The sequence below is a fragment of the Sminthopsis crassicaudata genome, chromosome 2 (assembly GCF_048593235.1).
Source record: "Sminthopsis crassicaudata isolate SCR6 chromosome 2, ASM4859323v1, whole genome shotgun sequence".
NCBI classification, from domain to species: Eukaryota; Metazoa; Chordata; class Mammalia; order Dasyuromorphia; family Dasyuridae; genus Sminthopsis; species Sminthopsis crassicaudata.
In genome coordinates this window covers 170,481,966-170,626,144 of record NC_133618.1, presented here as the reverse complement: position 1 = coordinate 170,626,144, position 144,179 = coordinate 170,481,966, and the positions used below count along the sequence as shown (strand labels likewise).

Below are 144,179 nucleotides of genomic sequence, written 5' to 3'. Positions count from 1 at the left end.
CTGGGGAGTCAGAAAGACCTGAGTTCAAAAGTGGCCTCATGCTTACTAGCCATATGACTCTGAGCAAATCATTTAACCCCAATTGCTTCACAAAAGTGTGGAAGAAAGGGGATATTACTGAGACATGATGAGATCAACATGAAAGATTGAATTAGATGGGTAGATTCATGCTATTCAATGCAGATGAAATTCCTATTGGTCACAAAAGGCAAGGATATCCAATGCAATGATTTCCATTTTGAATTTTGAAATAGCTTCAATGGTTTCTAATAAATTCAGAGGGGTGTTAGGAAATTATTTGCCTCAAAACAAAGTAACATTGTAATTTGTGATATTTTTAAAGTATCAAAATCATATTAAAATTATAGAATTTAGTAAAATTAATATAACTGAATTAAAGGATATGTTCATGGAAGACCTGACTTACAGTGTCAATGAAAAACTGTGGCACTGATAAAATAATTTGATTTCTCAATTTGTCACTGTGACTCTGTGAATTCTTCCTAAATTGAAACTTGCCTTGGCCATATACCTCCTCTTTAATTCCATATTATAAAAATGATTTACTCAAAAGACAAAGTAGGCATTTCTAATATTATAACCCCTTATCTTATAGATGAGGAGAGAGAGGAGTAAATGATCTGTCCAACATCTGAATAACAGAATGTAAATTTCAGAATTGAAAGAAATCTCAGTGCCATCTGATTCAAACCATATACAAAAGGAATTCCCAGTATGTGAAACATGCAACATGTTGTCCAGGCTTTTCTTGAAGACCTCCCAAGAGAAGGCGCACAAGGCAACCCATTCCTCTTTGGGACAGTTCTAATTGTTAGAAATTTTTTCCTGATATTTATTCTCAATTACCCTTTCTGATATTTCCTTCCATTTCTCATATCTCTGCCTTAAGGGCCCAGATAAAACAAGTCTCTTTAAAAACTTATTCATTGGGGCAGCTAGGTGGCGCAGTGGATAGAGCACCAGCCCTGAATTGAGGAGGACCAGAGTTCAAATTTAGTCTTAGATACTTAACACTTCCTAGCTGTGTGACCCTGGGCAAGTCACTTAACCCCAGCCTCAGGGAAGAAAAAAAAAAAAAAAACTTATTCATTTTTTAATTTTTAATGCACACTATTTTATGAATCATTTTGGGAGAGAAAAATCAAAACAAAAGCAAAAAAAAATGGAAAAGGGAAAAAAAAAACACAAAAAAAGAAGGGAACATAGCATGTGTTAACTTACATTTATTTTCCTTAGTTCTTTTTCCAAATGCAGATGCCATTTTCTGTCCAAAATCTATTGAGATTGACTTGAAGCACTGTACCACTGAAAAGAACCAAGTCTTACATAGTTGATCATGACACATTCTTGCTGTTACCGTGTCCAATGTATTCCTGGTTCTGCTTGTTTCATTCAGCATCAGTTTCCTGACTGCTGCTCCTTGATATTTGAATTTCTTTTGTTTGGCAGCTTGCAGTATTTTCTTCCTTGAGATTGTAGTTCTGAAATTTTGCAGCAATGTTCTTTAGAGTTTTTCTTATGGGATCTCTTTCCATAGGTGATCAGTGGATTCTTTCAATGACTCTTTTGCCCTCTGGTTCTAGAATATCAGTGCAGTTTTCTTTGATATTTCTTAAAGAATGCTATCCAGGATCTTATTTTGATCATGGCCTGCAGGCTGATCAATAGTTTTCATATTGTCTCTTCTGGATCTATTTTATAGGTTGGCCATTTTTCCATTGAGGTATTTTACATTTTCTTCTATTTTTTTCATTATTTTTAGTTTGTTTGACTGATTCTTGATGTCTCATAGAGCCATTAGCTTCCATTTGTCCCATTCTAGTTTTTAATGTGTGAGTTTCTTCAATTAGTTTTTCTATCTCTTTTTCCATTTGGTTAATTCTACTTTTGAAGGTGTTGTTTTCTTCGGTGGATTTTTTTTTTTTTTTTTTTTTTTTTGCATTTGACTAATTATATTTTTTAAAGGAATTGCCTTCCTTTTTCGAGCTTTTGACTTTCTCTTGCATATCTCTTATTTCTTTTCTCATTTTTCTTCTACCTCTCTTATTTGCCTTTTAAAGTATTTTATGAATACTTCCAAGAAGCCTCTTTGGGCTTGAGACCAATTCATATCACTCTTTGAGATTTCCTCTATGGACATTTTGTCCTTGTCTGAGTTGCTATTTTGGTTTTCCCTGTCACCATACTAGTGTTCTATGGTCAAGGTTCTTTTCTGTTTCTTGCTCATTTTCTTTCCTTTTCTTTTGATATTTCTTCTTTTGTAACTTGTGTGGTTGAGCTCTGCTCCTGGAATAAAGAGAATAATGTCCTATGCTTCCTGTGTAGCTTTGAACCTTGGCTTTAAGTTCAGAGACCCCTTATGTTTACAGGGGGTATCTTTGCTTGTTCTTTCCATGAAACAGCTTGGTTTCCCATAATTTGCCTTCGAGCTAGGACTGGTAGCTACCCTGCTGATTTGCTCCTCTGCTGAACCAGATCAGTTGCTGATCTGCTTATGATTAAGACACTGGGTTTTCCCAGATTCCATCTAAGCTGGGGTAAACACTGTTTGCTCTCCAGTGAGACTGACTTTTCTTGAAGTTTTTCAGTCTGTCTTGAGCTGGAGATTTTGTTCAAAGACTTGGTTTCATGTGGTTTTTTGAGGAAAACTGGGAGAGCTTGAGAAGCTTCCTGGCTTCACTCCACCATCTTGGCTCCACTCAAGAAGTCTCTTTTCTACACAACAATCCTTCAAATACTTGAAAATAGCTGTCCTCTCCTTCTGTTTTCTCTTCTCCAGGATCAATAGCTCCAGTTCCTTCAATGTAACTTTATGAGACAAGGACTCAAGGTCCTTCTTCATCTTGATTAATCAGTGGTATCCAAAAATGAATACATCTTCACAAATCACCTTCCAGATGAAGTTTGATGGGGGCAGAGCAGAATGAGACCATATTACCTCTCTATTCTTTAAAGCCTTGCCTCTCTTCATGCAGCCAAAAATATGTGAGTTTTGGAGGTAACTGAATCACAATACTGACTCATATTGAGTTTGTAGAGCAGTAATACCCTCTATACTTTTGCATTATGCCTCCCCTCCTTGTATTGATTTTTAATACCCAAGTGTAAGAATTCACATTTACTTATCCCTCTTAAACCTCATCTTATTCAATTCAGTTGAATTCTCAAGCCTTTCAGAATCTCTTTTGGACAATTGTGATGTCCAGAACCTTAGCTAACTCTCCCTAGCTTTGTATCATTTGCAAATCTGATAAGCACACCATCTACTCCTTTATCCAAGTCATTGATAAAAAAAATGTTAAATACAGGAATAAGTACAAATCTCTGGGATACCCCACTAAAGACTTTTGGTCATATTGATATTATACCAAAATTTTTTTTAGGTTATAGCCTTTCAGCCAGTTTTGAATCCATCTGATTATATTATCAGTCTAGTTGAAAACTCAACTTAATGAAAAGATTATTATTAGTACTTTATTGAGAGCTTTTCTAAACCCTAGGTAAACTACATCCACAACATTCTTCTAGTTTAGGAAAACTGTCAAAAAAGGAAATGAGGTTAATCTAGCATAGTTTATACTTGAATCAATAAAAAATTAAGAAGCATTTAATAATCAGTTACTACATTCCAGGCACTGTGCCAAACTTCAGGGATATAGAAAAAGGCACAACCAGTCAAAGGAGACAACATATAAATAAATAAAATATGTTCATACAAAATACAGACAAAATAGATGGAATTGAAACCTATTTTATTGGGTTATGAGCTACGGATTGTTTTCTTCTTTTGGGAGAAAATTTGGATACTTGCTTTTCTTTATTCTAGATACTTTTCTCTCTTTCTCCAAGATCACTGATAGTGATTTAGTCATCATATTTCCCAGCTCTAGGATGTAGTTCATTCGAGCCTGGTATTTTGAATTTATCGAGGATAACTAACTTCTCTGCTTTTTCTTACTTATATTTTGTATCAGCTCTCCTCTAGTCATTTTCATTCTGTCATTTCCAGTGAAAAAGTCATTCTCTTTGGCAGAAAAAAGAGAAGGAAAGTCAGAAATGGGCAGATTTATTTTGTCTCTGACAGCAATTATCATTTTCCTACCCATTTCAGGGCTCATCCCTGATTTAATCCTTTTTCTTTTACTTTAGGTTTAAATTTTTTTTAATTGTCCTTAACTTGCCCTGCCAGATTTTGCTGAATCTGAAATTTAATATTACTGACACTTTTGTATTAGGACTGTGTTGAGTTCTTATGTTCATCTTCTTTTACCTGTCTTGATTCCATCTTCTTTAGATAATTTCTATTTACCTCCACATTGGAACAGTCCTTTGTGTCTATAGAATTTCATTTTCAAGCACCTCCTACCCCTCCTGGGTTTACTTTCATCATAGCATTTTATTCCAACAGATTTCCAATTCCTCTAAATCCTTTGAAAATCTGCTTTCTCAGGTCACTTCTCCTAAAGGTTCCACATTTTACCCAAGAAAGTAGTTCTTCGCTGTTGTGAGAATTAGATCCTGAAGAAAAATCCCTCTTAGTTGCTCTTCCATCTGAAGGATGAAATTATCATTAAAATAAGTCCAAAAGTTATATGTTTCTTTTCTTTTGGATAAAAAAGAAAGGAAAAAAATCCAGGAGTTATCTAACTCTTCTCCCAAAATTAAAGTCCTCTCCTGTAAAAAAAAATAAGTACAGTCACACAAAACAAATCCACACAATTAATAGTGATTGAAAATGTATGTTTCATTCCAGCAAATATATTCCTAACAGTTTTTATTAGGAGTACTCTTGCTCTGATTGGGAATATATTGTCTCAATGGTTTAAGTCATGAAGTCTGAATCCCATTCTCCCATCTTCTTACCCAACTATCACTTCTCAAATTATTTTTTCTTTTTTGCATCCATTGCCATTAATGATCTATGGAGAGGAAAACAACCTGTTCCCAGTGATCTTGAGTTTCTTGTCCAAGATTTCATAAACATTAGCAGTGCTTTTGAGCTTGCTTCTTGCAGTATTTTTCTCTATAGGAACCACCAGAAGTGGATGATATTTATCTGTTTTGAAAAGGTTTAGAATGCTCTCTCTTGTGACTTGAACACAATCCCTGAAAAGATGCAGACCTTGTTTGTCATCAGGGTTGACAAATAGCTATCTTGGTACCCTTGAGCTGGAAATTTCACTCTCTCTTTCACAAATATTACAGCTTAGTCTTTTTACTTTACAATAGTATTTCTCTCTATAAATATGTAATAGCAGAATACTCCCAAAAATTAATGTACCATCAGAGAGAGAAAAAAAAAACCTGCTCATTTGGTATCCCTTTTGTTGTCAACCTTTTTACTGCAGTTTAAACATTAATGTGGAATTTTTAACCTATCTGAAAGCAAATTACCTCATTTTTGTATTTGAGCATAGCACTTAGGACATAATAAGTGCTTAATATTTGTTCTTTGATCAATTATCAATTATGTAAAAATAGAGGTCTATTGAATCAATAGATCCATCTATCTCATATTAGTAATTGATAAGACATTATACCCTGGTACCTTTATCAGATAAATCAATCAACCAGGGATGTGACCTAGGTATAAACATGACTTGAACATCTATGTTGAATCAACCAAAAGCATAGATGCAGCAGGAAATTTGATTCAATTGAAAGACTTTGTCTTGCCCTCTTGAGTTTGTATAAAATTAGTAAATGAGTTTGAAATAAAGAATTTCAAATATCTACCAATATAGATAGCAGCTTCCCAGCCTAGTGCCGAGAAGGGATTGCTTAAGGATAGAAAAAAAAGAAGAACTTTTACTTTGGCCTTGGTATTATCCTATCACCTCCTTGATCCTAAGGCAACCTTGTGAACTTTGAAGATTTAGAGGATTTGGGGATTTTCTATTGACATCTTAGTCCTAGCAATTTCCCCAGAATAGCTGAGTCAATGTCTGCATTATGAGGCAAGGATAAACTAGACCATTCAGGAATGGCAGCTTCAAGATTCTGCAAGGAGCATGACAGAAAACTACACCCTATTTAACAGGAATATTTTTGGGATTACTGCAAAAATATTTTCTGGAGTTGTGAGTTAAATCCTCTGGCACATATATACCTGATCCTACTTTCCCCTAACTCTTTATGTACTTGTAGAGAGCATATTATAATATTTTGATGGGATAGTTTTATACTAACTGTTCTTACAAACTACTTTAGTAAAATATCCCTTCCTAAAAGCTAATTAAACCTGGATGACTGATATCAAATAACAATCTTGGGAGAGAAGGACAATGATGATGTGGGTGTATGTGTGTGGGGGGAACAGGATCTATAGCTTTAGAAAATATGCCCCAAGCCCCCTAAGCTTCCTAGACTCAGGGTGATAAATAGCAGTGGCCCTCTGGGGATCTGACTTGCCTATGTAGGCAAGTAAGGTTGGAACAGTAGCTCTGGGATCACAATTGCTACAATTGACTGAATAATGCAGTAAACAGCCCTAAATTTATAGTTAAGAGGATCTTAACTCTGCAGTTCATTCCCTTCTCCCTAGGCTTTCATTTTTCCCTTCTCAGTATCAGGGATTCAGAATATTATATTTGTCTGAGCTTTGTTAACATACTAAATAGTTCTTTCACTCAGAAATAGTTGTAGACCCAATGCTTTTAGTCACTTCAATAGTTCAACAGGCAGAGCTCACCTAGTTCCAGAAAGGCCTTGCTATATAATTACTGTCACATGCCTGCCTTGAGAATCAGATTATATGTCCAATTTTTTTTTTGGGGGGGGGGAGAAAGGATTCCCACATTTCTGGAGTCTGCACTAGATACTGGCTAGAAAGTTTGTCCCTGAGTCCATTCATATGCATAGCTATATCTATCACTGGGGACTCAAAAGATAAATGATCTCTTATACTTACGCAGAGATCCATACTTGGGTGCATTCACAAAGTTAGGTACACTAATCCACAATTTATCTTTACAAGCACATTTAATCAGTTGCACTAAATTACAAATGTACTATGCAAATTGCATAGTTCATACCAAAAAATCTATTCAAATAAGTAAGCTTCTAATAACACTTGAGATATATAAATTATTTTAAGGCTTGCAAAGTTAACTACATACAATGTCATATTTAATTTTTACAAGTCTCTGAGGCTAGTACTATATTAACAGTTAATCAATAAGTATTTATAAAGTATATACTAGTTGGTGGTTGCAGAGTTAGGTGATACAGTGGACAGAGTGCCAGGCCCAAAGTCCAGAATATTCATCTTTGGGGCAGCTACTTGGTGCAGTGGATAGAACAACAGCCCTGAAGTCAAGAGGACCTGAGTTCAAATGTGACCTCAGATACTTAACACTTCCTAGCTGTGTGACCCTGGGCAAGTCACTTAACCCTCAGGGAAAAAAAAAGAAAGAAAGAAAAAAGAATATTCATCTTTCTGGGCAAGTCATTTAGCCCTCTTTGCCTCAGTTTCTTCCTCTGTAAAATCTGGAGAAGAAAATGACTAACTAACACCTTTGCCCAGAAAATTCCAATTGGGATCATGAAGTGTTAGAAATGACTGAAAGACAACTTTGTGTTGGGCACAGTATTATTAGCCACTGGTGATCCAAAAGCAAAAAAAAAAAAAAAAAAAAAAAAAAAAAAAAAAAAAAAAAAGGCTCTCATGAAGCTTATGTTCTATTGTTGGGAAAATAAAATCATTGTCCTTCTATAGAGCCTCATGTTTCTCTTTTGTAAAGTAAAGGAGCTGGACTAAGTGATCGATAATACTCTGGTTTTTTTGGGGGGAAAGGGTTGACTTCAATCACCCTTTCAAACTTCCTCCTGAAAAATATGTTTGTATAAGGATTACTGTTCTATTCCACCCATAGTAACAAAAGTCCTTGATTCTCTCCCACTGTCTGCAGAGACTAATTTAAGTTTTCTTTTCTTTTCTCACACCTTCTATACAATCCCTCCTTTCCCCTTTCTGCTGAATATTTCCACTAATACCTTAGTGAGAAAAGACAGACCTTAATCTTCTTTTCTTTATATATCAGAATCCTTGAGGTCAATTCCCATTCTATCTTCCTTTTTCTAGTTATCTCAGAGAGGTGACCCTCACATATGTCCTTGATTCCTTTATCTTCCATCTTCTTCAATAGATTGCTCCCACTCTCAAGTATTTTACAAGATACTGGAGATAAAAGACTTCCCCCAAAATAGTCTTTGTTTGCAGAAGCTTTCACTGTACAAGAGAAATGTTTGTACTTGTCTTCCCCATTAGATTATAAATTTCTAGGGAGAAAAATAGATTCATTCATCATATTTCTATTTCCACCATTGATCAGTTCTTAACACATAGTAGACAGTTAATAAATGATTGTTGAGTAGTTGGATATTAGAGGCAAATGATGGGGAATAGTCAAATAAAATGCTATAGTTTCAAATGAAGACTATCAAATAATTACAAGTTGATTAAATTTGGACTTTATTAAAGTAATATGTATATAACATTTTCCTCAATTTAATCTAATCCATAATCCCTCAAATTTCTTAGTAGTTCCCCCATATGAACCAGTAAATGGAATGTTTTTTTTTTCTCTTACAAATCTAAATTTGATCATTATTTGCATAGGGAGAGTATTACTTTACTAACAGAATGTTTGACTTCTGTGATCTAGAATCATTCAAGATATTCAAAATATCTCTTGGACTGTTTTAAACTATATGTTCCATAGAGGTTTTCAAATGCAACATGCCTGTCTTAATGCAGATTCAACAAGTTTCAGAAAGTATCCAACATGGAACTCACGACTAGAAAATGAAGCAAGTCATTTTTATTGATAGAAGATATTGACAAAATGCAAGGCATAGTGAATGATAAAGACAGGGCCAGTGAGATACCAGAAGGATTAGGACACCCTCTCCTTTTAAACCATTAAAGTTTGGTGACTTTTTATAAGATTCTTGTTTATGTTGTTCATCACAACACTACTCATCCATGATCCAGCTTAACTGTTTCCCCAAATTCCAACATTAGGATAAGATTTTGATGTTTCTCTAATGATGGGGGTAGGGTATGGGTATTGGTGTCAGAAGGGAATAAATAACTGAAGCCACAAGCAGTTGTAGGCCCACGTTAACTTGAGTCTCTCTCTCTGTCTCTCTGTCTCTCTCTCTCTGTCTCTGTCTCTGTCTCTGTCTCTCTCTGTCTCTCTCTGTCTCTGTCTCTGTCTCTCTCTCTCTCTCTCTCTCTCTCTCTCTCTCTCTCTCTCTCTGTCTCTGTCTCTCTCTCTGTCTCTCTCTGTCTGTCTGTCTCTCTCTCTCTGTCTCTCTCTCTTTCTCTCTGTTTCTCTCTCTGTCTCTCTCTGTTTCTGTGCCTGTCTTTTTTTCCTCTCTCTCTGTCTCTTTTTGTGTCTCTTCTTTTCCTTTCTTTTTTTCTACTTCTCTCTTTCTTTCTCTCATCTTCAGTTTCCTCATCTGTAAAAATGATGAGGTTGGGCCTTTTAAATTTCTTTCCAGTTCTAGGTGACATTCGGCTTCCTCATTTGAACAAGCTGTGATTTTTCTCCCCTTACCTTGCTTGGACCGTCCCTTCTATCTCCTTTGCTGCCCCTTTTAAATATGAGTATCTCTCAAATTTCAGATACTCTTCTCTTCTCCTTTTATAGTGTCTCCCATGGTAATCTCAACTGCTTCCATGATTTCAGCTAGCATTGTTATGCCAGTGAGCCCCAAAGCAACATCTCTACCAGTAACCCCAGGTTCATAATTTTGGAGTCATCTTTGCCTTTCGTTCTTTTTTGCTCTACATAACCCATCAGTTGCTGAGTTTTATTCAATGTCCTTTTACAGTATCTTTCACTCTCCTCTTCACTTCCATTGGGGCAGCTAGCTGGGTCTACAGCTAGCTAGTAGAGAGAGCACTGGTCTGGAGCCAGGAAGAGCTGACTTCAAATTTGGATTTAGAAACTTAACTAGCTGTGTGATCCAAGGCCAGTCACTTAACTCTGTTTACCTCAGTTTCCTCACCTAGAAAATGAGCTGGAAAAGGAAGTGGCAAACAGCTCTCATATCTTTGCCAAGAAAGCCCCAAATAGAGTCATTTGGATACAACTGAACAACAACAATTCTACTTTCATTCTATTAACTATTATTTGAGTCCAGAACTCTTCTGGACTAGGCTATTTTAATACCTTTTCAACTGGTCTTCTTTATATCAATTTATTCCAACTCTAATCTACTTTTGAATGTTGTCCTTTCATTTATTTCTTTGCCTTGCACATAAGAGATGTTTAACAAATGCCTTTTTAATTGAACTGAGTTGAGCCTTTGTCCCCAACTACATTGTAAAGGGATGGGGAGAATGAGGTTGTTTGACTTTATATTTAACTTGATGTCTAGCAAAATGGATGCTATACAGCATGATTTTATTTTTGCTTTGGTCCTTACCTGTGATAGTGATACATGAGATTACCTTTTAGTGATACATGAGATTCCTATTATAGAATCAATGCAGATAGGCAACCAGCATAGACGAGGAGGAAAGGAATTTCAGACATGGGTTTTAGCCAGTGAAAATTCATGAGTCATGAGATGGAGTCTCGTGTGCAAAGAAAAGCTAATGGAATAGTGTTGCTGTATCACAGAATGTATGATAATCAGAGACATATAAGAAGACTGGACAGTAGAAAGAGACAAGCTTATAAAAGGTTTGGATCTTGAATGTAATGGAGAGGATTAGGATTTGTTAATGTGGTTGGGTTGGGGATGGAGGGATATAAGAGAAGCAGTCAGACTTGCATTTTAAAGGAGATCAATTTGGCAGCTGAATAGAGGATCAACTGAAAGAAATTTAAGGCAGAGAGATGAACCAGAAAGCTATTATAATATTACAGGCATGAGGTGATGAGGGGCTTTACTGGAATGGCAGCAGTATCAGAACAGGTGGTGCATGTAAGGGATATTACAAAAGTAAAATCAACAGGATACAGCAACAGATTGGATATGGGATGGAAGGAAGGAGGGAGAAGGAGGGTAAGTGATCGGGGCTGACACTTACAATTAGCTTTCTCTATCTGTTCTCAGGCAATTCAGCCATTAAAGTTCAATAAATATATGTAGTGAATGTAAATTTGAGAGAGGCAGACTTTCGCATCACTGCTACAACCTCCTAGGCTTCCTTTTGCAGTGAGAAACTAAGGGAAAGTAGCTCATGTAAGATATCGGAGTTTGTCAAATAGAGTTTATTGATCCTAAATCCCAATCTAGGCCTGAATCTCTCAGGCCTTACTGCTTTATAAGCCAATAACAATAACTATGCAATTTAAGGATTTGTAGAAAAGCTAAAGTCATCAACCAAGTCAGAAGAATATTGAATTTTTCACACTCAGGCTATGGATTCTAACACTTGGCCCTTTCCAGGAAAGATGAAAGGAACTTCCCTATTGTTAGAATGGCACAAGGATTTAAAACAGATCCTTAAATTCAGAAATTACCTTGAAGTGTCTGAGGCTCTGTTGGAGGGAAAACCAAGGAAGCTTTTGCCTTAAGTGAGATCTATTTAAATGCTGGGACAAGTCAAGTTCCCAATTTAGTAAAGAAATGATATGCTTTCTTGGGAATCAACTTGACAGACATTTAATTACTCCATTCTGTCAGTCACAAATACAGAATCCTTTGCTGGCTAATAAAAAGGTCAAGGAAACCTCAGTAAATATTCTTTAATCATTCAAATGTCCTATAGCATTCTTGAAAATCTCCCATTCTCCACTCTAAATTTCTCCTAGATGTCATCAATGTAATAGGAGAGAAACTAAGAATGCCAAGGTTACTGTTATTGAATCACTCAGCTGGGTCACATTCTGCTTTTCAGATACATTGACAAAGCATATCCTCAGTGACAAAGTCTGGGGCTATAGCACAAACCACAGTCTACTAAATCCTAGCTGTCCAATAAAGCTTCAATCTGAACATGTCCTGATTTTAAAATAAAGAGATTAAATTAGATAATCTCAAAAGTCTCTTTTAGTTCTAAAATTCTAGGCATTCCTGTTTTAATATCAGAATATTATCTAGACTACTTTCTAAACAATATAAATAGACCAAAAAAAAAAAAAAAAAAGAAATTTTGGCTAAGTTCCTATTTCCCCTTCTTTTGAAAGATGATTTGCATTTTCCATAAAATTCAATTTCTATCTGTTTCTGATTCTCTGACAGTCATTTCAGTGCTGATGAAAGCTATTGGCTAAAGAGTCACTTGGACTCCTTTCACAGTGTTCTTTATCTAAACTCTGAAGTTACTTTTTGCTGGGAGGAAATTTAATTTTCTATTCAGAAGGCCCTTGTTGGGTTCAAATTACAGAATTTATGCAAATGGATGTTATTGTGGGTGTGTCTATACCTCATTTAGATGCAAAGAATTGCTGTGTGCCATATGGCTCTCCTTTCCTATTTTGAAGTCCTGGGCATTACTACAGCAAATATGTAATTCATTGTTTTGTGAGAAAATATTTTAAATGATTAGTAATAAACAACAATATCAAAATATGCAAAGCACTTTACATATATTGCCTAACTCATATACATACTGGATGGCAGTAATGGATGGAGCATTTTCTGGAATGTTCAGGTATTTCCCTACAGTAGAGACAATTGGGAAAAAAAAAAAAAAAAAAAAAAAAAAAGATGATTGCCCCAGGGATCCAAGTCTGGTCAATCTCTTTTCCTGGGAACCTGAGAAAATATTTAGATAGGAAATTTCTAGAGCATAAGAAAGCCTCTCCTGATTTGTCCTTACAAAGATCTGAGATCCATATGTAAACCACCAATCTAAAAGTGTCTTAGCATGATGTGCATCATCAAATATAGCTGTAGCTGCCTAATTTTTTTCTTCAAAATGGCTCTTAACATTCATTTTTATTAGATTTCCACCAGGTTGTTGGCAGTGGGGAGGAAAGTCACAGAATTATAAGCTCTCAGAGCTGAAAAAAAGCTTCAGAGGTCATTTTCTCCAAATCTATGTTTGAAGTATGAATTTTTTCTACAATATACCTAACAAATACTCATCCTCCATTTGAAAATCTGCAGTGTCAAAGAATGATGAATGAAGCCAATTTTACCTTTGGTCAGCTCTAATTATGTCCTTTAGATGAGGCTGAAATTGGCCTCTCTCTAATTTTCAACCATTCATCCCAGTTTTAATGCCTGGATCCAGACAGAACAAACCTAATAACTCTTGAACATGACAGCCCTTCAGATTCTTGAAGACAGTCATCATATTACTCAAAGTCTTTTGTTTCCTGACTATTCCCTAGTTCTTTCAATGTTTCTTCTTAAGGCATGATCTTAGATCAGTGGTGTCAGTCAAATAGAAATGGGAGCTACTAATCCATACATAAGAATGCCTACAGGCTATATATTGATTTAGTTTTAAAATCTAATATTATCTATGTTTTATCATATTTTTATTTATTTTCTTTACTATTTCCCTATTACATTTTAATCTGTCTCTGGGCAAACTGGGGAAGAATATGGCTGTGTGTTTGATGCTGCTGATCTTAGACTTGTTTTTACACCCCAGTCACTTTCCTTTACTTTGCCAATGTCTCTCTAAAAATGTGGCACCCAAAGCTAAATACCTAGCTCCAGATGTGATCTGACAATGACATCATCACTTTCCCTTAAAACTGTATTTCTTTTAAGCATTTGGGGTCTTTTGTGGATGGGGGAATAAAGGAGAATAAAGTATCAAACTGTTTATTATATTTATATATATAATTATTATTATAGCATTTATCTTGCTATCCACTACAAAGCCCTAGAATCTTTTGTACAAAAAACCCATTGTCTAACCATATTTCTCAAGCACACTTTATATAATAGATTTTTTTAACCTAAATGCTTGGTTTTACATTTAACCCTATTAAATCTCTTCTTACTAGATAATGCCATTGTTTCAGCCTACTGAGGTTTTGTTTGACCTTGATTTGTCATCCAGTGCATTTTCTTAACTTATGGCTTCAGAAAATTTGATACAATTTCCTTCTATGGTTTTATACTAATCATTGATAAAAGATTTAATAATTTCTACTTCATTAATAAAATGAAATTTAGATTGTTTTTGGCACATATTAAGTGTCATGTACTGTGCTAAGTGCTGGGAATACAAGTATTTTCAACCAGGACAGTCCTTACCCTCAAGAAGCTTATTTTTTAATGGAGAAAGATAATAGGATCTGGTTTGAGGAAGAAGAGAGGACCCACATTTGATGGTATGGTACAGTGATAGCTGGACACTTGTTCCAAGTAGGATAAGATAAAAACGATATCAGAGCCTGGTATGCTAAAGACAGACTTCAAGATTCCAATCAATGGGAGGAAGATGAAAATGAGGGCTTAGAGTACAGGCAGTATACTGTACAAATAGTTGGGAATATTTACCCTGAGTTCCTAAAATGAGTACAATGGAGAATAGCAGAGTAACTATTGCATTTTATTTCTTATTTAACTCCTTTTCATCCATTGATTTTACATCTGGTAGTGAAATGCCTGGGAGTCTCAGGGCCTAGAACTTCTATCTATAATGAGAATACGCTTAGGCTGCTGTCTTATGAGAATCTCTTATCCAGCTAATGTATGGGAGGTACTCTATGATCATAATAGGAAGAAGGAAATTAAAAAATGTTTTGTTGATTTGACATACATGCACTCAGATGGAATGAATTTCACATTTTTGGTAGATCAGACCCAATTTAAAACTAAAATTCACGTATTTAATATTTAAACAGGTCATATAGCAGGAGCTCAAATACTTCATAGATTATAAATAAAATTAGTTAATGCTTCTTCATGTCCCTATGAGAAAGGATGAAGATAAGTACAAGATTAACTCCATTTCCTATTGAAAAAGAAAGTGTGAAATAATTCAGAAAGAACTGTATCTACTGTTAAGGATGACAACCCTCCAATCTATCTGATTAACTGCCTGTCTGCTTATCTATCTATCTGTCTGTCTGTCTATCTATATGCCTTCCTACCTATCTGCCTGGCTTCTATCTCTACCTATTGCTATCAACACTTTGTATTTGTCTGGCTTTTATCTCTACCTAGTTCTATCAATTCTCTCTTTCTCTGTCTGTGTGTGTGTGTGTGTGTGTGTCTCTGTTTCTGTCTCTGTCTCTGTCTATCTCTGTCTGTCTGTTTCTCTCTTTCTCTCCCTATCTATATATGTCTTTATCCATTTATTGTCACAATAGAAAAGTTTCTGAGAAAATCAATTTATTAGCAAAGCTAGCAGTTGCCAATAAATGGATCTAAGTCCTTCTAAGTCCTTCTTCTGCCATCACTGGCAGTTCACATAGTATTCTTACAGTCAATAAAGAGGAACAAATCAAATGACACAGTCTTGATTTCCTTTATTCTGATTGGCTAGTGCTTGATAACACTTCTTGAAGGCAGAATAGAGAATTTAAACAGATAAGTGAAGGTTAGAACATTTGGGGATGGGAAACTTGAATTTGGAACAAGGAATCTTATGGTTGGAATATTTTTGTTTGTATAGAATGTTCTGCCTACAAGTCTCCTATTTCAGTCTTTTGGTGGGCATATTTGGGGAATAGGGAACTCTGTGATTTATGTCTCCTAGTTTATCAGAATGAACATGATTTACAAGAAATTTAGCACAAAATGAAGGATGATAATTGATCTGGTTCACAAAATGGAGTCCAATTATAATTACACCTTCACACAAGCAAATACATACTCATATGTATCTATCTATCTGTATCTACCTATGTATTTATGTATGCATCTGTCTATATCTCTCTGAGACCTACCTTCTATGTATCTATCTTGACAGTAATATTCTAATTTCCTTTCAAAAGGAATTAAGAACCTCATCTTTACTCCAGTGAACCAATTAGTGGACTAATTAGTATCACTATCTTACAAGGGAAGAAATTATAGCGTTTAAAGAATAACTGACTTGTCCAAGGCCATATATTCCTTCAGTGACTTAGCATAAATTGCTATCTTTTCATTCATATTTGGCAATGTCTGACTGACAAAGAAATCTTCCAAATTCTTGGAAATGATGGGTTTTTTGAGTAATTTGGTTTTTAGATAACTAGTAGAAAATCTATAGATCAAGAATTACATAGATATAAATAGAGGCAAACTTGTCAGTGTCATCAAATTATAAGAAGTCCATAAGAGCTTTCGTGGACTTGATCTCCAGCAAATGCTTGCCATGTCTTAGGGATGTTGACAGTAACGAAAAAAAAAAAAAACAGAGAGCTATTTCTGCTGTACTGAGAAAAAAAGATCTATTTAGACTATGCTGTAAATTATTACCTTCTTTTTCTGACAGGTTGGATATAAAATACAGTAAAGAGCTATATCTATAAAAGCTTCCTTTTCTATAACAGCCTTTCTATTCTCCTTCAACATTTTGTTGCTAAAAGAAATTAATTTTTCTGAGAAAAACATGTACCAAAATCAGCATTCAGTTTGCTGAGTCACTTGCCTTCCATCTGCATTTTAACTGCAGGGATCAGAAACCAACACTTCCTAGTGGAGCTCAGAGATTTTGAAGAGAGGAGATATGTTTTCAAGCCTCCAAACACCATGGCAAGAGATAGCTTCTTTTTATTTCTGTATTGCACTGCCACAGAAGAAATCAGTCCTTTAGATGGAAATTGTGATATAATCTGTTTCTCCAATTTATTATCACCGACCCCTTAAATCTCCCCTTCACAGTCTCTCTTTATTCTTAAGAGATTTGGAGTGCCTGGTTCTGACTTAAAGAGATATATTAGAAAGAAAGTCAAATACCATTACATCAAGAGAGAAGAGTTTAGAAAAAGGACCAGATATCATATCCTAAAATCAAGGCCTTGGAGATCATCTGGTCCAGTTCCTTGATTCTGTCAGGTAAGGAAACAGAACCTCTTACCCTAAGTCATATAATTATCAGAGATAGGACTTCATTTCTAGGCCTTTTTAATCCCACTAGAGTATTTTTCCAGCATAAACATACATCTTTTGTTCTCCCAGGACTAACAATAAATGATTCTTATTACCTCGAACCCCAAGAAAAGAAAGAGGGAATAGAGTAACTACAGAATCTTTTTTATGTAAACATTCACATAAGCCAATATATTGAGCTTCCCCTGAAAAAACAGGCTAGGATATCATCCAAACCAATGTCCAGCATCTTGGAAGAGCTGACAAAGTGGTAGAGGAAGCCCATGAAGCCAATTAAGTCTGATCTCTACCAGAAGCAGCTGAAACTGTTATTTTCCTAGAAGCAGGGGGAGGGGACATTTCCCAACTGGAAAACAAATAAACAATCTCCCCCTCCCCCAAATTCCACCAAATGAAATTAAATAAGAAGAGGAGTTTTCTGCTTTAGTTAAATGCAATCAAGTTAGGGAATTCACTGCCACTGAAAATTATTGAGGTTGATACTTTAGCAAGATTCAAAAAGGAATCACACCACCAGAATAGCATCTGCATCTGCATTAGTCAGAAAGCTAACCCTTTAAGTCCCAGTGTCTGGCTTGGTTTCAAACATCCCTGAGAAAATATGATCTCCTGAACAAACAACTTCTCTCTGCAACAGACATCTGTAACCCCTTCTGCTTGCTCAAATGGTTTCATGTCCCCTGTGATGTCCTCAATCTACTATCTCCATTTTACAGATGAGGAAAATGGAACCCATAGCATTCAGGAAAGTAACTTTTCTTTGGCCATATAGCTTGGGAGAGATTGAACCAGGATCTTTGTATATCAACTTAATAAGGACTGAGCCTTTGCAGAATGGGCAAATATTTGAATTGCCCTGGATGTATTTATAGAAACAGGTTCATTAGTTGATGAATAGATAGGACTTGAGAACAGAGAAAGCAATTCTTGGCTTAAAAAAAGTTAATTTTGAACACATACGTTACAATCCTCTCATTTTATAGGTAAAGATATTGAAGTTTAGAGGTTAAGGGACTTTATCAAGGCCTTGTTATTAGTGAAAGTGCTGGAATTGGAACCAATATTTCTTGACTCTCAGTTCAATTTAATGCAATAAACATTAACTAAAGAACAACTGTATTAAAAGTCCTGTGCTTTTCATTGCCCCCTGCTGCTTATCCTATTGGAAACTATAAAAACAACAAAATAAATGATGGCACAACTACATACATTATATTTTTTTCTCTGTAATACAGCAATTAGCATATCAGATCTTGTTTTATTTTATTTTATTATATTATTAACTTATTTTTAACATTCATTTTTGTGAAGGCAAAAAATGTGATATCAATTACATATGTGAAATCATGCAAAATATAATTCAATGTTAGCCATATTATAAAACAAAACAAGAAAAATAAGGAAAATTTAAAAAGTAAGCTTCATTCAATCTGCATTCAGATTTTTCCAGTTCTTTTTATGCAGGTAAACAGAATTTTTCATTATAAGTCAGAAATGTCTTGGATCATTCTATTCATCAGATCATTGTTAAATCATTCAGAGTTCATCATTGTACAATGTTGCTGTTACTATGTACACTGTTCTCCTGGTTTTGCCCATTTCACTTTGCATCAGCTTGTGTAAATCTTCCCAGGTTTTTTTTTTTGAAAACATCCTACTTATCATTTCTTTTTTTTTTATGACTTTTTAAATTTTTATTTATTCAAAACAAAATTTTTTACATTTGTTTTTAAAGTTCTTGAGTTTTAGTTTCTTTCCCTTAATGCCACCCACAATTAGGAAACCACATGTGAAGTTATGCAAAACATTTTCATAAAAGTCAAGTTGTGGAAGGAAACAAATCTCCTATCCTAATGAAAATAAAATCCCTCAAGAAAAATTAAATTAAAAAGAAAGAGATAGAAAGAAGAAAATGCTTCAATTTGTATTCAGACACAATTGGTTCCCTCTCTGGGTATAGAGAGGTTTTTTCTTCATAAGTCCTTTAATGTAGTCATGGATGATTGTACTATTGAGAATCTGCTCATCATTTCCTATAGCACAGTAGTATATTCTATCACAATCACATGCTACAACTTGTTCTGCCATTGTGAACTGAATTTTTAGACTATGATAACCATTAACCATATTGAAACTACAGGGAAATTCCTAAAATGAAGTAATAGTTTTATTACAGTTATCACAAATGCATATTTAGATATCAAGCAGAGGCCAAGGGAAATTTGTGACCTCTTTTCTAATCAGTGAAAAAGTTTTCATAGAAGATTTTTTGATTTCAGGAACTGATGAATAAAGAAAGATACAATACTACACAAGTTGGATTTGGCACAGAGCCTATATTAGGAAGTAGTATAGTAGGTGGCTACAGAATTGACATAAGTTGAAAGGGAAACAGGAAGCCTCTTTCTCTCCAGGGTCATAGCCAACAGACTAGAGTTAACAAGTCATTCCGCTAAAGTTAAAAACTGTTCTTGTCACTCTATGTTACTTGAGAAGGGTAAAAAATTAAATCAACATTAAGAATTAATTTGTCTTTTTCCCCTTTGATCCTAAGAATTTTGGGGGAAAGATAAGCTTAAAAAGGGAGCTGATGGCATTAAAGAATACATTTTACTACAAACATTTTATTCAGAGACTATTCTGTCTGGGGACATGTATAAATTATGTATGTTTTGGGGATAAAGAGAAATGAACAGTCTATGGAAATGCATTCCTACTTCTATTTACCATTTTTCTTCATTCAATTTAATGTAAGTTTTAAAAGGAATACAAGAATAATAAGATCATATATTTAGAGCTTGAAGAGATGCTCTACTCTATGCCCCTCACTTTGAAAGAAATTAAAATATAAAATCCTCCCCAATCCTATACAACCTCTTCTGCTTTTTTGTGACATTTGTAGAAAGTACCAGGGAAGGAAATGGAGCAAAGAGTACTAAGAAACATTTATAACCACTCATTAAAATATTAGTACTCCAAATGAAGGATTCTTGTCCAATGACCAAGGAACTGATGTGATTGAAAGATCTCATTTTGCATCATTACTGACATTCTTGTAATTAATGAAATGGGAGCTATAAGCAAAATTGTAGCTAAATTAGAAGGATAGCTCAAAAATTCTCCCTGAAAAAGGAATATTTTGCTCAAAGACAAACAAAACTTTGCTGTTCTCATAATGTAATGAGGACAAGCAAAAAGACAATCATGTAGATAAATACTACTTGTATATACACTACTATCAAAGATGAAGAGATAGGAACAGTTTACCAAGAATTTGAAAGAATTTCCAAATAAAATCAATATGCCCTTGGTGCCTTTGACGAAAAGAGTGATCATAATGGAGAAAAGATTATGCAAAAAGTTGGAATGTATGTTTTCAGATTAAAAATTTTTAAAGGCCAAAAGCTTGTAGAGTATTGAAAAGCCTAAGGACTATGTATCATGGTTAAGAATAGAATTACAACCTACTCAACATGACAAGTACTGAACAAATTACTTCTTTAGCTTCCTTAGGGAGCAACAGTGGTTTCTTGGATAAATTGGATAAAAAAGGAAAACCAAAGGTGGACAGGGACAATGCTTTAGAGAGAAAGCAAATCTGTTCACTTCATGTTGCTTGTGGTTGTTTTTTTGTTTGTTTGTTTGTTTTTGTTTTTTGCCAAAGAGAATGACTTGATGAGAAAAGCAAGAACAAAAAAATGATGTATAGAGAACTAAAACCCAAGGTATGTGCAGAGAAGCAAGAGAGCATCTAGCCATCCTTTAGAAATTCAAGTCACCAGCCTCAATTGAACTGAAAGAAGGATTTCTAAAACCTCTGAGTCATTATTGACTCTTCCTTCTCCCTCATCTCTCATATCTAATAATTTGCCAAATCATCTTGACATCTTCCCGGTAACTTTCCTCTTTTCAACTTAATATAGATAATATTGTAATTCAGGTGATAATTTATTATTTGAATTATTCCAAAAGTCTTCTAATTGGATCTTCTGGTTTTCTATCTCTCCTGTCACCAATCTAATGAAGAGTGGGAAAAAAACTAAAAAAAAAAAAAAAATTAGATGACTTTGGAACTGGTAATTCAATAACTATACCTAAAGAGTACTCTAATTGTTCAGTGTTAACTTATAAGGAGTTCTCTAATGGGTTCTTTTTTAAATTTTAAATTTTTAAAAAAAACTATTTTTAACAATAACGTGTATAAAATAGTTTATGACATGATTATAAATTTTATAAGCAATACCAGTCTGGGGGGAGGGGAAAGGAAAAAATGAACACAATGCATTAAAAATCAGGGTCTAGAAGTTCTTAGCAAGTTAGAATATCAAGCTAAAAGCAATGTGATGAGTTTTTGTGTGGATAGATAAAAAGTCTTCCACTTGGATTCAAATCATCAACTCTCCATTATAAGAAAGAAGTAATTCTAAGTGTCAATTTATTTGGGAAAAAGATCTTAGAGATTAAATGAACTGGAAGTTCAATATAAGTCAATAGTATGATTTGGGAGTCAAAATGGTTAATTTAAACTTAGAATGTGATAAGAAACAGTGCCCAAGGCTAATAAGGTGATAGATCTATTATAGTCCAGATCAGATGGAGTGCTGTATACATCACACTGAAATATCAAAAAAATAAGGAGAGGGAAAGCGAAGAATTTGTTTGTAGACTACATGTGGGAAAAGGAAAACTAATGAAGAGTCAAAGATAATCTCTAAATTTTATGTTAAGAAAACAAGAAGATTAGGTGAGTATGATAAAAACATGTAATATTGTATAATAAGTTATTTTACAATTAAAACCATATTTCTCAGTCCCTACTTCCCAGATGTCAAATCTCATATCTCACTTTTCACTTTGAATTTCATTCTTTCTTAGCTCTATCAAAAAAAAACCAACCTAAAAATAAATTCCAGAAAACCTTTATTTTTTTTCCCTATGAAAATTTGATGCAGTCTACCATTCCAGCAGACTAAATCAGCAGAATTTCAAAAGTGGCAAAATAGCTAGGTTTGAAAAATGGCAAACTACCCAAGCAAACAATTCCCATTGGTAACTACATGAAAATATGCTAATTCTTCTCTCTCTTTAAAAAGTTTGGGTATTACTGTAAATACTACATCAATTGTACTATATGAGAAAATCTCATCATGGTATCAAGATAATCTTAGATATTAATCAGATTATTTTAAATACAACTGGAGACTCTTCACACTAAATTAACAATACCCATGAGATACAATGTATAGGATTTATTTGTTTCCAACAAGATGATACAAATGGCCTTTTTGGGAAAGGAGAGGGAGAGAAGAAAAGGAAGGAAAAGGGGAAAGAGAAGGAAAAAAAGGAAGGGAAGGACTGAATTTAGAGTTAAGATTTAAGAGGAAGGATGATCATTATTTTTACCATAGTAAGACTATATTACCTACTACTTTGTTCAATTATTGATTTTATATTTTAGGAAGGGCTTTGAGAAGCCTCAGAGCTTCCATAAGAGGACAAATAAGATGGTAACATTCTCAGCTTTATGGTATATGAGAAGTTAAAAGAACCAATCGTATTTAGCCTATAAAAGATATTGGAGATGGAGGAGGGAGAATGATAGCTGCCTTCAAGTATGTGAAAGATGATTTTATGGAAAAAGGAATAAATTAATTCTATTTTACCTCAGAGGTCAGAATTTGGAAGAATGGTAGAGAGTTGCAAAGAGATAAATCTATATTTGGTATATAAGAAAATTCATAAATATTAAAATTATCTAATCCTGGAATGGATAGTCTGAATATCCAGAAGTTTCCATGATATTGGCCATCTTAACAACAAAAAATGAAATACCACTTATTAAGAGAAGGGGCTCTTGTTTGAGCATAGACCGTATTAAAACAGTAGCATGACAGAACCACCAATACCCCTCCAATTTTGTGCTTGTCATCTAGAAGGTGACTTTACTTTCAAGATTAGTCATATTTTCTGTTAAGTCTGTCCAACAACTCATCTCCTTCCTTGTAAAGTTGGCAAAGTCATCTATAACTAGTGCCTCCACTTCCTCTCCTCTGACCCACTTCTAAACCCTCTGCAATATGGCTTCTAGCCTCCTCATGAAACTGAAATGGCCCTCACCAAAGTTACCCTTAATACCTTAATTGCCAAATCTAATGGATTTACTAAGGCCTCATCCTCCTTGATCTCTGTGTATTCTTGAATAATATTGATCATCATTATCTTCTTGGATAATCTCTCCCATCTAAGTTTTCTTCATGCTGCTTTCTCTTGACTTTCCTCTTACCTGTCTGAACACTTCTTTGATAAATCTTCCTCTAGATCATACCCAGAAACCATTGGTTTATACTTAGCCAAAGATCTGTCCTTGGCCTTCTTCTTTTATATTGTTTCACATGGTGAAATTAGCTCTTATGAGTTCTATTAACTTTTTAGTTTCCAGATTTAGTATTTCTCCAGAGCTCCAATCTCATATCACCAAGTGCCTTTTGAACCTCTTAAACTATCTCAAACTCAATTTGTCCAAAAGAGAACTCATCTTTCCCCCCCAAACCCTCTCCTCATCTTAACTTTCCTATTACTTTAAAAGGCAACACCAAGCTCCCAGTCACCAAAGCTAAAACCTCTGTGTAAACCTTAACTCCTCACATTCACTCACTCACTCTTCATATCAGTTCAGTTGCAAATATTCTCCTTTTTATCTCTGTTAAATCCTCTCATAATGATCCACTTTTTCACCCACTCATAAAGATACCACTCTAGTACAGGCATTCATTACCTTAAATTTGGACTTTTGCAATAGTCCTTAATCTTTCTTCCCTCTTACTGTATAATTGTACATAGGATAGGGATAATCCCACAAATATATATATTTCATATATTTATATCTAACTATATCAATATAGACATTGATATGGATATGAACATTTGGATGAATCTGTGGTCTCCTGATGAGGTACTTCCTCTAGTGAGGATGTGTAGATATCAATATATATATGCCTTCTAATTCTTTGTGATTCCTTTCAATATCCTCCTTTACATTATCCACCAAAGGCAAAACATATTAAGGATGTGTAAGTAACAACAGAGCACAGTGATTATCCCTCAATCTTAGAAAAAATAATTTTATTATTAATTTAACAATCATCAGCAAACACCAGTATTTTGATACACAAATAAAATAAATCTCTTGGACTCACTATTCAAGTAGCCCACTTTCTTTTTCAGATATCTGTTTCTTTGATAATGTCTTCTATTTTGTTTACTTAATAGAATTCTTTGTGAAAATATGGCTACCTCCCACAATTTATTTATTTATTTATTTTGCTCTTTGGTGACCTGAAACTTTAGTTCTTTGGACTATAACATTCTGTGTTTGAAAACTATATAACATCTCTGCAAGAAAATTGATTCAAAAAAACATATTATGCATCCCTAAATCTTTGTGCTATTTTTTCTAGATATGCACTTAGCTAATAACAAAATAAATACCAATCATGTATATTATAAAAGTTAAAAATAAAAACTATTCCCCATGATCATCATCCACTGATGGGACTTCCTTTCTAGAAACTAAAATACTTGTGTCCGCCGTATAAAGTGTCCTCCCTACTGTGTGTTGAGTGCATAGTGACAATTTTCTTTTCAACTTCTTCCCACCCACCCCCAAAAGAAAATCTAGATGGGTTATTTGCTAAGTTCCAATTTTGTTGTTGTTTATATTATTTTTAATCAAAGTCAGATCTTTCCTTTACTACTTTTATCTAATTCCTATAGTTTGGGATTCCTTTCTTGGAATGGGTCCTCAAAAGCTATTGTCCACTTCCTAAACCCTAAAATTGCAGATTTTCCTATTAACTTCAACTGTATAAATTAAAATCTGGGCAAAAAATGAGTTCTGCACCAATTGACATGGCTAATGGTTGAGTCATTAACCAATTTTAGAAGAGTATAGATGATCTTATTTTTATATAGAAAGAACTTTGTCAAAAATAGATATTTAATTTTGAATTAATAAAAGCAAGACTCACAGACTCTTGTTGACGCTCTTAATGAGTATTGGACTTGAAGTCCATCTTGGTTTTGATATCTTCTAAAATATTTGTTAATTTTACTACAACCAAAAAGTCATAACATTTCTTTTTTAAATTTTTATTTTAAAAAATAGTTTTTCAACACTGACCCTTACAAAACATTGTGGTCCAAATTTTCCCTTCCTTCCCCCACTCCTTCCCCTCGATGGCAAATAATTCAATATATGTTAAACATGTTGAGGTATAGATAGAATTAGTCTGAAAAGATGCCATTAATCTGCTATCATTCTCACTAATTTATTGTTTGGCTATATTTAATGTACTGTGGACTGTCTGTAGATAGACTAAATTAATGCTTTTTATAATTGAATAAGAACATCAGGATATAAGTACATTTGCAGACTAATTGAAAGTATTTTGGGGAGCAACAATTCCAGCAATGGACATGTCAACAGAGATAGTATACCTTTTAATCTTGTTCCCATATAATTTTAATTTCTTTCTCTGTCTCTATATTTTGAAAGCTTTTTTCTTCCATATAGTTTGGAGAGTATTTGTTATGGTGGCATGTCTCATACTCATTCTTTGTAAATGTTTATGATCCAATGCTATGTCCTAGAGATTGTGCAAAACAGTTTGGTCTATAATGATGCATATTAGAAGGATTTTTGGTGACCTCAATTTGTAACATGGAGATTTGGCATCTCTAATTTTATAAAAGAGAGTAAGTTTCTGATGTGTAATCCTAGCCTCATAATCATGTCTTTCTAAATACCTAACAGATGATAAATTATGGCAACCTGAAATGATATATTGTTTTGCCACCAGTTAATTAAGGATAATCTTTCTGTAATTTCTAATGACAGTTAACATATAGTCAATCATCTGACCTATACTTAAAGTCCTCTTGGTTTGGTAGGATTGTTCAGTTATTTTAGCCATGTCTGATTCTTCATAATCCCATTTGGGATTTTCTTGACAAAGTGTTTTTCCATGATCCAGCTCATTTTACAGATGGAAGAAACTGAGGTAAACAGGCAAAGGTGACTTGCCAAGCTATAGTGCCACAGCTAGTAAGTATCTGAAACCGGATTTGAACTCAGGAAGATAAATCTATCTGACTCCAGGCCCAATGCGCCACCTAGCTGCCAATTTGGTAGAATTATTTAATTATAATAAAATGGTGAAGGAATTATAGCACTGGACTTGGAATCAGGAAGGCTTGAGTTGCAATCCAGCCTCAAATACTTAAATGCTGTATGATCTTAAGTAAATCATTTCACCTCTGTATGTCTCTGTTACCCCATCTGCAAAATGGGATAATCAAAAGTTGACTATCTTCCAGGATTGTTGTGAAAATAAAGTATGATAATATTTATAAAATGTAAAATAAATAAAATATTTGTAACCCTTTAGATGCTATATAATCCTAGTTATTATTTTCATCACTGTGATTAAAAAACACAGACTTTTAAAGAGTCTAGAAAGATCTGAAAAGACAGCCTGCCATAGAATCTTAGAGCTGAAAACATTTATACATTGTCAAGTCCAAATCCTTCATTCACAAAAGAAGAAATTGAGGCCAAAGTTTAGTCACAAAGCTGGGACTAGAACCTAGATTTCTCAAATCCAAGTTCAACTCAGTTTTACACTGGATCATGCTGCTCCTAGTGAGTATCATAGTCCACATAGGTATATGTATACACAAACACACATGCATCACATATAAAAACATATACACACTTAATATCTCCATAAGTAATATTTATTGGTATTAAAAATATTCATTCTATCATTTTTAGCACTTGGAAACCATTAAGAATGTAGGAATGTATAATTTATTCAATTGTTTTCTAATATTCCTCCATGCTTAATTTACTTCTTCTCATCAAGAGATGTTAAGATCATGTCTCTAGCTCCATGTTTAAAATAATGGTACCAGAAAAAAATTAATGATGTTGTACCCATTACATAGATGCAGAAACTGAGAAACAAGATGTGTTTAAGAGCATGGCATCTAATTTTTTTAGAATATTTCTACTATACCATTTAATTAAATAAGCCAGTTAGAATATTGTCTGAAGTAAGGCTGTTATAGCCCTACATGAATTGTTCATGCCACCATAAAGATGAGCTACGACTGATTGATTTGACAGTCACAGTAAGATTGGAATAACTAAGACACTGAATACTTAAATATAATCTGACAATTTATGTGATTTGCTCAAAACCATAGATCCATTAACCTAGTTCTCTACTTGGTCATTATATCTCCTTCTAGTATATTATGCCTCTCTGATATTTTATGGTCTCGTATCCACAATGCCCTTTCCTCAAAAATTTTCTATACATCAGATAAAAAAGAACAGGTTTGTGACAACATGACCTTTTTTCTAATCAGATGACTTTGATAGATGTCTTCCCATTGTCAAACAATCACTTCAGAAAAACTTTTGGTTCAGTTGCTAACCAATTCCATAAATTATTAGTCAGCCAGCCTACCAAGTGGAAACATTCTCCTTAAGCAGACATAACTAAAGACCGCATTTAAACAAATACAAAGACCTGTCTATTCCTCCATGCATATTCTCTACTTGCATATACCCACAAGTGTTGACATAGAATCCCATCGCTGCCCCCAAGGGAATGACTATTAAGGGGCAAAGTGAGATATGATATTTTAGTGTAAGATAAAAAATATTCTAATTTAATTATTTGAAATGCTTAACAATTTTCTACAAAATATTATTACCTACTGTATTATAATAGTTGAGAATAATATAGGAATTGTATCCCTTCAGGGAATAGGATATGAGCTAAATTCATAGGTACTTCTGATCTGATGCTAGTTGATAATCAGAAAAGCTGCAGACACTGAGTTAGTATCATGTAAATAACCATCCAGCAAAGCAAGTAATTTTCTCGCTATTTATAATTACTTAATCCTGTTTGAATCAGTTTCCTCATCTGTAAAATGAGCCAGAGAAGGAAATGGAAAACAACTCCAGTATATTTGCTGAGCAAACCCCAAATGGGAACAGAGAGGTGGACATGACTGAAAAAACAGCAACATAGAAATTACACAACTTGTTGGATCGTTGTAGAACTTGCTAGGTAATTGTTTTGAAGTGTATTTTCTTTCATTCTCATTCACTTTCTTGTTAGATTAAACCTATATCATTTCATTATATATCTACCTTGGACACAATGAATATGCCTTTTTCTCCAGCTAGCAAAGACTGTGGTTATGTTTTAAACTCAGATCATGAGAAGACACTAGAGACACAGTCAGTATGGTAGAACCAAAGAAAAAGGTTATAATTCAGTTCTCCACACAATTATTCCAACAATAATCCAAGAAGTATGGTGGATGCTGGGTGAAGAAGTAAATTGGACATTGAAGGAGGAACTACAATAATCTTTTCAGCCCAAGACCACAAATTCAACCTATAAGCAAGTGATAGAACAGATTCAAGATTTCAGTCTTCAGGTTACTGAAGTTCTGCCCTACTCAGAACTGATCACATATTTAGACATCCTCCTTCTTCAGTAATACAATGGGAGGCCCAAAATTTCTCCTTAGGCCAGTCCAGAGCAATTTTAGCCTTAGCTACTAGCCCAAGTAGGCATCTATGGTCAAGAACATAGATTGGGGTCCCAAACCTTCAGCTAAGCAAATAGTCTGGGGATGACCATGCTAATCATGGCATCAAGTGAGACTAAATTAACAGCAAGTGGTAACTTACAGGATTTAAGAGCCCAGACATATGAAATAGATATAAAATAGTCTTGAAGAACAGGGACACAGAGATGATTTTGGTTTCAGCCCAGGTCAGGAGACTGAACTTGTATACCCAGAGTAGATCACTTGATGAACAACTAAACAGACAAAAAAGATATAGTCAATTAAACACTATGTGCTTATTAGGTAACTATTATGTGTGAGGCATGGTGCTAAGTTCTTGGGAGAAAAAAATTTAAAAACATATTCTCTGCTTTCAAGGAGGAGACTTCATAGATTTCTTAGAAAAAAAGGAGAAATGAGGGGACAGCTAGGCGGCACAGTGGATAGAGCACTAGCCCTGAATTCAGGAGGACCCGAATTCAAATATGTTCTCAGACACTTAACACGTCCTAGCTGTGTGACCCTGGGCAAGTTACTTAACCCCAGCCTGGGGGGTGGGGGGAGGGAAGAAGGAAGGGAAAATAAAAAGAATTTTAGTCAGTTGCTGGGAAAAAAAATAAAATTTCTAGGAATGTCACTGCCAAAATCCAGAGCTTTCTGGTTAAAAAAAATACTGCAAACTTCCAGAAAGACTTTAAGGACCAAGAAACCACATGTGATAGTCAAGATCAGTATTTAGTACTGAAAGGGGGCAGCTAGGTAGTATAATGATTAGAATACTTGGCCTGAAGCCATGAAGACCTAATTTCAAATTAGGCTTCAGATACTTACTAGTTGTACCTAGGCAAATCATTTAATCTCTATTTGTCTCAGTTCCTCTTCTAGAAAATGGGGGCACATTAGAGCAGGAAATGGCAAATCAATGCAATATCTTTGCAAAGAAAAACTCATGGACAAGTTCATGGGATCATGAAGAATCAGACATAAAGGAACCACAACAACAACTTAAAAGGAACACAGAACATGGAATATCATATTCAAAAGGGCAAAAAATATAACATTATATCTAAAAATAACTTATACAGAAAAACTAAGTGCAATCCTATATTGAATGAAAAGAAGTCTTTTAAACATTCCTAAAGAAAATCCTAATGTTTAATGAAAATTTTCTAATTCAGATACAAGATTAAAATAAAACATGAAAAAGTAAATATGAGGGAGAAAATGGGGGGTGATTTTATAGGGATTAAGGTTGTTTCTAATAAAGGAGGGTAATATCTGCATATGCCCAAGAACTAATGTAATAGAAGGAGTTACATAAGACAGAGGGCCCTGAAGTAATTTTTGTTGTTTTGATTACCATTAGAAGGTGAAAAGAAAGGGAAGAGAAAAGGAAAAACTACAGAAGAAAAGAAAGAAAATGAGGTTATTACACATATTCTGGTTTACAGGTAAAAGCCTATTCCAATAAGTAAGAAATCAGGGGAATGGATTTCTTAAGCATTTGGCTTTAAATAGATGCAGTATTAAATAAGCAGAATCATGAGAATTTATACTATGGCAATAACATTTAAAACTGAACAATTAGAAAAGAATTAAGAAGCCTGATTTATGTAATGATTATGATTCCAGAAAATTGCTGATCCTGCTCAACCCTGACAGAGATGTGATTGACTAGATATACAAAGTGAGATATATTTTTGTACATGATCAATGTGAGACTATGTTTTGCTTGACTGGTTATTTGTTGCCAAAGAATTGTTTTTATTGGGGAGTAGCTGGGAGGGAGAAAGGGCATCTTCTTGTTAATTGAAAATATTTTTAAAAAGTAGATACTATAAAACAAGCTATCAATTGCACATTAAAACTTAAAAGAAGCAGTTTTGTCTAAAGATTAGACTTCTCATCTAAATGATAATTCAGATTGTGCTACCTTTCCTGAGACAGGTTACAAAATCTCTCCTGTTGGCGTTATGTTGGTCAAAAGCATTAGTAAAATAATTAACAAAAAAATGCTGTCACCACTATGAGGGCTGATGGTAGTACTTGTGACTTAGTCAATCAATTTGACATTCTATTCTGGATTTTTTTTCCCAAAAAATGTCATTGGAATGTATCAGCATCTCAATCTTAACAACAGTTAGTTTTCTTGAGGCAAATCTTGCACAATTTTTGCTTGCAGAATGAGTCTCTATCATTGACGCATTAGTTAATCTGCTTTCTCACCCTGGAAAATCCCCCACCTCCTCTATTCCTTAACAAATCTTTCTGACTGAATGTTTTCCATTCAGATGGTCTCACTTAGAAAATTCTTTTTTCGTCACTGCAGAGCTTCCTTCAAAACCCTATATGCTATTTTTTTTTCTTCTAGTGGCACTTTGGCAAAAGGAAGCCTGTATCTCTGAATAAAGCATCTTGCAGTGTTTGTGTCTGTCATCCCTTAAAGATTCCAAATTGTTTTGCAATAAATGATGACAAACCTGTAGTATTTTGTTGCTAATTAAACACATATAGCTATTATAGCTTTTTTATATAATCATTCAGGGATTTAAAATGTTTTATTTGGACATGAGTATGCAAAATTGGTGTTCTAAAGTCAACAACCTGTCCAGTGTTTTATATCCAACATTAATTAAACATAACAATCATTACTGAATATTGTGATATCAGATTTTTCAGACCTACCATTTGACCCAATGATACTATTAACAAGGTTTAAAGAGTAAAAAATTCAGCTATTTTCATTAGAAACAGCTTAGATTAAATTATTATGGACTAGACCTCTTCTGAATTCATTTTTTGCTGTATTTTCCTTCTTTCCAAGGTCTCTTTCTTGCCCTCTCTTTGGAGACTGTAATCAGGAATAAAATATTGTTTTGATTTTATCATCAGAGAGGAAAATCAGTGGAGAATTCTCCTAGGATCATAAGCTCTGAAGGGATTCTCCTGAGCTAGATGGGGATCTTTTCTTTTTCTCCTCAAGGGAAGCAGTCATGAAGTTTCGATACTGCAAGGTAGAATTCTGGATGTCGTCTCTCCCCTAGGAGTACTCTGCAGTGCTGGATAGAGACGTAGCTCCACCACCCCGCCTTGCGCCTCCCCACCTCCCCCACCTACCACCTACTCACCAGCCTCCTCGGAAAACCCGGGCTAACCTTCCAAAACATCTTCGAAACAGTCATAAGATGTTCCCACCCCAAGCCGATTTACATAACCTACAGCCAGCTGTAGGCTGCTTTGGAACAACTAGATAATCGTTTAGTGTTTGATTTCTCATAAGAAAGTAGGTAGATTAACACTTTTTTAGTCTAAAACAATATTTGAGTAAGGGAAATGCCCTTTTCTAGTCACAAATGATAACCAAAGTATTTTGTTTGAAAAATGAATGAACCACCAGGATTTTGTCACGTTCAATCCTCCTAAGCACCTCCCTACCCCACCTCCTTCCTCCGGAAGTCTAGATTGTTCTATAAGCCATATACATATAGAAATATAGAGTAAGTCAGAAACTGCTTTTTGAAAGCAACTAGCCAAAACATTCTTGCTTTTTCTTTGGAAGTGGGGGGCACAGTACGGGGGGATGGAGCACACAGGGAGGTGTATGGGTATGAAGGAGTAGCAAGAAAGGAGAAAGCACATTTAAATCCCAGACATCGTCGTATTTCTTTCTAACTCCCACACCAAACTTTAATTGCAACCGTGCAACAAGGTCCTATCATCGCAGTCAATAAAAATTATCTTAAATTCTACAAGCAATCTTATCCTGGCCTCCAACTTCCAAAATAAACTCATTTATTTCCTTATTATTGTCGTTCCTCTGACGTATTGTAAAATGATTGTGTTTTCTGAACAGAATAATCTGATTAATGCAATTCCCAAACCAAGGGGCTGCTCTAATAAAGAGAAAGAAGAAATCACACATAAAAATAGCAGCCCACGTAGACTAGCCATATATGGAGCAAGAGAGACTTCAGAGGGATGCCCCTTCAGACCCTCCCCTTTGGCGAAAACAAATCGCTGCTGCATTATCCTTCTTCTTCGAACCCTTCCCCCTCCGTGACTCAACCAAAGCTTCAACTTAGGGGAAAAACACACACACACACACACACACACACACACACACACACACACACACACACAACGAGACAGACAAAAAATTGCCCGTTATTTCCACGCCATCAGGATGGTATAATTGAATTAGGAGAACCATCTTCGTTCAGTTATTCACTTATTTCCAAGAGATTAAAATTACAAAGGATTGCAGCAAGGTGCAGTAGGCAGCTGAGTCAAGCTATCAGCATCTCCCAGCTCCTCCCCCTCCTTTTTTCTCCCTCCCCCAGCTCACTTCCTCCTTCTCCCCTCCCCTTGATGAGAGGTCTATTAAAAGCTGCTGACGTCAAAAAGGACGGCCATCTTTGATGAGGGCAGAGCTCCCATTGCATTCAAGAAGAAACCTCGGGGAGGTCAGGAGCAAACCGTTCCGTCCTTCCCTCCCTGCAGCGGCAGCAGCAGCCTCTTCAGAGATCGCCTATAAACTCGAAACTTGCTTAGGCTCCGACAACACTGTCCCTTGAAGCCCTCTCTGCAGAAGCCAAGGTAAGCTACCTTCTTCCTCAACCTTGTGTCTGTCTGTCTGCCTACACCAACAGAAAGGATACGGATGAAGGTTGCTATGTATATAAAATAGGTTTGTGCAAATACAAGTATTTATGTATATAGGCTGAGGCTTTATATAAATATATCTATCTTCTCTCTGTACATGTATTGACTTCTAAAGTAGCTTCTTGGTGAGAAGGACGATGAAAAAGTGTTTTGTGTGTGTGTGTGTGGGGGGTGAACTGCAGATAAATCCAGGTGAGAAAAAAATATCCAGAAGAGACTTATTCTTTTAAAAATGTTATTAGGACAGGCACTCTTTATTCTTTTTCTGTTCTTTTGCTGTGCAGACTCGCTAATTTTTCCTTATAGAAAGTAATCATAATTATAAGGTTATTATGATCACTATATTTGAAGATGATGCGTTCTTCTTTCTATACATTATTAAGGAGGAGATAAGGTGCGTGGTGGGGACTGGGGAAAGAAGGGAGAGAGGAGGGCGAGGAGAGTTCCCACCCAGATGAAGGAGAAGCGGCTGCTGCAGCAACAGCTCCATGCCCGGGGAGTTTGATTTATGCTGCCTGCTTTGCGTAAACTGCAGGAGAGTCCGGATTTGGGGTCGTTCCGGGTAGATTTTTTTTTCCGGTCCCGGGAAGTCAAGAATGGTCTTTCTATGGATTCTGTGGAGGACCTATGGCACAGGACCATGGAGAGTGACGCTGAGAGACTGCGTCTGATGCAGTCGACCTTTCAGCACCAGGGACAGTAACCCAGACTGCTGGGTTGCTGCTGTATTTATCTACCTGGTGCAGAATGATTGTGTCTTGTTTGAGACATGGACTCACTTAAGCCCTTGCCTTAAATATCAGTCTTAGAAAGAACTACAGGTTTCTTGAATAACCTTTAAAATATTCTTAAAAAGAGGTATAATAGATAAAATCCTTTTGACAATTCTCCCTACCGATCATAATATCTATCCTTTTTTTTTTTTTTTTAAAAGATTAATTTACTTGTGGTAATAATTTTTAATGACCTTCCCCTTATAGAATTAAAAAAATGCATTGACTCTTTATATCAGGTAACAAGGTCTTTTAAACAACTAGAAAGTGTATACATTGCTGTGTGTAGGTTGTTATTTTATTTTTTTTTTTTTTAGCAACGCTGGAAAATACATGTTCATTTGGTGTCATTTGGATCCTATTTTAAGAGATTATAAATCTGAACACATGTGTGTATTTATAGGTAGGGATATGGATGTATGTATATGGAGGTGGGGGAAGGGAGGCAGGAGAAGGAGGAGAAATAGTAGAGGAGAGAGAGAGAAGAAGAGAGAGAGAGAGAAGAAAAGAGAGAGAGAGAGAGAGAGAGAGAGAGAGAGAGAGAGAGAGAGAGAGAGAGAGAGAGAGAGAGATTATAAAGTAGAATCAACTTTAAAATTGAATATTCCCCTTTCCTTTGATACTCTCTTCCTCTCAGAGGTGAGCCACTATCTTCCAGTCTCCCTCCCACTTCTCCCTCAGTCCCTCTGTCCTTCTGTCCCTCTCTCTGTGTCTCTCTTAATGTCTGTCTCCTTTCCCTCTCCCTCCCCCCCCTCTCTCTCCTTTCCTTCCTTCCCCCCTCTGTCTCTATCTGTCTTTCTCTGTCTCATAGGCACACACACATGCATGTGCATACACACACACCCCCACACACACACCACACAACTTTAAAATATATCCCTGAAGTTTTTCAGATTTCAGGAAGAGTGTATATGGAATTCATTCCTTTAACTTTGTATATAGATCACAAAGCAAACATAAGCATTTCTACAAGAATGTGCTAATTCCTATTTTAGGCTGATAGCTTATTAAACAATGAGCTTCTAGTTTTGACAGAAGAGACAATGTGAGATATTTCTCACAAGATCCTAATGAGGTCTTCATTATAACTTTAATGGGAAAACCTTAGTGATTCTACTGAAACTGGACACCATCCTAAAAATCTGCTGCAGTTTGTTATGGCATTGCAGAATTCTGCCGAGATTGTAATGATGACCAAACATCCTCATTGGATGAGATGTCTTAACCATTTGGAGTCATTCAGAAAAGTCATCACAGATTTCTGATGTGAAATGATCAAAAGCACAAATTCAGTAGTTTTTGACAAATAATGGTGAAAACATAGAACATTATACCTAAACATACATCTGATGTGAGAACAGAAATCCCATTAGTATCCCCTAAGTTCTCAAAATAAGATATAAAAATATGTTTATCAGACAACCATAACAGTCTGACAGTTTATATGTCATGCTTGTTAAAATGGGAGGAAACACTTATCCTTTTCCATGGGTCTTTTTCTTTTAGTCGTGTGTGTGTGTGTGTGTGTGTGTGTGTGTATGTGTGTGTATGTATGGTGTATGTGTGCATGCATGCCATATGTGCATTATGGTGTAAAATTACTTGATTATTATTTTATCCAAAAACATGTAACTATTTTAAAAGTAACTTTACAGCCTTTATGCAAAATAAATAACCATGCTTGTGGTAAGGGAAGAACAGGAGGAAGATGAGCAGGAATCTTTAAAAACATGCCTTGACTTCATAGGAATGCTACTCTGCTGCACGTCCAGACAGTCCTCTGCGTAGTTGCGTCAAATGAAAACCACCAGAGCTGCCAGATTTACGTGCTTGGGCATTAGCAATTACTGCTGTTTTTGTTCCCTACTAGTGGAGGCGTGAGGGGGAGGGGGATCTGCAGTGAAGCTAGTGGATGAGAGGGTGCAAAAGGCTAGCGAGAAGGAGAAAAGTGTTTGACTTTAGAGAGAATTGCATAATATCTTCCTAATTCAAAAAAATAACTAGATCATGAATTTAGCATTTACTTGTTCAGAGACTTCAGCAAAAGCATTCCTAAAAATTATAATTTTTGAAGCCTGGATAGTCAGGTCAAATGAAACACATGCAAATATGTTCAAGGACAAGCATAGGAAAGATTATATAGTTCTTATGGTACATGCTTATAGGCTCATTAAGAATGCCTATATTAATGTCTTAAAGTTTGGCTCATAAAGCAATGTGCAAATTTAATTAAGCCCCCAAGTCCAAATTGCTCTAAGAAATGAAAGTTACTATTTTTATTTTGCTTAAACAACAACAAAAAAAAATACATCCTGTTTTATAACAGGAAATTCATGAAATTTTGTAGTGCCATTACAATGGTCTTGAATGTTGATTACCTTCAACCTAAAATTGGAGGGCCCTGTTGGTTCAGTTTATTCACATCAAATATAGGGTTTTATAATCTTAAAAACTGAGTGTCAGTCTTCAAATAAATGTGATGATTAAAAACAGCAAAATGATGAGTGGGAGGAAAGAGTTAAATTTTTTGTTCAGGTTATACAAATTGAAGAAATCTTATTTTTTAAGTTATGGGAAGTTATTTTCAATTTCATAAAGATAAGAAAATGTTTTTCAGCTTGAATCATGGGCAAGCTTGTTTTATTGTCCTTCCATACACTATGATCTGATTTCATTTAATATTTATAGAAAAACAACTATTTACAGAGCACTCTTCTAAGCATTGTAGGAAATATAAAGTGTTACAAAATATGATTCTTACCCTCCAGAAATGTGTCATCTAAAATTAAATGATAAAGAAAAAAGTTAAATGACAAAAGACACTAATATAAAAAATGACAAAGACAGTATATAATTAAATTTCAAATAAATGAGGCTGACAATTCTACAAGTTCAGAAAATAAAAGGCTTTATACATGGGGAAAGAATTAAATTGGGATTTGAACAATGATTGTGATTTGAATAAATAAATAGGGAAAATGTCATGTCAGGGCAGGAATAAATTGAGGATAAATTGAGGAGAGATATGGAGATAGGAAAGCCTGTGGCATATTGGGGGACAGTAAGTAGACTAATTTATCTGGATTTTAGGGCTTATGATAAATTGCCATAACTTACATAGTACTTCATGGTTTACAAAGCACTTTGCATATATTAACTATTTTGGTTACAAAACTATGTAAGGTAAATATTAAAGTTATAAATGTCATCCATTTTATAAATGGAATACAGAAAGACTATGTTACCCATAATTATACAGCCAGTTGGATTTTGAGATTGTGTTTAAACCCTTGTTTGTTTGTTGTTGTTTTTTTCCTGACTCCTATGTCTAGTGCTCTTTCTACTGTGCCACACTGTCTTTCAGTGGAGGGAAACAGAAGATAAGACTGGAAAGGTCAAGTATAAGGAATTGAGAATTGGAAGAATTATTATATATAGGTTATGATGAAATTATGGGAAGTATTGAATGGTAAATTAAATAGTGTGAATGTTATCCTATAGAGCAATAGGGAGCCAAAGAAGATTTTTGAGCAGGAGACATCTAGAAAAGTGACTGTCTAGAAACCATTGATTTAAGAATAGATTAAAGTTGCCCCCTTATATAGCAGTAGAGAAAGCAAACAAATTGATTTTAAATTTAAATTGATTGCAAGTTGAAGCCATAAATAATGAAAAAAGGGATATATCTCCAAGGAGAGGAAGCAGACTAATCATTTTTCTACTTAAGACAGTATTCAAGGGTCACATCAGAAACACACACACACACAACACACACACACACACGGGGGGGGGGTGGGTGGTGCGGATATTGATTGTAAGTTTCAATTTTCCATTAACAAGGAGTGAGTGAATTATTCAAGTGCCTAATACTTTTCAAAAAGGGCATAACTCTGATGGGAAATCATCGGTTTTCCCCTGAATTCTTGCATAATTAGTACTCCCTAGAATATCTCCCCATTATCTTTGTGCATTTCTTGAGTACATGGTCAGATAGCTAAGTATTTTGGATAGCTGAATTAAAGGGGAAAAAAAACATTTCACTGCTCATTTCAGGGCAACACGCACAAAAAAACCCATTATAGCCCACGTGGCAGAGGATAAAGATTCTATAGTATTTGAGATGGGGGGAAAGAAAGACTGACCAATATACCATTCTTCTTTCCCCATTTCCATTTCTTTATCTTGCCCCTTTCTTTGGCAGCCTTCCCAAATATACAGCTGTTTTACTTGGGATATAGTCATGTGACTAAGACTTATAACAACCTCACTAAAAACAAACTACACACCAGCAGCACTGCAGATATAAAATAGATGTCAGGATGGCATATAGGAAAAGATGACAGTCACCACCAAGATAAATGTCAATGCTGCTTGGAGAAGGAGAAGGTAGAGGAATAGAGTCTTTAGGGAGATTTCTTGTCCATTCTAAAAAGAAACATCTGTCAGGAGAGATCAACACAAAGGATCATGCGGTGAATTCCAAACTAGGGAATTGATGAGGAGCAATTTCTGACTATTCATACAGAGATGAACAAGATTATCAGTGTACTCTTGATTGTGGTACATGAAATCTAGTGGAGATCCTGAGTAATAGAAAAGAAGAAGGGGAAGATTTGTCATCACCTTCTCCAAGAAATCATGCCTTAATGACTAAAGGAAGTAAACTAAAAGAGATACAAGAAAAATGATCTTATTCTAGGAGTGAAAGATTATGATTTGCAGAACATTTCTAGAGAGATAATATTATTGCATAATAATCTTCCCTCTAAAAGGTTCTTCAAATAGCTACAACTGACCCCCCAAAAAAACCCAATAATATGATGGCAGTGTGATATCATAGAAATATAATTTGGAGCTAAACGACTTGAGTTCACATCAAGCAAATCAATTTTCCTCTATGGCCCTCTGATTTCCACAGTCCTTAATTGATGTAAATATATGACCTTTATATTTCTTATATTTCTAGATTATCATTTATATATGACACTTTTTACCTAATAAAGATATTATACAAGATACTAAATGATTAACTACATGATAATAAGTATTATAGATAATGTTTTATGAGTTCAAAGGAATAACATCACAGTACTCCTCTATTAGAAAAGTTCAGATGAAAATCATATTATTCCCTATTTTTAGAACACATAACTAGTACAAAGAGTACATTTGTGATTTGTGCAGTGTTATTCAACAAGTTAGGGAGATCGAAAGCAATGTAGTAGAATGGAAAGAAGACAAGATTGAGATTCAGGAGACATCAGTTATAATCCTGTTTCTGCCACAAATAATCTGTCTGACTTTGGCTCGTTGCACTTTAATTCTCTAGGCTTCAGTTTTCTCATTTGTAACATAAGAAAATTGGACTGAATATCAAAGCTATTTTCCATTTTATGAAATAGAATGTCTTCCACTATGATTGTCTCCAAGTCCAGTGGTACCAAGACTTCAAGTCACTTTTTCAGTTACACTTTAGTAATTGATGTGGCAATAATTCTCGAATAGAAGCCTAAGGTTAGAAAATAAGAGTGGTTTTTAAATGCATGTTAAGTGAATGAATGAATCTATATCTTTTCACTTAAATATTAATATTTCCAAGTGGCCTGATTGGTATAATATTGTAACCTTTCTCAAAAACTTATGAAATCAGGATCAGAGATGAACTAATATTTCAAAGCAGCCTTAGGGAACTTGGCCAAGGAGAAAAGGACAGAGCTCTCTAGTTTTTCAGATTTCTGTGTCTACAACCAGTTACATTTAAAATATCCTGACAGTCTTTTTAGAAACAGATACAGAAGAAGGAGGAGCAGCCATTATACAAAGTTACAGAGTATATTATTTATTAAGTCCATAGTCCAAAGAAAGAATGTGTTTTGTCCTGTTATAAAAATAAACCATAGATTTCAACAGCAGCTGAGGTAAAGCCTAGTGTTTAATGGGGAAATATCTCATTATATTTTTTTGTGATGACTTTGTCATTGTGATTGCAGGAGCAAAACTATTCTCTACAATGGAGGCCCTGAAATTTCCTTTGTGAATTAATATTTGCATTTAAATTCCTGAAAACATTTCCTATGGGACTCTGGATATGAAATGTGTCATCTACTGTGGGGTATAATAAGAGATAGCTACCTTTGAGTGATACTTTATCCTTTGATCAGGAAACTATCTTTGGTTTCTCCTGTTAGCCCATAGAAAAAACTAACTCCAGGCCAAATGAAAGAGAGGATCAAGTAATCTGTCAAATATTTCACATTAAGCAATTTGTTAATATTCTGCCTCTTTTATTATAGAACCCAATCACATGATACTAACCAAATAACTACTTATGGTGTCATAGACAGCGATTCATAAGCCTTTTCTGCTGACTCACCTACTGACTGCAGGCCTCTGTGTTTCAACTCTTTGATGCAGGTGTGCCATTATTTTTCATTTAAGCTGACAGTTTCCACAAAATGACTATTTCCCATCCTCCCCATTATCCCCTCTCCCAACACCACCTATTGGTGTTGCAATTATATTCACAGATTTAAGAGATCAAATCCCACGGGAAATTGTGGCTTGCCTCCCTTACTGCTCACAGCAAACAGCAAACAGAAAAAAGAAAGTCATTTGCCATTCTTGGGTCGGCATATTCATCTCTGCCATCCTGCGGCAATCTTGTTTTGCAGATCAGTGAAGCTTCTGTGACAGTCTCAGGGCTGCCTTCCAAAGGAACACTGCACATCAGACAGCATTTGTTCCATTAATAATCTCTAGCCAAATTGCACCCCTCTCTTCTTCATGTTGATCTATTACCCTTGTGTGAAGTAGTATCTTCAAAGTTTAATGACTGATAAATTGCACATCCAAAAATTCCTCTACTGGCAGGAAAATGAATCGTGAATTTAAGATTGGTCCGTTTATATGAGCCATCATATGACTTCTCCTTAGATAAACAGAGGGCAAAGGAGGAAAAAAAGTAAAAATTATTACAATCCTGTAATGAAAAAACAGACCGACAATTTTAGTGTCTAGTAGTCTGTCTAAATGGCTGCAGAACTCCATCATATTCCATCATAATTCTGAGAGCCAGAAATGACATTTTAAAATATTATGCAAAGCAAAATAATTGTTTAATTCTAATAAGATTAATAAGATGACGTTTAACAAGGATGTTAATGTAAAAGTAAAGTCTTACATTTAAGTTTAAAAAAGTATTGGCCTCATAAGTACCAGATAGGAGAGGAGTAGAAGAGATATAAAACTAGAGCATGAAGATAGGGCAAGCCCCTGGTAGTATGACCCCCTTGGGAATTACAATCTTAGTGCTGGGGACTTTCTTAACTCTAGCAATTCTGCCTGGGAGACCTTTTTTTCTGAATATCTTTTGACATCAGATATGATCTCAAAGCTGGCCTTGGCTTTTGGGAATAGAAGCTTCTAATATAATATATATTAACAAAATAAATGTATGGCAAGGTAGCTAGAAAAATGCTTAATGGACTTTTTTTTAAATCCAAGATAACATTTTCTTTTATTAGCCCTTACAAAAATATATATACTGACTGCCTACTAAGGGAGAAGTAAAATATTACTTTATCAAATTCTAATTTTGAGAAAAACTTCTTAAAAGAGAAGATATTGTCTAAAATCTCTGGAAGTGGCTTGCCTATTTAGTTAAGATATTTAGATTGGAGTACTAGATGTTATTGAGTCATCAACACCAGCAGCATCCATCAATAAAGCCTTCAGGGAACTATTTATACATATAATATTACCCTTATACATGTTTATTCAATTTCCATAGAAATCAAATGAAAACTGGGGAGTGGTTCAGTTAAATGAATTCCAGAATGCAACTCATCTAGTAGACCCTCTGCTGGAAGACTTTTTTCATTAAGTCACAAGAATTAGGAATCTATTAAGTTGGTATGACCTTCAGCAAGTCCTCTCCCCTCATGAAGACTCACTTTGCTAATTTTGAAGATGAAGAGGTTGAACTGGATATAATCTAAGATTTATTTTATCTCTAAATTCCACAATTCTCTAACAATTCTCTAAGTAGAATTGGAGAACCCAGAATCAGAAAGGAGCACGTGAACTCTCTAGTCTAATTTGTACAAAGACAAGAAACCTTCCTACAAACTTCCCAATAAATGTTTGTCTAAGAATTGTCTGAAGTAAAGGGGAGTACTACTTTCCAAGGCAATCCATTCTACTTCCAGATAGCTCTAAGATAGCTTAAGACTTTTTTTCCTCATTTGAAGCCAGTGTGCTTCTCTGAAGTTTCAACTTTCCAAGCAAAACAAGTTTGATCCATATTCTGAATTTTGATATTATTGGCCATCCTTTCCTCTTGAATGCTCTTCTCTCTAATTTTTTTTACAACACTATCTCTCTTTGCTCTTTTCTGTCTCTTTAGAGGTAACTAGGTGGCATGGGGTGGAAGGCAACTAACTGGACCATTGGATAGAGTTCTGGACCTGGAATCAGGAAGACCTGAATACAATTAAGTCTCAGACACTTATTAACTTACTTTTTTAGTTCTTCATTTGTAAAATGAGATTGGGGAAGAAATGACAAATCACTTTTTCTTTGCTAAGAAAACTCCAAATAGGGTCACAAAGAGTCAGACACAATTGAAACAGTGATTGAACAACAAGGTGGTACAGTGGATTGGGTTCTGGGCCTGGAATCAAAGTTCACATCTCGTCTATCTGTGTGTCCCTATGAAAGTCATTTAAGTCTGTTTGCTTTAGCTTTCTCAACTGTAAGATGGGGATAAAAATAATACTTACTTAGAAGGGTTGTTGTAAGAATCAGATGAGATAATAATTGTAAAAAGTGTACAAAGTGCTTGGCTCATTTCTTGGCACATAGTAGGTGCTATATAAATGCTTATTCCTTTCTTTCTCTTTTGCTTGATCATCATCATATCATATGCCCTGGCTGGAGATGTCTTGAAGCCTTGAAGCACTTAGACCTTTTTTCTGCTCTTTCTAAATTCTCACTTGGTGGTTTCATCAGTTATCATGAGCATAATTATCTTCTCTGTGAATATGACTCCGAGATCTGGATATCCAGCATTAATCTTCTTCCTGATCTCTAACCCCACAAAACCAACTGCCTGGTGTATGGTTCAAACTACATGCCTCATAAACAGTTCAAACTCAATATGTCTAAAATAGAACTAATTTTCTTTCCCCCCCAAACTTGCTTACAAGTACAGCCTATTTCTGTCAAGGGCATTATCCTCTTAGTCATTAAGATTCAACCCCAGAGTTACCTTCATTTCCTTATTCTTATTTAGCTCACATATCCAACCAGTAATCAAACCCTATTGTTTCTATCTCCACAATTAGCTTGCATTAGTCTCTTCACCACTCAAATACACAATAATCTAGTCTAGTTTATCTGGTTCAAGTGACCTAAATATGTCTCGAGTGAAGGTTCTTTCTTATTATCCCCTACTTATCTTGCATTTCAATTCCCTTTCAGTCATTTTGGTTATGTGCTTTCCAATAAAAAGAACATTTATCTTGACAGGAATGAAAGAAGCAAGAATTGAGTAGTTCTGCCATATCTCTTTCCTATGTTGTCATCGACTCCAGAGTAGCTGTCCTGTTTTTTCTTGAATGACCCATTTTCCTGGAGTATGGCCTCTCAGAATCCATTATCAATCCTAGACAACATTTGACAGTTATGTAAGATGACTGAGGGAAATAACAAAATACATATTGTGTTGTCTTAGCTGTCTAAATCTTCCCATTCTCTAACTCATCCACTAAGCCTCCAGTATTTTTTTTTATCCTCAAATAGGATTAATGACCAAATAAATCTTTGTGTCTATCCTCTCCTATAAGAGACTAAGCATTTATCTTATACAAAGTCTACATATTCACTATTTCTATTTCAAGAGGAAAAAGATAATTCATTCATGATGAGAAATTCTATTTTTCTTGAAACAATTTTTGAAAGCTTTCAAATCAGGGACACGGAAGGCAGCTTCCACAGTTCAATGACCCTCCATGGTCACCTATTCTTTATTCATTTTGGAAGAATTCATTGATTCTAGAATGAGAAGAAATTTCCATTCCATAAACTAATTAAGAGTTTGATGGAAAAAATACAAGAAGCTATAGGAGCCAAGAATTCCTAGAAGATGTTGCAACTTCTTGGTCAATGTTTCCTTAAGATATGTTGCCAGAAAAAGAAAGACTTCAGACAGAGCAATCTTTGGAAGAGATGAAGTGCTTAAGTCTAGATAAACACTAATGGGGGAAAATGTTTTGCAGCAATGCCTGGATAATAATTATTTATTAATTTTTTCCATATATTTTGGCCTGCCTAGGCCAATTAAGATGATAAATGAAACTTCTTGGCCTTTGCCAATTAGGCTAATAAGTAGTGAGATCATAAGTTATTTGTCTGGGTCAATGTTGTGTCCAGAAAAGTTCTGAAACCATTTTTGAGAAATCATGATGTGGTTACGCCTCATTCGTGGGGTATCATAGAAAGGCTTTGGCTCAGTGTAGAATGCAAGCTATTTGAAGACAGGGACTATTTTGTTTTTTATTCCCAGTATTTAGTACAGATTCTTATATATATAGTGGATGCTTATTATATGTTTATTACACTGAATTTTTAAACATAGAAACCTTTGTCTTCATTCTAGTCTTAGAAATGAAAATCAACATAATTTTTATTAGTAGTTTTGTCTTCTTAAAGATCATAACATTTTTCTATTTCATTGCATTTGCCAATTTTCATTACAATTATATGCTTTGAAAAATTGCTCAAGCTTTATAAACAGCATCCTTTTCAAATCCAATATGGTGGCAAATCTGATAGGGTTAAAGGTAAGTGGCTTTAGTAGAACCAATACCTTTCCCTTTTTGTGGCCTTCATACCATCACCAAGTTTTTGTTTTTTCCTGTGGGGGTCAAAGGTGGGCTAAGTAAGCAAGGAATTTAAGTTTAAAAAGCTGAAATATCATCCTCGAGAAACTAGCCAAAAAGGTAGGTTAGGCAGGATGTGGAGGTTTTGTTTTAGGGAGTAGGAGGCAAAGGGGGATTGTGTTTGCTGCTAAAAAGTCACTACTAGGGACCTACTTGTAAAAATGAGCTGAAAAATAGGAATTGCTCTTTAAAATAGGCTCAGAATCAAATGAGGTCTGAAAAAATTAATCTTTGAGAAAAATTTGGGTGTTCCAGGATCCACCTGAATGTTTTATCTTTTGGCATTGGAATTTTGTTAGAAGACAGATTATCTCTGGAAATCCTCTTTGCAACTGAGCTCAACAGGCTACATAGATATAAAGGCAAGTCATGTGCATATATGAATTTTGGTTCATAGATGTGAAGAAACATACTTTCAAGAATTAAGTAAGCAAGAGTTGGACTGAACTTTTATATAACTGAATGTCAGTGAATAGAAGTTGTAATGAAAATAAGTGTGGTGGGGTATGCTAGAAAACACATTAGATTTGGAGACAAAAATCCTGGACTTAAATGATGGCCCTGCCAATCAAAGAAGTCACTTTTAAGACCTTATAATAAGGTTGTTTGTTAGATAATTGCTATATGCCCTTCTAGCTCTATCTATTAATGGAAGTAGCTCATTCTACATCATGGTTATAGTCAAACAGCAATTTGTCTGCTCTGTGTCAAACCATTTATTTTTTATATTGTTCAGCCACCTAAGTTAAATTAAAAAATGCTAGAGATGTTGAATAGAACATTTTTAAAAAAATTCTTGGAGGCCTTTAGGAAAAAAAAATGTTCAAGAATGTTAATAATGTGAACAAAAGTATTTTTGTATGACAACCCATTTATTTCAATATACAGCTGGTTTTTTGATCACTCTCTCTATACTTAATTCCAAGAAAGTTTTCAGGTCATTCAGTGTATACAACCAGAATTCTTTATTATTTACTTACAGAGTAAGTAACTATATTTGAAACTTCATAAGGGATGCAATGATATTCTCAACCTATCTTCTGCAGCACATTTGCCAGATAAAGGAGCCTCTAGTGGTTGAATAAAGCCAACTTTTGCCTTCCAGCTAAAAATCTATGATTAGAATTGGCAAGAGCACACAGAACCAGATAAAAGATCCTTTGAAAATGGATCTCAATCAGATCTTTTTTTTTCTTTTAAAAGAATAAGATGATTCAATTACAAAATCATGAATAGTCAAGCTAATCAAAAAGTGATTAATTATTGCTCAAATATAGACTAAAACCTCTCTTTTCTTTTCATTCCAAAATGTCTTACAGGACAAACTTCAATATTGCAAGTTTTTCTAAGAAAGAAGAAATATCCAAAAAAAAAAAAGCCAAAAATTGATTTGATATCCTCAAATAGAAAATATTATCTATCTATCTATCTATCTATCTATCTATATCTATCTATCTATCTAACTAACTAATCTATGACCCTATCTCTATAGCCATCTCTTTATTTACATATGTATGTTATTTATAAAACAGAGATATAAGATTATCCTTGGATGTTGAAAAGTTCATTTTGCATGAATAATTAGAGGAAAAGAAGAATCTAAAGATCCAGAAAAATCCATGACAATATTCTAATATAGTTAAGACATTTACAATAGTGGATATTCATACTTTTTTTTTCTTAGAATTCTTCTTATAGATTATGCAGAGACCATATGTTCATTTGTAATTTTAGGAATTATGGATCTTATAGTCTCATTTTCAAGAAAGAACAATATATGATTATCTGAAAATTTGTCAACCTCCTTTGTTTTTTCATTTGGAGAGGAACTAAAATATATTTAAATGGGATTGATGTCTTTATTTTGGTTATATTCATTTGATAATATATACAAAATCAAACATATTTAATAGAAGTAGTTTGTGATTTAAATAATCAAATAAAAAATAAATACATAATCAGCAAAATTTATTGAATATTTACCAGTGATAAATGATTAATATATACTGTTATATAGATATAAAGATATATTATATATATATACATATATTACACACATACATATAAAAACAAAAATAGCTCCTGCCCTCAAGGGGATTATATTCTAATGTGGGGAAGCAGTATATATATATATATATATATATATATATATATATATATATATATATATATATATATATATATACATACATACACACATATGTATGCATATGTATATAAATATAAAAAATTTAGGGATTTGGGGGCAGTAAATTGAGCATAGTAAATTGAGCTCCAAGCATGAGATCATCAGTTTTGTGTGTGCATGTATGTGTGTGTTTTGTGTGTATATACATATTCTATTTTACAACAGAATTTTTATATATTTTGTTTTTGCTTCATTTGAACATTTTATGAAAAAGAAACAGTCATAGAGCTATATGACATGACTTGTTTTAGTCAGAATGTTTGTGTCATGAACAAATCTGTGTGAATCAAAATGTTCTTAACTCTAAATCCAATATATTCGGAAAAATAAATTATAATATTCTCTTGTTTGATTCATATCTTATGTTTTAAGGTTCTGGAAAAGATAAATTTATATAGAAAAGAAAGTTTGTTCAAAAATTCAGTAGTAACTGCTTTTGCTGATCTCCCATCTTTTTTTTTTTTTTTGAAACACTGAATTTCAAAATACAAAACCTCAGTGAGTTAGAGTGATGGAGGAAATGTAGCTGTAAAGCAATGAGTAGTCCATTGTGAGAACAGTTCTTAGTGAATTGAACAAAGACTATTATAAAGGTGCTGTCCTTTGTGACCTAGTGAGATTGATGCATTAGAGACAGCTAACTTATACCATAGATTGAATTCTGGCCCTGGAATCATCAGCTCTATTCATATTTCTTCTTCTAGGAGTTAACATTTTTATAGGTCTTTAAGGTTTGAAAGTGCTGTCCGTATGTTATCTCATTTGATCCTCACCCTGTAAGATATGTGTAGTTACTATTATGGATGAGGAAACTGGGTTCCTCTTCTAAACTTAAGAATTTTGGTAAAATTTCTAATTCAGACATTCTGAATGTTTTCTATCATTGTTTGTTTGTTTGTTTATATTTCTAGGGCTTAGAACCCAATCTTGATTCCTAGCCTCTCCTATTGGACCACTAAGCTTCTTTAGACTGCTATCTTGTATTCATTAGATTGCTTGTCATACTCATGAAATATATTCAACAGTCTTTTTTCTACTTTAAAGAAATTGGGGCTCAGAGATTAATGTTGCACCATAGTTATGAATTAGGTACTTAAGATTCAAGTATGGTGGAAACAACATGAGACTTTGAATCAGAAAAACTCACTTAATTCTTCTGTCAATTGTTTGACCTTGAATAAATCTCTTTATATTTCAGAGCCTTGTAACGTGCTCTCCTGGCAGTTACAATTACTAGTCTGTCCTAGACCCACCAGAGTACCTTTGACCACTGTCCTTTGCAGTGTGAGCTCTACCCGGCTCGCCTCCTCTGAGGCCTTCTAAGGTCTCTGGCCACAATCTCTTGAATCTATAGCTTAATAACCGGTAGCACACTCAAGAACCACCACGTGTAATCTTAAAAGCCTTTATTATACCTACTCACATAATGCCCTAACTGATGCCCTGACTTGTTGGTTCCCGAGTGAACACCTGGTCAGAAGACCCATGTGTTCACTACCAAAACCCTTACCTCTTTTGGCTACCCATCTTGGCTTGGCCACCCAGGCTAGGGAGCCAGAGTGAAGAGCACCAGGTTAAAGAGGGCGGTTGCTGCCTGCAGTGGGCTTACATAGGGCCTGTGAGGTCACACACACAGCCAATCAGTGAGAGAGTCACCCATTACGAAACTATCTCAATATGGCCAGGATCCCGCCCAAGGGCAGTCCTAATATCCACAGAAATTACTTCTGGGCCTCAATCTCCCGATGCGCTGTGGCATCCATTTAAAGGCCCCTTACAGAGCCTCATTCTCTAATTTGTAAAATGAAAGAGTTGGATTAAACTCCACTTGATTCAACTCAACAAAAAAGTGTGTACTTCTTGTATTCTAGGCTCTGGAAATACAAACTAAAGAAAGAAGAAAATAGAATGTAAACTTCTGCATTTTATGTTCTGTGGTGAGAATATATGCAATTGCAAGTATATCTAGCATATATTCAGAGTAAGTCTAAAATAACTTTGTATTAGTTAGGGAGGAGAATACTAACAGGTGGAGAATCAGAAAAAAGCCTCATTTGAGAGGGAGCACCTGAACTATACTTTTGACAAATAATTGAGGAGGAAGAACAAGCCAGAAATAAAAGACAGCCTGTGCAAAAGCAAAGTGCTGGGAGACAGAATACTTTGTCTGGCAAGAAAATCAGTTTGATGGAAACGTAAGATACACAAGGAACCATCAGTAACGTGCCCTAAGTATTGAAATGTTTGTTATAACTAGATTGTGAAAGACTTTAAATGCCCCAAAGAAGAATTTGTATTATATTTTAGAGGCAATAGAGAGCCATTGAAACTTCTTGAGTCAAAAAAAGACACACCTAGATCCAAACTGGTAGAAGATGGTTTAAATAAGGAAGATATTAGAAGCAGGAAGATCAATTAAATCGCTAATAAGTTATAATGACTCTTATAGTTCCAAATTTATGACAGTATCAGTCTAAAATACAGTTTGAGGCCTTGGGTTCACATTCTTTCTACTTTTCATAACTGTAGATTTTAGAAGCACCATGGCAGGTAAGATTAAAAAGGAAAGCAGTCTCAGCTATAGTAAGTTTTATCAGTTTTACCTTCAGCAAGATTCAAAGGTTATCTACTAGAGTGATGAGAAAAGTGAGACTTTTACTATTATGCCTTAATCCCCTCCATTAATCAGCTCAGAGTCTCTACCAATAAGCAAAGAAGCTTATCATAAAACTGATTCATCTCTACCACATGCCTTATTTCTTTATTTTAGTGAGAAACATTAGAGATTTTAGTCTGAGATTATATTATATATAAATCCAATATTAAATCCAAAATTAAATATATGTAATTCTTCTAAGCATATTTCTATATTCATCATGTTGCACAAGAAAAATCAAATCAAAAGGATAAAAAAATGAGAAAAAGAAAACAAGCAAGGTAACAGCAACAAAAAAGGTGAAAATACTATGTTGTGATCCAAATTCAGTCCTCAGAGCTCTTTCTCTGGATACAGATGGCTCTCTCCATCACAAGTCTATTGGAATTGCCCTGAATCACCTCATTGTTGAAAACAGCCAGGTCTATCACTCTTGATCATCACATAATCTTGCTGTTGCCATGTACGATGTTCTCTTAGTTCTACTCACTTCACTTAGTATCAGTTCATGTAAAACTCTCTAGACCTTTAAAAAATCAGCTTGCTTGTCATTCCTCAGTCTTTTCTAACTGTGACTTGACACTTTGTCTTAGTCAGATTTAGGTTGAAGTTTGGATTTCTTTCCAGAAAATAATCCATTTTACTTCAAAATATATCTCAAAATAATTGTGCCAAAAAGCAATTGCTGTTCCTGCTAAAACTGTGTCTTCAGTCTGATAGCCAGATGTTGACTAACAAGCCAACTCCCTTCTCCTGGGAGCAGCTTCTTAGTCACCACCTCCCCATAGAATCAGAACTCCGGTGATTCCATCTGGGATGCCACTGTTAACATTAAATATAATGTGGCAACAGCTGGCCCTAGTATAGAAAATTTTAATGTGACTTCACTTATTCCGCTTTTGAGACTAAGGCAGTTAGGCTCACTGGTCCCAGATGGTTCCCTGAGAGAGAACTAGGAAAGAATCAGAAAATGGGGGCATTGATTGAAAGTCAAAAGCTGGGTTCAAATCTCACCTTAGTTATTAAAGAGACTTGTGACACAAGTAACGTAGTATGATGGAAACAAGAGTATCTGGGGAATTAGGAGACCTGGATTCAAGCTTCAATCTGTTTCTAATGTGTTTTGTGACTTATTATTCAAATTCATAGTTCTCAATTTTTTCTCTTTTCAAATGAGAAGGCTGGACCAAATGATTTCAAAAATGCTTCTTGGCTCATGTTCCATGCTTCTAATAGTAATGATCTCTTCTTTGTTTTCTTCATCATTCATTTGTATCCATAAGATTTCATTTTTTCCTACCTGGTTTCCTGGATATGATTTGCTATTCATTATTAAAGCAGAAATTCAGTTTTCTCTATAAAGATAAGGAGGATACCAGTAGATTTGCTATTCATTATTAAAGCAGAAATTCAGTTTTCTCTATAAAGATAAGGAGGATACCAGTAGATTTTCCTTTTCCTTGTAAAAGAAATCCAGACAAAACCCTCTTTTTCTTCAACAATCGTGCTCCAGAGTAAAGGCCCCAGTCACAGCTATGTGGCATGACTTGTTCTACATGACAATAGACCTGGTCCTTTTTTTGGAGGATGACCCTTTGGGAATTGATAAGAAGACACTTTTGGGGGTAGGAAAACTAGGCACTTTTTAGTTTAGAAGCTTATTGAACTCAATCACTTCTTATGGAAGTTATAGAGCAACTTTCTGTTCAGATGTGACTTTTAAATTATTTTAAGAGATCCCTTCCAATCTTAAGATTCTGGAGTTCTATTAAGTCACATATTAAATGAGACTTTGTTTTTATAAGGTAATCTGTGTAAATTTTTTCTATTGATAAATTTCTGTACATTGGAATATGGTGCTTTGATTCAAAAGATTTTTCTAATATGTTATATAATTTGCGTTTTCACAAAGAAATTAGGTTCAGAAATGACTGCCATTTTAGAAATGAGAAAACTGAAATATGAAGAAGTTAAATGACCTGCTTAAAGTCACTCAGGAGAAATGTCTTCCAGTTAACCAATTAGTCTGTCAATCAATAAGTATTTATTAAGCACTTATTAGATACTAGGAACTGTGCTAAGTTCTGAGAATACAAAATTGAGGTTTATGGTGTATGATAGAGAAGTCATTCTGGTACATTCTAGTACATTCTGGTAAGAAATGAATATATATGATGACTGATAATTATAAGGGCATCAGTAAACCAAATAAGTTCAATTTTTAAAAAATAAATTCAATTAGCAATAGGCCTGATTTACATATTATAATTGTAACATCAAGATCCCAAAGTATATATCTCAAACCTGCCAATCAAAAAAAAAGCCACATATACAAAATTGGTATCATCACTTTCAAATTGATGAGATCCAAATTTTATGAAGTTATACTTCATTACAGTGGGACAAATTGATTTCTCAAGAGTTTCAATAATGTCTCTTTAAGATTCTATGCCTTTGATTTTCTCATTTGTAAAATGGAGATAATAATACCTTCATGATTTATCGTGAAGAGTTTCTGTAAAGAAAGGACTTTGAAAACTATAAGAAGTAATATAAATGTCAGCTTCAACTATATTGTTATTAATCCACTTATTAGCTTATAATTATTTTGCTAATTATATTTTCGTAATTGTTTGTAACTAGGAAAGCTAATTGAAAAGGATTATGCTATGATCAATGATAGACAGAATCAGCTATCCCCAGAAAAGGAACACTGGGAAATGAGTGTAAACTGTTAGCATTTTTTTGTTTTTCTCCCCAGGTTATTTTTATTTTCCAAATCCAATTCTTCCTTTGCAACAACAACAACAACAACAACAAAATTCGGTTCTGCACATATATATTGTACCTAGGATATACTATAAGATATTTAATATGTATGGGAATGCCTGCCATCTAGGGGAGGGGGTGGAGGGAAGGAGGGGAAAATTCGGAACAGAAGTGAGTATAAGGGATAAAGTTGTAAAAAATGTTATAATTATAAAATTAATTAAAATAAATAAATAAAGAAGAGGAATATGCTAAATACCTAGTTGATATCTAGGCTATTTATCCTTGTTCCTTTGGGGTCATATACTAATAATATTAAAGATCTTATTAATATTTTAGTGAAAATGTATATATAAGTATTCATTTGATTTTTTAACTTTTAACTTTATAATTTATATTGCCAACATTAAGTGGTTTTATTTTATGCTCTTGATGATACCAGTGATTTTATTCCTCTAAATCACACTGTTTTATCCTTATATTGGTTTTCTCCTTTATTATGTTTAATACTTACAGAATGGTTGTTTGGAAAACACTTTCTAAAAATGTTCCTATGACTAGAGTATGAGGCTTTGATTAACTTAAATGCTCCAATAATGAGGTATTATTTTTATTTGTTTAACTAATGCTTAACCTCAAAGCCTCTTTCATTTCAACCTCTAAAAGTGCTTCTAAAATGTGTTAATACAATTTATCTGATTTGGTAAATATAAATTCTAAAATAAGAAAAGCAGTTTCTAAAACTGAAAGCTTTATATGAATGTGAACTATTATCAATCAAACATTTATTATGTGCTTGGCACTGTGCTAAACATCAGGGATATGGAGAAAAGCAAAAACAGCTCCTCCCCTCCAGGTGTGTATCTTTTAGTGAGAGAAACAAGATGTAAATAATTAGGTGTGTCCAAGAAATATACAGAATAGATATACTCTCAGAGGAAAAGATACTGGGGGGAAAAGATGTAGGAAAGAAAAGGAAACCAAAAGGCTAAATGAGAGCAGGGGGAAGCAGAAGTTCTAGATGGGGAACAGCCAATACAGAGGCAGAAAGATAGAAAATAGAGTGTCATTTTAGAATAACTGAAAGTAGGCCTGTGAAACTGACTTACAAAGTATATAGTGGTGGTGGGGGAAGTAAATTATAGAAAGAATAGAAAGGTAAGAGGGAGCCCAGATATTTAAATGTTAAACATAGAAGTTTATATCTGACCCTTATGAGAAAGCTACTGGAGTTTACCAAACATGGTGGTGACATCCTACCCTTCAGAAAAATCAATATATATGATTTGTAATAGTGAAGAGTAGAGGAGGACATTAAGGTTGCAAAAATAGTGAGTGGGAAGTTAGTGGTTCACTTATATTATGAGTGTTGGGAAGAAGGGAAATATGTGGGAAAAGATGAATTCTGTTTTAGATAGATTCAGTTTGTGAACTACTTGGAGATGTACAAAAGACAGATCCATAACTGAAGCTCAGGAGAAATACTGGAACTGAATATATAGATCTGGGAATCGTCAGTATAGAAATGATGATTTAATCCATAAGGACAGATGAGATCACCAAGTGAGATGTTAATGGTACCAAAAAGGAGGACACCCCTGGATGTAGCCTATCGTTAGTGAGCAACATAGACGAACAACATTTGCCCCAAACTCTCTCCTCTTCCCAGTCCTTACTGCCAAGGGTATCACCATCCTCCCAATCACCCAGATTTGGAAACTCGGGTTCATCCTACATTCACAAGATCCCTCAAATACATTTTCTTCTCTCAACTCCCATAGCTGCTATTCTGGTTAAAGCCCTCATCATCTCAATAGCCTGTTCATTGATCTCCTTGGTTCAAGTCTCTCCCTTTCTAATTCATTATCTCCCCAACTATGAAAATGATTTTCCTAAAGAGCAAGCCTGACCATGTATCTTTTTTTTTTTTCATTTTTTTTCATTTTTTTTTTTTGTATTCATTTTTCCAAATTACCTCCCCTCCCTCTATTCCCTCCCCCCGATGACAGGCAATCCCATACATTTTACATGTGTTACAATATAGTCTAGGTACAATACATGTGTGTGAATATCATTTTCTTGTTGCACAATAAACATTAGAATCCGAAGGTACATGCAACCTGGGCAGACAGATATTAGTGCTAACAATTTACATTCACTTCCCAGTGTTTCTTCTCTGGATGTAGCTACCTCTGTCCATCATTGATCAACTGGAAGTGAGTTGGATCTTCTTTATGTTGAAGATTTCCACTTCCATCAGAGTACATCCTCATACAGTATTGTTGTTGAAGTGTACAGTGATCTTCTGGTTCTGCTCATTTCACTCAGCATCAGTTGATTTAAGTCTCTCCAGGCCTCTCTGTATTCCTCCTGCTGGTCATTTCTTACAGAACAATAATATTCCATAACCTTCATATACCACAATTTACCCAACCATTCTCCAACTGATGGATGACCATGTATCTTGAAGATAAATATAGTATGCTCTCTTTGGAATTTAAAACCTTCACAATTTGGATCCTTTTTAACTTTCCAGCATTCTTACACTTTATTCACCTTAATGAGGACAGATATGTGGTACAGTGGATAGAGTGCTGAGGGGAGGGTGCCTACAGTCAGGAACATTCATCTCCCTGAGTTCAAATCTGGCTTTGAGCACTTATTAGCTGTATAACCCTCAGTAAAATGTTTCCTTATCTTTTAAAATGAGCTGGAGAAGGAAATAACAAACCACTCATATATTTGGCAATAAAACCCTAAATACGGGGTCATGGAGAGTCAATGACTGAACAAAAATACTCACTGTAATATATTCTATAATTTAACTATAATGAACTTTTACTATTCCTCACAAAACAGTCTTTGTCTTAGATATATGATGCTTTTAATTCTCACCTCTGCCTCCCGAGATTTCTTTGTTTCTTTCAAGTCTTTCTTCCTTCAAGAATAATTTCCTTCTCGTCTTTCTTCCCTCAACATTTCCTCACTAGTGGCTTCCTTCTGACATTAATTTACTACACATACACCATACCACATAATGTATATATACGTGCATACATGCATGCACATGCACATATTTATGTTTTATGTGTGTATATATTTGTACATGATTATTTACATGTTCTCTGCTGAATTAGAAAGTGAGTTCTTTGAGGTCAAAGGTGCTGTTTTTTTCCTTTCTTTGTATTCCTAGCACTTAGCACAATATTTAGTACAAAGTAAGTATGCAATAAATATTTATCAATCTGAACAAAGAAAAGAGGTTGAGGAGTAGTTGAATGGATAAGTATAGGAACAGGATAAAACAATGTCACTATAACTTAGAAAGGAAAGAACATGCCTGAGGTGATCAGTGTTGACTTTATAGTGCAGAAAACTCAAAAAAAGGATGAGGTTCAAAAAAGGGTTATTAGGTTTGGCAACTATTAGATCATTGGTAACATTTAAAGACACTTGACCTAATTCTTAGATAATAAAATGAATCTGAGTGACTGATTTTGTTATTTTAGGGACCTCTCAATGTGCTATCTTCCTCTACCCACTTTCAACCCATTTATGATTTAATAGGTAAATTCTAGGGATTTCCTTAGGTAAAAAAAAACAAAACCGTTAAGTGACTTGGATCATAGATCCAGTAAATATCAGAGGTGAGATTTGAATCAAGATCTTACTGATAAAGATTATTGTTCATTTTTGTATTTGTCTTATTTATTGTATAGTTTTTTATTATTAAGCATTTATTTCCCTTCCTCTCACTTTCCCTAAATTCTCACTGAAAGCAAAACCCTGGTAGCTAATATGTTTCTGAGGGCTTTTGATGTTGCTTTGTACTTATTAAGTGATTAAGAAATGTCTATTGCCATGAATTGGATTTGATTGTGAAATCAAATATGAAATGAATCCATGACATTTTGGGAGTTTTACTTGGTAAAGGCATGTTCAGTTTATTTTTTTAAAAATATTTCCATCCCACCTAAAAACTCAGAAAGATTGAGCAAACCTTGTATTCTGCAATAAGTACAATTGTAACAGTGGGGAAATAATTCTTTACCCTCTGGATGCCTCTCATATGAAAGAGCTTTGCCCATAGAGTCTCTCAGTGGAGAGTGCTTTGGAAATGTGGACTCCAGGGAGAGAGCAGTGGAAAAAGCCCTCAAGGCTTTTCAGCTCTACTGCAGCATAATGGAAAACACAATAGGATAGCTCTTCCTCTGCTTCCTGGGGATACCAACTCTAGTTCTTTTGTCTTAATTATTCCATAGATTAGCAGGGGATTCTGATGCATTCTGGGTTCTAGCCATGATTATCTAAACAGTCGAATTTTGAGTACACTTCATTGTTCCTCAGCTCCCTTTAGAGATCTAGGAGCCAGCCTCAAAAGGAAGCTCATTTGTTGACTTGGATTCCTACTGCATTGCCTGCCATTTGCAGATTATTAGATGAGGACAGAGAAGCTTTTGTTGAGCCAGGGAGTGAATGCTTATTGTTCAAAGGCAACAGTAAAATAATACCCAGTGGGTTTGGGAATAACATTCTTTTACTTAAGCTATGAGTCAATAGCATTGCCCACTATGGGCATCACCACAAATCTCAGGAGGGTCCTGGAGTAGGTTGTTCAACTGAAAGATCTTAGAAAATTTCCTTAGGAAACACTGAAATTTGGTAGTTTCAAAGACAAAGAGCTAAGCTTCTTACCTGTCTTCCGTATCACTTGAAAGGGCTGAGGGGGGAGGGGGGAAGGAATAAAAGCAAATTAATCTTTATACCTTCCACTTTTATATCAATCAATGTGAAATGTTCCCAGAGGATTTATCATAAGGTACCTACTTTCTAACAACATTTAAGGTAATGGTAAAAATTACAAAATGATTTCAGTTCTTTAAGAAACTCCAATTTTGCTAGTATGGATCCCCCTTTCTGCCATACAGACTGAAATCCCTTTACATCTTAACACATAGTCAATGTGAATTATTGAAATAGGAAGAAAAAGAAAGGAAGAAAGGAAAGGAGGAAGGGAAGAAGGGAGGAAAGAAGGAAGGAAGGAAGGAAGGAAGGAAGGAAGGAAGGAAGGAAGGAAGGAAGGAAGGAAGGAAGGAAGGAAGGAAGGAAGGAAGGAAGGAAGGAAGGAAGGAAGAAGGAAGAAAGGAAGGAAGGAAGAAAGGAAGGAAGGAAGGAAGCACAATAACTAGCCAATAGCCAACCTATCAATAATTGACCTTTCTGAATTTAACTGCCTTTTAAAAACAGATAAGCGGTCTTCCTATCTTTTGTTCTATTGCCATAATCCTTGAGACCCTAGGGTCACCACCATACTACAATTAGAATTAATATTACTAATAAGATAATATTGGGTGCGGGTGAAAGTGACTGATTAGTTACAGCATGCCAGCAGGGGAGTAGGAGGGAGACAGGTGGCTCTCACTGTCTCTAGAAATACTTTCATCTGGAAATAGCATTGGACAATCTCTCATGTCCCTTTCAAACCCACCATTCTCTGACTCTAATTTAGGAAGAAAGATAGAGAATTTTATCAGGAGTGAACAATGAGTTCAGATGCTGATTTTGGTGCCCTAAGTAGGAGGAAGTTTTTAAAAGTCCTCATGAAAATGTTTTTCATTATTGTTTGTATACCTTTTGCCTGGTATATAGGAGGTTTTTTAATACATGCTTATTGATTGATTGATTGATTGACTGGAAAAAGTTCCTTTTAAAATGAAAATTAAAGATATGCTCTATAGTGAAACCTTATCTTTAATCATTATTTTTTTAAAAAGATAATATTTCAAAACCTCTGGAAAATGACTAGTACTTAAATGAGTATAGTCAACTATTGATGGTCTGCAGACAGTCAGTTTGACAAAGGGAAGGCAATGCTAGATTCAATTCTAGATTTAGTAAATGTTAGCTAAATGACCTTGAGCCTCTTTGAGTTTAACCTCTCTGAGCATCTATCCAATGGATTAGACTAGTTGACCTTTAATCCTTTCCATTCTAACCTATGATCTTTGATGGCTCACATTCAGCAAAGCATTAATTGGATTTGCCTTGTGTGATGTGAATGCCTCCATACAGAAAGGAAAAATGGTCTCTCATTTCTTTATCTTTCAACCTGCTACTTCTGCTCACCCCCCTTCCATCATTCCAGGTTTCTTTGGGGTTCAGTATGTCTTTACAGGGTCAAGTTGAAATGAATCCCAGAGTTCCAAGCAGTCATTTCAGGACAGCTCCACCTGTCATGGATCCTAGAACCCATCTGATTATAAAAGAGTAGGGGGGTATGGCTGGAGAAAGGAGAGACATCAGTGCTGGGTCATTTAGGATGATAAGCCTAGTCCACTTTTGTAAGATCATAGAACGAGAGCTAAGAGGTACCCTGGAGGCCACCTAGCCCAATACTATCATTTTACAGATAAGGAAACTAAGGTTTAAGCAGATAGTATTTGAATCCCGGTGCTCTGATTCAGTAACTGTTGCATTTTTCATTGTTTCTCATCTTTCCCTTTTTGCTACTTAATCATAATCTCTTACCAGTCTCTTCAGTATTGCCTTCTGAACCAGACACAGACAATCTCACTGGACACAAAGTTTCAGTAACCTGGCAGACTAGGGAGGCAGTTCTAAGGATGCCTATGGATAGAGAAGTGTGGCTTCACTGCTCCTGTGCTCCCCTGGGATTCCTGGCTAGAAGGTTCCCTCACGTTCTCTGTGGAATAACAGAAATTGTCATCACTAACAATTCACAAATGCCTGTTTCTAAGGGTGTCATTCTATTTTTTTCCCTGCTGTAGTGGAGGAAGTAGCCCAGTATGCTCCAAATTGCACAGTAAGGGGCCTCCCCAAATGCACACTTCACATCAGCTAAGGATTTTTATATGTATTTATTTGCAAAGCCATTCCCTCAGCCCAGCCTTTGTTGCAGTGGTTGCCTCGATACAAGTGCTCCACATCAATTACTGCAATCATCTTCTCAAGTTCTAGGGTTTCATCCTAGAAGGGCTCCCTCCCACGAGGTGGAGAGAGAGTTTTCAGGATTTGATCCCATTGGAGAAGGGAACATGTAGAGGAATTTGACAGTTCCAGCAATCCCAGTGACTGCTGTCATCCTCTGGGTCAGCTCCTGAGGGATACAGGCAGAAGCCAGAAAAGTCTCATCTCTTCCTAAAGCCACTGACTCAGAAAGCAAAGACATGGCTACTCTCCTCTCTATCTAGCTTGAGCTGAAAACAGATGGGCAATACTGCTTTTACAGCTAGATTCCCCCAGGCCTTAACATGCTGGGACAGAGAGCAATTACTGTGAGTGTCCCTGTTAAAAATGAGGATTATTTGAGCTTCAAACAATGGCAGGTAGCTTTAACTAGGAGAGAGAGAGAGAGAGAGAGAGAGAGAGAGAGAGAGAGAGAGAGAGAGAGAGAGAGAGAGAGAGAGAGAGAGAGAGAGAGAAGTCCAGAAGGGATAATTTCAGTTCCAAAAACCTATTTATAACAGAAACGCTAACTTGGAGGATTTTCTACATTTTTTTGAATGTCTTGAACCCTTTGGTGAAGCTAATCAATCCTTTCTAAGAACAGTGTTTTTTAAATGCATAAAATAAAAAAATAGGAATACCATGGAAACCAATTATATCGAAGCATAATTAAAAAAAAAAAAAATTTAAGTTTACAAACCCCAGATTAAAGACGCCTGCTTTAAAGCAAGCTTTCTGCAGTCAATCTAGATACCAGGTGAGAAAATAAGGCAGCCATTTTAGGAAGGGGAAATTTAGTGCAGTGGTATTCATAATGCAGAGTGTATTAGTTCACCAGACAGTGCGTGGCTGAATTATTAAGGACTCACTGCAGATTTGGGCTGAGCGCTGTTAAAGCAGAGAAAGCTATGTCAAGATTTTGAGCCAGGAGAGGCTTTATCCCAAAATACTTCCAAAAGCACTGGCCAACCCTTCCATGTTATAGTCTTGATATCCAGAGCTCAAACTGGCTAAATGGTATTCTCAGGGTCACACAGCACAACTAGGGATAGAACCTAAGAAATCTGACTTTGTTTCCAGTAAACACAATATAGTACAATATATATTTATTAAATGCCTCCTATGTGCCTGGCTAGGTGCTAAGTACTAAGTGCTAAGTACTGAGTAAATCACAGGATCAGAGATTTAGATCAGAGATTATAGATTTAAAGCTATAAGGGACTTTAGAGACCATCTAATTTAATCTTCTCATTTATGTATTAACAAACAGGTTCAGAGAGTTTAATTTACTTAATTTACAAGCAGGCTCATGCAGAAAACATCTAAGATAGGATCTGAATCCAATTCTTGACTCCAATTCTAGTACTCTATGCATTGTCATGTTGCCTCTGATCAAAGTAAGCCAATGATCACTATCATACAATGATGATGACTATAATAATAATGACAATAACATCTGGCATTTATATCATGCTTCCTCTGTGCCATGCATTGTACTAGTTGCTTTACAAATATTCTCTCAATTGATCCTCACAAGAATTCTGGGAACTGACACAATTATTATCCCCATTTTATAGATGAGGAAACTGAACCAAAGAAAGGCTGACTCACCCAATTTCACATAACTAGTATGTATTTAGGCTGAATTTGAATTCACACACTGTATGACAGACTCCAGACCAGCACTCTACCCACTCTGGCACCCAGCTTCCTCTCGTTCCACTTGCTTTTTATTTCCTTTATCGTGTGTGTGTGTGTGTGTGTGTGTGTGTGTGTGTGGAAGAAGTCTGGCTCTTTCATATACATTAAGTACTCCCACTGTGGAAAGTCCTTACACTAATACAAAATAATGGTTCCTTAATTTTTAGACTTAGAAAGTTCCTTAGGCCATTGAAGTGTTACATGATTTTGCACATTCAAAAAGTTATTTTGTGTCAGAGACAGGACTGGATCCCAGATTTCCTGACTCTAAGATTCATTATAATGTTACTATTCCTCAATTGCAATAACTACAGCCTCCTAAAACACTATATATGCCAAGTAGCATTGCAACTCTGCCTTTCTTGTGAAGTATAAGAGGCTGTAATATACAGTTGGGATCCTTTATAAAAAATTGGTTGCTTTACAAGGCATTTTTATAAAGCTAGACTTAGGTAGCTAACCAATTGACTTAGTTCAATTTAGTCTAAACTTGAAGGGAACAATAAAAGGAGGGGTGCAAAGGATGAAAATTCAGCAACTATAGGGCTGTATCACAAAAGGAGCCTCCACATTAACCTAAGGTTACCTAAAAAGTTTCTTTAAATTCATATTATAATTAGGTTAATAGGGGCAAAGAGACCTTTGAGCTGGGAAGAGACCTTGGACATCATCTGGTCCTTCAATCTTATTTTAAAGATCCAAAAATTAAGAACTAGAAAGTTTAAGTAACTTGCCCAATATCACACAGGTGTTAAAGTGGCAAAACTGGGATTAGACACCAGATATATTACTTGTTCTCCTATCTCTGATTGTAACGTATGAATATTCATTTTAAATTCAACTTCTTAGGAACATGTCCATTGACTAAGATGAGGTGAATCTATATTGTTGACTTCCATTGGAGAGACTAGCACTGGAAATAAAATATATTTTTAGAAAGTCAGCTTTCTCTAAATTCAACTTCTTTTTTTTTGAGAACAGATGTCAATATGAACCATCCCCTTAGAAGTGTTCATTAATAAATTACTCACATTCTGAGAAATGGCAAGAAGAATGAATAGATAGATACAGTGACTCAACTACCCATGACTGCTGTTGTTATTTTTTCTTAACCTGAAAGGAAATAAGAATCACCAGTCAATTGTATCTAACTCTATAATCTGTACAATGTTAATCACTTTGGATGCTCTACCTTCCATGGTCTCTCTTCTCCTTTATACTAACCCCTCTCCTTTGGCAATAAGTCAAGTACTGTGGGACATTCAATGACCTTTTGCAGAGTAGAGATGTCCATTCACTTAGCAAAAATACATCAAATAGTTTCCAGGGGCCTGAAAGAATTGATGATTCAACAAATGTTAATAAAGTATCAAAAGATCAAATGAGGAATAGCTATAAAAGTACTTAGCACAGTACTTCCATCATGGGAGGTGCTTAATAAAAGCGTATTCATTTCCTCCCTTTAGAGATTTCAACTTCAACACCCATAAATGAGAAAAAAGAGGGAGGCATTCCTCCTCTCTTCATATTCCCCTTGCTTCAATACACCATTTTTTTCATATGGATAATGGATTTCATGTGGACTACATTACTGATTGAGAATGAATCTTATATTTTAACAACGTCTCTGGAATAATTGGAGGCCAGGGACTGTGTGGGACTTACATTTGTGTCCCCAATTAGTTAGCATAGTGCTGTCTATGCCATAGGTATTTAATAATGTTTGTTGAATTCAATTGAATTAAATATAAATTGAATGTTTTTTCCTTTATCAGAAGGAAAGCTGCAAAAATTGTTTGAAAAATCCAGAGCTTGTGTTCTGGGGATTCAAGAATTTCATTTTAAAATGGAAATTTCATTTAACCTTCACCTGCTCTAATAGAATAGTAATTCCCTGAATAGAAATAGAGTATGAGAGGTGGGAGAAATGGGAGGGAAAAAGTCTCCAATTCACCCTCTGTAACCTAAAAGGAAAAAAGGTCAGACCTTTGTTAGAACAAAGGACAATACTCTCTTTTTCGATTCCTGACTTTCGCTAATTTAAAATTAAGAATCATTTTTAAGAGATTTAGTAATCTGGTGTCAGATTAATTTTATGCCTTTATAACTACACTTCAAGGTTAAAATTTGGGCTGCAATATAGATGTCATAATCAATTCCCATTTTAAATAATGAAGACTTTCAAAGGGGAAAAAAATAATCCTTTAATTACACTAGATCAGTCCTATGTTTCAAGCAACCCAGTGTTGATGAATGATAGCAAAGGACATTGTATAGGAAAACATGATTCTCAAAAATTAGGGACATATCCCAAACATTATTACTTTCCTATTGAGATAATCTAGTGACTAGACTACTACTTACAATCTTATCTATGTCATCTTGTGTAATGCATTTAAAATTTGTGGGCCTCAGTTTACTTAATCTGTAAAATGAGAACATTGGCCTTAATAATATTCAGTATACCTTCTTACTCTAGATCCCTTATCTCATTAAGACATTCTGAAATTAAATAGATTATACTGTATTTGAAAGCATATTTATCTTTCCATTCTTCTAAGGCACCATGTTATCCTTTTATTTATTTATTTTTAACTATAAATGTTACTGATAGTCTAGTAACAATATGCTTTTGATTAGGAAGGAGCTGAGTAGAGATTGGTTTGTGCCAAGTCACCCATACTTCCTTAACTGGTTCCCCTTCTCACAAATGACATGTAGTTTTCAATGTGGCTGCTCAAAATTTCAATTGCAATATGTGACCATGTAACTATAAAACTAATTAGACCATGTAAAGCCATGACCTTTATCTAATTAGCATTATGCCCTAATTTAACTAAGCTCACCCCAGTAAAATAAATAAATGGAAAAATTTTAAAGTGACATTTTCTACCTGGGGTCATAATAGTAAAATGAAATTTTAAAAAGGATATTATTAAGTAGCATTAACTCATTTCTCATTGCAACACATATGGGACAGGTATTATCACTGTTTTATGGATAAGTAAATTTAATATGTATGAGCTTAAATATAGCTGTTGGTACTAAAAATTCAATCATATTTTAGAAATAATTGTTCCTAGGGATTGTTTTATATACACCTAGAAATCTGGCTGAAATATAAATAAATCAATTTTCAGAAGAAAGGCCCAATATAAATCTTATGCAAAGAAGTCTTCAAGTCTACCTGTGTTAAAAGACAGTTGTCAGCAGCCATCTCCCCACTTATCTGTTCTTATTGGCCTCCAGCTAGCTATCCTTGAGTCTTTCCCTGACTACTATATAGTGTGTCTTTCAAACCTCTCTGAACTAATCTTTACATTGGTTCCCACGTTCAGATGCTCAGACTATATTTTTAGATTTCAAACCTAATTCTTGCTCTTGATACTTTCCTTGTTCTGATCTTTAGGATCCAGATATATCCCTTCTTATACTGCTCACCTAGTTTGAGACCCATGTTTCAACCTCAACTACTACTCTTTTGTCCTTACCTAGATCTGTCCCACTCTCATTCCTATCCTCAATCTGGAACTATTCCCTTGGCCCTAGAAGTTCAACCTGAATTTAAATTGATATTTCAAGTCAGGTCAACAAGTGACTATTAAACACTTGGTTTTTGTCAACCATTATACTAAGTCTTTTAGATATGATGAAAGGCAAAAAATAATACTTGTTATCAAGGAATTCAGTTTAATGAAGAAGCTCATATTTATCCATGATAACATATTTTCTTTTTTGTACTCTTTTTATTTCCTTTAGGGATAACTGTGGTCAGGGGAGAGAGAGAGACAAGATTTGAGCAGGAATTCCGGGCCATGCATACTGTTTTTCTGTCATGTATCAGGGATCCCAGTCAAATTGGTCAATTTAGTTAAAGGAATTCTCACATATTTTTCTTTTGTTTCTTAAAAAAATTGGACAATTTGTATCTGATAAAATGCACGGTTATTTTATTTTGTTTTGTTTTCATACTAGTGAAGTCAAACATGAGGGGATGTTTTCATTCTGTAAATGTAATTGATGGCCTACATAAAATACTAAAGGCTATTTCAAATGTGTACTCATGCTTTGTCTTCAACACTTAAGAAAATCAATTTGCATTACTTAATTTTTATGACAGGAAATTATTTGGGTTAGGTAACACAGCAAGATCTGTGCCTTTTTGAAGCACATTGCATAAAAGAAACACACAAAGGCATTCAGAGTGCTGGTCAAATGATATCTCCTAAGACTGAGCATTAATCTAAATTATGGAATGTATGGACTAAACACTTTCCCTGTTTCAGAGAGTGATGTTTTCACAATATTATCTTTAGGCTTGTTATGCTGTATTCTTAGCATTTCCATCAAATTTTAAACCACAGAACCCTAAAGTCTCAGATTAAAATACAACCTATTCCTTTCTTTTTATTTGTTAATGAATCTTAGAATGGTGCACCTGCACCACCAATCTTAAATTAGAGAAGAAAATTCTGAAATAAATCTTTAATTTACTTTTCAAAATGCCATATTCCATTTTAAAATAAACAGTATAAATCAAATGTTTTTGTCTATAGATAATACTTGTTTGATGATGTGACATGGGGTTTCCCCCTGAGCATCAAACCATTTATTCTTTACTCCATTTTCAAAATATTTTTACACAATTTTTTTGTTTTCTTTAAGAGAAAGACCTTAAAAAGTAAGGCTTTTCATTTCATCATTTTCCAACATATTCCTGACCAAGAGTCAGTTTGCCCAGTAAGTGATCACCAGAGACCTTGAAGACTTCTAGTAATGCACAGCCCACAAATTCTACTCATCCCATTTCACTTTGGGGTAGCTCTAATTGATTTGGCCATGGAACTTACTTCCCAATAAAAATGTAAGCTCCCCAAGGACAGGGACCAAATTTGAACCTCCTTATATTACCCATTTGTCTTAGTATAGTGACTTTAACAAATGAATACGTTGACAATAATTTAGTCTATAAAATTAATTACCTTGCAGTTGAGTTGTAATTAACAATGCATTTTACTACTGCTCTGAATTTTGTCTTTTGTCCTTTTCCAGTTTCCTAAAGCATTGCTATTTGAAAATCCCCAAACAATTTTAATTCATAAATGTGTGTGCTTTTCTTGTCTCAATCTAGTTCCCACGTTATTTCATCTCTACCAATTGGATATGATAAAATATTTTAATTCACATCATGATTGAAATTTTAAATATGCAAAAATCCAGACTTTCAAAGTCAAGGACCCTAGAGATGAAGAAACTAAATGTCCCTGTGGATATGCATTATTTAGTGGAATTCTCTTTTAGACTTCATTGTACTCTTGAAATGTGTTTACTCTTCCTCTCTGCACCACCTGCTTCAATAACTCAGAATTCTTGTGCTTTGACTGGGGACATATTGATTCTGAGCCATTATGTTCCAGTCACAGTCTACAGCTTTGAATTTTCTTAGAGGAAAAAAGATGATACACATTGGGGAAAAAAATAACTCAAAAGTAAAATTGGATACTCTCTAATATTTGGAACTCCCAAAAATTTGACATATTTGCTTGATATCTCTTAGAAGAAAAAAGGAAAATGGCCAGATTTCCTTGGTTTCTTCCAGGACACCTTAAAATTGAAAAGAAATGGGAGGCAACATGGTATAGAATATTAATGTACCATATTCATTCCAGAACATTGAATTTGTAGCCAGAAACATATGTTTGACTAACTAGAATAAAATCTAAAGGGAAGGAGAAGTTTTCGTTGTGTCATTATTCTTAGGACGTTCAGTAAATTCCTTTATGCTCCTTTAACATTTCATCTAAATATGGAAAATTACAGCGTTCCCTAATGGCCTGTATTTCTATTCCCTGGGTTAATTTTGCATTGAAAACAAGTGCCAAATGAAACTTGAAGAAACAAAAAGAATTTGGTTTTTGTTATTGCCTCAACAAATACATGTGGAAACCTTAGCCCATGAAAAGCAAAATAGATATTTTCTTTAGATGTCCAAAATGAAATATGGCATAGATTTACCATGTATAATCCTTTCAGCCTAACCTACCCAGACCTATTTAACCAATTTTACTCCCTGCATCCCAATCTCCAGTATTCACTTTTAAATTATGATCAGCATTAAAATTATGTATATATATATATATATATATATATATATATATATTTCTAACATAAAGGATTATTAATAGTATTCTGCCTAGTTGTTCTAGAGTTAGATCTCTTTATGTGTCTGTTTCATGATAACCCTTTTTTCCAATATCAAAATAGTTGAGGGCAGGACACTTTCAGAAATGAGTGCCAATTCAAAGTGTCCTTATTAAGAGAGGCTACCAAAAATGTGCTTTTTTTCTCTGTTTTGTTTAATTATTTAGACAAATGACTGAAATATAATTAGGAAGGAAGAAGGATTTGAAGCTATGGTGAATTTGATATCAATAACCATCAAATTTCCAATTATATGTCCAAGTCTTGAGCAAAAGTTTGCTAGCTAAATTCAGGAAAGAAGGAAAACATCAGTGAAGAAAATCATCTGCTTTTCTTTATTCAATTCACTACTTCACTAACTTTACATTTAAAGAACAGAGGTAATTTGTTCCTTGATTTAAAAAAAAAGGGGGAAAGCTATTAGAAGTAAACATTAGCCTATCTTTGTGTTACTTCTTTATAATAATGAATAACTTATTCCTTTCCTTCCAGCCAGATCAGGAAGTAGATAGAAAAAAGAAATGATGTGTTTGAAGTGCTTTATGAAACTTAAAAGTGCAATATAAAAGTTCATTTTTGTCATTACCATCATCACCAACTTTTATTTTTTTAACATCTGCCATGAATAGGATCCCATGGTGGGCTCTCTTTATTTTTTTTTAAAGTAGAATCCCCTCCACTTTGAAGGAGTTTACAATATGATTGAGTTGAAAGAATAGCCAAAGACACATTTTTCAATCTCTCTTTCTCAGAATATGCCTCAAAAGTTATTTAATTTAATGAAACAACATATTTCTCACATTTATGCCACCAGAATAGACAGTATTCTGACTTGAACAGAAATGAATCAGAACTATGTGTTTCATAAAAGGTAGTAATTTTTATAGAATTTGTGTCTTCTTTCACTTCCACCCAAAGTGTGACCAACATAAAAGGCTCCTCTCTTTGCTCTAGGAATTTAAATCCCCAAACATCATGGAGCCAGGGATGTTTACTTCATATTTATATTAGGTTAGCTTTCATGAAAATATAATTAGCAGATCTTAATAACATATCTTTTAATGGAAAGCAAAGACCCTCCCTTCTCAACTAGGTATCATCTGAAGAGAAACTTTGTAAGATACCATTTAGTTATACAATCACTAAGGAAGCACTAGAAAATGGTATCTATTTTAGGAGTAAAGTAACTGGGGGAAATGTGTTTTACCATAAGCTTGTAAATAAGCATCTCAGTTTACCAGCCCATTTTTTTTCTTATCAACCTTCTTTCCTCAATGCAGGAACAAATTTAACAAAATGAAATTACTTGAATTTTAATTCTATGAACTCAATTATTACTCACCCATACCTTCTTCTTAGGAAGTATATCAGGGGTTATTTTCAAAGCATTTTGGCAGCTAAGGGAAGAAGGTCATATTTGTCAAAAAACCAAAGGTTTGAAGAGCACTCAGACACTTCATGACCATGTCATGAATATTATTTTCAACATAGGAGTCAGAAAGTAATAGAGTTGGCAGGCACTGAAAACAACACATACAATTGACTATCTTCATTAAAAAGAAATGACCAATTATGTCTATTAGTAATCATTTCCAAATAAGCAATCAATCACCTTGATAGAAAAAAGATAAAATTAAAACAATAGTTAGGTTTTTTTGGTCAAATTTTTGTTCTATGTGTCAGAAAAAATTACATATTCTTGGCTTTTAAAAAAATTTAACTCTTCATATAATTATTAGATTAAATACTGTATTTAGACATGTATTTTCTTTCTAATTTATCCTTTTGATGCCTTAATCATATTTTCATAATGGAAATAAAATCTCCTATGTCTGTTTTTTATCAATTTCACTTTACAATTTGTAATTTACTTCATTTTATGAGTTCTCCTGTAAAATTATTAGGAGAATAAAGAAAATTGATATATTTTTATTTGGGGAGAAAAATTCTTTAGATCTCCCAGGAAAAACTAATTTGTTTTCACCATTCCCTATTCCTTAATTCAATGAATGCTTAGGGAATTTAAATAATTATATGCTTGCCTATTTTGGTTTTTTTTCTGGATGTTGTAAGAGTATTGAAAGACCAAAATTCAAATCCCCTCTATCCAATTACTGGCAAGTCATAATCTGGTGTCTGTAAGAGAAAACTAACTAGCTTTCAAGACAAGCTATTCTACTACTGAATATCTCTGCTTATTAGAAAGGTATTCCTTACATGAAATTTAAATGTTCTTTTCTGCAATTTCTACCCTTTGCCTTTAATTCTGATAATTTCTTCAACATAATAATCCTACCCAAAAACTGCCCTTTCCTGATTTAATTAAATAAAAATTCATTTATTTGACCATGTGAATTACTTCCTACTCACTGAGTTCACTAAGTATATCTTCAAATAAGTAAGGATCCTTTTCTAGCCTCATCCCCATGGTAGGTACAAGATCTGAAAGTAAATTGCATTTATGACCTCTAAGAATATGCTAGTAAATGTTTAACAAGTAGCTCTCTAAAGGGAACATATATCCATAAGGCACTTTTAAATTTAATAATGCAATAGTAATATTTTCTCCATCACTTTCTTAAGCCTAGCCAATCCACAAAACAATAAAATGAACCCTTACAATAAAATGAAACCTTATATATAGTGTTTGCTTATGTCTGAGGTATAAATTCTCAGTGAAAATTTAGCAACCAACTCTTGGAGTCCTAAAGCTTACTCTTTGATGTCATCCCATAAACACCACCACTCACAACAAAAAAGAAAATAAAAACATTTTATAGGGGTAAAATAAAAGTAAAACAAATATTAATTGCATCATTAAAATAAAAAAGAAAGCATAAAGGGCATCTTTGGGGAAAGGATTTATGTAAGCAGAAATAGAGAGTTTCAATTTTTCTTTCTGATGATTCATTTACCTATCCTTCCAATCACTTATTCATTCATTTGATAAATATTTACAAATCATAATGAGAAAGTTATGGAATAATTTCTATATAAGATTCTCAGGAAATTTTAGTACCAATTGTCAGAGGCAAACTTTGAGGCTGTGGACTTAGCATTGTCCAGCTTGTCAATACTATATGACATTCCCAAAAACACAGAAGCTAGGAACTCAATTTACTCTACTCTAAAGATAACTTAATCCTTAAACTGTGATAGAGTGGAGTTCAGGGAAGAAGCAAGAAAGAGGGAAATCAATGAAATCTTCCACATTTATTCTCAAAACTTCTTAGCAGTTGGTTATTCTGCTTCCATGCTTCTCTTATTTAGTACTTTTAAAGATATTAAAAAGAACAAGGCACCTGTGATTGCTATGCTACTTTAAAACCTCCGATTTTCCCCCTAGTTTCTCAAAAAGTGGGTTCACAAATCTCTCTTCATAATTCCCAGTTTTCCATAATCTTGTAACTAGATGAAATGGCTTTAGAAGCCATGAAGAATTATTTTTCTGCTTTCTGCATGCATACACCAAAGAAGTGCCGTCTGTGGGTTAATTATAGCTCTTCTTCAAATAAGGTAATTGACCATCTGGGATGATTTAGGTACAGTTCTACCTAGAGGAAGGAGAAAATCATCTGCAAAAATTATTGCAATTCCTTCCATAAGACTCTGTAATTTCAGAGAAACTTTCATTTCTTTTGTTAATAAGCTAGTTTATAAATGCCTTTATTTTCAAATCCATTTTTAGATCAAGGTCACAAACTCCTTGTCATTAAAGACCTGGCAAAGCCAAGATCTCACTGATAGTTATCTGAACGAAAGCAAAGGTATCTGCCTTTTTTTAAACCAATGAGAGCATTCATATTTCAATTGCTCCTGTTGCTAAGCTAACATTTTCTCATCTTGCCCAAGAACATACTTTTAAAAATTTACCCCCAAAGGTCATTTTGCATGTAAATTAATTCTATCCTTAACAGCATCCACACAGCTCTTCAACAGCAAATGTTCTCTTGCTGGATTTATTAAGGGCATTACCCATGGTGTTGAAAGAAGGGAAAGAAGAGAAAAAATCTCACTGATGTTCAATTAACATGTTTCTTCTAAAATGGTATCTGCTCAGTAAATCTACAATGTCACACAATATAAGCTTTCCCTAACTTACTAACCCTGATTTTTTGCTTTTCTTCCATTATCCCTGTCGCTGTTTTTTTCTTGTAGATATCTAGAAGTTTCTTTAAGGTTCATTTCATGTCCATTTCCTCCAGGAAGCCTTTCCTTGTTCCCTTGATTATAGTGTTATCCGCTGCCCTTTCAAATTATAAAAATGTCTCAATTTCCATAGTACATATTGAATCTCCCCAGCTTCTCTACTTCAAAAGGATCTAACTTCCTGAGGACAGGAATCATTTCTTTTTTCTCTTTGTATTCCCAGAGTTTTGCATAGTGTCTAGAATAGACACTTTATAAATGCATATTGGATTGGACTGTATTGGATCAGGTCAAAATAAACTTAGAAATGATTCAATATATTTTGGCCCTATGATGAACAAGAAGAACAAAAAAAAAAGAGTGATCAGGGATTGACAAGGAGAAGTCCAAGTAATCGTCGAGTCTCCTAGTGTCCAGCACTTTACTAGATGCCAAGGGGAATATTAAGATATGTGATATGACCCCCACACAGGGGAGTTTACAATGTCATTAAAGAATTATTGCTATTTTGGATCACAATAATTTTCAAGAGGTAACCCTTTTAAGTTTATATGTGAGCCATATTTGAACTCACAAAGATGAGTTTTCCTGACTCCCAGCTTAGTGGACTCTGTCCACTGAATCACACTGAAGCTTAAGTTTTTATTTAATACCTGTATAAATTTGAGCAACTCACTTAACTTCTGGGTCTTAGTTATCTCATCTGTAATGTAAAAGAAATGGACGAGATGACCTTTAAGATCTCTCCAGTTAAGGGTAGATACAGAAATGTTTAAAAAAATATTTAGTAACTATCTTTCAATATAATTGGTTTCTTTTGTAATTCTGTACATTTTATATTATACATTTAAAATCATAATTCTGAGAACTGGTTCATAGCCTCAATTATACTGCCAAAAAGGTTCATTTAAGAACCCCTGCCTATGATCTTGTAATACTTTGCAGGAGTAACTAGGTTGAACCATTTATTTCCAGTTTCTAAATTACTGGGAAAACTCAAGATTTCTATAACCTAGACCAAGGGTGAGTCTATAGTTACACCTAATTTTGTCCCTTGCATCTTTAAATATACAATACATCTTCCTGATTCATCCAGGTACTAGCGATCAAGAAGAGAATCAGCAGAACAAAGAATGTTTAATAGACTTTATAATTTGCTGAGCCTTTAAGATGCAATTATTATTTAGGGGCTATTGCTTAGAAATTGCCTCAATGCTTTATTTTGTTTAATGGAGTGTATATTATGTTTAGAAAAGCATTATTATATAGAAGAAATTAATTCATTCAAAGTCTGAAGATGTGAATTCAAGTTCCAACATGAGTACTTCCTACTGGATGCCTGCTCAAGTTAATTAGCTCCTGAACTTCAGATTCCTTACCTGTAAAATGAAAATGAATAACACTTTCAATACAGAGATTTCCTGTTCGATGTGGGGAAAGCACTATGTAACTCTTATTGTGCTAAATCAGGAAGTCACTCTTCAAAGCAAGGCAATACAAATAACATTTTTAATGTGCTAGGTGGTATAGTGGATAGAGTCAGACCTGGAGTCAGAAAAACTCATCTTCTTGAATTCAAACAAGCCTTACTAGCTATGTGAACCTGGAAATTTATTTAATCTAGTTTGCTCCAGTTTACTCATCTGCAAAATGAACTGGAGAAGGAAATGGCCAAGAAGTCCAGATCTACACAAAGTATATAAAGGTGATCATTATTAAAAAGGGCAAATAATTTGCAAGCTCAGTCAATGTGCTTCACAACAAGGTAGAAAGGATAGGAGATTTGGACTCAGAAGACCCAGTTTTGAATTTTGGTTCTGTCTCTTACTGTGACCTTGTAACAATCATTTGTTCTCCATTAATCTCAATTTCCTCCTTTATGAAATGGGGACAGTGACAAGTTGTTTTGAATCATATGAGCTTTCTATGAATGCATATTATAAATTGTAAAGCTTACGTACAAATGTAAGAGGTTATTTGCTTTCTTGATGTGGAAACTCTAGTTGCTGGGAAACTGGAAAAACAACTAGGATAAAAGGCTAATTTTACAGCTTGAAGGATGGTTGGGTCTGGGCCTTTAAGACTGGTGACTGGCAGGTATCCTTTTGCATAGATTTGCCAGCACATTCCCTACTGAATCCACAGATGGGTCACCATCTGTTTATAGCAAAACTACCTCTACCCAGTTTTAGGAAAGGGGGAGGGGGCAAGGATATATATATCCCAAAGCACTAAAAGGAGAAGAAAGTGAAGAGTCCTCCCCCTTCATATCTACTGGAGAAGGGTAGAATATTACAAATGAAAAAAAAAGTCTTTTTTTTTATTTTAATTTTTATTTATTTATTTTTTTATTCATTTTTCCAAATTATCCCCTCCCTCCCTCCACTCCCTCGCCCCGATGACAGGTAATCCCATACATTTTACATATGTTAAAATATAACCCAGATACAATATATGTGTATAAATACCATTTTCTTGTTGCACATTAATTATTAGCTTCCGAAGGTATAAGTAACCTGGGTAGATAGACAGTAGTGCTAACAATTTACATTCACTTCCCAGTGTTCCTTCTCTGGGTGTAGTTATTTCTGTCCATCATTGATCAACTGGAAGTGAGTTGGTTTTTCTTTATGTTGAAGATTTCCACTTCCATCAGAATACATCCTCATACAGTATTGTTGTTGAAGTGTATAGTGATCTTCTGGTTCTGCTCATTTCACTCAGCATCAGTTGATGTAAGTCTCTCCAAGTCTCTCTCTGTATTCCTCCTGCTGGTCATTTCTTACAGAGCAATAATATTCCATAACCTTCATATACCATAATTTACCCAACCATTCTCCAACTGATGGACATGCATTCATCTTCCAGTTTCTAGCTACAACAAAAAGAGCTGCCACAAACATTTTGGCATATACAGGTCCCTTTCAGCTCTTTAGTATTTCTTTGGGATATAATCCTAATAACAGCAATGCTGTGTCAAAGGGTATGCACAGTTTGATAACTTTTTGGGCATAGTTCCAGATTGCTCTCCAGAATGGCTGGATTCTTTCACAACTCCACCAACAATGCATCAGTTCCCAGTTTTCTCACATCCCCTCCAACATTCATCATTATTTGTTCCTGTCATCTTAGCCAATCTGACAGGTGTGTACTGGTATCTCAGAGTTGTCTTAATTTGCATTTCTCTGATCAGTAGTGATTTGGAACACTCTTTCATATGAGTGGAAATAGTTTCAATTTCATCACCTGAGAATTGTCTGTTCATATCCCTTGACCATTTATCAATTGGAGAATGGTTTGGGTTCCTATAAATTAGGGTCAGTTCTCTATATATTTTGGAAATGAGACCTTTGTCAGAACCTTTTCTTTTAAAAATATTTTCCCAATTTGTTACTTCCCTTCTAATCTTGTTTGCATTAGTATTGTTTGTACAGAAACCTTTTAGTTTGATGTAATCAAAATCTTCTATTTTGTGATCAATAATGATCTCTAGTTCTCCTCTGGTCATAAACTCCTTCCTCCTCCACAAGTCTGAGAGGTAGACTATTCTCTGTTCCTCTAATCTATTTATTATCTCATTCTTTATGCCTAAATCATGGACCCATTTTGATCTTATCTTGGTATATGGTGTCAAGTGTGGATCCATATCTAATTTCTGCCATACTAATTTCCAGTTTTCCCAACAGTTTTTTCCAAATAATGAATTTTTGTCCCTAATGTTGGTATCTTTGGATTTGTCAAAGATTAGATTGCTATAGATGTACCCTTTTTTGTCCTTTGTACCTAATCTGTTCCACTGATCTACCGTTCTATTTCTTAGCCAATACCAAATGGTTTTGGTGACTGCTGCTATATAATATAGCTTTAGATCAGGTACACTTAGACCACCTTCCTCTGACTTAAAAAAAAAAGAAGTCTTAAAGAGTAAACCTGAAAGATCAGTGGTTATGTCTTGTTCTGCACAGAGTCACATACTTAGAAAATACTTCCAAGTGATGGAAAGAAGAGGATCAGTTCCTGATCAAGGTTTGGTCTCATATTCTGAATCAATGAGAAATATTAAATATGTGAATTAGGAGACTCAGGCTCTGAAAAGGCTTCTCCCCAAACCAGCCATCTTAGATACTCTCATTGAGTTTGGGCCTGAGGTTCATGCAGTTACATGTAGGTTTCTACCCTGGATGGAAAGAGTGCTGGTATACTGACTAGAATGCTAGGTTTTGAGTCAGGAAAACTTGAGTTCAGATCCTGCCTCCCTGAATAAACATCTCTCAGTTCTTAATGTCAGCCTTATAGGCTCTCAGGCTCCATTTCTCACCTATAATATGGAACAATTTTGATTCAGAGGCTTTTGAGGAGCTCTAAATATATGAGCTTCTGACTCCAGTTTCTGTCCAGCACCACGTCCTCCCCAATCACAGGCAATTCCTTAATAGAATTGCAGTCACCAGGCCTTATCTGGACATAGACACCCCTGGGTTTGCTGTATGCAATCATCTTGCAAGTAGACCTGCAGATGTACAAAAGAACTCTAGAGTTCCAGGGGGGCTAAGAAGGAAAGGGTGAATGAAGGGATCATATAAACATTACTCAACAGCAACAGTAGCTCTGGTGACTCATGTCCTACTGAGTATGGGCCAGCCATAGCATTCTCTGTCTAAAGAGAAAAATTCACAGTCCATCATTATGAAAGAATGGCTGTGGCCCCCTCTTCCTTTGTGTCATTGTAATGATAGTTAGGCAGAAGAGGTAAAGTGAAAATGGAATAGAACAGAACATGGAGTCTCCAAAGGTAGGCATCTATTAATAGATTTGGAAACATGGCCATTAAGAAGGTTTTCTTACATTTCCTCACCCCAGCCCTCAAAATAACATAGGTTCATTCTTTTTTATTTTCCTTGAATATTCTATTAATAATGATGATTATATAATTAATTCTCACAATAATCAAAATACTAAAAAGCATCAATTTGGATCTAATAATTCTAATAATTTACTTAATAGGGCAGCTAGATAATACAATGGATAGAGCATTGGGCTCATTGGGTGGAATCAGGAAAACTCATTTTCCTCAGTTCAAATCTTGCCTCAAACACTTACTAGCTGAGTGCCCATGGTGGGTGAAACACTTAACCCTGTTTGCCTCAGTTTCCTCATCTGTAAAATGAGCCAGAGAAGGAAATGGCAAGCCACTTCATTATCTTTGCTATGAAAACCTAAAATGAGGTTATGAGAAGAGTTGGATGCAAGTAATAATAGCAACAATAACAATAACAACTTTACATCATATAATTCACATAGAAACCATCTCACAGATATATCTGCACTTACACAATGATATTTCTGATATTTGCATGCAAGTCAAATTTTAAGAATAAAATTCTTTTTTCTTCCTCTGATTTATATAATTTTTCAGTGATGCTTTCATCTTCATTTCTAATTGATCTTAAATTGGCAACAGTTCCTAAGATTTTTGCTTTAAATTCCTTTTTCCCTAATCTTCTAGTAAAGTAGCTAATGATCTTTAAAACGCTTTAAAGTACTTTGAGACCTTAACATTTAAAGGAACCCTACATTGAATTAATTTCTACAGCAAAGGACTCTTCTGCACTGAATAATCACTTCCTAAATTATCAGCCTAGTAAGTTAAAATATTCCCATTTATTAGGCTTGCTACAAGAGAATATGATACTGGTCAAGAAGGAGGTACCTTTGATCATCTAGATCTCACTCACAGATGTTGATTATAATGTTATCAGCTAAAAATCCAACTAATTTCAATGTATCAAGATCAAACATAGCTATAATGAAAACAAATAATCATGATAAATAAGTAATGCTATCTTATCTCCATATTTTTAGAGATGAAGGGTCTGGTACTACGGATAAGCCAACTGAGTGGGAGGCTGAGTTTGATAAATTAGGAAAGATATGAGTTATCTCCTGCAACAATAGATCATTTAATATAGTAGAAAACACTGCTCAAAACCTTTCTCTTCCAGGAAAAAAAGGTAGACCCTGGTCTATGACAACATACATCTCAAAGTATCCATGATGTGCCCATGGCAAGGACAAATGGAGCTTTGACCAATCCCACTGGAGAAGTGAGGGAAATTTTGCTCCAGAAATTATAGGACTCTTTTCTCTGGGTAATTCAGGAAGTGGACAATGGACCTAGACAGAGAAAATGCACACATACATGGGGTCTTGTGCTAATGTTTGAATACTGTAGAACTCTGTAAACATTCATTGTAAACATCCTTTAGATATATTAGCACTGGGTTTCATCATTCATTTGAAGACCTTCTGAGCAGAAAAATAGGATAGACAGTGCAATTGGACAATAGGGGCAGGAAGTAAGCATCTGCGATCATTAGTCCTAAAGAGTGCAGAATATGATGAAGTATGATTTCAATTAATGAGTATAGTGCTCCCTTTCATAAAATATTCTGATAAAGTAGAGTGATGTGTACAAGGTACAATAGAGAAAAAGAATGATTGTTAACATTTATATATGCTAAGCCCTTTACAAATCTTATCTCTTTTGATCCTCACAACAACCTTGGGAGGTGAATGCTAAAATTATCCATATTTTATAGGTTAGAAAATTGAGGCAAACTGAAACCAAATTACTAGATTTACACAGCTATTAAGTATCTGAGGCTAGATTTTGAACTCAAGTCTTCTGACTCCAATCCCACTGAACTACCTACCTTGTCCTTAGAAAGTAGATAGGAAACAGATTATCTTCAGGCAATTATATTACAAAGGTTCCAGATCTGTATATTTTCTTTCATATGAGTGTTTAGCTGGTATACTAAATCTTGGAGGGAAAGAACCAATATGGAGAATCAAAAATACACAAGCGTGTATTTTTTTTCCTCAAGACATCTTGTAAGGTTGAAATGTTACTACAGAATATAAACACAAATAGTACCCCTCAGTAATTTCCTGTGATGATGCTATATATTCAGGTTCAGAGGATGCTGAACATCTATTCCCATTATTAGTGTAGCCATTTAGGATCAAGAATGTGAACACTATGAAATATGCTGCAGTGATAGTTCTGATAATAAATTCCAAGGGCTGTTTCCCTAAAATTTTGGTTCAGGCCATGGGGGAGTCTTTGCTAAATTCTTACTTGCCTTTCATAATATATATCTTCCTGTGCACATCCTACATTTAAAGCCCATTCTCATTGGCATATTATCACACTCTTTCATCATCTAGTATTCACAGTACCAAGTGGCCTATTGGTACTGGCACTGGTAATGAGAAAATTTTCCACCAAGATATTGTGCCAGTGAGAAATTGGAGATCTCACCAGTTCTGTAATTGTTATAATCCTAGTATGGATGTTGTGACCATCTGTCTTAGAGTAAATGGACTGGTTTCAATAGGTATATAGGCAGGAGCAGTTTTCTCCCATGTTCCCTTAAGAATGGACATAGAGTATGTTTCATTAGAAAAATAGCATTCTACATGATTATTTATAAATATGTTTACCTGACATGTAGCCAATCATGGAATGGAATATGGCATTCTAGTCCAAGAGAAATTAGAAAATGATAGAAAATTTTTAAAAATCTTCCTCCATCATCAATATTCCTCCATTGATCACTATCTTTGACAAATCCAAATCTGAATTTCATTTACCTAATATATATGCATCATTGGCAGGAGGATACATGTCTCCAAGCTAACAGAAACAATTATTCCATAGATGAACCCACACATGGAGAAGGGTAACATAAAAATGGGTATTATGCTGAAAAAAAACAGTAGATTTGAAATTCTAGGATCTTGAAGTTTTAAAGGAACCTTGGAAATCATCTGCTCTAACACTTTAATTTTATAGATTATGAAACCAAGACTTAGAGAAATTCAAGGTCATCACATAGGTAATACGGGCAGAGCCAAAATTGGAAGAATTGGAGAAGGCAACTATGCCCTACATATCTTTAGCTAACATGAGAATTCAACATCCACATCTACTTGTGAATGGCACTGACAAACAGTACACAATTATCACCCTTGATCTTTAAAATTTTAAATTTTAAAATTTGCTGCATTACAAATTGGCTATGTATAATTTCTTTTGAGATTCTTAGCCCCATAATTAGAATTCTGCCTACTTCCTTTTTTGTTACATATCTTCTATATATTACATAGAGGAAATCAAACAATAGAAGGAAATATTAAATAGAACTATAGATACCAAAACATTTTTATACATATAATTTAGTAATAGACTATATAAAATAAGTTGTACAGCCTTTGGAGAGCTGATTTGTAGCAACATTCATCTTGCACCCCTAAAATCCACTGTTCAGCTTAGCTATAAAAAAGCATGTACTTGACATGGTAATGGGTAATGATGTCAACTATTTGGTACATGTTCTTAATCCCAGGACGGGTAAGTCTTGATTTGACTGTTTCCTGGTGTGGAAGAACAGAGCAGATAAGTTCAGGTGGAACTCTTTGCTTGGGTATTATATAGCTACCTTCAAGTTAAAATGCTAGAATTACTTGATTGATCTTCTAGAGGTAAATATTGATTCTGCAGTAACCTGTCAAACAGATGTGAACCTTTAAGTCCTCTGTAAACACATTCAAAATAGGAGATGCTTTCCTTTATGTCCAATAGTAGGTGGTTTTGTGTTATTCTTTTTTAAAGTACTTATCCATATTCTCACTTCTTATCGCCCTATGTTTAACTCAGGAGGAAAGAAGACATTTCTCTATGGTTTATATTAAGTTCGTACCAGCCACAGAGCCAGAACTCACACCCTCAATTTATTTTTAAAAAGTGTTCTTAGCATTATTTCAAGTGTAGTGGATTCACTTATACAATCTTGGATATTATTCAAATGACCTAAAGAGAGTTCAGAAGCCTCCTGAATATATGGAAGATAAAAATATGAAAAAGGTTCTTCCAGTATTTTTCACATTTAAGATTGAATAAAACTTAACATTTTTCTACTCCTAAATGGATAAATATCATGCAAAAATCACTTTATAATATATTCTAAGAGAGTATTTATAAAGGGCTTAGGGCATGGGGTTTTTGTTTCAAAAAAGAATATAGGTGACTCCAGATGCATTCATTATACAGATGAAATCAAGAAAAAATTGCTCTAAAGGCTAGTAGCCTCCAGTTCCTCAATGGAGTCTGCTGCTAGACTCCAGAGAGGCCTTTTATCAGAAGTTAGCGCCATAGTAGGGTCTCTAGGCTCAGGAAATATCCTCTGATAGCTTTGTCCATTTGGAACTGCCTGCTGCCATTTGCAGATGTCACCAATCAAAATATCCTGAATATGCTGTACAATCAGGTTGATAAGCAACCATACTATCAGCCCCACAAGGGATGATCACATCAGCGTATTTATTAATTGACAGCAGCATTTCTCAAAGGCAGGTTGACAAAGATAGTGTCCTAAGTTAGGGTCTGATCTAAGTCTTTCCCAAGGTTCATATCTCAGAAAATCACATCTGAGGCAGTGTTGAAAAAGAGTTGAAGATGAAATGGGTCCCAGATCTCTTGATTATGGAATACCAAAATACCCTCAAACAAAGCCACAATCCCTGGGCAAACCACAGGAGTCTCCAGTAATCTGTGAGGCAGAGGTGTAGAAATGGGACACTGAAGGAGAGGGAAGATCACAGGGCGGTCTGTACAATCTGTGAGTCCTGAGGGCACTGAATGCTTGGAAGGCACAGATCTTGAAGAGTTCACAGAAACCAACTGAAGGGAAGGTCTTGAATGGATCACAAAATTACAAGTTGTAATCTCAAAGATTTTGCATCAGACTACAGTATCTTTCCCTACTCTTTAAGAGATAGAGGAATGGAACAGATTTTGTGCATACTTCTATTAATTATCAGGTTGGAAATACCCACTTTGGTCTTCACATAGTATCCCAACAAAGAAGCTCTAAATGACTTTCCTTAGAGTTGCTATACCCTAGTATTTCAGTGAGGCCATAAGAATATCACCATTATCATTAATTCAAATCATGAAGCATTTGTTAAGCACTTACTATGGATAATGCATTGTGCTTGGTACTGGAGAGATAAGGACAAGAATGAAACTATTTATATTGTTCTGAAGTAGTAACTTAATTGACTATCTGACAAGCTATGAATTAAGTCACTAGAACAAGAATATACCTTGAAGCTTAGAAACAAGTCAACTTAGGGAATGTTTATCTTTAGTCCAAAGTGCATTTCCTGATATCCTGCTCTCTCATCCTGTCTTGAATAACTCTAGTCAATATGTATAAAAAATGCTTCATGATAAGGTGTTGGCAACTAAAATGATACTTCCCCAAAAATATTTTCAACTTAAGAGAGAATTATCGATGTTCACAGATTCAATAATGTCTCTGATGAGTATCAAAAAGGAGAGGTAAAATGGGAAAATGTTTTAATCAATCAATAAATACTTATTAAATACCTACGATGTGCCAGACATAGATTTTGGATTCATCTAATCCAAATGAATGAATTTCTTATGATAGAATTACAGAAAGGAAAACACCTGAGTGGGAGAGAGGAATTTGAGTGAGCCTTCCCACTGTTCCTGAAATTATATCATAAGAATTTCTATCAACTTCACTATAAAGCCATTTCTATGGCTTTTTTATATTGACATGATTCTGGAAATTTGCTTTTCAATTGATTAGCATATACATGATCAGATTCATTTTGCCATTCTTCCAAATAAATCATCAGGAAATAATACTTAAATTAAAGGTTGTTCTAAATGCCCATTTGCTATCATTTGTCAAACAGACAAAAGAAACACTGGCATTTTTAGAAATGAGAGATTCAAGTACAATTCAGTGTTAGCCATGGCCAACTGCCATGTATTATGATTAAGAGAGACCAAAGCAGTTTTCTCAGCCTAACAGGCAAAGAGCTTAGCCTTAATGGTCCAGTGGTCCTCAAACTTTTTAAAATAGGCCAGTTCATTGTCCCTCAGACTGTGGGAGGGCCGGACTATAGTAAAAACAAAAGCTCAAACTCTGTCTCCGCCCCTCAGCCCATTTGCCATAACCCTGCAGGCCACATAAAGGTCCTCAGAGGGCTGCATCTGGCTGGGGGCTGTAGTTTGAGAACCCCTGCATGGCAGCCAGGTGCCTAAAGAAAAAGCCACAAACCATAGAGGATTGCCCAAACTAAAACAGGCCACCATCTTAGCTGGCAGTTAATTCCTGAATGATGCAGAGCAGAGTAGATCAGCTTCCTACTTTTTTTTCCAAAAGAACTGGGAAAATGCATTAATTCAATTGCTTGCTGAATTACTTTTTTATCGGTTTTACAAAGAGAGAGGGAAGGTAATGTTCAGATAAACTAGAAGGGTACAAGAAATCCAAAAAAGCATCTAATTAAAACACAAAATGTTGTCCAAAGATCCCCATTAAGAAGACTTTGGAATACAAATATTTTGCCATAGTGCTCAATGATTTGCACATAGCATACTCTCAAAAGTTTGTTGCATATTAAATTAATCTTTATGAAATCATATCCATATAGAATGTAGCCTTGATTTTGGAATCAATGAATCTGGATTGAAGCCCTATCTTTGAAATTTAATTTGTTAGGTTAAGTCACTTTAATCTCCCTGGGTCTCATTCCCCCTATCTGAAAAATTAGAATGTTGGACTAAATAGACTCTGAGGTCTCTTCTGGTTCTAAATTAGTTATCCTATGAATGCATTCATAGATATTTATATAGCATGCATTACTTTATATAGTCAGCCAAATTTAAGACTATAGGAAGGGGAGAGGATATCATCTGGATACCAACATCAAGAAAGAAAGAGTTATTATTTGGAATAGTCTAAATAGTGGAAAATGAGAAATTAGCCAAGGGAGCAATAGAAAATAGAAGCAGGGAAGTGGTGGTGGGGTGAAGATTGTTGTAAGACCTTATTAGCTCATAAAAGCTGAACTCCAGAAGGGAACTATGACAACTGGAGAATATGAGCTTCCTTTGAACTGAGTAGTTTGGCCATTATTTATTCTTCAGAGACTGACCATTAACAGGGTCAAAATATCAGGTTTATTGAAGAAGTATCATCCCTTATGGAAATTTTCACTGTAAACAAATTGTATGCTCCTTTTGGGAAGATTTTGCCCAATTTCCTATAGTAAAAAAAACAATCTATAGCTTCATTTTGTGCCCCCTCCCACCACCTTACACACAAAGTTGTTGAAGTTTATTATGGATGAATTGGGTCTCTCTGTTAAATTCTTTAGCTATTAATCCTCCTCCTGGATTCCTGGTCACACTGAGAATAAACATTTAAAAATGGAGGACTTTAATGGCTATACATTTTAATAGCTACTCATAGGTTCACTTAAATAGAGATAGAAGGGGCCTTAGAAGTCAAACAGTACATATAAGTTGAATGAAAACCAAGGCTAGACTGTCCAAATTCACATAGATAGCAAACATTAGAGCCAGCACTTAACCCCAAACTCAATGCTCTTTTTTCACCATATTGTGCTCATCTGGAGTCATTGGGCAAATATTTCCCAATTTTATCTAATACAGTTAGTAATTGCATTATTTTTACATTAACAAGAAGATTCCAAAACTGATTCATGAAAGAGATTTAGATTCACCACTTCCCCCATCTTTCTTCAGCAAAACAAAAACAAAAACAAAAACTAAAAAAACAGAAACACAAATCATGGTTCATCAACTCTGGGAAAAATTCTTTCAGTTTTTGCTGAAAAAAGAAGTACCATTCAGTGACTTAGTAGCCCCAGAAATGGCAGCTCTTTGGTTAGATTTGATAGTTTCAAAAGCGCATTTGTCCCTTTATCTCTTAAATCCAATTTATGGGCAAGTTAAGAAATCACCCTGGCAATGTCAGTGACCTTTGAAAACAAAGGACAAACACCAACAAAAACACCTTCAAACTTTCCTCACTTCTTGAGGGCTGGTGGGGAAAAGAGAAGCTGGCTAATCTTGTTGCTGTCTTGATTCTCTAGATATCATTATATCTGAGGAAAAATTCCCCTTTCCAAACTTAGGGATCATACACACCCCAATATGAAAACTAGGGATACAAATGTACCCTAACCTGAGTGAGGAGCAAAGAAATAGAGGGGGAAGTGAGGGAAACAATGCAGATAATCAAGATCAGAAAGAATGACGTGAGCCAAGTTATAGAGACTGAAGTTAGCAGTAAGAATACTAGAGCTAAAGTAAGAGGAAAAGGAGTCTGAGTTTGCATCTTGGTCTTGACAATTTCTGAATAATTTTGGGCAAATCACATGTTCTCTCTGAACCTTAGTTTCCTCATCTGAAAAATGAAGGGGTTTAGATTAGATGCCTTCTAAGGTCCCATGGAGATGTAAACCCATGATCCTAGAATATTAGTTGATCAAAATAAGTCACTCAGAAAAGCCTAAATTAGAAATATGCTAGTGAAGGGAAGGAAAGGAAGATTTCCTTTGAGAAAGGAATGCCTCTACTCAAGGCATTAGGATCTGACAAGACAATTAATGGTAATCTTTCACAATTAAAATATTAATGTTATCTTGGTTCATGTTATTTGCTAAGTATTCTGTCCTACAATGGACATTCACTAGTTTTAATATTAGCAACAGCTTCTATAGCCTCTCCAACAGAGACCCTAGGTACTCCTGTTTCTTTAAGAGGCAATCGAATCTTGAAAGACTCAATTAAGTCTTTCAATTAAACTGCCTAACTATACTGAGTAACTCATGGGACCAGTCCTTCCCTTTTCAAGCATTATTCTTTCAGGAGATCAGAATGGTTTCATCTTTCTAATTTCATCTTTCTAATAACTCCCCTTGACTCCATTTTTAGAGTGCAAGATTTAGTCTTCTAGAAATGATAGACATTTGTCAGTCAAGCCCAGAAATAACTATTACATAATTATGCATAAGTGAATAGTATTTGGCAAGTAATTTATGGGGATTTTACGATAAGACAGTCCGATTAAGTACTTCTCAAATCTGAATATTCTATGACAGCTATGTGATGTGTTGAGGGTCAAGAACATGTACAGTATTGCGCTAGGCTTGGGGAAAGCAGGGGAAGAAATAGAATATGAAAAGACAAAAGGTAAAGTCTCTGCCTTCATGGAATTTATACTTTTGTTGTGGAACCTGGATGACTACTCTAATACTCCATTTAATTTCTGATATCAGTGTGGCTAATCTTTCTATGATAAGATTACAATGTATCCTTATGACTGTGTGACTCTTGCCCATCTCTCCCTTCCCACTCCCCAAACCCTACCACAAATCTATTACTGGGGATCTACCTAATCAGTAGAGGTCTTCCCAAACATCTCTTGATAACATAAGGATTTGCAAAAGACTTTCAGACTATCAATTATTAAATAAACACATATTTTGTGTATGTACATATATGTATGTATATTTATTTATGTATATATATGTATGTGTATTATGTAAGCATATCTTTTCATATACACATATAAAATAGATATTTGTATATAAATATATTCATATATACACATACATATATATTCATATACACATATGTATATATACATGTATATGTATATATATAAATATATGTGTATATCCAAATATTTAAAAACATAAAGGGTTTAAATCTTAATTCTGCTACCGAATTGTGCTTCCCTTTCCCTTGTAAAAAATAACAAGAACAATACTTTTCAAAATCACATTTATCAAATGTTTTTGAGGATTACAAAATACTTTTTTCACAGTGACTTTGTGAGATTTAGAGTTTGCAAATATCAGCTTTACAGATGAACAACCAAGGTTCAAGTTATTTGTACACAGCTAGTAAGTGGCAAGTCAAACCCACTTGCTCCTCATTTTGTGTTTTTCATTCTATACTAGTCACAACATTTTCCTGGACATTAGTTTCCTCATTCTTAAACTAAGAGAGCAGGACTAGATTTCCAATAGTCTTTCAGCTCTATCATTCCCTTATTTTACGTATGCCAATAATAATGCTGCAACTTGAATGGTTAGGGGCTTCGAAATAATTAGAATTTGGGTTAGGGACTAACTTGGGAAGACTAATTGATACTTAGTACTAATTTGCATAATTAGGATTATTTGGAAAAGTTGCAAAACCATTTCTTTCTCCAGTTACTTTCCATTGCTTCTAAATAGGCTAGAATGTTCTGGGGAGGTTTGATAGAATTGTCTCTCAGCAGCCACCCTGAGCACGCTTAATTATTCCCTTAGAATTAGCACTTTCATACTTAGACTTGCATTAACTTCAAGGCGAGATTTCCCCCAGTGAAAATAACAGCACTGGGTGCATCCTTGGTAGTATTCTCTTGCAGTTACAGCAAGAAAAGGGGAAGAAAATCAAGATAATTAGCTCCTTTCTCCAAAATGATCAAAGGACTTTCCAGACAATATCTTATTTTTCACAACCTCCCTCTTGAGGACAGACACTTTCCTTCTTGAAGATGAGGAACCAGACATAAAGGTAAAAGGCAATTTGCTGCAGGCCAGTCTAAGAACATAACACTTAGAGGAGGTTGATGACATTGTCCGGGTACACACACAATATTAACTACTTCATAAATATTTTATGAAAAAGAATGAGGCAAAGGAGAGTTAGAATAAGAAAATCAGATCCCTGAATTCAATCATCGAATCATAAAATTTTAAACTGAAAGAGCACTTCAAAGGTCATCTGATTCAACCTCCTCATTTTATCTCTGGAGAAACTGAATTTCATAGAGGTCAATTGACTCATCTCAGATCACATATGTAGGTACTAACAGAGGTGAAATTCCAACCCAGATCCTCAGACTTCCAATTCAGTGTTCTTTCTACTGAAGTTCTTTTTCTCATACTCAAGTTCATTTTGGTTAGAAATCATTGGGTAACACCGTTATAATAATTAGCTCATCTGAAGCCTAGGGAGCAATATAATGACTTTTAATGTCTACTTGGTTCCTTTCTCTTCATCTTTAGGGAATCTATTATAGAGAAAAAGTTCAGAGTTCAGTTTCAATTGTTCTAAGCCCCGAAGTCAGGAAAATTCTTAACACCTAGGGAGAGGTCGGGCTCTCCAACTAACTTCATAGTTATATTTATCTTTAATTAACTCTAGTCTACCCATGGCTTCTTTGTGGTTGAGATAAAATTCAGTTCAACAGAAAGATTTGGGTATCACAACAGGGTAACAAAAGCAAATTTTATTAGGCTATCTGTGGATGGACAGGCATTGGGAGAGCAAGCTGGAAAAAGAATTGACTTTTTGGGGGATTTCCCTCAGCCTGAGCCCTCAACATTTTGCACCAAACACTTTTCAGAGTGACAAACCCCCTGACATTTCTGAAGCTGATGTAAGCCGCAAAGGCCTACTGCTAATACTAAGTACTATTGTTTGACTAATCATCGGAAATGTTGAATCTCTGTGGAGGTGCATGGGGATTTACCTTATAGTTATTCATGAAGGTTAATTGTGATTTGTGATCAAGCCCCATAGGTCTGGCTGCAAATTAAGTTTTGTTTTTTATCTGCCATTTCCCCCCTCAACAAACTGTGATCCATGGGGGAGAATGCAACCCTAGACTCAATTCTGCCCTCAACTTGCTGTATGACCTTGAATGCATCACTCACTGGCCCTTTCTGTGCTCTGCTAGATCCTGAAGCTATTTATTGATTTCTCTGCAATTAGCAACTCTGACCTCTTTGACATTGGATAGAACTTCTTTAATGATTAGACATATATCTAAAATATTACAGGGTAAAAAACAAGTAATTCTGTTTAAAAGACCTTTAAAAGGAAAAGTAGTTTTGTTTTCACTTTTCTCTGAGGTTACTCAAAACCAATTGACAACCAAACTAGTAGAGTACCCCCTTCAATAGAAGTATTTAAGTAGAAATTACATGGACTACATGGTAGGAGTTTAGGAGGGAGGGGATGTAAAAGGAGTTCCTCACTGAGACATTGGACTAGGTCCAATTGAACAAGATCTAACTCTCACATAGTGGGGAGATCACTCCCAGGTTAAAAAATTTCTCCCAACTTGAAAACAATATAATTTTAATTATTTATTAAGTATCTGAACAGTAGTAGCAATTCTTTTCAGAGCTTTCCCTTCCCTTCCTATATTCTTTCCTATCAAGGACTTAGCTCTATAAAAGAAAGAAAACACTATACACCATCTTTCTTTTCTCCATTTCATCATATTACATAAGTTTCTGTATTCTCCCAAACCCTCGGTGACACTAGAACTTCTCTTATATCAAAGAACTTTGTAATTATAACAAGTTGACAACCATTCCCCTAAGGTGTGAGAAAAAGCATAATATCTCCAGCTGTTCTACAGTTGGCTATTAGCTAAATGCTGTAATCCCAAGGGGCACTCTCATAGTGGCCAGCTTTTTTTGTATTTTTAGATATATAGACAGACATTGAGTAAAAACGGCCTGCCATTCCAAGGAGATTTATATAGTGATCTGGCTCCCTAGCAATCTGCCCATATTTGTTCTTCCGAAGTTGTTTAACCTGACTTTTATTCAACAATTGTTTGTTGTTTGGCAATTGGCTCCAAATGGTGTCAGTGTGCTAGATGTCAGTGACAAAAACTCAGCTAACCTTTTGCTATGTCTCATCTAGTAGTTGTTTTAAAACAACTGGATTTCAGAGCCAAGTTATTTAAATGCATTTTGGCTTCCAAGGCTCCCAGATTTAATGGTACTTTTGTTTGGTAGAATTGATCCAATGTGTAATCACTTTAAGAGGTGTCTTCCTGGGGCCCAAAGAAAGCCTCTCTGTAGGTAAATAAAAAATGCTTTCCATCCCTAAGCCCTCCAGTTTACCAAATAGAAATAACAAGTCATCTTGTTTGGGGTGTGGACCCCTCATTGACTTATAGGGTTGGATGGGGAAATGATCCAAAGCATAATCATTTCAAACCCTGCTCAAAACAAACAATTGAACAAAAGAAACAAGCAGACTGGTTTGCCACATGTTGTTTCATTTAAATGATTTTGATGGGGTTTGCTAGGTTTTTTTTTTTTTTTAGGACCATCAATTTTCCCTTCAAGATGGAAATACAGTTGTTTAGTTACAGGAGTAAGAGTCATCTCAATAGCTCTCTATAATGTGTGAATTTTGGACAAAATTCTGCTCAATATTTCTCACTGGGCAATTTTATCATCTCTGGCATCATGGAAAGATTTAGAGCAATGTTGGTTTGATGAACAAATATGAGTTAAATGCTTTGGGCTGCCCAAACATTAAGCACCATTTCAATACAAACCAACATTCTTTTAGCTATTGTAATTACTATTAATTACCATCATTATGTCTCTTCAGATGTTCTCTCTTGGAATACCAATGTATGTGTATTTCAGGCTAAAAAAAATAAAAAAGAAAACTTGATCAAGCACTGACAGTAAACATTCTAAAAGGGGATTTAACATCAAGTTGAAATGTCCATTTCCCCGCTTTTATTCCCCAAGCACCTAACAGCCACCTGGACTTATTGGCACAACTAAAATTTGTTTTTTTGGGGTTTTTTTTTAAGTAAAATTACTTGAGTATTGTGCTGTTCCTGGGGACCTGAAACTTATGATTCAACGACGTGATATGGCAAAAAAGAAAGCTCATCTTAATTAGCATTGTGGCCAATACTATGGAGGTGGGAGACCTACTGTTCTCTGCCCTAGTTAGATGGTTCTTGATGTATTGATCAGCCACAAGCAATCAGGAAGGGATTCAGGACAGCAGAGCATCTTAAAATGATATCATAAAGGTGGATTGGGAAAAAAACAGATTCAAGGATTATGTGATAGTTGTTTTCATGAATTTGAAGAGAGAAGGGATTCAGGACAGCAGAGGATCTTAAAATGATATCATAAAGGTGATATCATAAAATGATATCATAAAGGTGATATCATAAAGGTCTCTCTCTCTCTGTCTCTCTCTCTCTCTCTCTCTCTCTCTCTCTCTCTCTCTCTCTCTCTCTCTCTCTCTCTCTCTCTCTCTCTCCTTGAATTTGACCTATCAAGAGCCAGGAATAGTCTCCTGGTTTGCAGGCAAAGAAGGTCAGATACTTTTCACACTGACAATCATGGGAGAAAAGTGTTAAGGAAATAGCAACTGCTGCTTTGCATTCTAAGGTGCACCCATGCATATCAATCAACTAATCAAACTGGTACAGTGGGACAAAGCAGTAATACTACAGGTGCTCAAGAAGCATATACCTCAGCTCTCCAATAAATTGTGAAGCAGAGGAAGCATGAATAGACTTTACTGTAATGTAACCTTCCAGTTTATGACAATATAAAGTAAAGAAGTTGGATAGGGGCATATGTGTCATGAAAGAACTTTTACTTATTTTTTTTAAACCAAATCAGCAGAAGTCCTCTACGGGTACCTGGCACCTTTTGGGCTTCTGGATTTCATGTTCCTTGGGGGTGGATTGTACTCCCCACTTCAATTCAATAGATATTCATTAAGAATCTGCCCTTTGAAAGTCACTAAGAGAAATAAAAAATAAATAAGCCACTGTCTCTATCCTTAGGAAGTGTATATTTGAGGCAGGGAGGTAAGACCTATATACAAGTAACTGTAAAACAAGATAATGTGATAAATGTCAAGGTGCTATGGAAATTCAGAGGAGCGGCCTTGGTAGATATTTTAGTGAAAGATAGAGAAGATATTAAACTTGGTTGCTTAATTAGTGGGTTATGTTTAACTGTAGGAGGGTGTGAATACATTCAGGGAAAAAGACTATGATGTGAAAAAAATCAATTTAAAATTAGAAAAATGAAAATAAAGTTTGGGCTAGATAATATGTGTTTCTTTCTAGCTTTAACCCAAAAAAAATGAAATAAAAAGCAATTCAAAAGAGGGAATAATCTCTGCCAGTCAGGAGAATCATGAAAGAGTACATGAAAGAGGTGGCATTTGAGTTGAGATCTGAGTAATAAATGACCATGAGAATGGTGTTGTAGATAGCAGGAACTGAGACCAACAACAACAAAAAAAAAGAGGCACAGGATAAGAAAGGAATAGAATGTGTCAGAAATTGGTGGTTTTGCCATTAGCAATATTCATTATACTTAGTCTTAATTAAGGCAAAGTTAATTAACAAATATTGGATTGGCCCCATTCTGAATCAATGGTAATCACTTTATCCTGAAAATAAGAAACCAGATGATGACAGGCCCCCCCCCCACACATACACGCATACAACCCTGCAAATCATATAAAAAGTTAGGATTTTTTAATATTGTAAATTATTTAAGTCTGGTCTTTGTTTTTTTATGGATTTCATAGAATGGCTGGAAATATTATTATAATTATGATCAGATTCATTCTGATTTTGGCAATTGATGGCATTTTTTGGTTGTTTTTTGTTTTGCTGTGTTTTTTGCTCTCTCACAATTCATTTTTGGTTCTCTTTATGCATCAAGTTCCCCTTCCTCAGGTTTTTATTCTGTAAAATGAGGAAAATACCAAATGTAATTTTCCTCAAATAGTAGGGTGAGCTTAGCTCTAAGTATGACAGAACATAAACTCAATTGTGGTATCTGATGCTATATTCAGAAGTTTATTTCTTTATAAATATAATATAGGTTGATCAGCTCCTCTTTTCATCTCTGATCATTTGGATCATATAACTATTTGTCTTTCCTAAAACTTTATAGATAAATCCTTTTCCAAGATCTAATATAGTTCTTTATTTATTGTGTTCAGAAATTAAGAAATTTATAATTCAGAGATGAATTTTTGCAGGTGAATTGTTTGTATTTCACTTCTAAATTATTTCTGAAAATTTTCATTTACATGGAGTTAATTTAAAGGGGCAAATAATATCAGAGTAAATCTTAAATTAATTTAGAGAAATTTTGCTTTAGTTTCAGGAAGAAGATAAATTAGGACAAAACTTCTGAGTTCACTTTTCTAGGCACTAATCTTAACCAGCTAACTTAATAGCTCTTGTCTTTAGTTTCCCTATTTGCTAAAAAAAAATGAGCTTACTAAGACCTTGAGACAGAGAAACAGAGCAGAGAGAGGGAAAGAGGGGGGAGGGAGAGAAAGAAAGAGGGAATAGGAGGGAGAGGAAGGAAGAGAGAGGGAGAGGGAGGGAAGAGAGGGGGAGAGGGAGAGAGAGCAAGAGAAAGGTGGAGAGAGAGAAAGAGGGAGAAGGAGAGAGAAGAAGGAAGAGAGAGGGAGAGAAGGGGGGAGGGAGAGAGAAGGAAAGAGAGGGGGGAGGAAGGGAGGGAGAGAGAAGAAGAGAGAGGGAAAGCATGATCGATGATACACAAAGAAGGAAAAAAATTAAAGTGAGATACTGAAATAGAATTTCAAGCTTGAGGTCCTTTCAGGGTTTCTGCCATAAAGTCAGCATCCTCCATGCATATTTTTCTCTGATTAAAAAGAAACATAATAGTAAGTCATATTCCTGTATAGTCTTTCTCTTATATAATCCTGGACACATCACTTGGCTTCTTAGAGTGCTAACTAATTCTGTTACACTATAGTTTGAAAAAGGTGGTGGCCTATACAGATAGTAGTATATGTTAATATTTTATATATATACACATATATAACATTTATTTATTATAATATTATATATAAATATAAAACATATGTCATATATAAAGCATTAACATGCTACTATCTATGTAGTATGTTTTATATGTGTGTATACATATGTATTACATATGTAATATAAGCATATATTAAACCCTTACTATATGTCAAATACTTTGCTAAATACTGAAGATAAAAAGAAAGGCAATAATACAGTCCTTGACATTCGAAGATCTCAAATTCTAATGGCAACTTTCCTCATCCAGGTGTTCCATATGTCAGTGAACTTAAGTTTAATTCCTATCCTCTTTGTCTTATGTTTCTACAATGCAAGGACCATAGGATACCATCATGGGAAATTGGTGCATATGACCCCCAAAAAGTTCTCTTCCAGGAAATGTTTCCCAACTCATCCTTCTCAGTTCCACAGATATATTCCTAAATAAGGGATTATACTTGAAGTTTTCCTAAATACAGTTTCAAGAGGTTGAATTCATCCTTCTTGTAGTCTGAAAGCTATTTCAATCCATAAATGTGTCAAGAAGTGACATCCTTTCTTTTTTTGGTTCTAAAGATTCAAAGCACTAAGCTGCTTCATGCTTAATTTTTAATGTCTTTAAAGGAATTGGTAGAATCAGACAAGTTCCCTTTGGTAAGGGAAATGGCAGTCTCTTCTCATCTTCCTACTTTTCTGCTTCCCATTCCTTCTATTTTGGTATTTCCATCAATGGTCCATGTCCTGGTTGTTTTAAACACTTCTTCATGATATATTAATTTGGCATGCCACTGCCCTTCCCCTTTTCTCCCAGAATCTGTTCTTCCCTTTGGAACAGTGAACATTCAATAGTACAAAACCTGTTGTCACTTTCCAATAAAAACTGGGAGCCAAAAGCCTCTCTCCACTGAAAGCTTTTGTCTCCAAAAGTCAGTGTACAATATATTCACATGGCACCTCATCCCGGTATTTATTTTGTCTTTCTCAACCCAGAGTAAGCTTAATCCTAATTGACGTTTGTACCTCTGAAAACAGAATTCAGTATTGTGAAGTAGCCAAAATATACCCATGTTCCTATTCAAGAGAATGACTAAGAGCCTGCAAATAGAACATTTTTGGCCTTGAACAATGTCTGAGCGCTCAGAACCAACAAGAGCTTGGTATGTGGTTGCAGGTGGCTTTTAGACATTGACGTCCAAAAATATAGACACAGAGAACAGCAAGTCTCCCTCCGAACTCCTGAGAATTTCTATTCTTATTTGATTCCTTGCAGGACCCTTGGCCGAAGACTTTGCATCCTAAAAGTCCAGCCCCCACCACCACATCACCGTGACCATGGCAGAAGATGCGGATATGCGCAATGAGCTGGAAGAGATGCAGCGACGGGCTGACCAGCTGGCAGATGAGGTGACCATGAGGGGAGGATCCGGGAGATGGGAGGCTATGGGAATTTTCAGGGACTCTCAATTGGAGAGTAAAGGTTAATTTGGTTTTACATATTATAAGTCATAAGACTTCTGAGGACTTGATTGAATTGCCTATAAAACATGGCCAGTAATAGGGGATGGTTCAGCCCAAACATATATTATATAATATGCTGCAAAAATTAAAGGTACTTAAGAAAGAGCATAACTGTTGATAAATTTCAAGCCACTCTAATTCAATAAAGACTTAATAATAGTGGTCTCTTCCCTCTTAATACTATCCACATGCAGAGATGGCTTTTCTTCTATGCCATTTATTTAGAATATGTTCATTATGAGATTTTGGCTATAAGGATTTGTAGTAGGATTTCTAGGAGTCTCATAAAACCCTAGATAGCATTCATCCTCAATCATGAAAGATGATGTTTAATTGTCCAGAATCCAATATCCCCTCGACAAGGATGCCAAATTACTTCTCTGTGTATGGGTGGGACTTTTCATCCATCATATATAGTAATTATCTTTTTTCAGATGATTTTTGCCTTTGATATCAGGATTGCTTTCATTTAGATCTTATGGAGACAAGCTATAATTTAATTGCCCTAGAGAACCTTATAATTTAGTAAGCCTGATAGCAAAGAGAGATTGAAAAAAAAAGAGACACTGTTTCAGTAGAAAGTGTCACAATTTTAAAGGTTGTTGTTTTTTTCATTAGGGAGGAAGAAAGGGGAGGGGAAGTTTGCAGCCTTTTTCTATATGAGAAATTCACTTCAACTTCAAAATTTTCTTGGACCCTCCCTCCTTAAAATAGTTAAATTCTAAGTATTTATTGATTGAAAATAAATATAATATTAGGCTATTATGAATTCAGTAATATTCTTCAATGATGTTGTATTTTGCTAAATTACATTTATATGTATTTGAAAATATTAATATTTTGTATTTAAATTGTATTTGATTATTGAGTATTAATTTGAGCACTGAGTATATACATTTGAAAAATGATTTTATATATATAAATATTATGTACATACATACATGTGTATGTGTATAGGACATTTATTGTTCTTCCAGAAGGTTGCCTTGGTTGAATCCCAATCCCCCTAATACTTTTCCAAATTCCTTGTACCAACTTCAGCTGGGATCTACAGCCTACAGATAAGTAGCCACTACCAAGTAGAAGATACCAAGGAAGAGTTGGCTTAGAATATCTAAACCAATGAAGACATATAAGATTGTTTCCTTTAAAAAAAAAAAAGTCCTCTAGCCACAACCAGCACCAAAGAATGTATAATATGGGAGGAAAGCATAATATTGGGAAACCTCAGATCTTGTCAGTTTCTACCTAATATAGTAGCCTGGTTGGTGGATGGAAAAAGATCATAAGTGAGAGTAGGTATCTGTTTTCATTTCTGCAATTTTCTGTGTCCTACTTAATTTTATATGGAAAATGATAGTACAAGTAAATTTCTTATATATAAAAGTATATATATATATATATATATATATATATATATATATATATATATATATATATATATATATATATATATATATATATATATATATATACATATATATGTGTGTGTGTGTGTGTGTTTACATATTATATATCTATGTACATATACATCATGTTTATATAATGCATATATTTGTGTTCATATTTGAGGGATCCATTTTCCAAATTCTTTTTTTGTTTTGTTTTATTTGAGGTTCTTTATTATTGTTTGTTTTTGAGGCAGTGGAGATTAAGCCATTTCATAAGTTCCTTGCCACATTCCACTGGCTTCAAGGTCATCTTGGTTGTAAAAAAAAAAAAAAGACATGGAAAAAGATGGGGTTGGATGGCAATCCATGCATAAGTATCTTCATGGACACTGAGATAGGTCTCTCTAAATGATGTAAGAACCAAGGAAAGATGGGAAAATGATGATATTTTATTTTGGGGTAAAGTTGTGTTTCTTTTTAAAATTTCTATGATTTGTATAAATTCTGATATCACCCGAGGCTGAATTATTGTGATTTTTGACTAAAATGTGTATATTTCTCTTTTCAGTCTCTGGAAAGTACTCGCCGTATGCTACAGCTTGTTGAAGAGGTAAGGAGTGATTATCTTTTAAAATGGAGAGCCATATTTTCCTATTACCTTTATTTACTATATTCCCTGACCTTATATCTTTTAACCACACAGGAAAACATAGCTACCTTATAGGCTACACAAATTGAAAGAGATACTGTATTTATATCAATTTTCCACATCAATATGCAAGCCTCTATGTCAAATAAATTTCTGTCAGAAGTAACATCTTCTAAGATAGAAGGTCACTTTGGCAAACTGAAGTTTTCATAATAATTCATAAAGGCAGAATGCCATTGTTTAAACTGAAATGAATCTAAGAGCCAGAAGCTTACAAAAACCCTTATGATTTTTTATATTAATGTTCAGTCACATATCTCTGTATTTGGATTTGCTACTACGGTTGTAGTCCTTCAGGCATATTGCTGTATTTTATCATTTATCCAAATTATAATAACACCAACATCCCTTCACTCTATTGAACTTTCTGACTTTCAGAATTCTTAGCACCTAGTTTAAAATACTTCATCTTAGGCCTCTATCAATAGATGGCAAAGTGAGTCAGCAATATAGAGCTTTGCAGAAGGCTTTGCTTTTCATTTCTGAGCCAATGCTCAATTTGAAATAGCACAGGAAGGGAAAGAAGGATGGCAACCATAAGGTTTGTATGAAGCCAGCAAGGTGGGGGAGGTGCTTGAGGAGCAGTTTATTTTTAAAATGGCAATTTAAGACTACAGTTTAGGATAAAAGCAATAAATGAATCCCTACAAGCCCAACACTGCAGAAGTCACAAGGAAGAGATAGAACAAAAAGAGGAAAACAGGAAATAAGCATTTTGTGCTCTCCATTAAAATATGCATACATATTTAACTTAAAGCTGGGGTTCTTAACCTTGGTCTTTTTTTGGCAGCCTGCTAAAGATAATGGTTCCTTTTCAAAACAATGTTTTTAAATTCATAAAATAATTTACATAGATTTCAAAGGAAATCAAATATTGAAAGCATTTATCAAAATACTTTTTGAAATAATATGATAGAAACTAGGATAGGGAATCTAGTTTGGCAATGTTTTAGAACCATAACCAAGAGACACCTATTTTAAATATGTCAACAAGAGGAAAGCACTTAGATGTATGATTCTGACTCAATCCCCTCAAACAGATTCTTATAAAACCATCCATGATTGGACTTAATATCAGTAACAATGTCATATTTAAAAAAAAAAAAAACTTTTTACAAAATTGATCTGTAAACTTAGTGCCCAGAAGTAAAGTGATTTCATTATTTTATGTTTACTTGATAGACTTCCCTGATCGTAGGTCAAATATTTCAAACTCATCTTTTATTGTCCCTTGAATTAAATTTTCATAACGTCTAAATGCAGTCATTGCCTAACTCACCAGTGGGCAGTTGGTTTATGCAGTTTTTCAGGACTAGAAAAAAAGAATGAAGAAAAGGACAGAAAGTACATTATGAAAATAATTCTGCACTGTTGCCTTTGTTTGCCTTTGAGCTGTTAACACTTTCTCATTCATGTCTTCACAAACTGATAGAAGTACCACCTAATCTGGAATAAATAACTATATAAACTGATTTTGTCTGGAAAAATTCCATAAGCTAAATTGAAATGAAATTCCTTAATTAAACATTTATTTTTCTTGGTGTGCTTTTTGATCAAGCATAAAGACATATTTCGATTTGGAAGGTGCCCTGTTTGATATAATGAACAAGAAGTTAATAATCTTTTGTACGTTTTTGAAATTATGGACATGACTTTCTTAACAGTAGAACTATTTGTACTTGTTTCCTGAATAGTTAGTTTGTGGTTTTGGTTAAATACCTTTTATTTCCATAGCAATCCCTATGAAAACATTGCTCTACTTTTCATTTAGAAAATGAGCATTAAAAATTAGCTATAAGATTCAGTGTTGTTTTTACCAGCTCTGCAGTCAGAAGACCTGGCTTCAAATCCTTCTTCTAATACTTCTTACATATAATATCTTGGACAAGTCCCCCGACCTCCATGAACCTCAGAAGAAAACCTCAGTTTTCTTATCCATAAAATAAAGGGTTTAGAATAAATGGTCTCTGGGTTTCCATCTATCTCTAATCTATGAAGACATGATGTTTATCAATTTAATATAATTCAACCAATATGTATTAAATGTCTGTTTCATCCAAAGCTTTGTGATAGACCCAGGGAGACATGAAGACAAAAATCAGTCTTTGGCTTTAAGAAGTTATTAATTCTATTGATCACATTAGATATTACATGCATTGAAAATTAGGAACCTTCTAAGTATTGAAGCATTATTATTTTGCTCATGAAGCCAAAGGATCAATGCAGTTTTATGTAATTTAAATTGAAATGGTTTCTCATTTAGATGTAGTTTCAAAGACAGGAAACCTTACTAAACTTTTGAAAATCTCTGACTGTGAAGAATAGTACTTTCACTAGCAGTAAAACTATATGAATTTTGCAAGTAATGTGCAGTTACCAATCTATTCTAGAAAATAATGGTCTATTTCAATTTCAGTGTTTCAAGAACTACGTAAAAATCCTGTGTGACTAAAATCAAGATGAGCCAGACACATTGAATGTGTAATGGGGGACAGAAAGTTAAAAATTAGATACTACTTCCTCCCAACTCTATAATCAAAACAGATCATGTATGGGAAGGGATTTTTAGGAGACCAGAAATTGGGCACTGCTGATGATCAAAAACAGATGTACAGTTTTGACCTGCTTGAAAGCCAGATCACAAGCAATGCTACATGGAATTCCATAGGAGCTATTTTAACTGAACCCCACTATAGAGATCAACCTGACTATAGAGAGCAGTGATAGAGGGCTTTGTGGAATTTTGTTGTGCTCCCAGTTATTTTACCAGTGTCTGAATGTAAAAGGGTATCCACCAATCTGAAATTATGTCTATTTGACATCAAATATAAAGAATAGAAATATATAGTGAAAGTCATTCTTTTCAAATCCAAGATATTTTGCATTTGGAGGCAAAGAAGTCAGGTGATCTCTAAACATTATTTAGTTTTTTTGATTGAAATGTAGTCACACAGAAGAAACTTTTTAAAAGAAAGGATTATTCTAAACTAAAGTTGGTAGTATACAATTTTTTCTCTACCTGGACACTATGTGGGACTTTAATTGTACTTGAAAAGAATATGTATTTCTCATTTAGCAAGAGCTTTTTCTCTTCTTCATTACCAAACAAAAATTACAGTGAATTTTTTATACAATTCATATGGTATCTATTTATCTGGTACATTCCTTTAGTTCCTTAATGTTTTGCCACATTTTCTCCATTTTTCTTTTGTCCCACTCTATTTCCATGTGTAGGGCTAATTGTTCCCTTATTAATTTCTCTTTTCTCTCTCTTTTTCAATGTACCTTGAATTGTTGGAATGTAGAGTAAAGATGCTGGTATCAGGACTTTGGTTATGTTGGATGAACAAGGAGGTAAGTTAATTTTTCTTCAGTAAATGTGATTTGTTCCTTCAGTGAAATATATTTATTATTTCTACATAAAGATATAGTCAGTTTAATTATTAAGATTTAAACTTATATATTTGAGTGCCTTGCAGTACTCTAGATCCTTCATTGTCTTGCCTTCTTCATTCTGTTGCATAGCCTGGTTAAAACAAACATATGTTGTGATCTTAATATTTGATTGACTATTATATCAGTGAGAAATATTCAGTGAAGCTGTAGCATCTTAAACATATTAGCTAAAATCATAACTAATATTTTAATACAACATGAAATTCTTTTTATCTCACCCTTTGCTATTAAGTATCTCACATAAACTTTGTAGCATAGTATATCATGTATATGTATTTAATATAAAATGCTGTTCATATTTTTCTATCATACCAACTCAGTTCATGGAAAATTTGATTAAAAACTAATGGTGGCTGCATCTCAATGAATAGGAAACTGTTTATGGAAGCCATCTATTTAACCCTTTACATTCCTTAATAGGATACAGTCAAAAATGGAAGTAGTTACAACATTTTACAAGAGTCTTGTAAAACATTCTGCCAAATTTTTAATCACAATAATAACTATTGAAATCATTTGACTTTAATGATGTCAAGTCACGAAATAACCATTGTTGCTCTTTGAATATGGTGGTATGATTATTACAAAATGAGAAGGAGGACACTGAATTTCTATCTTTTTCCCACTATTTTTTGGACTCAATTCACCTATTCATGCAGTAATGTTCTAAAGAGCTACAGTCACAAGGCTTTAGATATTAGAGAAAACATCACCAATGAAGCAGAACTATAGGCTTCCTTTTCTCCTAGTTTCACATGAAAGATATCTCTTAACTAAAGATGTATCTTACTATTATTTTAAATTTAAGCATGAGGAAATTATTTAGGTTTCTGTAAGATTTCCAAAAACTGTGTCAAGATATCTTTATCAGATTTTACTTAGTTTTACAATGTAGTCTGCTGAGTTTTCTTAATATTATATGAAATACCTCCCAAAGGCTACTTTTCACCTCAAATACTCCTGGGAATAGTTTTCCAGGATGTAAAAGGACATAAATCTATGGGGGGGGAAATCAAGATATATGTAATAAAAATGGAACTGAGCATAATGTTCAATAAGAATGTAAGTGGGATTTTAATCATATTATTCCCATGAAGATCTAAAAAGATGAAACTAAAATTCCAACCAAATATAAAGAAACACATAGTCTATGGATGATTTCTTAGAGCATATTATACTCTATAACATATTTCCATTCTTCAAGTATCACTAACCTTATCAAAGTTAGTACTTCTACCAAGGCTGTTTGCTATCCATTTATTTTAGCTATTTTTTTTTTAGTTTTTGGAACTAAACTAGTGACAAACCTCTTCTCATTTACCTAGATTAGTATTGGGGAAAAGAGGCATGAAGTCCATTACTTTACTCATAGCACAGTGACTTGTATTTGGCATATACATGCATTAATAAATGCATGTTAAATTTTCACTGAATTGTCATATGCTCAAAATCTTTCCAGAAAAGCAGAACCTACAAAAGACGTTCTCTGTTCTTGCTTTCAAAGAATGCAGGATCACTTTCACACCATCGCAACAGAGTAAAATATATATTTAGGGATATATAAACATGGACATATATATATACATATAAATATATATAACACAATTCAATAAGCACTTTCAAGATTTCTTCTTACCATTCCTAATTCTTACCATTAACCTCAGAAATTTCCGTCTTGGTATGCAACAATAAGTATAAGATTCCAACACTAGATCTCTCATTTGAAATTATATGTAATTAGTAGATTGCTGCAGACAAATAGCTTCCAAGAAATCATACTGGCCAGGCCATAAGTGAGTCAATTCATTTCTTTTGTAATGATGGGTTAGGCTTACTTTTAAAATGATAAATCAGTAAAAGTAACAATTGTATGGGATGATTTTGTAATTACTGTGACATGTTAGATGTATTTTAATTATGCTTTTGCCATATTCAGAGCTTCTAGTTTAGACATGTAACTTTTTCAAAATGTTTCTATAACTTTTTTTTTTTTATTTAACAATTGCAGCATCTAAGCCGGTGAAATATATTTGAATATATGGCATTATTAATTATTTCTATATAGAGGCAGGAGCAGACTGGTTTCAGAAAGCACTGCAATCATCATTCTGGATCAGACCGATCAAAGTGGTCCAGCTTCAGGGCACCACAAGCCTGAGACCTTGCCATGGAATATCGATTTCTCCAACTAATGGGTTTTTAGGAGCATGAAATAGATTTTGGGAAACTGCTAATAATGCAATGATTATTTAATCTCTCCAGCTCCAGAGTTCTTTTAGCTTTTTTTGCTGTTTCATTATTTATTTGCTTTGATCTCACAGATAATAGTTGCCAGAAACAATCCTTCCAATTAATGCCAAGCTAAGCAATGAATAAAAAGTTTTGGCATTATCAAGCTGAAGATTTTGTGATCATTGTCAAGTGAAGTGGCAGAGCAGGGTTGTAGCTTAGTGACTTAAAAGCGCTTTGGTAATAACATGAAGGCAGGAGGGAGGAAAGTGATTTTCTTTTAGCTAAAACCCGTTCAACATAATTAGAGCTTTTTTACTGGCCTTTTTGTATAACCGACTTCATCAAATGAGAAATGCAATAGTTCAAGTTTTAGTTCTAGGCTCTTTAGCAAAAAGTTTTCCCCATTCTAGTCTTCCCCCAACAAAAACTTTCACTATGCATCTTAGAAGTTCTCAAATATTTCAGGACATTCAGAAGCCCAGAGCCCTCTTAATTTTATCAAATCCCCCAAAAGAGTAAAGGAATTAGAAAAAGTCGGATATTGATATATCATTTCATGACCCTTAGCTAAAGGGAATACACAGTAAAAATAGCACATGATCTTTTTAGCCATTAAAAATGCACTGCACAGTCACAGATGACTATTATTAGGATTCCTTTCATACTTCATGAAACATTACTGTTGTTTATTAAAAGGAACATATAAAAGCCCACTTTTCATATTCTGACCTAATTAAAACCAATAATTTCTGCTTAGTTTCCCTCTTTGGGCAGATACAGATGTTTTCATATCAGAAACCCAGTATGAGCAGGCATAAAAACATTAAATCTGAGCAAGCTGAAGAAGAATTTTGAATTTTCTTTTGAAAAATAAAGAAAATGAAGGGATGCTGCAAGATTTGTTTGATTATATAAGACACTGATTGCCTAAGGCTGTTGTGAAGGAAAATATGCTGTAACTACCAGAATCACTATATTAAATCACTGTAGTCTTTTGAATATAGTGGCAACTGTGTTCTTGATACTATGTGGCAAATGCTGTGCATGCTATTTGCAGCTGGATATTCCATTGGTTTTACAATCAATTCAGAAAGTATTCACTGTAGGTAGATCCATAATTAGAGTCAAATAGGCTTGAGGAATCTTGAATAATCAATCAACAAACATCTATTAAGCACTTAACTATGTGCCAATTACTATGCTATACACTGGGGATACAAATACTCAGAATGAAACCCTCCTTACTCTTAAAAAGCTTATATTAGAAAAAGAACTCTCATTCTTGCATTCTTTTTTTTAAAGGATGAATATTATTTCTCAGGGAAACAAACCATTAAAAAAACTTTTTCTTCTATAAGCTGGAATATTCCTTTGGAAAACCAAGAAATGGTGAAAGGTTTAGTTCAAAGATATGACATCCCTAAGAAGGAACTACTCATCATCTGAGAAACTAAAGTTAACACTAGTCTTTGAGTAATGAGAGAGATTTCTTCCAGAGGTTGGCTTTTTAATGGAATATTCTGGTTTATACAAAAGAAAGACCATTCAGGAATTTCCTTGAGTATTGAAATATTTTTACATATATCAACATTTTATGGAAATTATGTGGGAAAAAACCCCACTGTGAAATAGATACTACAGATATCATTAACCCTATTAGACATGAAAAAGCAAGGCTCCAAGAGATTAAATGACCTGTTCATAGTCATACAATTAGTATCAGAAGCAAGTTTTGGACAAAGAGCTTTCTGCATTTCCTACTAGACTTCTGTTAATCTTAGCTGTACGCAATAATCAATCAACAAATATTTATTAGACCCAACACTGTTGTTAAGTTCTGGTGATCCAAATGTAAAGAATGAAACAGTTTTAGTCCTGAACAGTTTATACTCTAAGGAGAACATATAGACATATAGAGCATATCTCCAAAAATGAATACGAAATAATCTTAGAAGTAAGAAAGCACTAGCAACTGGGGGTAAATAGGGGAATCAGTAAAGGCTTCATGAAGAAAGTAAAACTTAAAATAGAGCCTAGAACAATAATGTATTTCAATGACAAATAAAAATTGTCGTGGATTATTCATGCTCTGTCTGTTTTTTTAATAGTCTAAATAATAGAGCTGACATAATGAAATTTACAATTCAATACAAAGATATATTTGATAGATACTCAATTTTATACAGAAATTTTCCAAAACAATTTTAATAAAATAGCCTTAATCAGTTAAAAATATATTTTATACTCCTAAAAGGTTTTTTTTTTTATGAAAATAGGGTTATTTTTTAAAAACAGAATAAAATAAATTTAATGGTAATGACTCCATTTTAACTTACTAGTTATTGTTACTAGTTATTACTAGTTGTTTGAATTTTGCTCTTCAATTGGCAATGGCTACTCATATTTTCACTTAAAGGTTTTTTTGCTTCCTCTCTCATTTAAACCATTCATCTTAAACATTTAAAGGTACTGCTGGGTAGGAAGTCACTATTGAAGGCTACCATGAAGAGAACATTTTTTCATAATTGAAGTATTTATTTATAATATGAATAACCTATATCTGATTTATCTAGTTCCTAAATTAAGATAGAGAATTTTCTTAAAGTGGGTTACAGCTGTTCTACACAAAAATGTCATTAAGATTTGATTCAACTTGAGAAGTATGAACTGACCAGATACTAGACACATAGGACTGTAGACCAAAATGGAACTGATGGTCTCTGGTCTCAAATAGCTTACTTCTGTTATAGAATTAACATTACACTATTGGGTATTTCTATCAGCACTCTTCCTGGCATACTACTAGAAAACCCAGAAAATATGCTTTCACTGTTCAAATGAATAAAAAAAATTGATAAAGAGGCCTGAGAAGTAGAATTCTATTATTCATTTTAGAATGTATCTTTCACTTATACATTAATATACTTAAGTTATACAAAACCAGGAGCTGTAGAATTTACTTTTCCAGTCACCACTTTAGTTCCAGAGGTCATTCCAATTTAATTATTAAGTTAGCAGCTGCCATCTTATAATTCACTTGAAATGTTTTTAAATTATTATTTATGGCCTTGGGCTTTCAATGTGTTTGTTTATTCATTTTATTCTAATTATGCCTATTACTCAAAGTCCTATGCATGCATGCATCAAAATGTAAATGAAAGGAAGTGATGGAACATAATTAGGTTTTGCAATTAGACAATTAGAATACATTGCTATTCTCTTTTAATCACCTTAAAAATGATCTTAAAATCCTTCCTATGTACCTGCTATTTCCTCATTTTGGTAGTGCAGTTTTAATTAGTGTTACCTTCCTGATTTTTTTTAATCTTAAAAAATGAGAATTGGAGTGGTTCTTATAGCAGTCTATCCCTAACATGGAGTCAGTATGTCAGCTTTGCCTGCAGTAAAGAAAGTATGTAATGATTCACAGCTCTTCCCAAAAAGAGCAATATTTTCATTCATTCTCACCACATTCCCTGGGGTAGGTATCCAGTGTTGCCTCCATTTTAAAGATGGGGAAACAAAAAAACTGAGGAGTTAAATGGCCTCCAAAGATCTCCCATCAAGTAAGTAATGAAACTAAATTGAAATCCAAATGCTTTGCCACCTAAAATTTCACTAATACTGTTTTCTGTACTAATTGTATAAATTAAACTAAGTATACTGACCCAAAGATTGTGTCACAGAGACATGTATTCAACAATTAGGTCAGCAAGGTCAGTGGATATATAGACACCAAAAGAGGGACAGTTAGGAGTCAGTTATCATCATAATCTTAATCCCAAAAGCAAGTCAGTTCTATTTTTTGTCATTGCCTGGTTGAAGGCGATCATCATCATAACGATTTTTTTTAAGTATTCCAAGTTTAAAGAACAATTTTCCTCTACTAACTATTCAATGGAAATGCATGAAGAATAATGTCTTATTTCGCTTTCTCTTGAATGTCACTAGTATCTGAGTAAGTGAATGTACTGCCCTGTTTTTTTAGGCATCCTGAATTAAACAGGCCTATCTAATGCCATCTCATCATGTTTGAATTAAGAGCTATTGTAAACATCATTTTTGGCTTTTTCCTTCACTCCACATTAGCACAGGGCATCTTCAGCACTCAACCTGCATACTTCCTGCCAGAAATGCATCCATTCACACAATGCATTGTCAATTTCTTTCTCTCTCTTACTCTCTCTTTCTGTCTCAAATTCCGTTCTACATAGTCATTTCTCATGCTCTGTTGGAGATCAAAAAAAAAATTCATTCCACCCTGTCATCCCTTTGTCCTGACCAGAACAACTCGATCGTGTTGAAGAAGGCATGAACCATATCAACCAAGACATGAAGGAGGCCGAGAAAAATTTAAAAGATTTAGGGAAATGCTGTGGCCTTTTCATATGTCCTTGTAACAAGTAGGTACTGGGTACCGGCTCTGCTCTGTGGTGTCCAGTTTTCTTTTTCTTTTTTCTGTCAAAGTGAATGTCTGAAGTTTTGTCTTTTTTTTCTTTGTCCTTTTTCATCCGCTTCATTCTGTGGGGATAAAATACTTGTGTTTAATCAGAACAACTGGAACGCATCGAGGAGGGAATGGACCAAATCAATAAGGACATGAAAGAAGCAGAAAAGAATTTGACGGACCTAGGAAAATTCTGTGGGCTTTGTGTGTGTCCCTGTAACAAGTAGGTGCTGCCTGCCTGCCTGAAGCTTTGAGCTCCAAGGCCATCTCCGAGCCTTGTCAAGCTCATCCCTGCTGGGCACTTGGGCAGGATGAGCATGTAGCATGCAGAAGAGATCAGTTTGGGTTCCAATGCATTCATCTCATAGTGTAGACAATTCCATGGGAGTTATTGTAGATGCATCTAAAAAAAATCAGGCATACTGCAGTGAAAGCTTCACTGTCCACACCTCTTCTTGGTAAACGTTTCAACATTTTCCAAAAAGTGTACCCCAGTACAGAACCCTTTCCAAAAAGCTGTCAGGGAATAGGATTTCTCACATCACTTCCCCTAATCCTAGAAACTGAAATTTTATGTCCAGAAAAAAAAGCTAGGAGGAAGTTTGAGAAATAAGAAACATGAAAGCCAGGGACCAGTTTTTGAAAATAGATGCAGATAATTTGGCCCCACTATTTTATAACATAAGGTTGAGCATATACTATTAACTCTCTTTTTCCATTTCTGGACATATTTCAATACCTTTGAAAGACATGACCTGGATTGAAGTTATAGAGATTCAATGTAGGAGTACTTATCAGTCCTTTAAGGAGTGACTAGACTTTACCCAAATTGATTGTGCCCCTCATTCTTCCTCATTAGATACCCAGTACACTGGCTGAAATGTTGAAATGTGTAGATTTTGCATGTACGGCATCACAAAACATGAAATGGTTCTCAAGATTCTTCCAAGCTTGTTTTAAGTGCAGCAGAAAATGTGACATGTGGTTGTAACAGTTTGCAACAGAGAAAATACAATGGGTAGTGTAGGTTTCTTGAAGACAATCTCATCTGACTGACAGGGAGATCAAATGCATGACATGATTGTGAAACATGCATTTGGAAATTATGCCAAGGTCTCCCCTCACCCCTCCCAACTCCCTATTTTTAAAAATCCCTTTTATCCTAACGCTTCATAATCCCCTCTTTTAAAATGATATTTGATTTGCTTCCTATCCATTTCATATAATCATCACATCCTTTAAAGTTAAAACTTTCAGCCTGATTAAAAATGCTCCATTTTTGTTTGGGAGGGGAAGAGGATCACATATTGATATATTCAAATGAAACTTCCTGCTTTTAGAGCATGATCTACAATAAAATTTGATTAACTGGAACTTATCTAACTATAGCCCTTAAAATTAATTGCAAATTTTCCTCTTTTCCAATATTAAGAAAAACAAACCCTAAATCACCATTTTTTTCATGGTCCCTACCTTGAGAAAAAAAAAAAGTCTTTGGGGCTTTGGTTCTAGAATTAGTGTATGTCCTCTTATACTTCCTACATATACCATGCAGTAAAAAGTTAACTAAACAAACCCAAATATATGTACAGCAAGTTCTTCAACCAACAATAAAAGATTTTGTATTCAATAGTCAGAACTCATTCACCTAGGCAGACAACCTAATGAATTTAGCATAGATTTTTAATAGGAAAGGAAACAAATAAAATAATTTTTTCTTCTACTTAATTAACTAGGAAATTTGGTTACCCAGTTTACCCTATTTCATCATTCCTGTTAATCAGAGTCTTATTGTAGATCATTTTCAGCAGCAATTTCCCTCACAGACTCCAACAGTTGGCTTCATAAAGAATTTCCACAAATGGCATTCTTCCTCCTCAAAAGTATCCCTAGGGAGGTTTGAGGAAATCCCTACTGAAAAGAGCACCCCCTTGATGTTAAAATATCCTTTACTGAATTCATTTATTAATAAGCAATAATCACATCAGCCACAAAGGCCCAAATTAACTGCAAAGCTAGACTTAAATGTCCCCTACAATTTGTAGATGAAGCTTTGAAAACCATGTGTCACAATTCAGTGTGTGGTAGTGCACCTGGAATTCAGAGGGCATATTCCTGTCATAGCATGTTTTTGAGGACTCAAGTCAATGCCTATCAATAAGTGTGAATGTATGTGCAGCAATTTGGGTAGCAGTAGTTTGCCTTCTTTTAGAAACGCATCCTTTCCCACTCACCCCCACCCCCAAGTTGCCAAAGATGGTATATAAAACATTTTACATAGCAGAAAACATTGTAAAGTCCTTGGGATTTCACACAATCTGACGCAGGCAGGGGGTTAAAAATATAACAGTCCCCAAGGCAAGTGGCTAAGTTCTCTTAAACTCATTTTTTCTTTTTCTTTCTTTTTTCTTTCTTTCTTTCTCTCTCTTCCTTCCTTCCTTCCTTCCTTTCTTTCTTTCTCTCTCTCTCTTCCTTCCTTTCTTCCTTTTTCTTTCCTTTTCTTTCCTTTTCTTTCTTTCTTTCTTTCTTTCTTTCTTTCTTTCTTTCTTTCTTTCTTTCTTTCTTTCTTTCTTTCTTTCTTTCTTTCTTTCTTTCTTTCTTTCTTTCTTTCTTTCTTTCTTTCTTTCTTCCTTCCTTCCTTCCTTCCTTCCTTCCTTCCTTCCTTCTCTTTCTTTCTTTCTTTCTTTCTTTCTTTCTTTCTTTCTTTCTTTCTTTCTTTCTTTCTTTCTTTCTTTCTTTCTTTCTTTCTTTTTTCCTCTTTTTTGACATTTTGTCATATTGCATGAAAGCAATTAACCTTTGCCTGCAGTAAATTCAGACAGCTATGGGAACTTTGGAATTGCACATGACTGACTAAATATGGGTGAAAGGAGTCTCTGATGTGTTTATTGGAGCGGTTTTTCAACTTGTCTCCAAATGTGCTCAGCCTCCAAGCTGGGGATATCAGAGTCATTTCTGTATGATGAAGGGAAAAAGCAGTCAATTCCAGCGTTCTCATTGAAAACAGTTCTATCCAATTCAACAAGCACTGATTAAGCACCAAGATAGCCTACAATGTGCGAGTATGATTCCTATATATTCTGGAATCAACCAAAGAGTTCTACTCTTATTCCAAAAAGCTCATGCTTTCTTCTATGCAAAGAACTTTAAAACATCTTTGATTGCTTTAATTAAAAGATTCCCCACCCAAAATATGCTGCACATGTGTCTATGAGCCCTGCAGGTATGCCTGGATTTTAAATTTCTCTCCAAGGCAGTTCAGTGAAAAATGGCTCCTTCAGGCCAGTCACTCCCCACAGACTAGTTGGAAGTACCAGGGCTTCAGCACTCTCCACCCTAGCCCCCAGTCCAAAGAAGAGGACATTTGATCTGCATTTGGTTCTTTGGGAAGGCTATTACTACTGGTGCATTTCGGGAATGGTCAACTTCAAGAGCAGTTCATGCTTAGTGAGAATGCTTCACTCTCTATTCATGCCTGTAGCTGGTGCATGAAGAAGATGTAGAGGACTTTCCCTTTCTGATGCTAGATTGCTTGTATTTTTTTCTTTTTCTCCTGCGCTCATTTCACTATGCCTCTTTTACTTTTTGTCTCTGTGGACAAAGGTTTGTACATCAACTCTCGATGTATGGTTACTGTATTGAAGTACCGATATATTATCCTAGAAACTACTGAAATTGCCCGAAGTAGAATTTGTCAAGGCCATCGCCCCAGCCAGCCTCCAATGCTGTGTCTTTTATGCCTCATTGGAAATGTCAGTGGCTTACGTGTCCCTGATACCGCACGTATTTGTGGAGAACAGGGAATCTCTGTATGACGCTGTGTTAAAATTTAGCCAAATCCGTTTTGCTCAATGATAGTGTGTTGCTGTGATGTGATGTACACACTATACTTGGCAGTTTTGTTTCATGTCTGTCTGCCAGTATGTTTTGTGTGTGTGTTTTGTGTCTCAAAATATAACCGTGTCACTGAAATAAAAGTAAATGTCCTCCAGCTACCTTTTTGCTTCTGTCAAATCCCACCAGCTAATCCAAAAACTTCCCTTTTGGGCAATGTTACAGACTTGACAACTGCAATTGAATCCATTGGAAATGAGTCATTGAGTAGTCTGGTCATGGTGGCAGCCAAACATTTGAGTCAGGTTTATGATATATCGGTATACTCTTAATGCCCCTACTGGAAACTCATTTGCTTGGTTCAGATCTTAGCTTGAAGAAATAGATTGTAGCTCAGCAGCTCCTCCCCAGTGCACTGTTACTCACCCTTTTTTTTGCATAGGCTTAAGTCAAGTGATGCTTACAAAAAAGCCTGGGGCAATAATCAAGATGGAGTTGTTGCCAGCCAACCTGCTCGTGTGGTGGATGAACGAGAGCAGATGGCCATCAGTGGTGGTTTTATCCGCAGGTGAGCTCCGTGGGGTTTGGAGTGGTTAGAAGGAGTGATCTATTGTCAGGAGATGCCATGTCCTCCCGCCCTGTTCCAAATGCATTTTCATGAGTTTTATGTGATGTTTTAGTGGAATCCAGAGAATGCCAAAAAGACTGTGGCTTGGCTTCCTGTCAACTAACCTTCTTTTTTAGTTCAGGCAAGCAAACACTGACTACAGTGTCTATAAACAGCAACAGGTATAGATACGGGATGATGCTGAGACATTGAGTTTACAAAGGCAGTCGCCAACAGCTGGCCCTAAGACAAGCCCATACAGAACTCCACTGTTTGGAGACTGAAGGACCTGGACTAATAATAAGTAAATATTCTTCAGGTAATGAACTCATCCCTTTTTACATGATGTTGCACAAGGATGCTCAAAGGTAATTAAGGTTGCTTACTCTACAGATATCAATAGCCAGGCCATTGCTAGTTCTTACAAAACAATTCAACTCAGCATTCCCCTAAGTGTGCAAAATGTGCAAACATGTACAAAGTATGCAAAACATAGAATGTGCTCTTCTTGTCTAAAGGACATATTTTCAGTTATTCCTTGAAAAGTCAGAGGTAATAGTCATTATTATGACTGACTATGTTTCCCCAACATCAGATCACTTCATGATACAATTATAAAGTTTGATTTTGGCATGGGTTGTTGGAGTACCTTCAACTCACAAATAATCCATTTGGATGGTAATTAGCACAGTATAAAAAAGATGTTAAGGTGGTCACCTCCAATAATAATTTCTCTGCTTTATTTGTGGAAAATTGCCCATATACAAACACTTGCTCTAAATAGTTGCAACTGCTAAATCACTGAATTATCCTGACTGTGCTGTGAAGACTTCTACTAACCAAGGAATTTTGAAGCAGGTGTATTTATTTTATTTCACAAATTAGACTATTTATCTTTCTTAGTCATTAAGAAAGTGAAAAGCAAACAATATCTTTATGTTAATTTAAGCATCTTTCCTTTTTATTTCCTACCCACACAACACACACGCAAAATGTACATACACACATGCAGGTGCGCACACACATATACACATACAAACATATTGTCTGACTAGATTCTCCTCCATAATAAATCATCTTCAGATTATCTAAAGAGAGGAGCAAATGTAATTTGCTTTAAGCAAGTACTTCCACCAATGTTTCCCCTAAGGAAAGGTCTATCATTATTACTGCTTTTTCCATTCCTTTCCATTCCAAGAGAAAAAGAAGCTTACTGGTGGGTTTAGTTTCCAGCTAACAAATACATAGGAGGGTAAATATAGAGCTTTTATCCAGTATTATTCTCCTTTTCTTCAATAGAGTCTTTCCAACTACAGCTGAATTTTCTTATTAAAATGATTACATTCTGGAAAGTGGAAAAGACCATTGTGCAGCCTGGGATTGCTGATGGTTCTCAGATAAAAAAGATTAATCCACTTTAAAATATCATCAATAAAAATAAAAATATCTGCCACATTATATTCTCATATATTAGGGATAAACTTTTCTCCCTTATATTGAATAGAAGTCCTCCAAAGCAGAGATGTTCAGTGGCCTGTAGGTATTTCTCAGATCAGCTCTGGATCCTAGATATCCAGAGTATTTCCATTCAAGTTTCCTCAAAAGAATTGTTTCTTTGGTCACAGGGTAACAAATGATGCTCGAGAAAATGAAATGGATGAAAATCTGGAGCAGGTGAGCGGAATTATTGGAAATCTCCGTCACATGGCCCTGGACATGGGTAATGAGATTGACACACAGAATCGCCAGATTGACAGGATCATGGAGAAGGTAAGGAAAACAGACATGTGGTTTCTAATAAGTACTGTACTTTTCCCCTTTAGGCCTGACTGTTAAGTATGGCAGGATGAGGCTCAGTAGTAGAAATGAGGAAAGAAGTATTAAAAATGATCTTTGGGTATTTTGCATCACAGAGGACTACATTTCTGTTTCCTAGTTAGTGGTGCATTTCTCTAAGATTAGTTGCACTTTTTATAACCACTGATAACTGCTATAATTTTTCCCTTATACTTCCCCCTAAAAATTGATTATAATCTTTTGAAATTTCCAAGGAAATGACCAATTTATAGATTTAATTCCAATGAAATTGTAATCTCATCTGTTAGAATTCTGTGATGTATCTCTAATATGAAATCCCTGGAAGTTATTAAAGTTTTTATTTCTCTGTGATTTTTTAAAAAGATGATTATTCAGTTTAGAGCCATAGAAAAATCTGCTTTAAAATGTTTTTGACTCATAGAACTGAATTTCCATTTTCTTAGTACCCAGGAAATTGCTACTGATGTTAAAGAGGAAGTACATATACAAATTTGTATATATACAATTTTTACATGTATATGTATATATATGTATATATATATAGTCTAAAAATTCTAAGAATTAATAACCTTTCAAATTAAATAAGGTAATCCTGATAACAGAATCCAACAGGGATGGGGGAAAAAAACTCACTTTTAATATTATTTATTAGAAAATGGTCTTTCCTCTCCTTACTTGATCAATTGCTTCTTCTCCATTGAATACTAGGAATGAACAGAATCAACCAAGTAGATTCTAGAGTGAATTCTTTTCTGGAAAAAGTTGGAATAAATTAGCTTTGAGATCCCTTCCAAATGTGAAATTCTGTGTGTGTAGAGCTAGCAGAGCAAACAAAAACATCAAGTAGGAGTTAAAATAAGATTTGCCACATTTAAATTTTATTCAACTTTATTAAGCAGCAAGGTGACCGTGAATAAGGAGGATTCATCTTCCTGAATTCAAATCTAGCTTCAAACATTTTCTAGTTGTATGACTATGGGCAAGTCATTTAATACTATTTATCTCATTCTCTTCATCTATCAAATGAGCTGGAGAAGGAAATGGCAAATAATTTCAGTATCTTTGCCAAGAAAATCTCAATTGGAATCATGAAGAAAAAGTCAAGTCAATAGAACTATAATCTTGAAGGCAATGCCTGAGGAATATCAAAGATCTTCAAAGCAACTTAAATAATTAAAATGTTGATTTGTTACCTGAGTTCAATTCAAAAAGAAAAAAATGTCTAAATATTCTGTGATTCCTCCAAAACAAACAAACAAACAAACAAACAAAAAAACCAACCCAAAGTGATTACTATATTAAGACTAAAGACACCCCTCCTCTTCTCTCTTTTTTCCAGGCTGATTCCAACAAAACCAGGATTGATGAAGCCAACCAACGTGCAACAAAGATGCTGGGAAGTGGTTAAATGCCAACAAATGTGTTTTTGTCTCCATGCTGTCAAGAAAGATGGCATTGTCATGCTTTTCTCATGGTATTTCCCTACTAGGTTTGCACACATGCACATATCAATCCCCATTGTAATTGTTGTTCTGTGTAGTCTGTCCTTTTCTTTTCTGGTTACCTTTCTTTCCCAAGGTTGTATATAGTGATAACTTGATGGCTCTGGCTCACTTTGATGTGTTCTGTTTTATTTTTCTTCTCCTCAATGATGTTTGCTGAATGACAACAATGTAGGAATGCTTAAATGTGCTGTTGAACCTTTAAATATGCAGTATTGTTCTCGTAAAACTGTGACCTTCCACAGAGCTACTGCCATGCGCCTTCCTTTAGGTGTCATGCTCTTAAGCACTTAAAATTTGCTGTCCTTGGTTCTTCATGGCCGTCATCTGTCGTTATGATTTCATGATTAGACAAATGTGGAATTATATTAACAGGCATTGCACTAAAAGTGATGTGATTTATGCATTTATGCATGAGAAATAAATAGATTCTTAGGCTCCTACTTAAACAAGACCTTTCCACGGCAGTAGCACATTGACAACGAGAAACACACATACACACAATAACATAAAAGCATGCTCAGTATTGAGACACTGTTGGGATTATGTTATACCAGCAAGACTGCAATAGTGGCACTTTCTTCTGTCAATAGAGTTGTTAGCCATAATCATTCTTTTTTAATTAAAAAAAAAAAAAAGATGGATTTGACACTCGCCATTTAATCATTGCCAGCAAAATAAGCGTTTGGCTGAAAATTGTCAAATGAGTGTAATATAGGAATTATCTGCTGCTTTTGAAGACTATCTTTTGGAGGAAATAACTACACTATGAAACAGTGCAGAAGTGTAATTTTTATAAGGCTGTATCTTATTAGTCGCTATTCCCCATGTGGTTTGTTATTGGTACAATTCTCTGTTGCTTATCTAGAGCTATGCACACCAAATCTCTGAAATGTTTAGTAGCTAATAAAGAAAAATTTAAAAATAATATAAATGAATGAAATATAGATAAACTGTGAGATAAATATCATTACAGCATGTAAAATTAAATTCCTCTTGTCTCCTGTCAGTTTGTGACGTGATTGACATTTTGTAGCTAGTTGAAAATTATTAAAAATTATAGACCCCAGATGCTCTGTTTTGTCTTTCTTGGTTGACTTACACGTCAAAGACATCCTATTTTCCATTCACAAGAGAGGAGGGAGTAACTTTACTGTAGAATATTTTTCTTACTCTCTTTCTCTCTCTGATCCTGCCTTTCAGTTTATCACTCTACAGTCTCCCCTCCCAAATAAAGCAAAAACAAAAGAAAAGCCCTCCTAATGAAAGCAGAAGAAAAGAAGATCACCACAGCCCCCAGATGGGGTCTTAACTTCAGAACTCCAGCTCTACCATTCACTTTGTGCTGCTCTACCATCCACTTGCAGGGTGACCAGCCCCACCACATGTATGTCTGCTTTCCCAGCTCTGGTACTGTGGGCCAGTCTCTGGTCACTATATAATCACTCATTCTCTCCTGTCTCTGTCTCCCTCCAACCCCAACCCCAAGGGTGTTCTTCTCATTCAGGTCAGTCTCTTGTTGCTGGCCCACCCCTGTGTGTTCCTTTTCTTTCCCTTATTTTTCTGTTCCTGAAACATGTGCAATCCCCTATCTACATGGGCTCCTAATCCCCTTCCTCCTTCCTTCCCTTCCCCCTTTCTTCAGGCAAATTGACATTCTGTAAAAATTACTTTATAAAAAGATCTGCTCAATGATCCATTTATGTAAAGAACTGTCTGCATTAGCTTAAGGAAAAAATGCAATTCTCCATCCATGGAATCGATTTAAATATATAATTTGTATTCTCATGCCATGCACGCATCTATGTGGATTCATATATGCCAAAGATCAAATTATCCTCTTTAATATCTCCCCACTAAAAGATATTGAACCCCATTGAAGTCATAACCCATAATCCATTACTCATAACCCATAACTCATAATATTAGTATCATGCCCCAGTGATAATATTAGAAAGGCATTCATTATGCTAAAGGACTGAAAGATTATTTCTGTCCAGAAACTGTTGAGATTTAGAGGAAGGGAAGGGCGGAACGAAGATGGCGGAGAAGATACACGCAAATTTGTAAGCTCCCTTCTTCTCTCAATACCAACTAGTTAAATCAGCCTCAAAAATAATGCTGATAGAACTGATAGAAACCACAAGGATTAGAAGCACAACTTACCAGCTGAAGAGAATCTGGAATTTCGACAGAAAAGGTCAGTTCTGAGGGGAGGAAAAAAAAGATCAGCACAGACAGGGTTAGGTGCTACCACACTGTGCCAAACGGGCTGAGGAGAACTCTGGGATCAGAGAAGCCACTGAGATAGAGGAATCTGGCATAGGCTGATAGCTCTACTCTGCTTGTAAAACATCAGATCAGAAGAGAAATCAAAGCCACTTTAAAATATAAAGCCAGAAAATATAACCACCCCAAACCAGAAGTGACCTAACACCAATCTCCTCATGGATATTCAGCTGCCTTCAGCTGTCTGGGGCTTTTCCTCAGAGCAGTTAAGAACCTGAACAGCAGGGGACACAGCCTGGGGAAGCCTCTAATCCATGTAGTGCGGGGCTCAGCCTGAGGCAGTGGAATTCCAGAAGTTGTGAAACTCCAACAGCATCAGAACTCCCAGAGAAGCAGAACCTCTGCAGCTGGGACCATGGTTTCCAGGCAGACACTTCCAGTTTGAGTGCAGGGGCTTTTTGCATCAGCTGCTAATATCCACAGCCCCATGGGAGGCTTTGGCCTGGGTTTGTGATGCTTTCACTATTCAGCCTTAAACCTCAGGGCAGTCACTAGGCCACACAGCGGGGTTCCTCACTGGGCACTCCTTGCAGTGCAGTGGTGCTAATCATCTCTGAGGCATTTCCAGGAAGGGGGGAGGAGAACTCTCTCCCAGAGCTCTCTCTTAGCCTAGTCACAGGACTGCTGCATCCATCTGGTCTGGGAAGAAGCTGATAAATTTCGTACCCCAAGGGCAGACCCCCCAAAGAGTGTTAACAATGAGTAAGAAGTTGAAGAGAATGATTGATACCTTCTATACAGAGAAAGAGCTGGTATCCAACCCCGAGGAGGCTAACAGCAGAGAGTCTCCAGATAACACCCTAAAGGGGATCGATACTTGCCCACCATCACATAACTCTGTCCTAGAAGAGACTATTAAAAAGTTAAGAGAATTTGAAGAAAAATGGGGAAAGGAAAGAGAAGCTATGATAGAGAATAACAACGTCCTGAAATTTGAATTGGAAAAAAATAAAGAATTCACAGGAGGTGCAGGGAAACAAAATTTGTGAATTAGAAAAGGTTAAAAAATCACAGGAAAGTAGGATTTCTGAAATTGGAAAAGATAAAAAATTCCCAAGAAAGTAGGATTTGTGATTTGGAAAAAGAAAATAACTCACTAAAAAAATAAAATTAGTGAAATGGAAAAAAATTCAACAGAGCAAAATAATTCATTTAAAAACTCAATTGGATATATACAAAAAGAACTAAAAAATGTGAATGAAGAAAGTAACTCATTAAAAATCAGGACTGAACAAATAGAAATGAATGATTCATTGAGAAACCAAGAATCAGTCAAACCAAACCAAAAAAAAAAAAAAAAAAAAAAGAAAGAAAGAAAGAAAAGAAAAGCTGGAGAATAATGTCAATTATTTACTAGGAAAATCTATAGACCTGGAAAATAGATCTTGGAGAGATAATCTGAGGATCATTGGATTTCCCGAAAATTATGATGAAAAAAAGAGCCTAGATTCTATTTTATAGGAAATCATCAAAGAGAACTGTCCAGAGATAATAAAAACAGAAGGGAAAATAGGCATTGAAAGAATTCATCGAACACCTTCTGAAAAAGACCCTAAAAAAAGAACTCCACGGAACATTGTGGCTAAGATGCAGAACTACCAAACTAAGGAAAAAATATTGCAAGCAGCTAGGAAAAAACAATTTAAATATCAAGGTGCCACAATAAGGGTCACCCAAGATCTGGCTGCCTTCACATTAAAGGATTGAAGGGCCTGGAACCTGATATTCCGAAAGGCAAAACAACAAGGATTGCAACCAAGAATAAACTACCCAGCTAAGTTTAACATTTTCTTCCATGGAAGAAGATGATGATCATTTAATGAAACAGAGGAATTCCATTTGATTCTAAGAAAAAAACCAAAACCAAAAAATTTGATCTATAGCCACAAGACTGAAGAGAAGCAGAAAAAGGTCAAAAGAACTCTTGAGAACTGTATCTCTGTTGTGGATCTACAGAAAGTCCACATGGATAATTTGATTTTACAGATATAACATAAAAAAGGGAAGTAGTAAATGGAAGGGGATAGTATCATAAAAAGGGAAAGGAGAGATAAAAAGAAGGAAACTACATTCCAGGAAGAAGCATAGAAAATCTACCACATCTGAGGGAATTTAGAGAGGGGAAGAAACATTGTGTGAATCTTACTTTCATCAGAGAAGGTTCAAAGAGTAAAAATTGACATTTGTTTTTCAGAGAATTTTCTCTCACCTCATTATAAGGGGGGAGAGGAAAAGGGAAAAGGAAAAGGGAAATAAGGGAAGAGTACAAGAAAGGGGAAGGGACTTAAAAAGAGGGGGGAGGGATACTAAAAAGGGAGGTCTGCACATCATAAGTGGGGTCCATAAATTAAATACTGAGGAAGGGGTTCAGGGGGGACAAGGGAAAAAAAGCATAATCAGGGGATAATATAATAGCAAGAAATACAGAAGTAGTAATTTTAACTGTAAATGTGAATGGGATGAACTCTCCCATTAAACGGAGGTGGATACCAGACAGGATCGAAAGTCAGAACCCTACAATATGTTGTTTACGGGAAACACAGTTAAAGCAGGGAGATACATACAGAGTAAAAGTAAAAGATTGGAGCAGAATCTATTATGCTTCAGGTGAAGCCAAAAAAGCAGGGGTAGCCATCCTTATCTCAGATCAAGCAAAAGCAGAAATTGATCTAATTAAAAGACATAAGGAAGGAAACTATATCCTGCTAAAAGCATAAACAATGAAGCCATATCAATACTAAACATATATGCACCAAGTGGGATAGCATCTAACTTCCTAAAGGAAAAGTTAAGAGAGTTGCAAGAAGAAATAGACAACAAAACTATAATAGTGGGAGATCTCAACCTTGCACTCTCAGAATTAGATAAATCAAACCATAAAACAAATAAGAAAGAAATTAAAGAGGTAAATAGAATATTAGAAAAACTAGGTATGCTAGATCTTTGGAGAAAACTGAATGGTGATAAAAAGGAGTATGTTTTCTTCTCAGCAGTTCATTGAACCTATAAAAAATTGACCATATATTGGGACACAAAGATCTCAAAATTAAATGTAGGAAGGCAGAAATAGTAAATGCCTTCTTCTCAGATCACAATGCAATAAAAACTACATTCAATAAGAAGTTAGGGGTAAATAGACCAAAAAGTAATTGGAAACTAAATAATCTCATCTTAAAGAATGACTGGGTGAAACAGCAAATTATAGAAACAATTAATATTTCCACCCAAGATAATGATGATGAGACATCATACAAAAATTTGTGGGATGCAGCTAAAGTGGTAATAAAGGGAAATTTTATATCTTTAGAGGCTTACTTGAATAAAATAGAGAAAGAGAATATTAATGAATTGGGCCTGCAACTAAAAAGCTAGAAAAAGACCAAATTAAAACCCCCCAACCAAAAAGTAAACTTGAAATTCTAAAATTAAAAGGAGAAATCAATAATATTGAAAATAAAAAAAAAAACTATTGAATTAATAAATAAAACTAAGAGTTGGTTTTATGAAAAAGCCAATAAAATAGATAAACCTTTGGCAAATATGATCAGAAAAAGGAAAGAAGAAAATCAAATCATTAGTCTTACAAATGAAAAGGGGGATCTTTCCACCAATGAAGAGGAAATTAGAGAAATAATGAGTTACTTTGCCCAACTTTATGCCAATAAATTTGATAACTTAAGTGAAATGGATGACTACCTCCAAAACTATAGGCTTCCTAGATTAACAGAGGAGAAGGCAAACGGCTTAAATAGTCCCATTTAAGAAAAAGAAATAGAACAAGCTATTAATCAACTCCCCAGGAAAAAATCCCCAGGACCATATAGATTTACATGTGAATTCTACCAAACATTTAAAGAACAATTAATCCCAATGTTATATAAACTATTTGAAAAAATAGGGGATAAAGGAGTCCTACCAAATTCTTTTTATGACACAGACATGGTACTGATACCTAAACCAGGTAGGTTGAAAACGGAGAAAGAAAACTATAGACCAATCTCCTTAATGAATATTGATGCTAAAATCTTAAATAAGATATTAGCAAAAAGACTTCAGAAAATCATTCCCAGGATAAGACACTATGATCAAGTAGGATTCATACCAGGAATGCAGGGCTGGTTTAATATTAGGAAAACTATTAGTATAATTGACAATATCAATAACCAAATTAACAAAAACCATATGATCATCTCAATAGATGCAGAAAAAGCATTTGATAAAATCCAACATCCATTCCTACTAAAAATGCTTGAGAGTATAGGAATAAGTGGACTATTCCTTAAAATAGTCAGGAGCATATATTTAAGACCATCAGTAAGCATAATATGTAATGGAGATAAACTGGAACCTTTCCCAGTAAGATCAGGAGTGAAACAAGGTTGCCCACTATCACCATTACTATTCAATATTGTATTAGAAATGCTAGCCTTGGCAATAAGAGTCAAGAAAGAGATTAAAGGAATAAGAGTAGGTAATGAGGAAACCAAATTATCACTCTTTGCAGATGATATGATGGTATACTTAGAGAACCCCAGAGATTCTAATAAAAAGTTATTAGAAATAATTCACAACTTTAGCAAAGTTGCTGGATACAAAATAAATCCACATAAATCCTCAGCATTTTTATACATCACCAACAAAATGTAACAGCAAGAGATACAAAGAGAAATTCCATTCCAAACAAATGTTGAGAGTATAAAATATTTGGGAATCCATCTACCAAAGAAAAGTCAGGAATTATATGAGCAAAATTACAAAACACTTGCCACAAAAATAAAGTCAGATTAAAATAATTGGAAAGACATTCAGTGCTCATGGATAGGCCAAGGGAATATAATAAAGATGACAATACTCCCCAAACTAATCTATTTATTTAGTGCTATATCAATCAGACTCCCAAGAAACTATTTTAATGACCTAGAAAAAATAACAACAGAATTCATATGGAACAACAAAAGGTCGAGAATTTCAAGGGAAGTAATGAAAAAAAAGTCAGATGAAGGTGGTCTAGCTATACCTAATCTAAAGCAGTCATTAAAACCACTTGGCGAAGTTGATCAGTGGAACAGATTAAGTACATAGGGCAAAATAGGATACAACTATAGCAATCTAGTATTTGAAAAACCCAAACATACCAACATTTGGGATAAGAATTCATTATTTGAAAAAAACTGTTGGGAAAACTGGAAATTAGTATGGCAGAAATTAGCTATGGACCCACACTTAACACCATATACCAAGATAAGATCAAAATGGGTCCATGATTTAGGCATAAAGAATGAGATCATAAATAGATTAGAGGAACAGAGGATAGTCTACCTCTCAGACCTGTGGAGGAGGAAAGAATTTATGACCAAAGGAGAACTAGAGATCATTATTGATCACAAAATAGAAAATTTTGATTACATCAAATTAAAAAGCTTTTGTACAAATAAAACTAATGCAAACAAGTTAGAAGGGAAGTAACAAATTGGGAAAATATTTTTACAGTTGAAGGTTCTGATAAAGGCCTCATTTCCAAAATATATAGAAAACAGACCCTAATTTATAATAAATCAAACCTTTCTCCAATTGATAAATGGTCAAAGTATATGAACAGACAATTTTCAGATGATGAAATTGAAATTATATCCACTCATATGAAAGAGTGTTCCAAATCACTACTGATCAGAGAAATGCAAATTAAGACAACTTTGAGATACCACTACACACCTGTCAGATTGTCTAAGATGACAGGAAAAATAATGATGAATGGTGGAGGGGATGTGGGAAAACTGGGACACTGATGCATTGTTGGTGGAGTTGTGAAAGAATCCGGCCATTCTGGAGAGCAATTTGGAACTATGCCCCAAAAGTTATCAAACTGTGCATACCCTTTGATCCAGCATTGCTATTACTGGGCTTATATCCCAAAGAAATACTAAAGAGGGGAAAGGGACCTGTATGTGCCAAAATGTTTGTGGCAGCCCTTTTTGTAGTGGCTAGAAATTGGTAAATGAATGGATGTCCATCAATTGGAGAATGGTTGGGCAAATTATGGTATATGAATATTATGGAATATTATTGCTCTGTAAGAAATGACCAGTAGGAGGAATACAGAGAGGTTTGGAGAGACTTACATGAACTGATGCTGAGTGAAATGAGCAGAACCAGAAGATCACTGTACATTTCAACAACAATACTGTATGAAAATATATTCTGATGGAAGTGGATATCTTCAACATAGAGAAGATCCAACTCACTTCTATTTGATCAATGATGGACAGAAACAACTACACCCAGAGAAGGAACACTGGGAAGTGAATGTAAACTGTTTGCACTACTGTCTTTCTACCCAGGTTACTTATACCTTCGGAATCCAATTCTTAAAGTGCAACAAGAAAATTGGATTTACACACATATATTGTATCTAGGTTATACTGTAACACATTTAATATGTATGGGATTGTCTGTCATCTAGGGGAGGGAGTACAGGAAGGAGGGGAAATTTTGGAAAAATGAATACAAGGGACAATGTTGTAAAAAAATTACTCATGCATATGTACTGTCAAAAATTTTAATAATTATAAAATTAATTTTTAAAAAAGAGATTTAGAGAAATGGAGTCTGGGAAATTATTTCTCATGATCTTTAAGTAGAATACTGAAAAAAATTAGAACTAGAGTCAAGAGAAACAAGACTCCTGCCTCCTTGTTCTTACTAAATGTCTGACTGGCCAAGTCACTTTTTTCTTAGTAAACCTCAGTTTTCTCATCTTTAAAATGAAGATCATAATACCCCTAGTGTCTAATCCAAAGTGTTTGTGAGACACACATGAGACCTTTTGTACCTAAAGTATTTCACCAACTTTAAAAGTGCTTTATAAATGTCAACTATCATTATTTAAAAACAGGAATATTGCCACAGGTCTGGTCTTCAGAAATCCCACATGAAAACAGAGAGAAGAATTAGTAAGATTTTAATGATTCTTTCCAGCTTCTTTTTTTTCTCTGATATTGTGCCAACAATTCCATCAATAGGAGGCCACATTGTGAGAATGCATGGTTTGTCTTGCCAGATGGCTTGAACAAAGGACAGTCCACAGTAAAATAAACAGTGAAGGAGAAACCCTAGATTTGTCATCCTCTGTAGCTGTCCAGGAGTTACCAAGAAGAAAAACCTGACCAAATAGAATTTTAAGCAACAATTTCCCATTTTATTGCCCTTTTCTAATGTCAAGAAAAATTGAAACTGAATTTGCTTGATTATATAATTCATTCAAATATTTTCCACTTAGGTAATTTCTTCCCTTCTCTTGCTACTCATCTTTAGAAGATATTTTATTATTAAGATTTTAAAGTGAAGATGGAATTTTACAAATAAATTTATTTTAGTTGCCTCTCTGTATAGGAACTCCAGGAACATTTCTGGAGGTTAAAAACAAGCAATTGAGGAGCTGAGAAAACTGGCTAAAAATCCCATTTTACTTTCATCAAACTATCATTCACAGCTCTTCAACTGCTTTTAGCAAAGTTTCCAAATAGCTGTTAGTGCTTCTGCTATTACTCATGGCAATCCACCATGATTTTCTGAGAAAAGTAATACTTTGAAAATGGGAGTAGAGGAAAAGGAATACAGGAAGAGAAAGGCAAGTAAAAACAAACAAATATGCTAAATAGTTTAAGAAATTAATATCAGTGTTTTTGTTATAGTACTCTTCATTATTGGACATGTTAAATGTCTTAATGAGCTATAACTTATCAATAGAAAACGAGATTATACCACTTCTATTAAAAATGCTTTTGAAACTCATCAATCTGAATTTATACAAAATTAAAATAAAGCAGCATGGAACTATTAAAAACCACAATGAAGTATTAGTTTGAGGATTTGAATTACATGGTGAAAATACCTTAAATTTAATATAAACACAGATAATTACTAAATTTATTTAAATTGTCCTAATACCAAACAAAAAATGGACCATTTAAGATTAAATTGGAATCCTAATACAATATATGAAATTAAAAATTAAAAAAATTAGTACCAGAACTTTTTACCATGTTTTAGATTTTGTTCTTTCTGGATATTTATCTTTTCTCTTTTTAACTATTCCAAGTGGGTCAAATTTTTTTTCATTTATTGAATAGCAAACAATGATATAATAAAACATACACATTCCTCTTATATTCCAGTAGTTACTCAACAAATATTTATTAAATGCCTATTTTGTGTAGGGCACTGGGAATACAAAAACAAAACAAAATCAACTCCTGACCTCAATGAGCTTAAACATTCTGGTGAACATAATTATACTGTTATAGTGATAGAATGTAACTTATATTGTTTTATAGTTTACAAAGTCTTTTGATGTATATTATAAATGGATCTTTTTATAGACTCATATTTTCATAGGGGGACTAAATGACAACAGTCACTTTTGTGTTGTACTGTCTTTTGATCCTTACTCAGAAGGATGAAGCACTATAAGAAAGGTATGAAAGGTAGTATTATACTTTTTTTTAAACAGATGAGGAAACTGAGGCTCAGAAAATTTAAATAATTTATCATATAAGATTAGAATTGGAGGGAACCTTGAAAATCATAGAAACAAAGTTAGAGTTAAAAAGAATCTCAACAGTAATATAGAATAAGTACCTATTTTTTCAAATGAGGACACGAGACAGATTAAATGACTTGAGTTCAAAAGTCATGAAGATAGTAAAGGAGAAAGGAATCATATAGGTGATATCTTCTATCTGCCAGCCACTGGCAGGTGTTATCTATCTCATTTGATCTTCACAATGACCTTATAGGGTAGATGCTGTTATTTCCTCCATTTTACAGATGAAGAAACTGAGACAAACAGATTAAGTGACTTACTCAGGATCACACTGCTAGTAAATATCTGGGACTGGATTTGAATTCAGCTTCTCTTTTCTCCAGGTGCAATGCTCTATCCATCTAGCTGACTTGTAAGAAACAGATTTGAGATTAGAACCAGTCTTCTGACTCTAGACCCAAGGATTCTTCCATCATCATATACTAATTCTCTTTGCACCTAGCAGTATTTTAATAATTGTTATCCAAGGTCACATGTCTAAGTGAGTATCAAACTTGAACTTGGACCTTCTGTTTCCTTTTCCAGTGTTCTTCACAGCACACTAAGATGTTTCTCAATTAGCATATAGACAAATAATTCCTTTAGTTAATTGGTATTTTCCAGGCAAGACCTAAACCTAGATTCTTTATATAGACTTTAATATTAAGGGAAATTTTCTCTGGGAGAACATATAGAAAATTCATTGCTAAATAATGCCATGACTTTCAAAAGTCAAGGATTTGAGGAGGAAGTATTTATGTCAACAATTGTTAGGATTACAAGGTGAAAACTCAGGTTGTCTAAACAATTCTCTAGCTCAGAATTCACACCTTTAGTCTGGGCCTTTAGGGGGGAGTTTACACCTTTGAACTTCTGTGGAGGAGTTTACATATTTAAAGGAGTTTACACCTTTAAAAGGAGTTTACACAACCTTTAAAAGGAGCAAGTTCATTGGTTGAAGTAATTTTCCCACAAGCCCCTGAGTTCTCACATGCCCATTCTCTGGGAGGATAAAAAGAGGCATCATTGAGCCTGGAGAAAGTGGGACGAGGAGACTGATTTTAGATGGTAGTATGGAAGGAGAGTCTGGCTGGAGGCTCCAGAAGCTTCCTAAGAAACCTGCTCACAGAGGAAAAGATTTTACAGAGAAAAGAGATCTCCCAGAGAAGGATTACAACTGAGAGATGACAGGACCTTTACAAACAATGAAGATACTTCACTGAATAAAAGCCATAATGAGTATACACATAACTAATGGTCACATTCTCTTTCATCTTTCCACCTTCAAGCCTATAGATTCACCACTTCCTCCCCTCAACTCTGCAGCTAAGTCAAAGATAAAAGAAACAAAGGAACCATCCCGAGTCAAATTCATGGGATCACTTCTCTAATTCTGGTGGTCCATCATCCTATTGTCACCAGTTCACCAGTATCCTCTAGCATCCTTGTTTCCTATCAATATATAACAGTCACCTTACATACCTGATATTCACTTTATCAACATAAAGAAAGAAAAACCAGGAGAAAAAAGAAATGGAAAGGTTGGATTTGTCTAAACAGGAAATTATTTTTGCCATATTCTATAAAGAGTGCAGGACCTGCAGAGTTAATTTAGAGGCATAGGAGCCAATCAGCAGAAGGATAGAGTAGTAAGAGCCAAGCTAAGAACAGCAGATAAGTCCCAAGATAGAGAACATATGAAAGTGGGTTTAACAATTTATGGAGCTCCTAGGGGTTAGAGAACAATAATCAGCTAAGGAAATTATCTGTAGGCAGGAAGCCAATTACATAGATGAAACAAAGAGTGTCAGAATTGTGTATAATTGTAAAACTGGAGGGAAAGTCAGAAGATCAGGTATGAGTGGGAGTGGGAATAGAATGTTGATGCTGAGATCTACAAAGCAAGTTAAAGGAGTTCAGAATGAACAATAGTCACATATCAGAAACAGGGCAATAGGTTAGCTCCCCCATGCTGTTAGTGGATTTTGGCTTTCTGGGATTTTAAGGCAGTAGAACTATGCTTGGATTATCAATCATATTAATTCTCTTAACTGTAAGAACAATTTAAGGGACTATCAACCCTTGAAAATCAGTGAGACTGGAACAGTGGGAAATTCCACTCTAAGAAACAAAGTTGGATGATAAAGTTGATTTCCTTGGAGGAAAATCTTCATGAACATTCTTTATTCCTTGCCCATGGGAGTTTTCTCCAAACTAAAATCAGATAACAGGTTGATTATATTGGCTAATGTACTTAAAGATAGCTTCTTAACAAGTGCCTAACCACTTGACTTGTTTTTATAGTTGATAATACTGTTTTAATAATAATGTTTTCTTATCACCTAAATTTATCAATGGAGTTTTAAACCCAATAGGTTTATTCAGAAACAACATATTGCATAAACCATAGATCCAAAGATCAGGAAGAAAGCAGTGGCCATGAGATGGATAGCAATGTGAAAAAATCTGATTTCCTAAGAGTAATAGACAAAGTCGATTCCTTGGATATGAAACCAACAAACCAGAATGCTAGCTTTACTTACTCTACTATCTTGTTGAGTTTTTGTTGAAGAAGGTCACTCATATCTTCCTGTGATGTGGGATTGTTGTGGTTCACTCTTTGTGACCTCATTGTGGAGTTTGGACAAAGATATTAGAGTGGTTTGCCATTTTTTCCTCCAATGGATTTAGGCAAATCAAGGTTAAGTATCTTCCAGAGAGTCACATAGGTAATAAGTACCTGAGGCTGGATTTGAACTCTAGATAATGAATCTTCCTTGACTCCAGATCTGGGGCTTTAACCACTCAGTTACCTAGCCACCCTGTGACCCAAATCCTAATCCCTCCTTCATCCTATGGATTTTTTGGTTTGGAATTTTTTTCCTTATGGGTCTATTTAAGGATGAATCCCACAATATATATGAAACTTCTGAAAAAGCACAAGCCCCCACATATGTAATTATTCACATTAATACAGATTCCTATTCCCAATTTCCTAGTATGATATGCCATGATATGATCAACTTCAGACTCTCTCTGTAATACTATCAACCAATAGAAATTGTCATTCACACACTTCCTTAGCCTGGAGCTGGTGGTAAGTACATTTTTGCCATTAGAGAATGATGATAGTCTTACCCCCTTGAAGACCTTTTCATTCACCCATAAATTCTTCAAGACCAATTGATTCTATGAGAAGCATACCACCCTGACTTCATAAATTACTTGTTATAAGAGACATTAATCCTATTGGAAAACTATAATGAAGTTGGGAGCAATTTTGCCCATTTTCCTGATTAATAACTTTTTATTTACAATTCTTGCCATCTTCTGGGCAGTTCTCCAAGTACACCTTGGCACTGAATTTTGCCTTCCCACTGCTATTTCCTAGTGTTCCTGAGAAATACTGAAATGTTCTTCAATAAACACAGATGCCTCTAGATTCTTAGTCTCGATCCAAACATCAATAGGTTTACAAAATAGTATTTCCTAGAACTAAGCAAGAAGCAATAACCAATACAATTTCAGTTAGGTCTAGGGGAACTTGCTTAGCATTGGAAAAAATTCAAATACTCAAAATTCAGTAACATTTACCAAATACTCCAACCTATCCAATGGGATAGGTTACAATGAAAAATAATTTTAGAAGAAGGCAAATCTTTTTCTAAGCTAGCTTAGAAAGTTTTATATATTTTTTAAATTAATTTTATAATTATACATTTTTGACAGTACATATGCATGAGTAATTTTTTTTACAACATTATCCCTTGTATTCATTTTTCCAGATTTTCCCCTCCCTCCCTCTACTCCCTCCCCTAGATGACAGGCAATCTCATACATTTTACATGTGTTACAGTATAACCTAGATATAATATATGGGTGTAAGTCCAATTTTCTTGTTGCACTTTAAGAATTGGATTCCAAAGGTATAAGTAACCTGGGTAGAAAGAAAGACAGTAGTGCAAACAGTTTACATTCACTTCCCAGTGTTCCTTCTCTGGGTGTAGTTGTTTCTGTCCATCATTGATCAAATGGAAGTGAGTTGGATCTTCTCTATGTTGAAGATTTCCACTTCCATCAGAATACATCTTCATACAGTACTGTTGTTGAAGTGTATAGTGATCTTCTGGTTCTGCTCATTTCACTCAGCATCAGTTGATGTAAGTCTCTACAAGCCTCTCTGTATTCCTCCTGCTGGTCATTTCTTACAGAGCAATAATATTCCATAGCCTTCATATGCCATAATTTACCCAACCATTCTCCAATTGATGGACATCCATTCATCTTCCAGTTTCTAGACACTACGAAAAGAGCTGCCACAAACATTTTGGCACATACAGGTCCCTTTCCCCTCTTTAGTATTTCTTTAGGATATAAGCCCAGTAGTGCTAGTTTAGAAAGTAAGAGAAAGATAACCAGATAGGGACTTCAACAATTCACATGAAGACTGCTTCAAAGATCATTTTCTTGTTCATTTATTTGTACATTTATAAATTATGCTTTTGACCCAAATAAATAATATTGTAAGTATTCCATACTTTAGCTAAAGTCACATTTTAAGCTGGAAAACATTATCTACCAAAAATGGGTTATCAACCATTTTATAATCAAAGTGAAATATGGCCCTTGCTCTTCCAATATTAAATTCTAAGCTCAGAATTCACAAAAGTCAATTTCTTCTTCTTCCCTGTGGCCCTGAGATGGTAATTATCATGCTCCTGATCATTTCTTATTCTCTGTATTTTTGAAGCTATCTGATAGAACACTGTGCTAATAAGAGTCATGTTTTGGTTCCCATGCCTCAGGTGGACCAGTTAGTACCATTGCACCATTGCCATCCCATTGCCAATGTATGTCATTGGTTATAAGGGAGACCTGGTAAAAGTAAGGCTAAACAACCTGTCTGAATGCAGGAGGACTAACCTTGCCTATTAGCACCTATTAATAACAGAAGCTGCTTCTTCAATTCAGTCATATAACCCATTATAACTGCCATTTATACAGTTCTTTAAATTTTACAGTAAGTTTTATATGGCTTATGTCTTCCAGTCCTTATAATAATCCTTGTAGTTAGGTACTAGTATTCCCATTTTATAGATTGAGAAACTAAATCTTAGCAAGCTTGTAACTTATCCATGATCATACATCTATTTTTAGCTGGAAATATCTGGTTCCTATTCCAGTTTTATATCTGTTATAGCACAATGGCTCTCCAGTACTTCTCCCATTCCAAAATGAATTGTTCTGTAAGGAACTAAGGTAGCATTGAAGGGTAAAAAAGAGAAGGCACTTTATTATGTCCCTAATCCAAAAAACTAGTAATAGAGGTATAAATTGGTTACTATGGTATTAAGAACCTTGTCTATTATTGTCTGTATGACATTGTATGAGTCACTTGACCTCTCTTGGCAGTTTCTAATTCTATAGAATGAAAATATCTTGCAATAGATAGCTTCCAAAGTCCCTTCCAGAACGGAATCTATGGTCAATGAGAAATTTGAGTACTAGTGCCAATTTTTTGCAAGACTTAAAGAATTTTTCTTAATACTAAAACAAATACTTAGCTGCTGATCCTTTAAAGATAGGACTTTGGGTGTTGCCATTAACTGAATCACTTTGAACTTGAATTTTAAAAATATTTTTGAATATACAAAGAGAACCCCAGAACCGGATTTCTGCCAGTATCAGATAAATAGTCACACAGATAACTTCCTATAATTTTTCTATTATCTATTTATTGCTATTTTCTGGGAATATGTACTAGAATTTTTCTTCTCATTTTTATATTGCATTATTCTTCCTTTTGAAAAAAATTCTCTCTGTTTCTCTCTCTGACACCATGTCTCTGTATGTCTCTGTCTCTGTCTCTCTTTCTCTGTATGTCTCTTTCTTTCTCTTTCCCTCCTTCCCCCTTTCCCCTTATTTTTCCTTCATCCTTTCTCTTTTTTTGCCCTTCTCTCTCTTCTTTCTCTTTTCCTCTTTCCCCCCTAAGGAATAAGCAAAGACTGATTGCTGAGTGATGAGAGACTAACTCTGTGTGTGTCAGAGACAGCTTAAGCACACACATGATGTATTGGGTGAGCTTGTGGGAGTGGGGTGGGGGAGGTGATTGCTGCTTTCTGAGACACTTTTTTGCTTCTTCAGAAGAGCCATGGGGAACTGCCAGTTCAGAAATGATGAGGTGAATACTAATAGAGTATTTTAAAACTGCCAAAAGCTGTTGAGAGAGTATCTTCTCGGGGAATGCATATTCTCATTTCAATGTTTATTAAAGACCAAACATGGGACTACCCAGATTTTTGCAAGAATTAGAATTTTAGTAAATCTCACCTTAACCAAACTGACCTCACCATCAAGGGGCATTAGCACTCCTTCAACAGAATTTATATCTAACCATTTTACAACAAGCTACAATAATTTGTTTTAGAATATTTTCAGTCTGGAGCATTCTTAGGGCCCAATGAAAGGCAGTTTGGAGGAAAGTTCCAGGGAAAGAAAAAAGATAAGTAAAATTCTAGGAACCAAATGACTTATCTTTCCAGGCTTCCCTAAAACTGCTTCTTTTCTTGTTTCTTGGGGTACAGCAGTATGCCATAAGGGGCAGCTAGGTGGTGCAATAGATAAAATGCTGGGCTGGGTATAAAGAAAACCTCAGTTGCAATATGACCTCAGACACTTACCAGCTATGTGATTCTAAGCAAATCACTCGACCCTTCTTGCTTCAGTTTCCTCACCTGTAAAATGAGCAAAAGAAGGAAATAGCAAAGAATATTAATAATTTTGCCAAGAAAACCTCAAACAGGATCATGAAGTATTGAACACAACTGAAAACACAGAACAATAACAAGAATCCCTTTATATTAATATAACATATGAACATTAAAGAAGAGGTGGGAGAAAAAGAAAATAATTGCCTGTTAAAAATTAAAAAAAATCTTTACAAAAAGAGCAAAGTGATATAAGAGAGGGCAAAAGAACTTCAACATAAATAAGTACCTGAATTAGACAAATATAGCATCATAAATTTAGAACTGGGGGACAATCTAGTTCAAGCCTCTCATTTTACAGATAAGCAAAATGAGTTCAGGAAAGTGATAGAATTTGCCCAAGATCCAACAAGTAGGAAATGATCAAAACAGAATTTAAACTTGGGCCCTTTGATTCCCAGCTTTATGTTCTTTCTACTGTAATATGAAATGCTAAAGAGACAGATTAAATGATTATCTAATTTAATAATTTAAAGTATCTAAGTGAGAAGAATTATCACCAATCACTTGGCAGGAAAACAAGAGCATGTTAAGATGCTTATTATATTAAGATATATTAAGAATATATTTCAAAAGCTATAACATTTACATGACACTTTAATGTTTGCAAAGCACTTTTTGTTATTTCATTTCATCTTCACAACAACCCTAGGAGAAAGATGCTATTATTATCCCTTACTTGCCCAGAGTTATACCGCTAGTAAAAGTCTAAGGCAAGATTCGAATTTAGCCCTTTCTGTCATTAAGTCATCACTTTAGTAGACCATATATCATTCTATGAGTTCAGTAATGTCAGTACCCTCACTGGTACAAATTGCAACCCTTCATGCATTGTAGAACATATTATGAATTGCTGTAGCCAAAAACAGTCAGTAACTGGTGATCAGCTAGAATTAATGAGCTTCACCAAAGTTAGCCATGCTGGTATTCAGGTGGGAAACACAGACTTTGTTATCAGACCATACTCATCCAACCTGATAGAAGGTGCTAGAGCTCACAATTCTCTGGCATAACTTCTGAAAAGCTAATGTTGTCTCTGTACCAATATGAGGCAACAGTGTAGGATTCTGCACCTTCCATCAGAATGAAGAATAAAATGAGAAAGAGTTTGAGCCAAAATGAAACCCAATAATCCAAAAAGTGTGGTTCCATAAATTAAATAAACAAAAAAGTAAAAAGATAAATGAGCAAATAACAAATAGTCCAAAAAAATAAATAAATGAGTGGATTAATCAAGCAAGCAAGCACTATGCTTGGAGTCATAAGACCTCAAGACCATTTCTGTCATTCACTGTCTGTGTAACCATAGGGAAGATAATCTCTCTAAAAATAGCTGCATCATTATTAATTTGAAATAACTACAACTTCTTATATTAATTGGAAATTTGTACACTTAGCACAGTCAGCACTTTAATAAATTCTTATTGGTTGACTGACTGAGAAACATCTTAGCATGAGCCAGGGAACTTTAACTCTCTGATTTAGTTTTAGGCTGTTACTATGACAAGAGCCATTCAAAGGTTCAGAACCAGTGTCAATCTGGTGTATCAGTTGGCACTTGTTATACCTTGAGTAGCATCCACTGTCCCTTATGTAAGACTCCATTGAAGAGTCCTTTAGCATGAGTGACTGTTGACATTGGCCACAGTGGCTCTGCTAAGGAAGATTAGGGGAAAGCATTTCTCTGCTGACTCTAAAGACTGTGTTTTTTGACTTCACTGTGCTGACACAGTTAAGATTGGTGATGGATCCTGACCATCTATTCTTTTCTCTCACAGACAAGTGATAATTGCATACAAGGAGTGGCACTTAATCCGCTGAGCTTCAGTTTGTTTATGTGTAAAATGAGAATATCATTGAAGTTGAGACAGGTTTAGTGACTTGCCAAAATCATATAGCTAGTAAATGTCAGAGGCACTCAGGCCTTTTCAGGATTATTGTGAATATTAAATAATCTATAAATTGCTTTATAATGTTAACATTATATACATTTAATGATGGGGTTTTTATTTATTTTTTTTTAGTTTTTAGGGTTTTGTTACTGTTTTGCTTTGGGAGATTCAATGAGATTTTGTCAGTATAAAGAAGTCTTTATATTAAAACTCCCTCTACTTTTTCAAACTGGCAACTGCTAGTCTTAAATAGATGTCTTTTGCACTGAGACATTAAGCAAGTTGCCTAGAGCACATACCTAGTATAAATTTGAGAGAAAAATTGAATATAGGTCTTCTGTTTCCAGAGTTAACCCTTACTTTAACCCACAATTAGCAAATTGTGTCCCACTGACTTTCATATTTCTATATGATTTTTATATTTCAATAAAAAAGGAATATAGAGATTAGGACATCTGTTATGGGTTAGAGATATAACAAATACACTAGCTTTACCACAGAAACATGGATATAAAAAGAATATGCATTATTAAATGAAAGGAAAAAGGAAAAACAAGGTAAAACCTAGGGATTCTGAATGGATAATTAAAGGACCATTCTTAATTTTTCTATGGAATAATACCACATTTAAGTTCTTCCAAATATATGAATTTGCTTTGTTAAAATACTTTTTGTCCTAAAGAACTCAAAGCTTTCTGAATACCTTCTCCTTCATCTTCATAGATTTTGTATTGCTTTTAATAAAATTGTTATTCTCACAATGTTCCAGAACAGGAAAATGTTAGATGCTCTCTCCTTAGTGCTGCTGTAGCTATTTTGTTTGCCTTTTATTGAGCTCTGCTGAGGAAAGCGTCTAAATAAATACCCTATTAAGCTCTCCCAAAATGGCAGACTCCATTATTTCAAAAACAGCTTTTTTTTTTCAGTGTCAAAAGAACATTACAAGGATATCTAAGAAGCAAGCATTTGAAAGGGGAAAACAAAACAGTTCTTTAAAATACTAACTTGTGAATCTCAAATGGCTCTATAAAGAAAATCCAGCTTGCAGTGGGATCTCCTTGTGCTTTGCCAATAGACAATAGCCACTGGAACTTAGAAGATTCTGCTAAGTAAATGTTCTTTCTTGAACACAAATGCCCATTAAAAAGTGAAGGTGAAAAAGCTAATGGGTAAGATAAGAATGAGGAAAACTCTAACACCATCTACCTTGACCTCAACCTAACCAATCATTTAAAAATTGCATTACCTTCAAAGAAAACCAAGCTGATACATTCAGTTTCATTAAATGGCACATAGCTTTTACCTCCCCTCTTTTCCCAGTGAAATAAAATGTTTGATGACCCCCTTGTCAAGTATGAAGGTGAAAATGAGAGAACTCATGTTGCCCATAAAAATCATGAAAGGAAAGAACAGCAATTGAAGTTGGTGCGTCAGAGAAAGCTGGGAATCAGGAAAAGGAGAGGAGGAACTAGAAGAATATAAAAAGAGCTAGGCAAAAAATAAACACAATCACAGTAGGAGCTAAACTGAATGTATCAAAACAGAGAATAATATGATTCAGAGAACAGGAGTAGGTCATGGCAACATGACAGCATGGTCCTTTCACCTATATCCTGGATCATGTCTGGATTTTCACATAGGGTAAATAGGTTAACACCTACTCAATATCATTTGCAAGGTGATGTAAGACTCTTCATGGTTCCAAATATCTCACTTTTCAGCTTAACTCCTAGTTGGCAGCAAATTCCCACCATTAAAGACTCTCTTGAGAACAATAAAAGATGGGGTCTCATATTCAAAAGGTCATTGATAAAATGCATAGATGTTACCTGAAAGGCTAAAAAAAAAAGAATAAAGAAGGAATAAAATAAGATTACTACATCTTTCTTTTTGGACTGCCTGCCTCTCTTAATCCATACTGAATCTTAATTAGATTTTTAGCTATTGCATCACACTATTAACTCTGAAATCTTTTTCAGGTGAAATATCATCTAGCTATGTTTCCCTCATCTTATGATGCTGAAATTGACTTTTTAACCTCAGGATAAGACAGATCTTTACAGATCAAAATGCTGGGCTGAATTTTAATAAGATGTAAATTAAAGTGGATAAATGTAAAGTCTTACGGGTTGAAATATTAAATTCTTAAATTTCTAGCTTGTCAAAGTCCTTTAGAATTCTACTTTTGTCAACCAACATTTTAGCTCTTTATTTCAGCTTTGTTAAGTAACCAAGAAGATAGAGAAGCAGATAATTGAGAACAAGAGGTTTGTAACAAGATCATATTGGCTTTGGGGAAGGAATATAAACTTTGTCTGAAATAGTCTGTGTGAAGCTTGCTATCAAGAATTTCAGGAGTAAGTCAGGCTTCATTTGCTGTCACTTAGAGAAGTTTCAGTTTTTACCTTGTTCCTTTTGTATGAATGGAAATCAAATGAACTTTCTGCTAAAAGACAATTAGAAACAAGAGGATTATATTTTGGTGAATCACAGAATTAACTCTTCCACAATAACCCTCAATGCTCTAACAAGATGCAACCTTTCTTTAGTTCCTTTTCGTTAGAGATATTTCACGATTTCATAAGGTACTCTCTCAACTTTAACAAAAAATGATCAGGGCCATCCAACCTTCCTTCCCATGATATTCTCTAGGGCTCCTGAACCTATTGCATCTTCTGTTTAGAAGTGTTCCAAAACATAATAGAGGAATCTATTAGAGGACTATAGAAATGCCTTTATTCTAATCATTGATTCAAGTGTTAAACAGAATTGGTCAAACAAATCCTGGGGCATTTCACTGGAGACATTTTTCCAAATTAGTATTAAGATATTAATGACAACTTTTAGATCTGGCCCATTCAACCAAGACCAAATACATATTAGTATTTTATTGTTTAGCCCAAATCTCTCCATCATTTCCCCCAAAGCACAAAAAACTGCTTGATGTTCTGCTGAAACCTAGATAGAAAAAAATGGTCATCAATACATGGAAAACATATACACCTAAATTGCTACTTAATAATAACATGGTGAATAATGACTGAGTCAAAAAATAAAACAGGAAAACAATAACAATGTGAAAGAGAATAAAATAAAATTTCTGGCAGGTGACTAAAATAATCCTCTGAGGGGAAAAATGTGTCTCTGAAAACATACATTAACAAAATAGAAATTGTTGTTGCTCTGTTGATTCTGACTCTAATCCCATTTAGGGTTTTCTTAGCAGAGATCCTGCAGTAGTTTTCCCTTTCTTTCTCCAGCCCATTTTACTGCTGAGGAAATTGAGGCAAACAGAATTAAGTGACTTGCCCAGGATCACATAGCTACCAAGACTCTGAGGTCAGATTTGAACTCAGGAAAATGAATCATCCTGACAAATTAGAAAAATTAGAAAAAGAACTGGGTTAATCAATTGAGTATTTTATTTCTTTATATTTTCTTTCTGTTTTGTTTGTGTACTGAGTTTCCTTGGGCTAAAAGTACAGCAGCTACTCATATCTGACTGCAGATTAGCAAAGATTTAACCTTCCTCATTTCTGACATAGACTAGATCACCCTTCCTTAGGGAGCCAAGTAGTTCCCTCCTCTGAGGGGTTTACCATATTGATCCAGACAGTGAGATGATCCAATCAACTATAGCTCTACTTCAGCCCAGAACTGAGCTCAAGAGATTTTTGCCAACCTCTGTCTCCATTTCTGGCTGAGTATACAATTTTTAAAAATAGAGAATGAATTAATAAATCCAAAATAATAACAAAAAAATATTTTTTAAAATAGATAAAAACAGATAAAGCAGAAAAGAAAGGCTACAGAACTGATCTTAAATGTTTAATCTTTTTAAAAAGTCTAAAATTTTATAAAACTTTAACTAACCTGATCAAAAAGAAATGGAAGGAAAAAACAAATTGCCAAAATAAAAATCAAAAATTAAGAGAAAAATAAAGTCTTGGTAAACTGTACAGCATTTTCCTGATCTGCCAGTTTAACAAATCTCTCAAAAAAAGAAAAGAAAAATTAAGTTAGTAAAGCTAGTACTTGAAGAAGTTGTGCCAACTCATTTTGTTCACTCACCATTGTACTGATATGTTCTGGAATTTTGTCAGGTTTGAAGTTAAAAAAACAAAAAACAAAAAACAAAACAAAACAAGAAAAAACATTCCCACCAAAAATTTTTAAACTGTATTTTTTAGCTTTTTTTTTTGGGGGGGGGGGGAGGAGGCATTGGGCCAATATTTGCATATCTCCAGTTCTATTGCTCTTCTATTCTCTACAGTATTTCAAAGATTTCTTAGTGGCTTAGCAATTACATCTGCCAAACTGTGGTTTCAACCAAAAATTTTAGACTGATTATCAATTACTTCTGCAATTCAACGCAATTTCCATTTCTTCTAGATAGTGGTTCATAAACATATTTTGTGTCAGGGACCCCTTGGTATTCTAGTAAAATTTATTAACCTTTTTCTCAGAATAATGTTTTTAAATGCACAAAATAAAATGTATAGGATTACAAAGGAAATCAATTATGTTGAAATACAGTTATCATGATCAAAAGATATGATCTATGCCCATAGAGCTATACATTTATGCATGTCCTTTAATTTAACAATACCATTCTTAGTCATGAATACAAAAAAAAAAATTTCAAAGGGGGGGGGAGAAGGAAAAGGACCTATATATACAAAGATATTTGTAGCAGCTCTCTTCTCGAGGCAAAAAATTGGAAACTGAGAAGATGCCCTTCAACTGGAGAATGCCTGAATAAATTGTGAAGTGTGATTGTCATGCAATATTATTGTTAAATGGGAAGTGATGAGTAGGATGCTCTCAGAAAAAAACTTGGAAAGTGAAATGTATTGTATACAAAGTAATAGCCATATTCTGGGATGACTAGACTTTGCTATTCTCACCAATGCAGTGATCCACAACTACTCTGAAGGAGTTGTGATGAAAAAAATCTTATCCATAACCAGAGAAAATCAGATTGTGTCTGAATACAGAATGAATCATACTTCTTCATGTGTTAGAGGTTCACAGTGTTCGTAGTCTGCTATTATCCTCCACAATAATATTTCAGATATAATTCTATAAATTGTTGCTCTCTTTATCCACCATATTCCATTTGGAATTCCATTTGGAAAGTAAATCAAATTTTTACTGACTAAAATAGTTTTGAAATTTCTTTGGGCCCCTCATTAATTCAAATAATTTACATTGGCTAGATTTTCATATTGCATATTATCATAAGTGTCATTGTTCTTTCCTCCATCCATTTACCATTTCATAGTGTCAATAACTCATTTAAATAGATCAGGTTGGAATTATTTTAATTGAAGATTATATCTTCTCATTTATTCTTTATTTTATCTTCATATTGTCTTCCTTTGCTCTGACAACTAAAGGATCAAATGAGTTGATTCAAGAATGATTCTCATATCAATAACATCTTTTGCAAGCACTTAAAGTATAATCCATTCCATTTTTGTGGTGCTATTTTATATTCATCATGCCCTGTTCTAATTCTTCTCTAGAAAAAAGTATTCATGATTTGTAATTATAAGACTTCTGTGCAGTTTACATGTCTTTGACTTCTCTCATTTTTAAATTTTAAACCAGACTATCCAATATATTTTTCATTGCTCTCATCTATATTACATTGAAGTAACAAAGTATCAAATTATATGTTTATTTAAATGGAAGGTTTTTATACAAGGCATTCTGAATGTTTTCGTGTATTTTTAAGCTTTGAAAACTTAAATGTGAATGAGATTTTAGCTTTAAAAGTTTAAAACATTTGTGACACTGCCTAATTTTTCATATACTTTTTCTATTTCCATCAATTACTTTATTTGCCTCTCTAAAATAACCTATGATCCATCCTTTCATTTAGTTTCAATTTTCTCCTGACTTTTTGCTTCAAATATAGTAAGACTGTAAAGATTTATATGATTTAATTCATCTGGGGTTATGTTAATTCATTGGTCATTCTGAGCTTTAATGCTACCAATGCTATTCTTAGTTTTTAGGACTATGATTCACCTTTTTATCTTCTATTACATGCACTTGTTTTTATCTATATTTCTTTTTTAAATTTAAAATTGGTTAATTGAAGAATACCCTCTTTATCTAAAATTTTCTTTTTATACTCCTCAGAATTACTTTGCCTTATGGCATTTAGCCTAGATCATATGAGGCAATTAATAAATGCTAGTTAAATAATTTCATCTTTAAAATCATCTCATCCTTCCTTGACTGCTTTTCTTACAGAATTGAAATTTGTAAGATCCTCTCTATCAAATCCTTTGAGCCCCGTGTCCAAAAATCTGAGGCTCACATCATACTATGACCATCATCTTTTCTATCTCAAATTCTGAAATAGAATATTCCTTTCCTATTCCTTTCTCTCCAGTTTCCCAATATTTCCAAAACATCTTTTCCTTGTTGGTGAGAAGAAGATCTAGAATGAATTTTTTTTACTGATTCTTTTACCTATGATTATACAATCATAGATTTATAGCTGGAAGTAATCATATAGATCATATAGTTCATCCTTTCTTCTGCCTCCCCCATCACCCATACAAATTTAAAAAACTAAGTTCATGAGTGGTAAAATGACTAATTTCAGGTCACAAATGTAATAAGTAGAAAAATTGAGTTTTAAATCTTGTCCAATACTCTTTCAACTATGCCATGTTGCCTCTTGACAGTTAAAATTGTCCATAATAATCAGATGCAGTTAGGTGGTACAGTGGCTAGAGGGAATATTTGTAAAGCATTTCATAACCCTTCAAGCACCATGTAAATATTAGTTATTATTATTGTTGTTGTCATTAAAGCACATCATGAATTTATTTGTTTTACCTACTCTGCTTTTGGCACAGAGATTTCTAGCAGATGTTTGGATAATTAAAACCTCCTATCACTAATATAATATCTCTCCATGTAGCTCATTAATAAGTTTCTTGAATTCTTTATCAATGTTTTCTTTCTGTATAAATGTCTGCAGTATGTTATAATGAAACTATTGATTCTGGTTATATCTCTTCTCTGCCTCTCAAACATTTTCCACCAGGCTTCTTTTCTCTGATTTTTAGTAGAGAATGTTGCTGTCCTTATTTCCCTTTTACCTATCCCATTTCTTTTGAGTAAAGTATATGTTTTCAGGCCCATATTTCACACATATTCAGGACCATAGTCATGGATTTATCCCACCAATTTTCCACTGATAACATCTATAATTTTTCTTATGTTAGATGCTCATTTCATACAAATTGTGTAGCTAGAAAAATGGGTACTATCAATAAAAATAATGCCAGATAAATAATTTTCTTTGTTGGTTCTTCCAACAAATATATAATATTTATGTAATAGATTTATATAATAGGATTACATAATAGATTTAGAGATGGAAAAAAACACAGAGATTATTTAATCTAGCCCTTCTGTACAGAATGGCTGAAGTTTGAACTCACGAAAGTGTTCATTTAGGGTCAAGTTTATCAGTAAAGTCTATTGTGGGAACAATTTACTTAGTAACTACATAATGCATTTAAGAAATTCAATCATGAGAAATTGCTGAAATATTCAGTGAATCAGAGAAAAGGAATTCCATGAAACAATACTAACCTTATAACAATCAAGAATGCACACTATTTTTAGGGTAAAAGAAGTTAGAACATAAAATAAGAACACTTTGATAATGTTGATAGATTTATGAAAGATATGGGTTGTCTCTCTAATAATGTAGATAGCAAATAGTTAAATACTTTCACAAAGAAACCAGCACACACCACTACAAGTTCTGAAGTAATTTAGTTAAAGATACCTTGGTGTCTTGGATAACAAATTGTCACAGGTATGCTGATAAGACTAGACATTCAGGCAGGTTGATATTTAAATATAGTCAAATAGCAAGTTGTCTCTTGTCCTTCTCTACACAGGCACACACATGGTAACTGGGGTAGTGGCTCCATTCACCCAATCTGGAAAAAGTAGTGGCCCTTAAGTATCAGCAAGGATTTTGAAGATTAACGGGTATACTTTGGCTGCCCCATGTACTGATGGTTTCTGCAATGCATGGAACAAATCATGAGTGTGATTTGTGACTTTCGGTGCAATTGAGCATAATACTACAGGGCAGCATCCTACTTAACTTCAATCTTCAAATCAGGAAGGTGACCTTTGATTGGAAGTGTAACTCTCTCTAAACTTAGCGTTTCTGGTCTCAGCTCTCAGAAGAGAACAGACTCAAATCACATGAACATGTGGGCTTAAGCCGATAACTATCTGTTCTTGTTCTCCAATCACATTCCCTCAGGAGTAAGCAGGAGAAATGGTTAAAAGGCTGACATTACATCACCTAAAGGTCCTTTAGCAAGCCAAATTAATTTTTTTTTTCCCTTCAAAAGGCTAGCTGGAAAGCAGCATGGCTCTCTGGCCTGATTTCCAGAATTATAATTTAATTGCTGGAACTATGCTTTTAAAATTTTTTTCCTTGTATATTTTCTATAGGACAGCTAAGGCCTTCTGGCCATCACGAATGTTTGTAGAATCTATAATAGTTCAGCGACTGCTTCATTCCAGCATAAATAAATATCATTTTACAGGAGATTGTTTTTGCAGCTGACAGAGGCTATGGTATGGGAGATATTTTATTCAGTGGTTACAAATAGAGAGAGAATATGTTAGCAGGACAAAGTACAACTTTGTATCACTTCTCCGAGAAGCAATTGTTTCCCTAGGGGAGCATTCCCAGAAGGTTTTCCTACTTCAGCAAAAGCCTTCCCTATTTATCTGGCATGCTCAGCATGTGAGAATTGTTTTTAAGATAGTTAAAAATAAAGATGTATAGTGAGGGCCATGCAATCGGGATTAATTCTTTGAGTCTTTCATTCCTGTCCCTTCCTCTCAGCCCCTTTTCTACTCCGCCCAAAACAAAACTATTGTGTGAGACAGGAAGAAAGCCTCAACCTCAAAATGTGCTTGCCTTTAAACTTTTCAGACTGGTTACAAACAACAAGGTTTATAGCTTCTAGGCCATAGAAGCTAAACATTATCTGTAAAGTCATTTTTTAATGACATGAATTTTGTTGCTTTCTTTTTATCCTTTCACTCATTTAGGGTTCAATTTTCAGCATCAGGTTAAAATATAATCAGTTTTATTTTCTGTCTACTCATTACTCCATCCCCACAATTCACCCCCACTTTCTATATAACACTAATTTTATAAAAGAGGAAACTGAGACTCAGAGAGATAACCTTGAGTAGATTCTAGTAGAGAACATTTTGAGATGTTTTGCTGAGCTAGAAAGCTTTCAAGTACAGGCTAAATAATGTTATAATAAGTAGGAGAATCAATTCCCCCCCCCCCCTCTCTCACACACACACACACACACACACACACACACACACACACACACATCCCATTCTCTCTCCTCCTTTCCTTTCTTCTTCTAATTTCTTCAACTTCTTCTCCTTCAACTTTTTCCTTTCTTTCTTTGTTTCTCTTTCTTTCTCCCTTCCTTCCTTTCTTTTCCTTTTTTTATAATTTCTCTTCACCATGAAAACATTCACAAACTCACCCCATCCTTTAAAAAAATTATTTTAAAAATTTTCTTTTGATCCCACAATCCCCTCAAGCTATTTGTCCTTTCCCTGCCAAATTTCAAAGAAACATCATCTACAATATACTCACTGTCTACTTTCTCTTTCTCTTCTTGCTTTTAAATGCAATGTAATTTGTCTTAGAACTTTGCCATTTGACTTAAACTGCTCACTCCAAAATTATAAGTGAATCCCCCCACTGTGAAATCACTAATTAACATCCTTCTTTATCTCTGTCTTTCCTCAGAAAGATTGTTTTTTTAATTTCTTTTTATTTTGCATTTTTTCTGGTTCTCCTCCTACTAATCCAATTGTACCTTCTTA

At 34.7% G+C, this 144,179-nt stretch overlaps 1 protein-coding gene across 2 annotated transcripts; it reads left to right on the top strand.

Annotated features, from left to right (window-relative positions):
* Positions 1–33,011: 33,011 nt before the first annotated feature.
* SNAP25 (synaptosome associated protein 25) lies at positions 33,012–115,795 on the top strand. 2 transcript variants are annotated; one of them, XM_074287858.1, is made up of 8 exons: positions 33,012–33,243; positions 94,483–94,616; positions 96,690–96,731; positions 100,136–100,184; positions 107,071–107,188; positions 111,242–111,367; positions 113,032–113,176; positions 114,564–115,795. In XM_074287858.1, exons 2-8 carry the CDS (start codon positions 94,545–94,547, stop codon positions 114,630–114,632), a joined length of 621 nt encoding a protein of 206 aa, XP_074143959.1. In that variant the 5' UTR covers positions 33,012–33,243; positions 94,483–94,544; the 3' UTR covers positions 114,633–115,795. The 2 variants fall into 2 exon arrangements, with proteins under 2 accessions (XP_074143959.1, XP_074143960.1); XM_074287859.1 differs by lacking the exon at positions 107,071–107,188 and adding an exon at positions 106,804–106,921.
* Positions 115,796–144,179: the final 28,384 nt, after the last annotated feature.

What these genes read in the sequence shown, in the direction of transcription:
- SNAP25 (XM_074287858.1), top strand. Translation starts at nt 94,545, where the DNA reads ATGGCAGAAGATGCGGATATGCGCAATGAGCTGGAAGAGATGCAGCGA. An exon ending in CTGACCAGCTGGCAGATGAG is followed by an intron (nt 94,617 to 96,689) that starts GTGACCATGAGG and finishes TTCTCTTTTCAG; the next exon opens with TCTCTGGAAAGTACTCGCCG. An exon ending in TGCTACAGCTTGTTGAAGAG is followed by an intron (nt 96,732 to 100,135) that starts GTAAGGAGTGAT and finishes GTTGGAATGTAG; the next exon opens with AGTAAAGATGCTGGTATCAG.